Genomic DNA, 144179 nt, shown 5'->3' on the forward strand with positions numbered 1-144179 from the left:
TGGCAATACACTACCTGTTCCGCCGGCGCGTGTCCCCGCTGTCCCTTCTCCGCGCTGGGCTCCGGCTGGCTTCACTTACTTCCTGTCGGGGGAAGTTTAAACAGTAGAGCGCCCTCTACTGTTGAAACTTCCCCGACAGGAAGTAAAGTGTAGCTGAAGCCCAGAGCCCAGAAGAGACAGCGGAGACCAGGGGACTGGCACCGGCCTGATCAGGTAATGTATGCTGGGGGCGGTGGCAGGGGCAGCTCCACAGATTATGAATCGATTTCATAGTGAAATCGATTCAAAATTTGTTTGCAGTGTAGGCAGCCAATAGATCCCTCTTTGATCAGATTCGTTCACAGAGGGATCTATCTGCTGGTCGATCTGGTGGCTATGGAACAGTGTATGGCTGCCTTAAGAACCTTTTTTCATTCAGAGATATCTTAGTGAAACTACCAGTAGTGTGTAAAGGGTTAATTTGGAAGGATTGTGTTAATCATCACCATATTGGCTGGACAAAGCGAGAGTGATTCACCAGACTGGTTCAGTTCAAGAAAAACTCAAATATTTTGGCAGATGAAGCTGTTCACACGTATGTGCAGTGATTCAGCGTGTAGCTGTTTGTCCTACTTATCCTTGGCCATTACCGTAATCAATTTTTCTAAATCTTGAGCCAGAATGATTATGCAGATTAGATGATGCGACTCATGTCTGTCCCCATTGGCTGTATGCCAGTAGCATGTATGACTCAGACAACACTTAGACCTAAGGATCAGCATGACAGCCAGCAAGCTGGTATTTTTCAAAACAGAGAAAAGTTGCAGCCTCCGTGTTCGGAGCCTTGCTTTATCCGTAGCGGGCTTCGCTCTCTCCTGGACCTGGATATCTTCCTATCTTTCTGCAAGGTCTTTCACAGTCTCTTACTCAGATCAGATCTCATCTCCCCATCCTTTATATGTGGGGGTTCCTCAAGGCTCTGTCCTTGACCACCTCCCCTTTTCCATCTACATGCACAGTCTTGGCAACTTACTCAACTCATTTTAATTTCAATACCACTTACAGTATATGCGGATGATACACAACTGTACCTCTCGGCCCCAGACCTTAACTCCCTCCTCACACGTGTTCCTGACTGCTTATCTGCTATATCATAAATGTGTTGTAAAGAACAGGAACTTTATGCCTTGGATGTACACATATGGGTGTTATAATGTCTGACTGGGTAGAGTAACCTTTTCCTATATCACATAAGACATCAGGCATCAGGTGGAACATTAGCTAGCAGGTAGAAGTCTGAACCTGTTCATGCAGGATGATGCTGCTGCTGGGAGCCATGGAAATTTACTGTGTTAAAAAGTAACATTCTTTGTTATCTTCTGCAAAACCAACTACGAGAGAACCCAGCTACAATCAGTACACCTGCCAGTATGTAAAGCAGTTTTAAATGTCACAAATAATAGCAGATGAAATGATTGAACTTTGAGCGATCCCAAGCCAAAGCACAGACTTTTTATCAGCAAACGTGCAGATGTATTGCTCCATCACACATGTACAATGTTCATCCGGCCGAGTGGCCGACGATCATTTTGGCTCCTTTAAGGTGTCCCCTTTGTCAAGGCATAGGCGGAAAACTAGGCGTTTTGCACCAGCTGTTGCACTACAAGGTGTGCGGCCCTTTGTTTCCTACGGGTTCAAAATAAGACATTACCCTGAAGAGAAGGAAGCCTCAGGATCCTATTGAGGCTTCCCTCGGTGGTCCGATGTCCACCGTTGCTGAGCGTGGCCCCCCTCCACATCGGGGCACGTGCTCCTCCTCTGTTACGAGCGGGCCATGCAGGAGCTTTGAGAGCACGGCTGCACATGCGCAGTAGCTAAGAGCCCACGGCTCCGGCTTACTGCACATGTGTGGGCGGGCTCAGTCGGCTACTGCCGTGGCCATGCTGCAGGAAGAGGAGCTGTACGGCCCTGATATGAATAGTATCAATGCCTTGTCGCTAATCTTCTGGGGGGGCCATGCTCAGTGATGACAGACATTAGAGCACTGAGGGAAGTCTAAATAGGATCCTGAGGCTTCCTTCTCTTTAGGTAAGTATGTCATTATTTGGACCCGAGCCGTATCTCGGGTACACTTTAATAAGGTAAAAAAGCATTTTTTTGGCACCCCTCTATACTCCAGCTTAGGAACAGCTGCCTCATCGGACATGCAGATATGGCACAGTTTCTGGCGAAGCTGGTAATTTGGGTGCGATTGCAGCCTGAAGAAATGGATGCTGCCATAGGCACTTAGAATTCTAATTAACTGGCAGACAGTGGCGGGTAAGTTCCATTACATTGTAACGGAGGTTTGTAGCGACAGCGCTGAGTATTATAGCGGCTATTTTATCCACTACAGGGATACACTATTTTATCCAGTACAGGTGGGGAGAGCGACAGTGGGTCAGTGAAAAATGGCACCAGGCACGGGCGCTATACAAATGGAGCCTCATTGAAAACCATTATTAAACGATATTTATTGTTTTTCTAAAGTTAAAAAATGGCGCCAACCGTCAAAATGATATTTATTGTTTTAAAACCTTCTTTTTTTGTCCTGCCTGAACGATATTTATCGTTTAAAGCCCTGCTTTGCTGCCATTTATAAAATGTCTACCCGCCGAATTTAACGTTTAATAGTGCAGCCCCCTTAAAAGATGGAAACACCAAATTTGCAGGGAATGTTAAAAAGAACAGTGGGAACAAGAGAAATTTTTTTTTTCAAAAAGACCTTATACTTTTTGAGAAAATCGATTTTAAAATTCTTCTGACCGTGGGAAAATTAAACGCCCACCGACTTTAACGGTTAATTGCCAGAAACACCAAATTTACGGGGAATGTTAAGAAGAACAGTGGGAACAAGAGGAAAAAAATTTCAAAAAGACCTTATACTTTTTTAGAAAATCGATTTTAAAGGTCAAAGAAAAAAAAACTATACATTTAAATGCCGCTGGTCAGCGTGTGGGAAATATTTCCCAGCAGTTGATAGCAAAGGCCCCTTACATCCTAGCAGCACCAAATTTGCAGGATATGTTAAAAAGATAGTGGGAATCAATATTTTAAAAAATAATTAACATTTTTTATTTTTGGGGAATGTTCTGAGTGTGGGAAATCTGAAAAAAAATGACGTGGGGTCCCCCCTCCCGAGCCTCTGTAACCCCTTGTCCCCCATGCAGACTGGGATAGCCAGAATGCGGAGCCCTGGACGACTGGGGCTTCGCACCCTGAGCTATGGTACGGGGGGGGGGGGGGGGGCTCCCGGGGGGGAAGGGGAGGGGCGGCCAAGCCTCCCCCTCCCCCCCCCTCCCGGAGCCCTTGTCCAATCCATGGACAAGGGGCTCTTCCCTTCATGGCGGCATCTGGGAGTCCCCTTTAAGAAGGGGACCCCAGATGCCCACCCCCCTCCCAGGAGAAATGAGTATAAGGGTACAAAGTACCCCGTACCCATTTCCACAAAGGGTTAAATGAAATAAAAATGCAACCACAAGAAAAGTATTTTAATATTCTTAATTAACCAGAAATACTTACCTGTACCTTTAAAAAAATGTTCCCACGCCATTATCCTCGGTAAACAATCCAACGTATACAGTATCCTCCAATCTTGCAACCTTCAATTAAGTTGATTGAAGATCTCTGCCACCCCCCACATAGCAGAGAATGCGTCCTGTGGGACGCATAGCTGCTGGCTCCTGCTGTCCTCCCCGCCTCCTCACCTGTCACCTCACCTAGCCTGGCACCTAGCAGCACCCATGGGTGCTGCTAGGTGAGGGGTGACAGGTGCAGGCAGGTGGGGAGGAGAGCTGGGAGCCGGCAGCTAAGCGTCCACACAGGATGCATTCTAAGCCATATCAATTGATGAGCCGGTTCTTTTTGTATTGAACCGAATAAGGCAGTTCTTTTTGTATTGAATCGAATGAATCAGCTCATTTGATTCAATACAAAAAAGAATCGGCTCATTGATGAGCCGGTTAGTATCGCTTAGAATGCATCCTGTGTGGACGCGTAGCTGCCGGCTCCCCGCCCCACCTGCCTGCACCTGTCACCCCTCACCTAGCAGCACCCATGGGTGCTGCTAGGTGCCAGGCTAGGTGAGGTGACAGGTGAGGAGGCGAGGAGGACAGCGGGAACCGGCAGCTATGCGTCCCAAAGGACGCATTCTCTGCTATGTGGGGAACGGCGAAGTTCTTCAGATCTTCAATCAACTTAATTGAAGGTCGCAAGATAAGAGGATACTCTATACGTTGGATCATTTACCGAGGATAATGGCGTGGGAATTTTTTTTTAAAGGTACAGGTAAGTATTTCTGGTTAATTAAGAGTATTAAAATACTTTTCTCGTGGTTGCGTTTTTATTTCATTTGTGGAAATGTGTAAGGGGTACTTTGTACCCCTATACTCATTTCTCCTGGGAGGGGGTGGGCATCTGGGGTCCTCCTGGGGCACGGGAGGTGGGGAAGAGCTCCTTGTCCATGGATTGGACAAGGGCTCCGGGGGGGGGGGGGGGGCTTGGCCACCCCTCCCCCGGAGCCCCCCCATACCATGGACCATGCGGGCTGGTATAGCTCAGGGTGCAAAGCCCGTCGGCCGGGGCTCCGCATTCGGGCTATCTCAGCCTGCATGGGGACAAGGGGTTACAGAGGCTCGGGAGGGGGCACCCCATGCCATTGTTTTACAGATTTCCCACACTCAGAACATTCCCTCAAAATAAAAAATTTTAATTTTTTTTTTTAATATTGTTTCCCACTATCTTTTTAACATATTGTGCAAATTTGGTCTTGCTAGGATGTAAGGGGCCTTTGCTATCAACTGCTGGGAAATATTTCCCACACGCTGACCAGCGGCATTTAAAGAAAACCTGAACTGAACATTAAAAGTCAAAATAAGCATACACAAGTCATACTTACCTCCTGTGTAGTCTACTCCTCAATCTCTTTTTCCTCTCCTGCATCCTGTTTGTCCACTGTGATCAATGGATTTCTCCGTCCTCCATTTTAAAAAAGGCCATTACCCCATAACAGCTTCCTGGTCAGCACACTGTTAAACTGTAACATCGCCCACTTGAGCCATAGGGAAACATGGACACATCAGTTCTCCTCTCAGCTGTAACTGACAGCAACTGATATATAACCGACAGCAACTGATATATTTCAGTTCTGACAAAATGTTGTCAGAACTGGAAGGGATCACTGTCAGCAGAAAATGGTGAGTTTCTGAGAGGAACTGATGGCAAGGTAACTATGTAATGTTCATTTGAAGTTACCTCATGTGTTTATTTTAAATAATTTTACTCAGTACAGGTTCTCTTTAAATGTATGGTTTTTTTCTTTGAACTTTAAAATCGATTTTCTAAAAAAGTATAAGGTCTTTTTGAAAAGAAAAAAAAATCCGCTTGTTCCCACTGTTCTTCTTAACATTCCCTGCAAATTTGGTGTTTCTGGCAATTAAGGGGGCTTTGCTATTACCCGCTAAAGGCGGCAGGCGTTTAATTTTCCCACGGTCAGAAGGAGAATTTTAAATCGATTTTCTCAAAAAGTATAAGGTCTTTTTGAAAAATGTTCCTGTTGTTCCCACTGTTCTTCTTAACATTCCCTGCAAATTTGGTGTTTCTATCTTTTAAGGGGGCTGTGCTATTAAACGTTAACGTTGGCGGGCAGACATTTTCTAAATGGCAGCAAAGCAGGGCTTAAAATGATAAGTATCGTTCAGGCAGGACAAAAAAGCAGGTTTTAAAACGATAAATTACGTTCACAAGGTCTGCGCCATTAAAATGCTAAATATCGTTTGAAACAAATATCGGGCAGAAGGGGGTGCCATTATTTAACCGGCGCCATTTTTCACTGGACGCGAGCGACAGTGTTAAGCTAAGTACACACATGCGAGAATTGTTGCCAATCAGGCATCAGGAAACGATCTCTTGGGCGGAAATTTGGGGAATGATGCTATACAGATACATCCCTAGCCTTGAGGCTAGCGATGCATATTGTTGCTATGGAGAGGGGCGGAGGGATTGTGATCAGTCATGCTTCGGCATCGGGGGTCTTTAAAGGATACTAGAGCCGAAAACATAAATAGAAACGGGGGGAGCAGGCATGTCTGGGGAGCTGTCCTGATGGCCACTGCTCCCCCCATTCTCCTTTGCCCCCCTCCTTATATACCTAAGCCCCTCCGGCATCATATCATGAATCTGGCAACCTGGAAGAGGCTGCCGGAGGGACTTAAGAAAGGAGGAGGGCAGAGGAGAGCGGGGTGGCCATCAGGACAACTCCCCAGACATGCCTGCTTCCCCTGTTTCTCCTCAGCTCTGGTGTCCTTTAAGGATCCAACAGGAGTTGACCTCAAACCTCACTACTGCAAAACTCTAGTTACACACACTACAAAGTTTTTTTTTTCAAGCAAAAGACATACTACATATCAACTTTCTATAGTTTTCTTTCATATCAACATTTAAAAATTTAAAAAAAAATCTATTTAAATTGATAGAAATAAAGTACAGAATAGGGAACACAAATAGAAAACTTATAACATTTTTACATAGATGAGTTGCTATAGCTGTAATTCCCATTACGGCCTATGGCGGTGCCTGATGTGCATACATTTCCAGTTTTTGCTGGACTCGCCACTCGCTGCCACATCCAACTGCATGTTAGGTGCTGTCAGTAACCTCTTGCAATTAGTGTTCGCCCAGTATCCCAAGCTGCAGTTCAACCGGTGGAGTGACGCACTAATGTAAAACAAGCAGAACAAACACTGCAACTGTCAAGGGCACATTTTGGAGGCATCTGCAGTCATTAACAAGCACCCAGGCGTATAATCTCTGGGAGCCCCTCGGATTACTAGGGGCACTCTCTTTGTGAGCTGCAAGTGACATCCTCTCAATGAGAAACGAAAGCCCAGCGACTTGTGAGAATTAGTCTTCAGTAGTGCAGAAAAGAGTCAGAAGATCTGTAATGCTTTCTGTTGCCTTGACTCCATTACAGCTCTCCAAATGACAGAGACACAGAGAACAGGCAGGAGAAGTCGTTCCACTGACATCCATCAACATCAATAAAAACCTGACCCAAGTTCAGTCCTGCTCTCGCCAAATCTGAAATAAAAACTTCAGCCTGGATACTTAACTACTGTCACACGCTATTTCACTGGCAGTAACTACTGTATATCCTTGAATATAAGTCAACCCCGTGTATAAGTCAACTCCAATATTTGACCCTCTTAAGCTGGAATTTTTTTATTGACTCAAGTATAAGTCTACCCAGCAAAGTCAATGGCTTTACTTGGGGATCAGGAAGAATTAACAGCTGCACGTGGGGCCCAGGTGAGGGTTGTTGACAGCACTGTCTACAGTATTGCAGCCATTAACCCCTCCTGTCCCTTAAGTGCAGCCAATAACTCCTCCAGGCCCCCAAGTGCAGCAGTTATTCACCCCTTCTTCCTGCAGCCCAGTATGTTTCCCCTACCTCTTTCCTTGTTAATTGTTCAGACCTGTGTTTTCTTGGCACTTCCTTTATCAAGAATGTGTCACTTACCGCTGGGTAAATTACTGCAGTTGGGAAGGTCACTATTAGTACACACATTACTCAGTGTGCTCAGTGTTGCTTGTGACTTGTGTATAAATCGACCGCTATACTTTTATTTAGTGAGACTGACCTACATTTCAAGACGTATAGTCAAGTATATACAGAAAGTGCTATTCTCTGTCATTGTGTGACAGTTATACCTCCCAGTTTTCTCAGTTTGGAAAAACTGACATTTTTTATTGTGTAAATATTTCAGTGAAAGACACACCCCTGACTTGCCTCCAGGCACACTTATCATATAGAATTCATCAGCAAAAGACAATTTGTTTTTCCAATCACAATGATCCTTCACTTCAAATCAAGCAATGGAATATTTCGGAATTTTAGACTTAAAGTGACTCTGCACCAAAAAAAAAAAAAGATGATATAATGAATTTTATGTGTAGCACGGATAATTAATGGAACATTAGTAGCAAAGAAAAGAGTCACATTTTTATTTTCCGTTATATAGCTTTATTCTTTATAACATTGCACCATCGTCTAATATTTGCAGTTTACAAACTACACTCTGTATTTTAAATTATGAAACAGAGCAGAGCTAGTGACTCTTTGAACTTTCCTACAGTGAAAACTTAAACAAACAAGAAACAGTGAGAGACAGGTTGAGATAAGTGCTTCAGAAAACAGCACCATAGGAGAGCTCAGAGAAGCTCTTTTGCATAGATAACAACTGAAATTTCTTAACTCTTCCTGTCCTGGAAACAATATGAGACTCGTACCTGTGCTACTAATGATCTATTTCTTAGCTGTACAACACATACAAATCGTTATCTCATAAGCAGTATGGAGACTAGTAGGCAGTAGCTTGTCTTAGGCAGAACTTGGAGACACAAGTATTTTCGAAGCCTGCACAAAGACTGGCGGAGGTATTTGATCTGCGGGTTGGATAACTTCAACGAGGGACAGCGGTGGAACAAGGCGACTTTTTTTGGGCCCACTTCAGGTTCATTTTAACATTTTTTTTAATATATGAATATTTTATTAACATTGGTTTGCACAAAAGATTTAAAAGGGGGTACACGGAGGAAAGAAGGACAAGTTAATTGGGGTCCAAAAAAAAGGGGCAGTTGGAAGTTATGAAGTTTTGTACACATCTTCCCATCCTTTTCCCAGGGTCCAGTTCAAAATGGTGCTGTGTGAAAAATGGCACACCGTTCCGCCGATGTATCGGCGGAACGGTGCGCAAATTATGCAGGGGGCTAGTTTTAGGCAGCGGGGTCGGCGGGGGAGAGAGGCAACGGGACACTGGAGGGAGTAGGATTAGCTGGAGGGAGGATGTGCGCATATGCATACATTACCTTGTCCTGGTCAGTGGCGCACCGGCGATCGCTTCTTCACTCCGCTCCTTCACTTTCTAGTTAGTTTGCTGGAGCCCTGCATTCAGCCAATCACCATGCAGGGACTGAAGCCACATGATGATTGGCTGGATGCAGGACTACAGCAAACTAACTGAAGAAGTGAAGGAGCGATCGCCGGCCGGGACAAGGTAATGTATGCATATGCACACATTCTCCCTCCAGCTAATCCTACTACCTCCAGTATCCCGCTGCCTCTCTCCCCCGCTGCCTAAAACTAGCCACCTGCATTTTTAAAGATTTATAATGTTATTTAGTGTTATAAGTGTAAGGCACACTGCCTGCGCCATTTTTTTAACTTATAACGCTAAATAGCGTTATATAATTGAAGTCAATGAGGCGCTAATACTATTCTCCCTGCGCTGGGCGCCATTTTTATCTGATCCGTTTTCCCATGGCCTCTTCCTGTCTTCCATATCCATAGCAATCTGCTTGCTCTAATGCACATAGATAATGCAGCTGTAGATGTCAGAGATGTTGAGCCATTTAATCCAGCTAATGGGGGACATTACCCCATGCTCCAAATATCCTGTTAGCAATTAATCACAGGCACAGTGAACTGTAGTAGAAGCCGTGTTCAAGTGAGCCGCCCTAAAATAAAATCCATTCATGCCAGTGATTAATGCAAGCGCACAATCCGTACTTTATACACCTTCGGCCGGCCTTTAATTAGCTACCTGTGATCTTGGTTGGCTGCAGAGTCGCTGCCGAATTGCTTATAACACATTAGCACCTCTTGTTTGGTTTTGAAAGAACAGTTCTATTGATATTTAGACAAGTGTTGCTGCAGACCGATGTTTTCACATTTGGGACGGCGGTCTATGTAACACGAATGCTGCCGAGCGCTGTTTCCTGGAAAGAGACCAGATTCATATTAACTGTACATTATTCAGTCTGCCAGATAAGGTCATTCTTCTAACACGTAAGCGCGCAACGAAGATTGTGTTCTGTAGTTGTATGTTTGCAGGAAGTGAAAGCTGCAATTAGTTTTTAGCTGAATGAATATTTATATGTACAGTATGTATTCAAAATCTTACAATTTTTTATGATAGTTGTCCCCTTAACTTTATTTGTAAATCGCTAATATTACTCAGAATGGTACAATAGATAGGAGAGATAATACAACCTTAAACAACATAACACGAGCAACAAAAATACTTACGTAACATGCTGCCGCGTCATGGAGATCAGGCATGGATGTTCGGAGATGGGGAAGGAAGGACACAAGAGGCAGCATGCTGTCAGGCAAGTGAGTGCACTCTGCTGCAAGTACTCTGCATTAAAAATAGGGCCTAGGGACCACTATTAACTTGGGTGGAGACCTTGGAGGGGGCCATCAGCTGGCTCTGGGGACTGGGGTATTGCTCAGTTGCCCCTATGGAAGTGCCAGCCCTCCATGCGTATGTAATATGTAATAAACAGGAGCCTGGGACTCTGGGCGCCCAATATAGCCAAAAGTAGACTATCGATAAATCTACCAATAATGTACTATTAACATGTAAAGAAGGATCATAAATATTGATACAGATATTTTACTATAGCTAACCCTAACCCTACTCTCACACAGAACAGCCCCTCCCCCCCGGACAGGGTCAGTTTAAGGGGCCCTTGGGCAAACTGAATCAGGGGCCCCCTGCCCAAACACCCCCCCCCCCGCCCCACAAGGCAGTGACCTCTCTGCTCTGCTCCCTGGAGCCCTTGTGTGACAAGCCACAGCAGTGATTAACCTGTCCCAGCAGGCGGCTACACAGTTCAGACACTCTTTCTACGCTGTCCTCTGCCTTCTCTAAGACCCGGCACGTGTTATGCGTAAACACACGCTGGGTCTTAGAGAAGGAGGAGGACTGCATGGAAAGAGTGTCTGGACTGTGTAGCCCGCCAGAACGGGTTAATTACTGCTGTGGCTTTTCATGCAAGGACCCCAGGGAGCAGTGCGAGTGGGAGGAGCAGGCAGAATTTAGTAGGGTCAGCACTAGTGTTGGGCGAACACCTAGATGTTCGGGTTCGCGAACGTTCGCCGAACATCGCCGCGATGTTCGGGTGTTCGACCCCAACTCCGAACATAATGGAAGTCAATGGGGACCCGAACTTTTGTGCTTTGTAAAGCTTCCTTACATGCTACATACCCCAAATTTGCAGGGCATGTGCACCTTGGGAGTGGGTACAAGAGGAAAATTTTTTTAGCAAAAAGAGCTTATAGTTTTTGAGAAAATCGATTTTAAAGTTTCAAAGGGAAAACTGTCTTCTAAATGCGGGAAATGTCTGTTTTCTTTGCACAGGTAACATGCTTTTTGTCGGCATGCAGTCATAAATGTAATACATATAAGAGGTTCCAGGAAAAGGGACCGGTAACGCTAACCCAGCAGCAGCACACGTGATGGAACAGGAGGAGGGTGGCGCAGGAGGAGAAGGCCACGCTTTGAGACACAACAACCCAGGCCTTGCATGAGGACAAGAAGCGTGCGGATAGCAATTTGCATTTTGTCGCCATGCAGTCCTAAATGTAATACAGATGAGAGGTTCAATAAACAGGGACCGGAAACGCTAACCCATCATAGATGTTCATTGTTCATGTTAATTGGTTGGGGTCAGGGAGTGTTGCGTAGTCGTTTCCAATCCAGGATTGATTAATTTTAATTTGAGTCAGACGGTCTGCATTTTCTGTGGAGAGGCGGATTCGCCGATCTGTGACGATGCCTCCGGCAGCACTGAAACAGCGTTCCGACATAATGCTGGCTGCCGGGCAAGCCAGCACCTCTATTGCGTACATTGACAGTTCGTGCCAGGTGTCTAGCTTCGATACCCAATAGTTGAAGGGTGCAGATGGATTGTTCAACACAGCTATGCCATCTGACATGTAGTCCTCCTTGACCATCTTCTCCAGGCGATCGGTGTTGGAGGTGGATCTGCACGCTTGCTGTTCTGTGTGCTGCTGCATGGGTGTCAGAAAATTTTCCCACTCCAAGGACACTGCCGATACCATTCCCTTTTGGGCACTAGCTGCGGCTTGTGTTGTTTGCTGCCCTCCTGGTCGTCCTGGGTTTGCGGAAGTCAGTCTGTCGGCGTACAACTGGCTAGAGGAGGGGGAGGATGTCAATCTCCTCTCTAAAGTCTCCACAAGGGTCTGCTGGTATTCTTCCATTTTGACCTGTCTGACTCTTTCTTCAAGCAGTTTTGGAACGTTGTGTTTGTACCGTGGATCCAGAAGGGTATAAACCCAGTAATTGGTGTTGTCCAGAATGCGCACAATGCGTGGGTTGCGTTCAATGCAGTCCTAGGCCGAAGAGGTCATAGCCTAGGGTCACAAAAACCTGTTTATTTGGGCAATTTCAATGGTAGTGATGGTGAGGTACATAAATCTCAGCCATGGCCGTTAGCAACGTCTGAATTTCACGAAATGTCTCATGCAGGTAGAAGACATATTGTTAGACTTGGATTCCAAAGATGGGGTCCCTACATCTCTGCAAACCAGAGTTACAGGGGTCCAAAATTGGTAAAATCCCCCATAGGCTTTCATTGCCTCCCTATTTCACTTTCCAAAATCTCACATCTTTTCAAAGGGCAATTGCTCAGCAGTGGCAAATTTCCTAGCATTGTAGGGACCCTTAGGGGGAACATGACTGGTGAGTTTCGGGCCCCTAGGCCGAAGAGGTCATAGCCTAGGGTCACAAAAGCCTGTTTATTTGGGCTATTTCAATGGTAGTGATGCTGACGTACATAAATCTCAGCCATGGCCGTTAGCAACGTCTGAATCTCACGAAATGTCTCATGCAGGTAGAAGACATATTGTTAGACTTGGATTCCAAAGATGGGGTCTCTACATCTCTGCAAACCAGAGTTACAGGGCTCCAAAATTGGTAAAATCCCCCATAGGCTTTTATTGGGCCTACTATTTACCGTTCCAAAATCTCACACCATTTCAAAGGACAATGGCTCAGCAGTGGCAAAACTCACCAGTCATGATCCCCCTAAGAGTCCCTACAATGCTAGAAAATTTGGTACTGCTGAGCCATTGCCCTTTGAAAAGATGTGAGATTTTGGAAAGTGAAATAGGGAGGCAATGAAAGCCTATGGGGAATTTTACCAATTTTGCACCCCTGTAACTCTGGTTTGCAGAGATGTAGGGACCCCATCTTTGGAATTCAAGTCTAACAATATGTCTTCTACCTGCATGAGGCATTTCGTGAAATTCAGACGTTGCTAACTGCCATGGCTGAGATTTATGTACGTCAGCATCACTACCATTGAAATTGCCCAAATAAACAGGTTTTTGTGACCCTAGGCTATGACCTCTTTGGCCTAGGGGCCCGAAACTCACCAGTCATGTTCCCCCTAAGAGTCCCAACAATGCTAGAAAATTTGCCACTGCTGAGCAATTGACCTTTGAAAAGATGTGAGATTTTGGAAAGTGAAATAGGGAGGCAATGAAAGCCTATGGGGGATTTTACCAATTTTGGACCCCTGTAACTCTGGTTTGCAGAGATGTAGGGACCCCATCTTTGGAATCCAAGTCTAACAATATGTCTTCTAACTGCATGAGACATTTCGTGAAATTCAGACGTTGCTAACGGCCATGGCTGAGATTTATGTACGTCACCATCACTACCATTGAAATAGCCCAAATAAACAGGTTTTTGTGACCCTAGGCTATGACCTCTTCGGCCTAGGGGCCCGAAACTCACCAGTCATGTTCCCCCTAAGGGTCCCTACAATGCTAGAAAATTTGCCACTGCTGAGCAATAGAGTTGGGCCGAACCTCCGATTTTAGGTTCGCGAACTTCCACGGAAGGTTCGGTTCACGTTAAAGTTCGCGAACCGCAATAGACTTCAATGGGGATGCGAACTTTGAAAAAAAAAAAATTATGCTGGCCACAAAAGTGATGGAAAATATGTTTCAAGGGGTCTAACACCTGGAGGGGGGCATGGCGGAGTGGGATACACGCCAAAAGTCCCCGGGAAAAATCTGGATTTGACGCAAAGCAGCGTTTTAAGGGCAGAAATCACATTGAATGCTAAATGACAGGCCTAAAGTGCTTTAAAACATCTTGCATGTGTATACATCAATCAGGTAGTGTAATTAAGGTACTGCTTCACACTGACACACCAAACTCACCGTGTAACGCACCGCAAACAGCTGCTTGTGTAGTGACGGCCGTGCTGGACTGGTGCGCACCATGGCGAGAGTGCAGGTTTTGGTGGCTTTACAGCCCATATGGTCGCCTGGCTGATGTAGCTAAATGACAGAACAGTGACTGTCCAGCTGATCAAATTGATCTGTGGTCTGACCACAATGAAGCAACGACCTTATTATCTTTTGTGTGCCCCCCGAGACACTCATCTAGGCGCCGGTCATTGCTTCATTGTGATACGCAAGCCCCTTCACGGCCGGGTTCACTGAACAGTACATGTATACAGTGGCGGGTTCACTGAACACAACAGGTATGCAGTGGCGGGTTCACTGAACAGAACAGGTATACAGTAGCGGGTCCACTGAACAGAACAGGTATGCAGTGGCGGGTTCACTGAACAGTACAGGTATACAGTGGCGGGTTCACTGAACAGGCATGCAGTGGCAGGTTCACTGAACAGAACAGGTATGCAGTGGAGGGTTTACTGAACAGTACAGGTATACAGTGGCGGGTTCACTGAACACAACAGGTATGCAGTGGCGGGTTCACTGAACAGAACAGGTATACAGTAGCGGGTCCACTGAACAGAACAGGTATACAGTGGCGGGTTCACTGAACAGAACAGGTATACAGTAGTGGGTCCACTGAACAGAACAGGTATGCAGTGGCGGATTCACTGAACACAACAGGTATGCAGTGGCGGGTTCACTGAACAGGTATACAGTGGCGGGTTCACTGAACAGAACAGGTATACAGTGGCAGGTTCACTGAACACAACAGGTATGCAGTGGCGGGTTCACTGAACAGTACAGGTATACAGTGGCGGGTTCACTGAACACAACAGGTATGCAGTGGCGGGTTCACTGAACAGGTATACAGTGGCGGGTTCACTGAACAGAACAGGTATACAGTGGCAGGTTCACTGAACAGAACAGGTATGCAGTGGCGGGTTCACTGAACAGAACAGGTATGCAGTGGCGGGTCCACTGAACAGAACAGGTATGCAGTGGCGGGTTCACTGAACAGGTATACAGTAGCGGGTCCACTGAACAGAACAGGTATGCAGTGGTGGGTTCACTGAACAGGTATGCAGTGGTGGGTTCACAGAACACGTATGCAGTGGCGGGTTCACTGAACAGGTATGCAGTGGCAGGTTCACTGAACAGGTATGCAGTGGCAGGTTCACTGAACAGGTATGCAGTGGTGGGTTCACTGAACAGGTATGCAGTGGTGGGTTCACTGAACAGGTATGCGGTGGTGGGTTCACAGTACAGGTATGCAGTGGTGGGTTCACAGAACAGGTATGCAGTGGTGGGTTCACTGAACAGGTATGCAGTGGTGGGTTCACAGTACAGGTATGCAGTGGTGGGTTCACAGAACAGGTATGCAGCCAGGAACAAGCTAAGCCTAACTAAACTTTCCCTATGAGAGACAGTCTGCAGCAGCTCGCCCTACTGTCACTAATGCAGGCACACGAGTGACCGTAATGGCCGCCGCTGCCTGCCTTATATAAGGGGGGTGGGGCTCCAGGGGCTAATGTAGCCTAATTGGCTACACTGGGCCTGCTGACTGTGATGCAGAGGGTCAAAGTTGACCCTCCATGTGCATTATGGGGCGAACCGAACTTCCGCAAAGGTTCGCCTGCGGGACGCGAACGCGAACCACGGAAGTTCGCATGGAACCGTTTGCAGGCGAACCGTTCGGCCCAACTCTACTGAGCAATTGCCCTTTGAAAAGATGTGAGATTTTGGAAAGTGAAATAGGGAGGCAATGAAAGCCTATGGGGGATTTTACCAATTTTGGACCCCTGTAACTCTGGTTTGCAGAGATGTAGGGACCCCATCTTTGGAATCCAAGTCTAACAATATGTCTTCTACCTGCATGAGACATTTCGTGAAATTCAGACGTTGCTAACGGCCATGGCTGAGATTTATGTACGTCACCATCACTACCATTGAAATAGCCCAAATAAACAGGTTTTTGTGACCCTAGGCTATGACCTCTTCGGCCTAGGGGCCCGAAACTCACCAGTCATGTTCCCCCTAAGGGTCCCTACAATGCTAGAAAATTTGCCACTGCTGAGCAATTGCCCTTTGAAAAGATGTGAGATTTTGGAAAGTGAAATAGGGAGGCAATGAAAGCCTATGGGGGATTTTACCAATTTTGCACCCCTGTAACTCTGGTTTGCAGAGATGTAGGGACCCCATCTTTGGAATCCAAGTCTAACAATATGTCTTCTACCTGCATGAGGCATTTCGTGAAATTCAGATGTTGCTAACGGCCATGGCTGAGATTTATGTACGTCACCATCACTACCATTGAAATAGCCCAAATAAACAGGTTTTTGTGACCCTAGGCTATGACCTCTTCGGCCTAGGGGCCCGAAACTCACCAGTCATGTTCCCCCTAAGGGTCCCTACAATGCTAGAAAATTTGCCACTGCTGAGCAATTGCCCTTTGAAAAGATGTGAGATTTTGGAAAGTGAAATAGGGAGGCAATGAAAGCCTATGGGGGATTTTACCAATTTTGCACCCCTGTAACTCTGGTTTGCAGAGATGTAGGGACCCCATCTTTGGAATCCAAGTCTAACAATATGTCTTCTACCTGCATGAGACATTTCGTGAAATTCAGACGTTGCTAACGGCCATGGCTGAGATTTATGTACGTCAGCATCACTACCATTGAAATAGCCCAAATAAACAGGTTTTTGTGACCCTAGGCTATGACCTCTTCGGCCTAGGGGCCCGAAACTTGCCAGTTATGATCCCCCTAACAGTTCCTACAGTGCTAGAAAATTTGCCACTGCTGAGCAATTGCCCTTTGAAAAGATGTGAGATTTTGGAACTGTAAATAGGAGGCCCAATGAAAGCCTATGGGGGATTTTACCAAATTTGGAGCCCTGTAACTCTGGTTTGCAGAGATGTAGGGAACCCATCTTTGGAGCCCAAGTCTAACAATATGTCTTCTACCTGCATGAGACATTTCGTGAGATTCAGACGTTGCTAACGGCCATCGCTGCGATTTATGTACGTCAGACTCGCCACCATTGAAATTGCCCAAATAAACAGGTTTTTGTGACCCTAGGCTATGACCTCTTCGGCCTAGGGGCCCGAAACTCACCAGTCATGTTCCCCCTAAGGGTCCCTACAATGCTAGAAAATTTGCCACTGCTGAGCAATTGCCCTTTGAAAAGATGTGAGATTTTGGAAAGTGAAATAGGGAGGCAATGAAAGCCTATGGGGGATTTTACCAATTTTGGACCCCTGTAACTCTGGTTTGCAGAGATGTAGGGACCCCATCTTTGGAATCCAAGTCTAACAATATGTCTTCTACCTGCATGAGACATTTCGTGAAATTCAGACGTTGCTAACGGCCATGGCTGAGATTTATGTACGTCAGCATCACTACCATTGAAATTGCCCAAATAAACAGGTTTTTGTGACCCTAGGCTATGACCTCTTCGGCCTAGGACTGCATTGAACGTGACCCACGCATTGTGCGCATTCTGGACAACACCAATTACTGGGTTTATACCCTTCTGGATCCACGGTACAAACACAATGTTCCAAAACTGCTTGAAGAAAGAGTCAGACAGGTCAAAATGGAAGAATACCAGCAGGCCCTTGTGGAGACTTTAGAGAGGAGATTGACATCCTCCCCCTCCTCTAGCCAGTTGTACGCCGACAGACTGACTTCCGCAAACCCAGGACGACCAGGAGGGCAGCAAACAACACAAGCCGCAGCTAGTGCCCAAAAGGGAATGGTATCGGCAGTGTCCTTGGAGTGGGAAAATTTTCTGACACCCATGCAGCAGCACACAGAACAGCAAGCGTGCAGATCTACCTCCAACACCGATCGCCTGGAGAAGATGGTCAAGGACTACATGTCAGATGGCATAGCTGTGTTGAACAATCCATCTGCACCCTTCAACTATTGGGTATCGAAGCTAGACACCTGGCACAAACTGGCAATGTACGCAATAGAGGTGCTGGCTTGCCCGGCAGCCAGCGTTATGTCGGAACGCTGTTTCAGTGCTGCCGGAGGCATCGTCACAGATCGGCGTATCCGCCTCTCCACAGAAAATGCAGACCGTCTGACTCAAATTAAAATGAATCAATCCTGGATTGGAAACGACTACGCAACACTCCCGGACCCCAACCAAGTAACATGAACAATGAACATCTGTTCGTTTTCCAACAGGGATAGGAGGCGCCCGTATGGTGTATTGGGTGTTCTCTTTATACAAAGAGACTCCACTCGGTAAAAAGTTACGAAGGTTTATTTTAGCACAATAGACAACGCGTTTCGCGGTCCAAGCCGCTTCCTCAGGTCCAACAGGTGCTTCCGGCGTGGTTCAGAAAAACAGAGCGCCAAGCCGAGGGCTCTGCTGAGAGAGAGAAAATCTCTCTCAGCAGAGCCCTCGGCTTGGCGCTCTGTTTTTCTATTGTGCTAAAATAAACCCTCGTAACTTTTTACCGAGTGGAGTCTCTTTGTATAAAGAGAACACCCAATACACCATACGGGCGCCTCCTATCCCTGTTGGAAAACGATCTCGTATACCCCACTCGTGGGGTTCTTCGTGACCTACAAGAAGCGAAGCCTTTTTCTGAGGAGCAGCGACCAGCGAATATAAAGACCGAGTGGGGACGGGACTTCCCCACATGCCTATACAAGTGGTTGCCTGAAAGCAACCCACACTTGTGAGTATATTTATTCTTAAATTTTAACTTCCTTACCTGAGGATAATACACCACAAGGGCTCCTGGTACCCTGCGGGTTTTTTCTTTTCTCCTTTCTACACTGACCAGAATGAACATCTGTGATGGGTTAGCGTTTCCGGTCCCTGTTTATTGAACCTCTCATCTGTATTACATTTATGACTGCATGGCGACAAAATGCAAATTGCTATCCGCACGCTTCTTGTCCTCATGCAAGGCCTGGGTTGTTGTGTCTCAAAGCGTGGCCTTCTCCTCCTGCGCCACCCTCCTCCTGTTCCATCACGTGTGCTGCTGCTGCTGGGTTAGCGTTACCGGTCCCTTTTCCTGGAACCTCTTATATGTATTACATTTATGACTGCATGCCGACAAAAAGCATGTTACCTGTGCAAAGAAAACAGACATTTCCCGCATTTAAAAGACAGTTTTCCCTTTGAAACTTTAAAATCGATTTTCTCAAAAACTATAAGCTCTTTTTGCTAAATTTTTTTTCCTCTTGTACCCACTCCCAATGTGCACATACCCTGTAAATTTGGGGTATGTAGCATGTAAGGAGGCTTTACAAAGCACGAAAGTTCGGGTCCCCATTGACTTCCATTATGTTCGGAGTTCGGCTCGAACACCCGAACATCGCGGCCATGTTCGGCCCGAACCCGAACATCTAGATGTTCGCCCAACACTACACGTGACCCGTTCGGCCAATCACAGCGCTAGCTGAACGTCCGGGTAACGTTCGGCCATGCGCTCTTAGTTCGGCCATATGGCCGAACAGTTTGGCCGAACACCATCAGGTGTTCGGCCGAACTCGAACATCACCCGAACAGGGTGATGTTCTGCAGAACCCGAACAGTGGCGAACACTGTTCGCCCAACACTAGTCAGCACCGCGGGGGCCCTGGAGCAATTGACCCCTTTGCCTCTATGGTAGCGCCAGCCCTGACCCCGGCGCCTAAGCCTAACCACCACTCACCTGCACAGACACCTTCCGGACGCCTAATCTTAACTACCCCCACCCCCTGCACAGGCACCCTTCCTGGCGACAAACCCAAAATGTCCACCATCCCCGCACAAACACCGTACCTGATGCCTTAACCTAACCACCGCCATGCCTAACCCTAACGGCCCCCTCCCCCGCAAAGACACCCTTCCTGGCGCCTAATGATAACAGTTCCCCCTTCCCGCACAAACACCCTACTTGACGCCTAACCTTAACCACCTCCCCCCCCAGCCTTACCTTAAGCAGCACCTGCTGCAAATCGGTGCATAAGAAACATAATTTTTCAGGGCGCATATAGCAGCATTGAGGGAACTGTAGCACTGCCGTGGTAGTTATCGGCCCTCAATAACGCTATTTCAATGGCCGCCTGTGTCAACGCAGCTTCCACCCTGCATATCTGAATGTCGTAACATACTGTACTTGCCCCCCATGGTACATCTATACTGATGATGTTGATAATCAGTAACCCATATATCTGCAAGGTTTCAGCAAATGACAGGAGGAGTACTTCTTACAAGCTATTGGCTGTGCCCCCCTTGACATGAGCATGACCCTCTAGACTCAATGCCAGAGTTTTATTGCCTTTTTGTTCAATAGGGAAACAAGAAGCTACATACAGCTGTGAAATGTCCATTCACAGAGCAATCAGGTACAAGCCCGCCCCCTCCCTCGTGGGATTGTAAGCATCATTGAGGCCCTGTGAATGACCACAACAGTCCCCGCACTCACCATACAAATGAGCATTTAGTTTCCTTCACACCAGCGTGAATTTTGTCCGGAGTGGACATAGAGAGCTCTTTATATACCAATCTCTTATCTGCCATGTTAAAAGGTGTCGTAGCTAAATGCTTCCATACACTACAGCTTCAAGTTTGTATATTTTTATGGTCATTTCCATATAGGGAACTGTACATGGCTGTGAGGTGAAAAGGATTTATTATTGCAGTAATCAGTCAGGATTTAGGAATAGAGGCATTACGGCAGTATGACCATCGCTGGAGGATGAAAGAGGCCTGCATAGGAGTGTACAATGGGACCCCAGAGAACTAAAGCGAGCATTGTACAGAGCTGAACATAAGTGGCCTGTCTGCAGTCCAAGCCAAGTCTCCAGTCATTGAGGATGAAATGGCCACTGCTGGAAGGATTTGCACTTAAACGTCTTTTGTTTTGTTTTTTTCCTTTACTTTTTTTATTCATAAACCACTTTTTGGGATTTTGTTGAAAAACGATGAGACAACCTCAGTAATTTTTAGTGGTTAATAGAGTGCTCAGCACCCGCAAGCTTATCAGCATCAAAATAACGCTACACATTTGGGCGTCTTTCAGATGGAAGGCTGTACTGCTGCCCATCTTGCTGCTACCCCCTCCCAGTTGCTGCAATAAAAAAATGCAACCAAATGGCATGGTTTGCAACATTAAAGAGAACCAGAGACGAAGCACCCTCATATATTTTACCATATATATCAGTTGGAACATTAGAGAAAACACCTACCCTGCTGTCTGTTTCATTTTTAACTGTTCAGCTTGCTTCTAATCAGCCCTGAAAAAAACCCTGACTGAGCATTCAGTCTGACTTTGCTATAATGACTCAGCTGTAATGATTCCTGAGCAGAGCCACAAGGGGGCAAGCTTAGGCTTGAAAAGACACCAGAGAACACAGACTCAGCTATAAAAATTCCTGAGCAAAGCCAGACTGAATGCTCAGTCTGGGATTTTAACATGGCTGATATCAAGCCGGCTGAGCAGTGAAGAATGAAACAGAGAGCAGGATAGGTGTTTTCTCTAATGTCCCCATTGATATATATGGTAAAATACATGAGGGTGTTTCGTCTCTGGTTCTCTTTAAAGAGAACCCATAAGAAAAAAAAGAGCCCCTGTGGAGTACTTAACTTGGGAGGGGGAAGCCTCTGGATCCTAATGAGGTTTTCTCCTGTGCAGCACGCATAGCTCCCAACTGTCCTTCTTCCGTAGGGACATTCAATTTCTGGGAACCCTGTCCCTCTTTCTTCCTCATTTGTCCCTCTTTCAGGACTGATGTACAGATCTGTGTAAATATATGTATTTTTTCTACTGAAAAATGTTTTTAATAGACTCTAAAATGTATTGCCATACTTTTAAATTGATATATTTCTTATTTTCAAATGTTAAAATGAAGGAAAACGGCTTATGACAAAAGGGAAAAGCGTAGTATAAATTATAAAACTGGGTCTATTGCTGTTGACGTGTTTGTGTATACGTGACTAGGGGTGTGGTGTGGCCATGGTTACGGGTGGGACAGGGGTGTATCGTAAAGTGTCCCTCTTTCTTATCCCAAAAAGTTGGGAGGTATGCACAGATCCAGCACTGGCTCCCCTGGACAACAGCAGGCGGCAATATTTACCTTTGCGACCCAGCGCAGTACCATCTTCCCCCTTGGGCTCCGGCGGAAACAACCGAGCCCAATTGGGCCCGCTCTAATGCAGAGACGTCTTGTGTCTGTGCAATAGAGCGGACCTGATCAGGCTAGGCTATTTCTGCCGGAGACCGAGAGGGAAGATGGTACTGCGCTGGATGCCAAAGGTAAATATTGCCGCCTGCTGCAAGCGCTACTGCGTCTGCGAGCATCTGCCGACAGGATTGTTGGTGTAACCCGTATGATCCGTTAGCACCAGGCTCCAGCTGAGTGGAATCCACCAGACACTGACTCAGATGAGATTATCAAAGATTTATTTGTAACCAAAAGCCTCATCTACACGCGTAGATGAGGCCCCGATCCGGCGGCTCGATTAGCCGCCAGATCACCTCTTCCACGCCCCCGCCGCATCCCCGCTCGCCCGCGCATGCGCCGGATTCGATGCCCGCTTGTTCCCGCGCCACTTATCTTCCTCTCAATTCCCTGCCATTGTCCCCTCACGGGGAACGAGCAGGGAATCGGCGGTAGCAAGATCCGACCTGTCGGATCTTATCAATCGAGCCGCATCAGCGGCTCGATTGATAACACACATCAGAGCCTCATCTACGCGTGTAGATGAGGCTTAACAGTGGTCACGGTAGTTGCAATCAGCCCAAAACACTTCAATGTCACAACACATCTCCCTTGCAAATCAAAGGTCAATAATACACAATCTCTAGTCTTCACAGCCGGTGCACCGGTAAAACCTGCGGAAGGAAACGCTTAGTTACATACAAATTATAGTGAGCTACAATAGGTCTTCTTGTACAACAATAAACCACTTTACAGCATATACAGATCACAGGACCGTTGTTGGGCGTGGGCTGGGCAAAGAGCTGGTCTACTATGCTTGTTTCAGAGTTGTGATTCAGATACTATTGATGCATGAGCAATCAGCAGGATGCCAGGCAACTGGTATTGGTTCAAAGTAAATAAATATGGCAGCCTCCATATACCTCTCCATTCAGGCATCCTTTAAGAGTATACTCTGGTTATTTATGTAGTTTTTTGCATTTCAAATTACAACCAGCTATCAGCTATCATCACCCTTCAGAACAATTTATCCAACTTGTTACTACAGTTACTACACTTGTTACTACAGCAAAAGTTGAGGTTACAAGAAACACTGCAGGCTTTGATCAGAGATATCTATAAGCTATGGGCTCACTACACCCGCGGTTCTGGATATGTGCCTTGCTTTCAAGAACATAAAAACATGATAGGCATTTTCAGAAGTGGTGCATCATGGGAAACCACACTTGATTACTTAAAGCTGAATTATGGAAAATAACATCTGTTTTAAAGGAGCGAAAAAAGTAAGCAGCTAAAATCTAACAGAACTGACAGGTTTTGGACTAGTCCATCACCTCATGGGGTATTCTCATGGTTTTCTTTGTTTTCAAAAGCATTTCCCGAATGGCAGTTGCTAAGTCTAACTGACAAAATAGTGTGCAAATAATATGTAGGGAGGCTGCCTCATATCTTACTCTTTTAGCAGTTAAAGTGCTGATCAGGAAATGCTTTTGAAGACAAATAAAACCCTGAGGACCCCCTGTGAAGAGATTAACTAGTCCAAAACATGGCAGTTCTGTCAGATTCTAACTGCTTACCTTTTACTGGAGTAGTCCTTTAAGAAGGCAAAATATATTTAGCATGAGAGAAATCTGTGATCTCCGCAATCGTCTAAATATGTTATGTCGCCATCTCCTGGATGAAATAGGTATTGCTCCTACTAATAACCTTTTACTGTAGAAGTCTACAGTGCAAAAAAAATACTGGGCTTAAACTTAAAGCATTATTATTATCGCACCATTTTTCATGGTACTGTATATATCACAAGTCTTTAAGAAGAGTTTTTTTTCCAGTTCAAGTAGAATGACAAACTAACTGTATGACCACAGACAATAAAAAGATTTGATTTTCCTGGAAAAAAAGAATGTTTTCTTAAAAAAACAATCAGTCAAAAGTTTTTTGGGTTTTTTTTCAAGCGAGAAATGTCATTGAACTTTGTACTTCTTTCAATATATGTTGACCGGGAGTGGGGGAAAATTGTAATTCATTTTTCAGAAAATTGAATGGTGCAAGATAGATTGTCAATTTATTTATTTGTAAATTCAAGCAATTTTTATATTAGATTTTTTTTGCATACAGCAAAGTAATTATAAAATAATAGAATAGAATAACAGATTTTTATAGATTAGAATATAAAGAGTTCATCTATAGACATGCTGCATAATTTCTGCTTACCTGTTTTCCCGAACCAAGAAGTACACCATGTAAACACCAGTGTTCATTGTAATGAGTAATTTCAGTTTCGTGAAATTCAGTATAATTTTGTGTAATTATCTTATAAATGCAAAAGAATACAAATTTTTGCTTATGATAAAATGATGCCAGCATAAATGCACTGAAGTGTATGGGGCATGGAGAAAAAAAGTCTATGGGAATAGAAGTTATAATTTTGTGTCATTACATATCAGTATTACAGTTATATGCAAAATTAATTGTGTAATAGTCTGAAATTTCACATTATTATTTTACATTGTAATGCCAAATTACGCCCTGAAATTAGTCATGTGTAATATTTTATCTCATCTCTAGAAAAAACAACTAGTAAACACAACTACCCTAATAGACAAGGGCCCATATGCAATTAATGTTTTCTCCTTTGTTTGATATTTTTACACCTTCTCAATAAAATGTCTTTTATCCATTTGGGGACTGTCTGACTAACCCCCCCTTAAGGACCAGGCGAATTAGCCAGCAGCCTTTACTCACCTTCCAGGCTCCAGCGATGAGCCGCAGTGGACCCCTCTGCTCCGTTCGGCATCCCCGCTCGTACTGCCGCTTAGTTCTGGGTCGCGGCTTGATGACCTCATCAAGCCGGGACCCGGTACTGACGTCAGAGTGAGCGGGGATGCCGACCAGAGCGGAGGGAAGCGCCGATCGCCGGGGGAATGGCAGGAAGGTGAGTGGATCCTCTTCTTTCCCCCTACTGCCGCAGCTCTTACTAGTGATCACTACGATCCGCCAGCGATCACGTGATCAGTAGCCGTACGCGATGGCTTCAGATCACTGAGGGGAGATGTCAGCTGTCATATAACAGCTTAATCTCCCCTCTTGGGTGTGCACGACTGCGTTGGGAGCGGAAACGGCGGGTGGCATAAAGCCTACGCCGCATCAGCCTAGAGCAGCCTCAAGTGCGGCGCAGGATTTACTTACGGCGATCCGGAAAAAAGGTTAAGCCACCAGGAAGCAAGAAAATACCAGAAAGGTATTCTAAAATATTAGGAAGGCCTCTTTCTTACTTCCAGCTGGCTGGCTTCCGAGCCAGCCGATGGGACCCCAGGCCTTCCCCCAGGCCTCCCCCTAGGCCTCCCCCCAGTTGATAGTACACTTCGGGGCCCCTGCAGAGTACTTGCGGTAAAGAGGCATCAGGGAAATGAAGACAAAATAATACAGATGGAGGAGGGAGCACGCCGGCCGGACAGGTGAGTGCTCTCCAATGTAAATACTCTGAAGGAGCCCTCCCTAGAGGAGCACTATTAGTTGGACGACTTGGGGGAACCATCAGCCAGCACTGGGGCCCTGGGCAGTTGCTCTGTTTGCCCCTATAGAAGCACCGCCCCTGGTAATAGGCAAGTTCTCAAACACTTCTATTGACTCGTGTATGTTCTAAATGCTGTCATTTTAAATGTTAGTGCATTCCATGATGTGGATACTCATGCTTTGTTATTTGTTTAAAGGAGATCTATATTGCTGAACTTAATATTAGTTGCGTGGCTGTCATGTTGAGCCTCTGGCTTTAATACTTGGGTCAGAAAAAAGATCAGAGGAAACAAGTGCACTAGGTCATCATTACTCTGTATGGGAGCTACATAAACCTACAAAGGAGGAGTCTGTTGCCATGCAATAAACTGAGTATTTAAAAATCTTCAAACTTATTTTATAATCATTATTATAATTATTATTATTGATTTATATTGCACCGGCATATTCTGTGGAGATGTACAGATGAAACAAATCATGAGGTAAATAATACAAACAATGGTATATACAAAATATAGACACTTGTATATAATACAGAATTTGTAGGCATAGTATTTACAGTGACAAATTCCCTTGCTAGCTTCCATTCTAAAGGAACAGGCAGGAAACAAGAGGTAGGCAGGGTAATGTACAAAATGTATACCTTGAAGCAGTGTGGGTTTTTAGGTTATATTTAGTAAAGAGTTCTACTTGGCCAGAGGTTGGAAGTGAAGTAAGACCATATGGTCGTAGAAAAAAGTGAGTTTTGAGGCAGCACTTACAGGGACCCTGAGCAGTGCAAATTAAAAAAAAGTATATTTGGACTTACCTGGGCCTTCCTCCAGCCCCCCATAGCCCGCAAGGTCCTCCGGCAACCTTTTTTTGTCTCTTCCGTGGTCCTGCTGGCGATGCGTCATTACACCAGTTGTTGTAAAAGTCCTGGGGTAGGAGGGGTTAGGGCTTGCGATGGCCGTTTCGCGTCTCACCGGACGCTTGGTCACGCTGCGCTCCAATTTGAAGCGCATCGTGACCACCACCTCATGATTTAAATGATGGGCACATCGTTGTCAAGCAACCTGTGATATACCCACTGCAATAAAGAACCAGAATGGAAGGTGCCCGGTATACTTGGTCTTTCTTCTTCCGATATTGGCATTTACAGTCTTTCTTCATTCAAGCCGATGTGCACACGTTCCAGCAGGTGGTTCCAGGAAACGACGGTGAATTGGTGAGAGTAATTTGTCCTATCACTCACACTGTTTCCACTTTTGCAAAGGGGAGTGCCACTTGAACTTTACCTATTGATTATCGTAGGAGGGGTTAGGGACATGAGAATCTTGTACACGTGAATGCGAGGAGATGATTCTAGAGGAGGACAGAAGAAGGATGTGTGCAGATCTGAGACTGCGGCTGGGGTGGTCTCTAGGAACTAGTGAGGAGAGGTACAGACAGTGAGATTGTGAAGAGCTTTATAGGTTAGGGTTAAGACAAAGTTTGCAATGGATCCTCTGGTTAATTGGTATCCAATGAAGAGATTGACAGAGAGGAGCAGCAGAGGAAGAGCAGAAAGAGATGAATTAATCGAGCAGCCGAGTTCAGTACAGATTTGAGGGGTGCTGTCTTATATTAGATTATTTATATAGATACAGTTCTTTATGTTGTCAGTTTATTTTCTCCCTTTAACACAAAAAGAAATGGCCAATAGTAGCATTGAAAATGCCGCACCCAATCAGCTTTCACCCTTGCTCAGTGCAGTGTAGGCTAAACTTCTGACGGTTTGCTGAGTCACTGAAGTTTGCTGGTAATCCTAAAGGGACTGAAAAATAGCTTTATGTAAAGGAAACTGCAGTTATACACACAAAAATACACAAATCATTTTCTTCATGTTTTCGCTTTGCTTCCAGTTGTCGGTTTAGCATCACCATCATCCCTTCTGTGATCTCTGCTGCACGTCCCAGTTTATCCGCCATGGGTATTGTGCTTATTCAGCGCCAAGGGTCTGATGTTCGAGCTCTTAGTGCTTAGGAAATGACTGTCACTGTCACACTGCACTTCATTACCTTTTTCTGCTGTCTAAGCTACTTAATCACAGAGCAAGCAGCAATGGCAGGATAGAAGCTCATAGTGCAGTGGCTGAACTCTCATGCCTGCTGCATACTGACATCCACGCCTGTACAGGGCCGACTCACATCATAGTGACCTTCAAGAAAACCTGAGCAATATAAACTGATGACAGATGATAAAGTGTATAATCAGGGGTAACCTTCCATGAAAACAGCATGCCAAAGAAAGCATTTTGCTGCAGAGCTACTCCCAGCATTAATACACTGTAATCAGTGCTGTCATAACTCCCAACTTTTTGAGATCAGAAGGAAGGACGCTTAAGCCACACCTCTAACCACGCCTTCACCACACCTCTAGTCACGCATACTATAAAGATTTCATAAGAATAATATGTTATTTTATAATTCAAACCACACTGGTCCTTTCTATCATGGTTCATTTTCCTTTGTATTAACATTGGAAAATAAATATATCAATTTAAAAGGTAGGAATTAAGTTTAGAGTCAAGTAAACACAATTGTCAGTAGAAAAATACATATATTTACACACAGATCTGTACATCAGTCCTGAAGGAGGGATGAATGAAGAAGAAAGAGTACAGGGTTCCCAAAGAGGAACTGTGCCACCAAAAGAGGGACAATTGGGAGCTATGGCGGTTGTTGTTAATCGGTTCAGCACCGCAGTGCCGAAAATCTCATGCATTCGAGCAACGTTCACCTCCCATTCATTCGCCTATAACTTTATTGCTACTTATCACAAAGAATTGATCTATATCTTGTTTTTTCCGCCACCAATTAGGCTTTCTTTGGGGGATACATTTTGCCAAGAGCCACTTTACTGTAAATGCATTTTAACAGGAAGAATAAGAAAAAACGGAAAAAATTCATTATTTCTCAGTTGTTGGCCATTATAGTTTGAAATTAATATACGCTACCGTAATTAACCACCCTGGCGTTCTATTAAGATCGCCAGGGCGGCTGCGGGAGGGTTTTTTTTAAATAAAAAAAAAACTATTTCATGCAGCCAACTTAAAGTTGGCTGCATGAAACCCCACTAGAGGGCGCTCCGGAGGCGTTCTTCTGATCGCCTCCGGCGGCCAGAAGTAACACGGAAGGCCGCAATGAGCGGCCTTCCGTGTTTTGCTTACTTCGTCGCCATGGCGACGAGCGGAGTGACGTCATGGACGTCAGCCGACGTCCTGACGTCAGCCGCCTCCAATCCAGCCCTTAGCGCTGGCCGGAACTATTTGTTCCGGCTGCGCAGGGCTCAGGCGGCTGGGGGGACCCTCTTTTGCCGCTGCTAGCGGCGGATCGCCGCAGAGCGGCGGCGATCAGGCAGCACACGCGGCTGGCAAAGTGCCGGCTGCGTGTGCTGCTTTTTATTTCAACAAAATCGGCCCAGCAGGGCCTGAGCGGCAGCCATCGGCGGTGATGGACGAGCTGAGCTCGTCCATACCGCTAAGATGGTTAAAATGCATGTATTTTATTTGCCCATCTGTCCCGGTTATTACACTGTTTAAACGATGTCCCTATCACAATTTATGGTGCCGATATTTCATTTAGAAATAAAGGTGCATTTTTTCAATTTGTGTCCATCACTATTTATGAGCTTATAATTTTAAATAATATAATAACATATTCTCTTGACATGCATATTTAAAAAGTTCAGACCCTTGGCTAACTATTTATGTTGTTGTTTTTTTTTTTTATTGTATTTTTTTTTTTATATATATAAAAAAGTGGATGTGGGTAATTTTTGGTGTGGGAGGGAAACTGCTAATTTTAAATGTAAAATAATATTTTTTTTTTTATTAAAAATGTATGTGGGTGCAGTTTACTATTTGGCCACAAGATGGCCACAGTGAAAAAGTCCTGGATGCGAACGATCTCGCATCCAGGAACTAAAATGCTGGGGAGAAGTTTCCTGGGTGCAGAAATACCGCGCTCTCTGGATAGAAAGCGTCGGTATTTCTGCGGGGAAGTTAGATCGGTGAATGGGAATTATATTCCCATTCACTGATCGGGGGGCTAGCGGCGGGCAGCGGGAGCGCGTGCGGGGGCGCGCCCGATCGTGCGCATGAGCCGGCGAAAGCAGCAGTGCCTATCTGGACGAGAAAGCTCGTCCAGATAGGCCGAACCGGTTAAAGAGGAAATTCAGTGAAAATAACGTAATGAACAAAAGTGCTTCATTTTTACAATAATTATGTATAAATGATTTAGTCAGTGTTTTCACATTGTAAAATCTTTCCTCTCCCTGATTTACATTCTGACATTTATCACATGGTGACATTTGATGTCTGTGGAAGTAGCTGCTGCTTGCTTTTTTGGCGGTTGGAAACAGCTGTTATTTCTCTCAATGCAACAAGGCTCCCACAGTGTGATGTCAGCATCATGGTCCTGACATCACACTGTGGGAGGGGTTTCACCACAATATCAGCCATACAGAGCCCCCTGATGATCCGTTTGAGAAAAGGAATAGATTTCTCATGGGAAAGGGGGTATCAGCTACTGACTAGAATGAAGTTTAATCCTTGGTTAGGAAAGGATCTGAGGTTTGGTACATACACAAGTAGAGGGAAGGCTCTGGATACTATAGAGGCTTCCTGTTACTCAGTCCAGTCCATCATTCCTGCGCCATCCTCAGTTGAAGTTATTCAGTCTTCTAGGTGAAACAGCTCTTTGATACTTCTCGTGCAGCCTTCAGAACTACTCACATCCCCGAATAGATCAGAAGATAAGCACATGCATACTGTACACGTGCAAGTCTGTGCTCGCGTCGTGCATGCGCAGTATGGATGCGCTCATCTTCAGAGCTACTCGGGACTGCCAAAGAAGTACATTAGACCAGTGTTCCCCATTCCCCAACCCTGTCCTCAAGGCCCACCAACAGTGCGTGTTTTGTGGAAATCCACAGAGGTAGTTAATCAGCTTTGCTGCAACACTAATTACCTCACCTGTGATTGTGTGTGGGTTCCTGCAAAACATGTACTGTTGGTGAGCCTTGAGGACAGGGTTGAGGAACTCTGCCTTAGACCAAGCAGGACTAATAAGTTTAATCAGACACATCTAGGAATAACAGGATGGACTGAGGACCGAAAAGGCTCTATGGCATCAAGAGCTTTCCCTCTACTTAGGTATTTATGAAATCTGGAGTGAGTTTCTTCACTTCAGGTTTGCTTTAAGAGTGTTAAGAGGAAAAACCTTTAGAGTCAGGAGGAAGCCCTTACTTCTGAACTTAATGAACTTCTGCTTTTGTCTTTGCTTCATCTGCTCCAGTTATTATTATGTGGTACCAAGGTGATAAGCAGCACCCAGCAACAAGGTGCATCACGCTATGGTCGTTGTCCCTCAGCCTCAGGAACAATAGAACGAGTGTAGCAACCCAACACCATCTTCTAAGTTGCTTGTAATAGTTGCTTTGATTCATCAAAATAGCAGATGTCAATATCAATAGTAGACTACGGCGCCAGTCATATTTGTGACGTTTCAAGAGGTGCCTCCTCTCTTTTTCAAACTACTTTTAGTAGCAAACTGAACCAAAAGCAATATTTTTTAATTTTCATATATTCAGTACCAAAATAAGAAGCTTATAAAAATAAAACAAAGTGATAACATTTAAAACAGAATACATAAATCCTTACCTTAGGGACTCAGCTTTTTTAATATGTATGCCATGATGGTATACTACTGTTATGTTTGCAAATGAGGGCTTGTAATTATTGCAAGGGTACAATGTGAAAACGAGAAACCCAACACAGAAAAAATACACCTTCCAAATAATATGTTATCACCATACATTAGGACATCATTTAAATGTTGGGATTACCTGACAAATGAAATGTGTGTGTTTTATCTAGAATAGCATTGTTTATTTTAAAACTATAGGGGATTGAATTGTAGAAAAAGTGTGTTTTTTAATTTTTTCTCTTGATTTTCCCTTCAAAGAGAACCTGTAACAAAAAAAGTTCCCCTGAGGGGTACTCACCTCGGGAGGGGGAAGCCTCAGAGTCCCAATGAGGGTCCCCCTCCCCTGTAGCAGCAGGCAGTCCAGTGCTGGCTCCCCCGAAGTGTCCTGCAATCCTCCCTCGACAGGCCTGACAAGCGCCGATTTATTTACCTTTCCTGGCTCCAGCGGGAGAGCTGTTGCGGCTCTCCGCACGGAGATAGGCGAAAATAGCCGATCTCTGTCGGGTCCGCTCTACTGCGCAGGCACAGGAGACTTGCTGGCCGACAGCGATCGGCTATTTCCGCCTATCTCCGAGCAGAGAACCGATACTGCGCCTGCGCTGGAGCCGGGAAGGTAAATATTTACATCCCTCTGTTTGGGGAGCTTTAACACCACTGCTGTGGGATACAGGAGGACGGGGAAAGCCTCAATAGGATCCGGAGGCTTCCCCCACCTGAAGTGAGTGAGGGGAGTTTTTTTTTGTTACAGGTTTTCTTTAAAATGCATAGAAAATAAACCAATTACTGAGAACAAATAGCACCCCCAAAAAGCCTAATTGGTGGCATAAAAAAACAAGATATACATCATTTAGATGTGATGAGTAGTGATAAAGTTATTGATGAATGAATGGGAGAAGCGTTAAAATGTGAAAATTGCCCGGATGAATGAAAAAACACAGATGGCTGAAGTGGTTAAAGTTCCTCTTTAAGACCAATTTTAGACACACACTTTTCACTGCTGGTACTATTATTGTGTATTTGTACAGTGCTGCCTCCTTCTGCAGCGCTTTACAGAGTAAATAGGGAAGCAGGAAAGAAGGGCGCTAATGCAAATATCGTTAATATGGCGCTCAAAGCAGAAATTTAGGTGGAACAATAAATATTGTTTTAAACATTAGAACATTAAAGTTTTTGAAATATGTTATGGTTTTGAAACTTGCAACGTTATCATTTTTGTCATATTATTTTGTTTGTATGTACACATTTTACGTTATTACATATGTTATCGTTTCTATGTTTGAAAGGGCGTCAGGAAAGGTGTTCTTAGGGTTAGCCACCACCAGGGGGATCTTGGGGTTAGGCACCACCAAGGGGGGTCTTAGGGTAAAGCACCACCAGGGGGGGGTCTTAGGGTAAAGCACCACCAGGGGGGTCTGAGGGTAAAGCACCACCAGGGGGGGGTCTTAGGGTAAAGCACCACCAGGGGGATCTTGGGGTTAGGCACCACCAAGGGGGGTCTTAGGGTAAGGCACCACCAGGGGGGGGTCTTAGGGTAAAGCACCACCAGGGGGATCTTGGGGTTAGGCACCACCAAGGGGGGTCTTAGGGTAAGGCACCACCAGGGGGGGTCTTAGGGTAAAGCACCACCAGGGGGGTCTGAGGGTAAAGCACCACCAGGGGGGTACTTATGGTTAGGCACCACCAGGGAGGGTTCTGTGTTAGAGTTGTGTTGGGTTAAGCTGTATTATTGAATTATGAAATGGTGTTAAAAGTAAATATCTTTTTTGTTTTCATTTCCCATCTGTTTTCCAAGGATACTTATCGTTTACATGTTTTCAGCTTCACTTCACGCCCAGTTAAAAACATTCTTTATCAGTTATTACGATTTCATTATCCACCCAAGCCCTTTTTTTCCTTGCGCCTGTATTTCATGCACGCCTAAATAGTTATGTCTCCGACTGTCTCTCAGAGGAGCTCACAATCTAACCCCTTCCAAAGTCCTAGTCTAGTGTCCATACTGGAGTGCCAGCAGTGGCGTAGCTAAGGGCCCCGGTGCGAGTTTTACATGGGGCCCCCCAAAACTCTATACATAACAATTGACACGGCGCACCAAAACCTGCCAAGGACAACCACAGTGTCAGAGATGCAAGAAGGGGATGGGGGATGATTATTATCATTCAAAGCATTTATAGAAGCGATCATTACAAGCAAAGGACCGATAAAGAGCTTATGCTTTGGTTGAGGGAGGGCCCTACAGGGCCCCTCTGGCCCAAGGGCCCAAGTGCGGTCAAGACCTCTACAACCCGTATTGGTACGCCACTGAGTGCCAGGAGGAAACGCATGCAAACACCGAGAAATACACAAATTCCTCTGATGATCTATTTTATCTTCTTATGCTAAAAACGTATAGTTCAGTTATCTGGCTGCCTTTTATGCTGATACGGACAGTTGTTGTTTTGAAGCGAGTCACTGGATCAGCTGATTGGTTGGTGGAAACATCACAGGGGGAAGGTGTCACACGCCCCCTAGTGGCGGGACTGCTTATTGCCTCCCAATCTGTTTCAATGCACAGACAATCTAATATCGTGGGATCAGTCGACGCACTGAAACCACTGGAATTGGGCAAACAGACAGGCAAAGAGGGGAACGTGCGAACAACACAAACACTGCGATACACAATATTTCAGGTAGCTGCCACCACCTCTGTAGAAGGACAGAGGACCTGCTCTGACTATTCTAAGCCTGTGAATGAAATTGTTAAAACACTCTGGTCTGACTTTTATTACTATTATTTAGTACTTATATAGTGCCAACATCTTATGCAGCACTGTACAGAGTACAGACATATAACTGTCCCTCAATCTAATCCCTACCATAGTCTTATGTCTATATCGTGTAGTGTATGTTTTGTAGTTTAGGGCCAATTTTAGGGGGAAACCAATTAACGTATCTGTATGTTTTTGGGATGCGGGAGGAAACCGGAGTACCCGGAGGAAACTCACACAGACACGGGAAGAACATACAAACTACTTGCAGATGTTGAGCTGACTTGGATTGGAACCAGGGACCCAGCGTTGCAAGGCGAGAGTGCTAACCACTATGCCACCGTGCTGCCATAGTGTCTTTAAGCAATACATTACTTCAGGTAGCAAATCTTCAGAAAGGCTAGGATTCTTTCTGACGGTACTCAAAGCAGGTATGTAGCCGAAAAAAATTACCTTAAGTCTTTTATTGTAAATGCAATATAAATAATTAATATATACAGAAAATTATTAAAAGTAACAATTATGGTGTCCATAGCCACAGGTAAAAAAAAAAAAAGGTAAAAAACAAAGAAAACGAATAGTTTAAGTTTTGGTCCTTTGTGCGGAAATCCAGGAAAGTTCCTTTGTTCAGAATTCTCTGGATGGCTTCAGTCAGGTGGTCAAAAATGGAGGACTGTTATCAGATTTCAGTCCTTTGCTTATATAGGACCCAGCTCTTGAGGTCAGAACTCAGGGGCAGCCTCTGGGCTGGTGGTTATGTCAGCTTCATAAAAGAAATATGAGAATGCTTGACAGGACATTAGTAGTAAAATTATACACTGTTCATTTAGATCACTAGTACAGTATCTCTTTAAAGGACAAAATAAGCAAGTACATTTATTAAATATAGCAAGGACTTTCGCCTCCTGAAGTCCGTCTCCTGCTGTGCTGGAGCGCTGCTTCTGCAGTGTGCTACCAAATGGTTCTTTTTATCTGCAGTCAAGCTGTAGAGTAAAGCTTTGTACTCATACTAGATATTTTTCTGGACAGATACTCTAGAGCAGGGGTGCCCACATTTTTGTGACTCGTGAGCTACTTTGAAAATTAGCAAGCTTGAGAGCTCTACCAACATTTAAAATAGCCAGATATAGGTGCCCCCAATATAGGTAGCCAAACATAGCTGCCCCCATTTGGGCAGCTAGGCATAGGTGCCCCTAGTATAGGTTAGCAAGGTATAGGTGCCCGTGTAGGTAAGCTATGCATAACTGCCCCTGCATAGGAAGGGTATGTACACCGCTCTACCCCCGGTACTGGACAGTGCTGGATCCTGGAAGCTTGATTCCAAATGACAGAATGAAAGACAGAGATGGTCCACACTTGTTCACTTGAACTTGTGACTTTATTAAGGACGTATACAGCAACACAAAGCCGACATGTTTCGGACCAGAGGGTCCTTACTCATGGCCATGAGTAAGGACCCTCTGGTCCGAAACATGTCGGCTTTGTGTTGCTGGATGCGTCCTTAATAAAGTCACCAGTTGAAGTGGACAAGTGCGGACCATCTTTGTCTTTCAATCTGCCCCTGTATAGGTAGCTAGACATAGGTGCCCCCCCTATACTGTAGTTAGCTAGGCATAGCTGCCCCATATAGTTAGCTAGGCATAGGTGCCCCCCCTCCCTCCACCACATTGTCACCCCCATCGCTGGCACTGCATGCCCGAAGGAGCATGCAGCACTGAGACCTCAAATTAGAGATGACTCACAGTGGAGAAGAGAGCGGTGGGTAACAGCGCGTATACAAGAAAAGCACTTCCTGTATACACGCCATTACCCACCGCTCTCCTCTCCTCTGCGGGTCGCCACTAATCTGAAGTCTCTGTGCTCTGGGCATTCAGCGGCAGCGAGGGGGGATCGCGAATGTGGTGGAGGAGAGCGTTGGCTAGGGAGGAAAATGGGCGGGCCGGGGAGGAAAGAGGGTGGGCTGGACGCGGCTCTTATTTGCTGCGCCTCTCCTGATTGGCTGTATGCTGCTGTGCACAGGGTAGCAGAGCAGCACAATGAGATTGTATGCTGGCGCTGCCCTGTCAGTATCTGGCATACTATTCTACCCAGCAGTTCTTCGCGATCTACTCGTAGATCGCAATCGATGCAATGGGCACCCTCTAGCGTGTGTACAGTGGGGCCACATACCAATATACATAAACATATAGATATAGATATAGGAAGAGTTTCTGATGCTGAAATGAGGAAAAGTAAATTTTACGGCATTCTACTGTATGTCACCACAGTGCCTCTTTAAGTGATATTTGTAACACCGCCTTTTCCCATCAGAAACACTTCCCATATCTTCTGTATATTGGTATGTAGCCCCGCCCACCCAGTGATGATAAGCCTAGGCTGTTTCGTTATATGGAATTCTCTGTCCACCGCATTTTTGTAGACCAGGCATTATTATCATGGGCATTGGAATTCTCAGAAACAAACATTCTGCACAACTGCACCTGACAGAACTAAAGATGTCACCACCTGTGGTAAATTTCAAAATGGTGAGGAAAGATTTTACAATGGGCAAACACTGATTAAATAGCTTATAAATGAAATGTAAAAAAAAAAAAAAAGCTATTTTATTCATTACGTTGTTTTTTCACTACAGTTCCTCTTTAACCTTAGTCCTTTAAAGGGGCACTATGGTGAAAAATTGTAACATTTAAAATATGTGCAAACATAAACAAATAAGAAGTACATTTTCCAGAGTAAAATGAGCCATAAATTACTTTTCTCCTATGTTGCTGTCACTTACACTAGGTAGTAGAAATCTGACAGAAGTGACAGGTTTTGGACTAGTCCATCTCTTCATAGAGGATTCTCAGCAAGGCTTTTATTCTCTTTATACAGATATTCCCTAAAAAGGATTTAAACAATGATGCTGGCCAGCTTCCCTGCTCCCTACACAATTTTTTGGCAGTTGAACAGAGCAACTGCCATTCACTAAAGCTGGCCACTAACGGTCCAACTTCTAGTGAAAAATCGTTCAAGCGATCAGAAATTCTGATCAGATTGGTTGAAAATAATCTCAGTTGATGGGCACAATCGATAATGAACGATTATAAAAACAATCGTCCGATTGAATTTTCGTCGAAACCAAAATTTGGATTTTCTTGTTGGTCGTGCTAGATAGGAAGAAATGATTGGTTAGTTGATGGTGTAGTGAACGATTTTTCGTCCGATCAGAATTTCTGATCGCTCGAATGATTTTTCGCTAGAAATTGGACCGTTAGTGGCCACCTTTAGTGCTTTAGAAAATAATTAAATCCCTGAGAATCCCCTATGAAGAGATGGACTAGTCCAAAACCTGTCGCTTCTGTAAGTGTCAGCAACATAGGTGAAAAGTAATTTATGGCTCATTTTACTCTGGGAAAAAACGTACTTCTTATTTGTCTATGTTTACACATATTTTAAATTTTAAAATGTTTCGCCATAGTGCCCCTTTAAAAGCAAAAGGTATTAGGAGACGTGTAATCGTATAGAAGATCTGTGTATTGTCTCACACACCAGCACCTCTGCTCCGCCTCTCTAATAAAAAATCTTGAGGCATATTCTTCTTGGTGTTAAGATCTTGAGTCTCTGTTGAACATTCTGCAATCAGCACCCTCTCCTCAGGGCGTGTGACCCCCACCTTTTCTGGCAAGTAACAGTTTGTCTCATCCACTTGACATCACTCAGTGTGCAGCAGCCCGCGGCTTCCTCCTGACAGCCGCTCTGCTTCTCCTGGAAAGAGAGTTCCTGGAAATCTCACTACCCAGCAAGGCATACGCTATAGCAAAAACGCTCATTTATTCAGCCGTAAAATCGATTCTCTAGTCATCGCTGCATTACCTAGTACAGGAGATCACTGATAACAGTCCATGCTGGGCAGGAACATATCACACAGCGCCTAACACAACAAAAGCATTGATTTGGGCTCTTTACAGCTAAGAAAATACATTTCACCCCAACAACCCTCAGTAATGCCTTACTGGACCCCAATCACTATTTCATGCATTTGGGGTTAGAGTTATGGGGGCAGACACACATCCAATTTTGATTGACCAATGATTGGCCGATTTTACCACTTCCATGCAGAGTGAGAGCCAGCAGATTTTAAATACTATAAATTTGTGTAGCTAAGCTCTCATACTACATAGAAATGGCAATATTGGGCAAGTATTGGCCAAGCAACGTTGGATGTGTATATGCACCCTTAAGCCGTGTACACACTTTCAATAATGATTGGCCAATCAATGACCAATTTATCACCTCCATGTAGCATCAGGGTTTACCTACACAAGCTGCTCATAGTATTCCATATCTGGTGACACTCATGCTACATAAAGGTGGTAAAATTGGTAAGTGATTGGGCAATCGCAATTGAAAGTGTGTACCAGGCTTTATGCTTGGTACACACATCCAATTTCGATTGGCCAGTAATTGGCCAGTCTGACTTCTTCCATGTAGTTTGAGAGTTTGCCTACACAATCTGCTCATAGTATTCAAAATCTGATGGTTGGTCTTCTTTCCTTCACCCTGGGGAAAACCTTCAATTTTTTTTGACTGCCCTCTATCACTCCCATGTAGTCAGGGCTGGATTTACTATAAGGCACTGTAGGCCCGTGCCTACAGGCGCTTGATGATCAGAATGCGTGTCACTCCCTACTCTAGTACCTCCCTCTCTCTTTTCCTATGCATAGTCCTGATGAGAGTGTAAATTAGAGGTTATCATCCTGCTCTTGGCATCCCACTGTTGCGCTCTCCCTTCAGTCGAGGGCACCTCTACCTACTTAGAATTAGGTAGCTAGAACTTAGAAGTACGCTCAATAATAAGGAGGCATCTGTAGCTACCTATGACAGGCAGCGGGGTAAGAGAGAAGTGACAGCTGGGCCAGGCAGCACACTTGCGGTGCAGTTAGGCAGAAGTTTGTAGGTTCATGGAAGGGGAAGTCTAAGGAGTCATGACATCTGTGCCTATAGGCTCCTGCTTGGTAAATCTGGGCCTACATGTACAGTAGTTAGAAAGTCTACCTACACAATCTGTTCATAATATTCAAAATCTGTTAACTCTCAAGGCCGGTTCACACTGCAAGAGCTTTCTAAGCGCTAGTGATTAGAAAAGCTATTGCTAGCCTACTGCAATGCTATGGGGGATTATTATAAAATTCCATTGCTCAACTGAGGATATAAGAGATTAGCAAGGGCTTTTAAAATCACAAGTGCTTAGAGACCAGTCCTCATACTACATGGAGGTGGCAACATTGGCCAATCAAAATTGAAGGTGTGTACCAGGCCTTAAAGGGACACTTAAGGCTAAAAAACGTGTTTTACTCACCTAGGGCTTCTACCAGCCCCCTGCAGCTGTCCCGTGCCCATGTAGTCTCGCTCGGATCCTCCTGTCCCCGCCGGCAGCTACTTCCGGTTTCGGCGACAGGCCCGACAGGCCTGGGAATGCGAGTAAATCTTCGCATTCCTGGCCGCAATAGCAGTATAGAGGGCGCTATTGTGGCCAGGAATGCGAAGAGTCACACGCGTTCCCAGGCCTGTCGCTGAAACCGGAAGTAGCTGCCGGCGGGGACAGAAGGATCCGAGCGGGACAACGTGGGCACAGGACAGCTGCAGGGGGCTGGTAGAAGCCCCAGGTGAGTAAAACACATTTTTTTAGCCTTAAGTGTCCCTTTAATAATAACAATGCAAAAAAATGGTTTATATACAATGTACTAAAGCCTGGCACACACTTTCAATTATGATTGACCAATCACTGACCAATTGTACCACCTCTATGTAGTATGAGGGTTTACCTACACAATATGCTCATAGTATTCAATATCCGTTGACCCAAATGTTACATGAAGATGGCAACATTGGTAAGTAATTAGCCAATCCTGATTGGAAGTATGTACCAGGCTTTAGCTTTGAGCATTGCAAATTATGGTATGTTGTACACAATATGCATTTAAGAAATACAAGCCTGAGCAAGGACTCTTAAAGGCTTTGTTCAAATCTAAAATCGAAATCGCTGACACCAGCATTTTTCGTTCTTTTGCGCGATTTTATTTAGCGCCTCCCATCGCTTAACTGCGCTGCAATTTTTTTAAAGCGCGGAGCGGTACTGTTTTTTCACTTCCTCAGGTCAGTCAGGAAGCGAACTCTTTCACCCGGAAATGAATAAATACAATGGGCTTGATTCACTAAGACAAATAGCATGCCTTATCAAAGATAACACGCCTTATCAAAGTTAACACGCCTTATCAAAGTTAACACGCCTTATCAGAGTAGCATAGCAAACTTATGCCTGCTAATTGGCAATGAGTAGAGCTCAACTCGTCCTGCCCTGAGCCCCTGCTGGTTCGTAGTGCTCGCTATGCTACTCTGATAAGGCGTGTTAACTTTGATAAGGTATGCTATTTGTCTTAGTGAATCAAGCCCTATGTATTTATTCATAAAAACGCTGGGGAAATCGCTATACAAAGCTTTTTTTTTTAAGCGCCTTGTGATTTCCCTATACCTTCTATTGAGGCAAATTGCCCCAAAAATGGTACAGGCAGCACTTTGGTGAGTGGATTGGAAACAAACCGCTCAGATGTGAACTCTCTCATAGGGAATCATTGCACAAGTGCTTTCAGGGTAATTTTGCAAATCGCCAGCACTTAAAGGGACCCTGCACCGCGTCATCACACCAGCCGCTACGCGTCATTGCGGCCACCAGCGTGACAGTTCTGTGCATGCGCGGTTAGACGTACATGCACAGGACTGTCACGCCAGCCGCCTCGATGACGCGTAGCGGCCGGCGTGATGACGCAGAGCTTCTGGAACCAGGAAGAGCCAGCCTGAAACCCGGCCCGGGTGTCGTCGGTAACGGATCCGCCGGAGCAGGGGCGTAGCAATAGGGGTTGCAGAGGTTGCGACCGCATCGGGGCCTATGGGCTAGACGGGCCCCAAAGGCATACCTCCCAGAGGGACAGGGCTCACAAAGAGGGAGAGGGACAGTTGGGAGCTATGCCAAAGGGCCCTCCCTCAACTACAGTATTAGCTCTTTATTGGCCCTGTGCTGGTAATAATCACTTCTATAGATACTTGTAATAGTGGTAATCATTAACAAACTAATCCCCATCCCCTTCTTGCTCCTCTGACACTGTAGTTGCCATTGGCAGGTTTTGGTGCGCCATATCAAATGTTATGTATAGAGTGCTTGGGGGGCCCCATTGTAAAACTTGCATCGGGGCCCACAGCTCCTTAGCTACGTCACTGCGCCGGAGGGACACGGCCAGCAGCCAGGAGGATGTGACCTCGCAGCCTACGGTGGGCTGGAGGAAGCCCCAGTTAAGTGACATTTTTGATTATAAGGTACTGCTCAGGATCCCTTTAAAAAAAGGCGAAAACGCCCTAGGTGTGAACAAGCCCATAATGAATAGTAGAGGTATCTGGTATTTCTGTTTTGAATATTTGGGTTTGCCTCCTTGTTTTCCGAGCAATAAGCTTACTAATGAATGCTGTTGTGTAATTCTGCTTTCTGTTCAGGAAGCTGAATCATGGCAGCATTCACAAAATAAATAATGCCTGTAATATATTTGCTGAGCCCCTCTCAGGTTGTGTGGAAAGGATTAATTGTAGATTCTGCACACAGCGCCTTCACTTGACAAACAGTGCCTGAACCTGGCTGATAATTACACTTTGGAGAAGCCATTCTGCAGGAAAGCTCTGAAGCTATTCCCAGGGCCATCCTAAAGATTCTCTCCAGCATTCACCAGCACACCCCCCCCCCCCCCTCCTTGTCTAGCAAGCGTTATCAACAAGGCAAAGCTTTCTATTTAGTTATTGCTCTGCAAGCGGCTGGTTTTACTGCAACGCCAACACAGGCATTCTAGGAATTACGCCAAAGGAGCTGAAGAAGCCATTGATGTGCACCATTCATAAAAATTCATATCTTTTTAAAGGGCCGCTAACAGAATTTCAAAATGGCTGGCTGTTACAGCCACTGAGACATGTATGACGCCTCCTATGTGTGATGAATAGCGGAAAAGCCGCCGCATGTTCTGACAGTAAGGCGGCTGATTCCGTGTCAGACGCGGCGGTTTGTCCGCGTCAGCATGCGTCTGGGTTGTCTGGAACTGGTGGTGCACATGGGAGGAATGGCGTGGGGGCCGCCGCGTGTTCTGCCGGTAAGGCGGCGGTTTCCGCGTCCAGTGTGGCGGTTTCCCCGCAGCAACATGTGTCTGGGCTGTCTGGACCTAGTAGTGCACACAGATGGAGAGCTACGCGCGCGCGCTGCAAGACAAGCTCTTTATACCAATAGGAGGAAGATCAGCTGATCAGGGCGGTCAGCTGATCCCTGCTCAGTCAGTCATTGGTTGATGGGAGCTGGGCGGCGCTGTGGAGCGCTTTACTATATATATATCTCCTGCTGTTCAGTTGCTGGTTGTCTGGCGTTGCGAATACTTATGTGTTAGCACTCAGACCTTAGTCAGATCCTTCAGTGTGGTGGAACCAGGAGGACCTGGGAATCCACACTTAGCCAGTTACTGTATATCATCTGTGTTATTCTCTAGCATAGTTCTAGGGTGTTGAGATCACGGCCCTCACACCCCAGACTAGGAATACTGTATATCATCTGTGTTATTCTCTAGCATAGTTCCAGGGTGTTGAGATCACGGCCCTCACACCCCAGACTAGGAATACTGTATATCATCTGTGTTATTCTCTAGCATAGTTCCAGGGTGTTGAGATCACAGCCCTCACACCCCAGACTAGGAATACTGTATATCATCTGTGTTGTTCTCTAGCATAGCTCCAGGGTGTTGAGATCACGGACCTCACACCTCAGACTAGGCCTTGTTCTGATATCTGTTATGACCTATAGCTTTCCTGACTATTCTTCTGATCTCTGATTTGGTACCTTGCATATTTGATACTCTGTTGCCGACCCGGCCTGTCTGACCTTCTGGTTGTCACCCCCCTTCAGGGTGTCCAGCCTTCCCGCAGGGGTCCCCTACTCCACAGAGGGAACACTGCTCCTTATCAGTCAGGGACTCCCTCTCCAGGTGTCCTTGACTGCAGTAGAGTCTTCTCTACTTATTGGACCACCTGCTACCCCGGTGGTCCAAAGGTTACTGTTGCACCAAAACACTTACACACTCAGGTGTCTAGAGGTTAGACATATTTGATTATTGGCGATTCTGCAGATCCCCAATAATCAGGTATATCTGTATTCTTGGGGATACTGCAGATCACCGAGAATCAGATTCACTCTCTGGTTTCTGACACCTATCGTTACACTATGATATTTCAATTGCGTACATATTAGTACATCGGCGGTGAGTTGGGTGCAGGGCAAGCCGAAAGACAACTCTCCCTGCTGCCGCTAAACTCCCCAGCGGGGTTTAATCCCAATATCCTAAATGGAATGGTACTTAAGTTCTGCCCCCCTTCGACAATATATAGCTTTATGAAATGGCATAATTGTATTAATGGTTCTGATCCAGTCAGCTAGCAAAGGTACCTGAGGTTGTATCCAGTGTTGAGCAAGAACCTTACGAGCTATATGGAGTGAATTAAGTAAGAAGAGTTTAGTAGGGATGCACAAATCCGAATTCGGGTGAATCTGGATAGCTGCTATCCAGATTTCACCCAGATACCTGTGCGGGGTGGGCGGGGTATTCAAGCTTACCTGTCTGACGTCTTCTTCGGTCCGTCCCTCGGCGCCTCCCACGATGCGTTCCATGCGGCGGTGACGTGAGTACAAACATTTCTTCCTTCCGGGTTGAAGGAGGAAGTGTTTGTAGTCACGTGATGCGCGTGGACCGCATCGTGGGAGGCGGCGAGGGACGGACCGAAGAAGACGTCAAACAGGTAAGCTTGAACCCGCCCACCCCGCACAGGTTTACTGGGTGAAATCCGGATAGCAACAATCCGGGTTTCACCCGAATTCGGATTTGAGCATCCCTGGAGTTTAGTATATTTATTGCGAATGTCATGAGGTATCATGTTAAGTAAACAAATCTTAGGGTCAAGGGCCACAGAGCAACCCATCTTGTCGTTTAAAAATGTAATAATTTGTTGCCAGTAGATATTTACTTCAGGGCAGGACCATATCATGTGACAAAAAGTACCTTGTGATAGGACGCATTTAGGACATAGAGATGAGTAACCTGGACAGAATTTAGATAGCATAACCAGGGTAAGGTAGGCTCTATGCAACACGTAGAGACCAAGTAATCTGTCTGGTAGGTAGGGGGAAACCCTAGCAGAATCTTCAAGACAGGGTCGTAACTAGAAATCACTGGGCCTCTCCCCCCCCCCCCCCCCCCCCCCCCAGCCAGAACAGAGCACTCGGTTAGGGGTAGAGAGGTTGGGGGCTAGATGTTGTACAGAAGAGCTTGCTGAGCACTGAATAGGGACTGTCTATAAATCTTTGCAAAACTTTGTATGATTCCTTATCAGTGGCTGAGCAGATGCAGTCATTAGAACAATTGCGCAGAGCAGAAAGTTTTTTCTCTCCTTGCCCTTAGTTGTCAGTCTCCCAGGACGGGGCCCCCTGTTGCTTCTGGGCCCCCCTGCTGATGCATCCCTTGCAGGGTCTATTGTTATGCCCCTGCTTCAAGAGCCTCCTCCCAATCTTCATCAGAGATCTCCCCAAGATCCTGCACCAACTGGGATTTCTTAACAAAGGCTCAACGAGTGGCACCAGTTATTATAATGGCAGCATATAGGGCTGAGATTAGTTGACTAGAGGAGGAACCACCTGTTACAATGTTTAGGATACCAGAATCAGAAAGGGAAGGTGGTATTATAGGGAACTTGGTTCTTAGAGCATGGGAGAGTTGTGTGTGATAAAATCTCATAGAAATTGGTAAATGAAATTTAACTGCTAGCTGTTCGAAGGGAGTAATAGTACCAGAGTCAAAGACTTGATGTAAGTCTCTAATACTTTTAGTCACAAACCCTGAACAAGCATGCAGATCAGGTGCTCTGACTGAAGTCAGACTGGATTAGCGGCATGCTTCTTTCAGGTGTGTGATTCAGACACTACTGCAGCCACAAAGATCAGCAGGACTGCCAAGTAACTGGTGTTGTTTAAAGGGAATCAGAGAGGAAAAAAAAAAGCTGTTATACATACCTGGGGCTTCCTCCAGCCCCATACGCGCTGATCGATCCCACGCCGCCGTCCTCCTCTGCCCGCAGCTACGAGAACCGGCTCTGCGCTGATTCGTCAGTCGGAGCCAGTCTGAGCGTAAGGGAAGTGCGCTCTTTGCGTATCTCTGCAGCAGCCGCTGGAGAGATACGTAGACGGCGCACTTCTCCTGCGTAGCCCAGCTCCGATGACGTCAGCGATGAGAGCCCGTTTTCATAGTTGCGAGCAGCGGTGGACGGCGGCGTGGGATCGATCAGCGCGTATGGGGCTGGAGGAAGCCCCAGGTATGTATAACTGCTTTTTCATTTTTTTAGATAAGGTTCCTCTCTGGTTCCCTTTAAAAGGAAACATCCATATCCCTCTCAGTTAAGGTTCCCTTTAAAGAGAAACTGTAACCAAGAATTGAACTTCATCTCAATCAGTAGCTGATACCCCCTTTCCCATGAGAAATGTTTTCCTTTTCTGAAACGGATCATCAGGGGGGTCTGTTTGGCTAATATTGTGGGGAAACCCCTCCCACAGTGTGATGTCAGAACCATGGTCCAGACAGTTTCCTGTCTGTGAACCTAATTGCGTTGTGGGAAATAGCTGTTTACAGCTGTTTCCAACTGCGAAAAAAGCAAGAAGCATCTCCTTTTACTGAAATCACCTGCCAGCAGTAAAAATGTCACCATGTGATAAGTGTTGGAATGTAAATCAAGGAGAGGAAAGATTTTACGACGGGTAAACACTGGCTAAATCATTCATAAATAGTTATTGTAAAAATGAAGCACTTTTTTTATCACATTATTTTCACTGGAGTTCCTCTTTAAAGACACTTCCAGATTCTATATGAATGTTGCCTGAAACTGTCTTTCATGATTACTACCGATGACAGTTTGCTCTCTCTCAGTTCACAGATATGTTGCTATAATGCTGCTATTGATTCTCAGCTAAGGCTACCCAGTTCTGGGAGCACTTCTGATTATTACTGCCTAATACTGGGGGCATATCTGGCTATTTCTACTGGGGAGGGGTTGCCTAATACAGGGGATACATCTGGCTAGTCATAATGAAAGCGTCCCCTTTTACTTACATGGGGCTTCTTCCAGCCCCAGTAGTTTTGTAAATCCCTACCAGTACTGCACTACTGCGCATGTGCTGGCCTAGCGCTGTGCCTCCTTGATCGCGCTCCCATAGCTATAAGCATTCTGTGCTTGCGTGGTTACGAGTCCTCATGAATTGCACATTCACAGAATGCTACTGGTCACAGGAGCTCTATCAAGGAGGCGCACCGCCGGGTCAGCGCTCACACAGTAGTGCGCAACTTAGCTAAATCACAGACTTTACCAGGCCCCACAGCAGTTCAAGGAAGGGAACTGGGAGGACAGCGGGGGACCAACAAGATTACAAGGGTTTTAGCAACCCCCAGGTAAGTACAACTCGGATATCCTTTTACCCATCAGCAGCTTCAATAGAGTTATCTTGTTTTAGATAAGTGCACCGTTTATGACCTCAGTCGGCAGAACTCTTGTGCTGTAAATTCTTGGAATGTTTTGATCCCTCTCTCTCTCTAGCAGAGAGTAAAGCAAAAGGCAAAGGTCCTCTGTTATTGTCTCACACTGCCCCCTAGTGACAAGTGGCCATAAATACACAATACAGCAGTACTAATAAGAAGCTAGAAAATGTAACAAATATAGAAATAAAATAGTGCTTGAATAAATTGGACTGGAGCCCTTGCAAGCCTCTAATTACATTGGCTGCTAAAGGGTTGAAGGAGCAGAGCCTTTTTTAATTTTTTTCCTCTGTGATCAGGATCACTGATTGCAGCGCGTCGTCCCTCCTCCATGCTTCATAGCAACAAACCGCATTGATTTATTTCTAAATAAAATATCCGCGCCATAAATTGTGATAGGGACGTAATTTAAACGGTGTAATAAGCGGGACAAATGGGCACATAAAATGCATGGGTTTTAATTACTGTAGCATGTATTTATAATGGTCAAAAACTGAGAAATAATGAATTTTTTCCATTTCTATCTTAATCTTCCTGTTAAAATGCATTTACAGTAAAGTGGCTCTTAGCAAAATTTACTACCCAAAGAAAGCCTAATTAGTGGCGGAAAAAACAAGATATAGATTAATTAATTGTGATAAGTAGCGATAAAGTTATTGGCGAATGAATGGGAGGTGAACATTGCTCGGATGCATACGATTTTCAAAGCTGTAGGCTGAAGTGGTTAAAAGTTCAGACCCTTAGGTAACTATTTATGTCTTTTTTTTATTGTAATTTTTTTATTTTTTCTATTAAAAATTTTATTTGGGTAATATTTTGGTGTGGGAAATAAACAGTTAATTTTTAATGTTATTATATGTGTAAATTGTAATGTAAAAAATATGTAGATGTAATTTTACTATTTGGCCACAAGATGGCCACCTTGAGGTTTTTTTCCCCTCCTTGTGCTTCTCGCTAAGCAGAAGCACAAAGGGGATGCAGAAATTTTTACGTGCATAAAGACTGAAGCCTCTTGTAAGAGCGCTTCGGTTTTTCTGCTGGGGACACGGATCGGTGATTGGGAACCATGTTCCCATTCACTGATCCCAGGGCTACCGGGGGACACCACGGGGAAACTAATGGTCGCTCTACCTGTCCCGGCCTGAGCCCCAGTGGCTTTAATGGACATGATCCCGGCGCTTTGGTTGGCCCAATAGGCTGCCTGTCACTTGACGCTCAGGGCGGGACTGGTGGAACAGCCGTTAGCTACATTTTCATATGTTGACATGAAAGAAAATGAACCAGAATTGAAAGGACCAGTCAGGTTTGAATTATAAAACAACATATTTTTCTTATGAACTCTTTATGATATGGGTGACTAATGGTGTTCCAGGGGTGTGGCAGGGGCGTGGCTTAAGTGTCCCTCTTTCTTATCTCAAAAAGTTGTGAGGTATGGTCTCAGTTCTGTGGCAAAAGTGAATAACAACAGACACAAAGCTTACTGAGATTTAGGTCTATTCATAGTTGATATGTATACAAAATATAGATTAATATAGATATTACAAAATATAGATAGTATGTAGTGAACAGTGATTTTCTTTATATAACAATAGTAGTCAGGCTCCGGGGGTGCTATATGCTGTGGAGCTAACAGAACAGAGAAAGACCACTCAGCTCCGATCACAAGTGTATAGTCTAGGCCAGTGATCTGCAAACATTGCTCTCCAGCTGTTAAGGAACTACAAGTCCCACAATGCATTTGCCTTTATGAATCATGACTGTGGCTGTCAGACTCCTGGAATGCATTGGTGGACTTGTAGTTACTTAACAGCTGGAGAGCCAAGTTTGCAGATCCCTGGTCTAGGCAGACAGTACCACCGAACAGACTAGACAACAAAGAGGTTAGGGTCCCCTCATCAGCTGCAATTTAGGGCCGGCTCTCTCATGAAGCAAGGTGAAACATTCGTGTCAGGCGCAGAGAATACAGGGGCAGCATTTTTGTACTGTTTTTAAACTAGCAGCATACAGTCAGAGAGTAGACGCAAAGAGAGGTGAAGAGGTCATCATTGGGGAAAAGCAGCTTGTTGTGCTGTGTGAGGAGTCTGACAGTGAGTAAAGAAGAGGGGGAGACAGGAGAGCAGCAGTGTTTCATTTGACTTGCACAGCAAAAGGGAGAAGGTGGCACTGCTGTCCTGACTGAGGAGGAATGGAGTGGCTGAGGGTGAGCAGTTTGTTTGTCACAGACTCTCAGCCAGTCAGTGTGCTATTGTGTTGAGCTGCAGCATGTCATGTGAGAACACTAAATGAAGCAGAGTAAATTGTCGGGTGCTGTGCAATCATTCCAAATCGGGGGGCGGGGGCACATCCTCATAAGTTTGCCTCAGGCAGCAAAAAGTCTAGAACCGTCCCTCATCCAGTAAAAACATTATTTTCACTACCGTAACTTTGCCACGATCCAATTAAAAACCATCAGGTGTACGCGATTTTCAGCGGGAGAAATAAAAAACTTGATGAGAGAATTGCCGAAGCCAAATCAGGGGGAAAGTCGCATAGTGGCGAGACTGTTATGGAATGTTCATGTGTTATATTATACTATGTATAGGAGCGCAAACAGAGGAAAAATGCAACAGGCCTGCGATTGCAGTACGGTAAAAAACAAATCTCACTAGTGGAAAAACATGCTAATCGCGCTGATATTGTAATCCACAAATTGTGAGTGATCTGATTTTCGGATCAGACACTGCAAGGGGAAAAGGGCCCATAAGCATTACAGGCACACAATAAGGCCTGACAGCAGATGGGCTTTAATTGTTGCTGATTTCTAATTCTTCAGAACACTTTTCACTTGAGGCGTCAGGTGTGCATGGGAAATCTACGCTGTGATTCCATTATAAATGAATAGTGCTGAGGTGAAATAACATAATGAGGGAGATTTGCTGTGAAGCTTTAGTTTGTTGTGAAATTTCAAATCAGGCACACATAAGCTGCAGGTTTTTGTCCCTGTGCACCTGACTGGATGCTTGAAGTGAATACAGTAGAGTGTAGTCATTGTTATTGCAGTCATACATTTCTAGTTTTGTACATAAATCCAGCTGTCGTCGTCTGCTTTATGATGTCACTCAATGCATTTACAGCGGCCCCGATCCTCTGTCCTCAGGACCAGCTTCTCTGCCTGGAAAAGAACGCATTGGGGTGACTGCATGAACCTGTGAGCTAACAGCCAACAAATAATTCTAGCCCTTCAGAAATAAGAAAATAAAAGGTCACTGTTCCATCACCATTGTTATGCCACATTAAATGATACCTCTAACTACCCTGGGAAAAAACGTTACATACTCACCTAAGAAAAGAGAAGGCTCTGGATCTCTGGTTATCACAACATTGAAATTATGTTCCTAGTACATTGTAACAATATCTTATCTTATTATGTTCCTAGTACATTATGACAATATCTTATCTCTGTTTTTGTTTTTCTCATTGTACTCTATAAATAATTACAAGCCCTTATTTGCAAAAAAGAAATCCCAATAATATTCCCTCATGGCATATGTATATAAAAAAGTTAAATTCATTCAATTTACGTGTTATCTTTTAAATTTGGTCACGTTGGCTCTTTTTTTTTTCACAAGTGTTTTATTTTGGTAACTATGGGGGCGGGGGAGGGGGAAGCAGGGGTTAATGAGCTTGTTATAGGTATAGGAGATGTATTTTTAATGCAATATTACATCCACTAGGTGCTTCCTGTCTACTTAGAACACTGAATCACAGTATTCTTACAGCAGAGTTAACAGGAAAAATAAAGTTTGTATCTTTTCACTAACTTTCAATGAATGGTCGCTGCTATTGGCTGTAGCAGTGGTCATTCAAGTATCAGGCACTTCGATTGGCTTCAGGAACACATGTTCCCATTCACCAATCAGTGCTCTGCTGGGCAGAAATGGGGGCATGCTCAACGCGCGTAGAAAGTAAATATCTTTGCCCATAAGACTTTAGATGAAGTTTCAGGGGGCATATATAGTGTCACTGGTGCGGTATGTGGTTAAATATATAATTTATGAGCTGATGGTTGTATTGACAAAAAAATACATGGAGCCGGGCTCAAACACTGTGGAAAATTCCATTTAATTCTTATGCTATCTAGTATAGTAAAACAGTATAGGACAAGCCGCAATGTTTTAGGCCTGTCCCTCTTTCTTAGATGCCCCAGAATCGCGTACCTTGTAATCGTGTACAGTTCTGTAACTGTTGTACTGCATCTGCTAATATAGCAATAATAGGACAGATGCTGCCCAAGAGGGTTAATGGACATAATAGATGAGTTGGGGCAAATGGAAAAGGGAGGCTGCAAATGGGGAGCATTACATGGAAGAGGGAAACTGCTTTACAAGGATGTTACACATGGAAGAAGAGACTGCCTGTTGAATGGGAGCCATAATCAACTTACGCTTAGTGACTAGTTGAAGCAACTAGTCACAGCACCTATCCAGGGGTGTTTTTAGGGAAAGACAAAGCAGGTAAATGCAAAGCGTGACAGCTGTTTGAGAGGGCGCCAAACAGCGATTCTTAGCAGACTGCACTTTATGGAATTCTCGGAATTCTCATATACAACTGCTAGTTTCATCAAGACAGGGATAAATCGTACGTTTAACAACTAAATTGCCACTACTGATACCTATCCTAGCGATGCTCATTCGGATTCTGCGGAAATGCAATTTCCGAAATTCCGATCGGAAATTGCATTTCCGCATCGGAATGCGGAAATCGGTAATGCAAGTGCAGTAGGCGGAAATTCCACCCGACTTTAACATCGATTTTCTCAAAAATTATAAGGTCTTTTTGAAAACTTTTTTTGCATCTTGTTCACAAGATTCAGTTTAATAAACCCTGAAAATTTGGTGTTTCTAGGATTCACGGGGGCTTTGCTATTAACCGCTAAATTTGGCAGATTTTTACTGTAATGTAAAATGCAGAAAATCTGCATCTGCCTATTTTCTGCATTTTACATTACAGTAAAAATCCGCCAACTTTAGCGGTTAATAGCAAAGCCTCCGTAAGTCCTAGAAACACCAAATTTTCAGGTTTTATTAAACGGAATCTTCTGAACAAAATGCAAAAACAAGTTTTCAAAAAGACCTTATAGTTTTTGAAAAAATGGATGTTAAAGTCGGGCGGAATTTCCGCAATCTCCGGCGGAAATTACGCTTTGGAATGCGGAAATTGGTACTGGAAAGCGGAATCGGTAATTGGCAATGGTGGAATGCAGACTTACCGCGGAATCGGAAATTGACATTTCCGACCATCTCTTCACCTTCATAGAAAGATATGTTGTGTGGGTTGAGTCAGTGAAGTGTATCTGGCCTGGTAATAATATGTATAACCTTTATAGACTTCTTTTGAGAAACAATATTTTTGTGTCTAGCCTATCAATTCGTCATTGCTGTCTGCAAAGCCAGTTAACTATTGGAAGCTACAGACTTCCTAGTCTTAGGTTTAGGGGGTGGTAGGCAGGCAATAGCTTACCTTGGGCACCAAATTGACCAGAAAAGGCTTTGCATCTATCAACTAGCTAAATAACGTATTCACTGACACTGTGGCTTAGTCGCTGATGTGGCACGGCCGTGGCCCATAGGCTAATACAAAGATGTCTGCTCAATATATGTCCATCCAAAATGATCATCAGCAACAACGATAAATAAACATTCAAAACTTTAGGTAGATGGACTCTCTCAATGTCATGCTTTTTAAAGAGAACCCAATGTGAGAGGGATATGGAGGCTGCCATATTTATTTCCTTGTAAACAATGCCAGTTGCCAGGCAGCCCTGTTGATCTTCTGGCATTAGTAGTGTCTGAGTCAAAACCCTGGAACAAGCATATGGCTAATCCAGTAAAACCTTATCTACTGCATGTTCAGGGTCTATGGCTAAAAGTATTAGAGACACGGGATCAGGAGGACTGCCAGGTAACTGGTATTGTTTAAATGGAAATACATATAACAGCCTCTATACCCCTCACACCTTGGGTTACCTTTAACCCCTCCCTTCCACCAACATGACTGCGGCTGATCCAAGAATCCTCCTCCTCTTACAAGGCTAGAGGATTTTTTTCCACAGCTTCTGAGAATAAAGGCACTTGCCATTCTTCCTTATCTGCCTACAAACCAGCTGCAGGAATATTGTTCATCTTCTAGTCCGAGATACTCATCAGTTTGCGAATGAATATTGCACATGAAGCCTCCCAGCAGTAGTAACACAACCAGAAGCTCTGGTGACTGTGTGTGAGTTGGCTGGTTAAAATAAACTGGCTAATTTATCAATGTCGCTAAAATTACTCGGTTTAATGAATGGAGGATGCGTAATGACTGCTGTTTTGTGGTTCCCACAGCTCTTTACGGCCTCGTTCTTTTCTAGAACTCTAAATATATCTTTGATTTGCTAATTAATTAGAGTGGAGCCAGTGGGAAGCTGATGAAGGGAGGGGAAGTGAAGTGAAAGGGGGGGGGGGGGGTGTTATTTAGGTGAAGGAAAAATCTGCCAGCCTCTGCATAGACAGATAACTGCTGTATCTAATATCACTGTAATAATAGACATCTCACAGTGGTGAGGTGTGCAGCATAATCTGATCGCTTTAAAGCAGACCTGAACTCAGAACTTCCTGTCTGCTCTAAATGATAAGCAACAGCATAATAACTTTTAAAGAAAAAAATATTTGTTAAAGCTGATACAAATCCTACAAACAATCTGCAGTGTGTCTACTTTCTGCTTTCATGGAAGCAGAGATAGTATTAGCATCCTGTGTTTACAAATTAACTGCTTTGCACGGGCAGAGGAAATTCCAGAGCTGACACAGCTGAGAGATCAAATTACAGTTGTGATTAGCCACATATGAGGTGGAATTAGGCTAAACTCTCTAAATACATAAAGGGTGCACTTCTCTGTTTTTCTTCTGTCCTGAGCAAGAGTTCAGGTCTTTAACCACTTAAGGACTGCAGTCATAAAACCCCTTAAAGAGACTCCGTAACAAAAATTGCATCCTGTTTTTTATCATCCTACAAGTTCCAAAAGCTATTCTAATGTGTTCTGGCTTACTGCAGCACGTTCTACTATCACCATCTCTGTAATAAATCAACTTATCCATCTCTTGTCAGACTTGTCAGGCCTGTGTCTGGAAGGCTGCCAAGTTCTTCAGTGTTGTGGTTCTGCTATGAACTCCCCCATCCAGGCCCCTCTCTGCACACTGCCTGTGTGATATTTAGATTAGTGAAGCTTCTCTCTGTTCTATTATCTTTTACAAGCTGGATAAATCCTCCTCTGAGCTGGCTGGGCTTTCACATACTGAGGAATTACATACAGGCAGAGCTGTCTGCACTCTGCAGGAAGAAATAGCCTGACACTTCAGTGGAAGATAGCTGCAGGGGGAAAGAAACACACAAATGATCTCTTGAGATTCAAAAGGATGGCTGTATACAGCCTGCTTGTGTATGGATGTATTTTCTATGTGTGGACATACTGTACATCAATCTACTTCCTGTTTTGGTGGCCATTTTGTTTGTTTATAAACAAACTTTTTAAAACTGTTTTTAACCACTTTTAATGCGGCGAGGAGCGGCGAAATTGTGACAGAGGGTAATAGGAGATGTCCCCTAACGCACTGGTATGTTTACTTTTGTGCGATTTTAACAATACAGATTCTCTTTAACTCTTTATATTATACAAATTATTTGCGCATACAGTACTTGATTTTGTGACCAGACCAGAGCCTTTTTTTCCATTCGGACCACTGCAGCTTTCACGGTTTATTGCTCAGTCATACAACCTACCACCTAAATGAATTTTACCTCCTTTTCTTGTCACTAATACAGCTTTCTTTCGGTGCTATTTGATTGCTGCTGCGAGTTTTACTTTTTATTATATTCATCAAAAAAGACATGAATTTTGTCAAAAAAATGACTTTTTTAACTTTCTGTGCTGACATTTTTCAAATAAAGTAAAATTTCCTATACATTTGAGCGCGAAAGTTATTCTGCTACATGTCTTTGATAAAAAAAAAAACCATTCAGTGTATATTTATTGGATTGGGTAAAAGTTATAGCGTTTACAAACTATGGTGCCAAAAGTGAATTTTCCTATTTTCAAGCATCTCTGACTTTTCTGCGCACCTGTCAGGTTTCATGAGGGGCTAAAATTCCAGGATAGTACAAATACCCCCCAAATGACCCCATTTTGGAAAGAAGACATCCCAAAGTATTCAGTGAGAGGCATGGTGAGTTCATAGAAGATTTTATTTTTTGTCACAAGTTAGCGGAAAATGACACTTTGTAACAAAAAAAAAAAAAGTTTCCATTTCTTCTAACTTGCGACAAAAAAAAAATGAAATCTGCCACGGACTCACTATGCTCCTCTCTGAATACCTTGAAGTGTCTACTTTCCAAAATGGGGTCATTTGTGGGGTGTGTTCACTGTCCTGGCATTTTGGGGGGTGCCTAATTGTAAGCACCCCTGTAAAGCCTAAAGATGCTCATTGGACTTTGGGCCCCTTAGCGCAGTTAGGCTGCAAAAAAGTGCCACACATGTGGTATTGCCGTACTCAGGAGAAGTAGTATAATGTGTTTTGGGGTGTATTTTTACACATACCCATGCTGGGTGGGAGAAATATCTCCGTAAATGACAATTTTTTTATTTTTTTTACACACAATTGTCAATTTATAGAGATATTTCTCCCACTTAGCATGGGTATGTGGAAAAATACACCCCAAAAAACATTATACTACTTCACCTTAGTACGGCGATACCACATGTGTGGCACTATTTTGCACCCTAACTGCGCTAAGGGGCCCAAAGTCCAATGAGTACCTTTAGGATTTCACAGGTCATTTTGAGAAATTTCGTTTCAAGACTGCTCCTCACGGTTTAGGGCCCCTAAAATGCCAGGACAGTATAGGAATCCCTCAAATTACCCCATTTTAGAAAGAAGACACCCCAAGGTATTCCATTAGAAGTATGGTGAGTTCATAGAAGATTTTTTTTTTTTGTCACAAGTTAGCGGAAATTGATTTTAATTGTTTTTTTTCACAAAGTGTCATTTTCCGCTAACTTGTGACAAAAATAAAATCTTCTATGAACTCACCATACTCCTAACAGAATACCTTGGGGTGTCTTCTTTCTAAAATGGGGTCATTTGTGGGGTTCCTATACTGCCCTGGCATTTTAGGGGCCCTAAACCGTGAGGAGTAGTCTTGAAACCAAATGTCGCAAAATGACCTGTGAAATCCTAAAGGTACTCATTGGACTTTGGGCCCCTTAGCGCACTTAGGGTGCAAAAAAGTGCCACACATGTGGTACCGCCGTACTCAGGAGAAGTAGTATAATGTGTTTTGGGGTGTATTTTTACACATACAGATGCTAGGTGGGAGAAATATCTCTGTAAATGACAATTAATTATTTGATTTTTTTTACACACAATTGTCCATTTACAGAGAGATTTCTCCCACCCAGCATGGGTATGTATAAAAATGCACCCCAAAACACATTATACTACTTCTTCTGAGTACGGCGATACCACATGTGTGACACTTTTTTGCAACCTAGGTGCGCTAAGGGGCCTAACGTCCTATTCACAGGTCATTTTGAGGCATTTGGATTCTAGACTACTCCTCACGGTTTAGGGCCCCTAAAATGCCAGGGCAGTATAGGAACCCCACAAGTGACCCCATTTTAGAAAGAAGACACCCCAAGGTATTCCGTTAGGGGTATGGTGAGTTCATAGAAGATTTTTTTTTTGTCACAAGTTAGCGGAAAATGACACTTTGTGAAAAAAAAAACAATACATATCAATTTCCGCTAACTTGTGACAAAAAATAAAATCTTCTATGAACTCACCATACTCCTAACGGAATACCTTGGGGTGTCTTCTTTCTAGAATGGGGTCATTTGTGGGGTTCCAATACTGCCCTGGCATTTTAGGGGCCCTAAACCGTGAGGAGTAGTCTTGAACCCAAATGTCTCAAAATGACCTGTGAAATCCTAAAGGTACTCATTGGACTTTGGGCCCCTTAGCACAGTTAGGCTGCAAAAAAGTGTCACACATGTGGTATCGCCGTACTCAGAAGAAGTAGTATAATGTGTTTTGTGGTGTATTTTTACATATAACCACGCTGGGTGGGAGAAATATCTCTGTAAATGACACATTTTTTATTTTTTTTTACACACAATTGTCCATTTACAGATACATTTCTCCCACCCAGCATGGGTATGTGTAAAAATACACCACAAAACACATTATACTACTTCTCCTGAGTATGGCGATACTACATGTGTGACACTTTTTTGCAGCCTAGGTGCGCTAAGGGGCCCAAAGTCCTATTCACAGGTCATTTTGAGGCATTTGTTTTCTAGACTACTCCCCACGGTTTAGGGCCCCTAAAATGCCAGGGCAGTATAGGAACCCCACAAGTGACCCCATTTTAGAAAGACGACACCCCAAGGTATTCTGTTAGGGGTATGGTGAGTTCATAGAAGATTTTATTTTTTGTCACAAGTTAGTGAAAAATGACACTTTGTTAAAAAAACAATAAAAATCCAATTTCCGCTAACTTTTGACAAAAAATAAAATCTTCTATGAACTCATCATACACCTAACAGAATACCTTGGGGTGTCTTCTTTCTAAAATGGGGTCACTTGTGGGGTTCCTATACTGCCCTGGCATTTTACGGGCCCAAAACTGTGAGTAGTCTGGAAACCAAATTTCTCAAAATGACTGTTCAGGGGTATAAGCATCTGCAAATTTTGATGACAGGTGGTCTATGAGGGGGCAAATTTTGTGGAAACGGTCATAAGCAGGGTGGCCTCTTAGATGACAGGATGTATTGGGCCTGATCTGATGGATAGGAGTGCTAGGGGGGTGACAGGAGGTGATTGATGGGTGTCTCAGGGGGCGGTTAGAGGGGAAAATAGATGCAATCAATGCACTGGGGAGGTGATCGGAAGGGGGTCTGAGGGGGATCTGAGGGTTTGGCCGAGTGATCAGGAGCCCACACGGGGCAAATTAGGGCCTGATCTGATGGGTAGGTGTGCTAGGGGGTGACAGGAGGTGATTTATGGGTGTCTCAAGGTGTGATTAGAGGGGGGAAATAGATGCAAGCAATGCACTAGCGAGGTGATCAGGGCTGGGGTCTGAGGGCGTTCTGAGGTGTGGGCGGGTGATTGGGTGCCCGCAAGGGGCAGATTAGGGTCTAATCTGATGGGTAACAGTGACAGGTGGTGATAGGGGGTGATTGATGGGTAATTAGTGGGTGTTTAGAGGAGAGAAGAGATGTAAACACTGCACTTGGGAGGTGATCTGATGTCGGATCTGCGGGCGATCTATTGGTGTGGGTGGGTGATCAGATTGCCCGCAAGGGGCAGGTTAGGGGCTGATTGATGGGTGGCAGTGACAGGGGGTGATTGATGGGTGGCAGTGACAGGGGGTGATTGATGGGTGGCAGTGACAGGGGGTGATTGATGGGTGATTGACAGGTGATCAGTGGGTTATTACAGGGAATAACAGATGTAAATATTGCACTGGCGAATTGATAAGGGGGGGTCTGAGGGCAATCTGAGCATGTGGGCGGGTGATTGGGTGCCCGCAAGGGGCAGATTAGGGTCTAATCTGATGGGTAACAGTGACAGGTGGTGATAGGGGGTGATTGATGGGTAATTAGTGGGTGTTTAGAGGAGAGAATAGATGTAAACACTGCGCTTGGGAGGTGATCTGATGTCGGATCTGCGGGCGATCTATTGGTGTGGGTGGGTGATTAGATTGCCCGCAAGGGGCAGGTTAGGGGCTGATTGATGGGTGGCAGTGACAGGGGGTGATTGACAGGTGATCAGTGGGTTATTACAGGGAAGAACGGATGTAAATAATGCACTGGCGAATCGATAAGGGGGGGTTTGAGGGAAATCTGAGCGTGTGGGCGGGTGATTGGGTGCCCGCAAGGGTCTAATCTGATGGGTAACAGTGACAGGTGGTGATAGGGGGTGATTGATGGGTGATTGATGGGTAATTAGTGGGTGTTTAGAGGAGAGAATAGATGTAAACAATGGATTTGGGAGGTGATCTGATGTCGGATCTGCGGGCGATCTATTGGTGTGGGTGGGTGATCAGATTGCCCGCAAGGGGCAGGTTAGGGGCTGATTGATGGGTGGCAGTGACAGGGGGTGATTGATGGGTGGCAGTGACAGGGGGTGATTGACAGGTGATCAGTGGGTTATTACAGGGAAGAACGGATGTAAATAATGCACTGGCGAATCGATAAGGGGGGGTTTGAGGGCAATCTGAGCGTGTGGGCGGGTGATTGGGTGCCCGCAAGGGTCTAATCTGATGGGTAACAGTGACAGGTGGTGATAGGGGGTGATTGATGGGTAATTAGTGGGTGTTTAGAGGAGAGAATAGATGTAAACGATGGATTTGGGAGGTGATCTGATGTCGAATCTGCGGGCGATCTATTGGTGTGGGTGGGTGATCAGATTGCCCGCAAGGGGCAGGTTAGGGGCTGATTGATGGGTGGCAGTGACAGGGGGTGATTGACGGGTGATTGACAGGTGATTGACAGGTGATTGACAGGTGATCAGGGGGGATAGATGCATATAGTACACAGGGGGGGGGAGGGTCTGGGGGGGTCTGGGGAGAATCTGAGGGGTGGGGGGTGATCAGGAGGGAGCAGGGGGCAGTTTAGGGACTAAAAAAAAAATAGCGTTGACAGATAGTGACAGGGAGTGATTGATTGGTGATTAGGGGGGTGATTGTGTGCAAATGGTGGTCTGGGGGGTGGGCAGGGGGGGGGGTCTGAGGGGTACTGTGGGCGATCAGGGGGCAGGGGGGGGGGCAGATCAGTGTGTTTGGGTGCAGACTAGGGTGGCTGCAGCCTGCCCTGGTGGTCCCTCGGACACTGGGACCACCAGGGCAGGAGGCAGCCTGTATAATACACTTTGTAAACATTACAAAGCGTATTATACACTTCCTATCCGGGGATCGTCGGGTTAACAACAATCGGAAGCGCCGGCGGGTTGACGTCGCGGGTGGGCGGAACCTATTGCCGGCGGATGCGCGCGCATCCCAGCGCGCGATCCCCGGCCAAAGAGTGCCCCAGGACCTGACGCCATTCTGCGTTACGTGGTCCTGGGGCTGCCACTTTGCCGCCGCCAATATGAAGTAGGCGGTCGGCAAGTGGTTAAAGAGAATCTGTATTGTTAAAATCGCACAAAAGTAAACATACCAGTGCGTTAGGGGACATCTCCTATTACCCTCTGTCACAATTTCGCAGCTCCTCGCCGCATTAAAAGTGGTTAAAAACAGTTTTAAAAAGTTTGTTTATAAACAAACAAAATGGCCACCAAAACAGGAAGTAAGTTGATGTACAGTATGTCCACACATAGAAAATACATTCATACACAAGCAGGCTGTATACACCCTTCCTTTTGAATCTCAAGAGATCATTTGTGTGTTTCTTTCTACCTGCAGCTATCTTCCACTGAAGTGTCAGGCTGTTTCTTCCTGCAGAGTGCAGACAGCTCTGCCTGTATGTAATTCCTCAGTATGTGAAAGCCCAGCCAGCTCAGAGGAGGATTTATCCAGCTTGTAAAAGATAATAGAGCAGAGAGAAGCTGCACTAATCTAAATAACACACAGCAGTGTGCAGAGAGGGGCCTGGAGGGGGGAGATGCATCACAGAACCACAACACTGAAGAACTTGGCAGCCTTCCAGACACAGGCTGACAAGTCTGACAAGAGAGAGATAAGTTGATTTATTACAGAGATGGTGATAGTAGAACGTGCTGCAGTAAGCCAGAACACATTAGAATAGCTTTTGGAACTTGTAGGATGATAAAAAACAGGATGCAATTTTTGTTACGGAGTCTCTTTAAAGGGAACCTAAACTGAGAAGGATAAGGATTTTTCCTTTTAAAGTAATACCAGTTGCCTGACTCTCCTGCTGATCCTGTGTCTCTAATAGTTTCAGCCACAGCCCCTGATTAAGCATGCAGATCAGGTGCGCTGACTGGAGTCGGACTGGATTAACTGCATGCTTGTTTCAGGTGTGTAATTCAGCCACTACTGCAGCTAAAGAGATCAGCAGGGCTTCCAGGCAACTGGTATTGTTTAAAAGGAAACATCCCTATCCCTTTCAGTCTAGGTTCCCTTTAAGAGGAATAATACCTGTAACCTCTTCTACAACCTTCTCAGGAAGCAGCCCACAGACAACTGCCATGACCAGCTTATCCTGGTAGAAGCAGCAATGATCAAGTAAGGATTTCTGACCTGCCCAGTGATTTGCGCTTCCCTGGTAAGATCTGCAGGAAACATACAGTCTGTAGCTATCTAATTACATGATGTAAAGATATACTGTAATTTTATAGCAAGCTACTGGAAAGCTGTTAGTGGAGTAGCAGTATATTAAAAGTCTACTAGATTTTGTTGTAAATCCCAGCTTTTGTCAGGCATCTTTTCAATGGCGTGGCAGGGGTGCAGCGTTAGCAACTGACCTCTAATTTTAATGTGTGTTTTGCGCAGCTTGTAACAGTGTCTGTGCAATAAAGTTTTCTTTATTTTTGATGGTATGGAAATGGGTGCTTTAGAACAGACACTCCAGAGATTTGATGTTACTGTCTAGCCAATATTTACAAGCCAGTATTATGAAGATGCTGAAACAGGAAGAAATACTGTACTCTACCTGTATTCAGCCCCGGGCCGCCCATGAGGCGGGGTGAGGCAGGTTCCTCAGGCAGCGGAAGTGGGGGGAGCGGTGCCCACCTGGTCATGGGTGGGGGGGCCACTGAGCTGGAGGGGGTAGCATCATCCAGGAAGGGGGAGCAGCGGGCACAGCGTTGGGGAGGATTGGTCGGACCCCCCCCCCCCGCCCATCCGCTCTCCCCCTCCAGCTATGAGCACAGCTTGTGTCAGGCAATGGGCGGGAAAGTGATTACTCACCTCTTCCTTCCGTGCCCCAGCGCTGCGTACCACTGCTCATCACTTCCTGCAATGCCACCCATGTGCAGAGGAACTGCCCCTGACTGTGAAGCATAAGGTCATGAGTGGCAAAGGAAGGGCTGTGAACCTTAAGAGGCCCCATCAAAGTTTTGATGATTTGCAGTTACGCCCTTGTCTCCGAACCCCCACACTGGGCTCTTAACAGAACCCAGGTAGGTTGTATCATACAGCTTACAGGGTTACTTGTTGTGAGATGAGGCACTTTATTATAATTGTTTCCCCCGACACAGAGATGTGTCTGGGAGGGTTTGTCTTTGAGTTGTCCAGCACATTGTTTTGAATTATTTTATTATTTTATTTATTGACCTAGGTGTTTAATAAAGATATTGTTTCTGATATATTTGGTGGCGCAGCCCATTATTTCCAGGATTTCTGTTTATTTAATTGCCTAAATCAGGGGTGTGAAACTCAAATACAAAGTGGGCCGAAATTTTACACTGGGACCAAGTCGCAGGCCAACCTCAATGTCTACTGGCAACCTTCCTCCTGTAACGCTTGGTGGTGTATTCTCCACAGTCAGCATGCAACGCATGAGCTTGCGTGGAGGAGGTACACACACTAGCACCAGGAAACAGGCTATCCCTAGTATAGTGGAGGGGAGGACTGACTCCAATAGGAGATTGTGGCGCACAGAGCCGGTGCAGATCTGACAGCCACAAACAATGCTTTCGTTATAACGTCTCAGCGCAAAGTAGCGCTGAGCACATAAACCAGAACTGAGGAGATCAGGACAGGTAGACAGAATGAACGCTTGCTAGCTAGCGGCTACTTAGCGACAGCAAGCGTCCAAAACCAGACAGACTGGAATGAGGCAGCCAATGCGATGCGGCGATGGCGTGCCTCACAAAGACAGGACAGGATAGTCAGAAAATAGCAGGATTAAGATAGATGAACGTAACACAGATAAATATACAATAAGTATGTTTTCCTAGCGTATTACAATTACAGCTATCAATGAAACTATTTGTAACTTCTGACTAACATATGTATATATCGGCAATGAACCGATATATGACATAAGCAGGAACGCTGACTAGGAATGGAGTAACACAGGGAACAGGACTCAGAAGGATTCGCTATCTCTTCGCAGAGATGAACGCAATCCACAAACGGTAACAGAACAGGATTCAGAAGGATTCGTTATCTCTTCGCAGAGATGAACGCAATCCACAAACAGTAACAGAACAGGAATCAGAAGGATTCGTTATCTCTTCGCAGAGATGAACGCAATCCACAAACAGAACCAGGAGCAGGGTAACTACCTCAGCACGGGTGGTCACGGTACGCGCAACCTACCAAAACGTGCTGGAAAGCTGACTAACTGCACACAGGATATAAACAGTTCGTGTACGTATACATCAGCGACACTGATGTATTAACGTAACACAAATACAAGGAAAATAATAAACGTGCTGGTATGCATATATATTGGCAATGAACCAATATATGATGCAAAGACCAGCAAAGTATCTTTATAACAAGAAACACGATCGGGGGCTAAAGCGACAGCAAGGCAGGCTTAAGCTGAAGCTATGAAAACCCAAGGAAACCCTGCAGGAAGCAGATCTTTATACTGAGGTCATCCAATGGGAGCAGACATGCAGATTCCCACACAGGTGAATGATAATCAGTCACAAGCTGACAGCAGGGAAAGACAGACAAAGCTATGCAGTTTGCATGGAAATAGATCAGAACTGCCTGAGCTGCAGCACTACTTCCAGCAATAGCTGCTGCAGCAGCGATCATTACAGTACCCCCGCCTTTAAAAGCGGATTCCAGACGCTTTTCAAAACTGAAATTTCCAACAAAACAGTCTGACTGATAATTCATGATGACCGGGACAGCCCGGCAAGACCGAATTCCAGAATCAGTCCCCACAAGACTGGACCCATCAGAACCAGAACCTACAGAACCATGCCCATCAGTACTACAAGCCCCAGTGTGACACCCATCAGAACCATGATTTCCAGAAGAAAGCCCTCCGAAATTCCCTGAGCGATACCCACCGCCTTCCAGGAACCGTTCAGAAACGCCAAAGCCTTTGCAATGCCCACCGGTACTGTCTTTACCAAGACAAAACCCACTGTTGAACCAGTCCAAGGCACCAGGACAAGTTTTCTCAGAGACCTCCCAGAACACCTTGAAGCTCCAAAGAGATCCCCATAGGTCAGAATGCCCCTTAGGCTCACATGGAGAACTATCAAGAACCCCTATGGAACCTAGGGCAATTCCCGAGTCAGGGCCACAAGGACAAACATCAATATCAGGGCTTTCAGGGACCAGAACCATCTCTGGGCATGCAGGCAGACTGGCAACATCAGAACGTGTTCCCACTAAGGAAGCATCAGAGCACGCTAACACCTTAGACACACTTGGGCATTCTGGCACACAAAGAACATCTGGGCACACCGGCACAAGAGAAACCTCTGGGCATGTCAAGGAACTGTGAGCCTCAGGGTCAGCCAAGACAGGACCAAAACCAGGACTGGCCAAAAAAAAATCATCATGACTAAACTTCGCAACTACTGGACTTTTACACGAGAATGCTGGATCAGACTTAGATGTCGCTGATTCCAGCAAAGTCAGTAACAAATCAGATTCAGGGGCACTAACAAGACAGGACAAATCTTCTGATGTATGCACTGAACCAGATAGGGACTCCACAACTACCTCTGGACTGGACAGAGACTCATTTAATACACTGGATTGGAGCTCATGAGGCGCTGCAGAACAAGTCAGTATTGCAGCAGCCCCCACTGGACTAGGCAAAACTGAGGAATTCCCTGGACAGGAAGGGGACTCTGGAACCTCTGCCACAGCGGCCAGAGAACCAGAATCTTTCAGGATACAGGGCTGGGTTTCAGGAACACTCATCAGACCGGACTGAAATTCTGAGATTTCTATTATTTTGACCAGAGAATCAGAATTATCCATGTTACAGGGCAAGACTTCTGAAACATTCAGAGGACAGGGCTGGAGTTCCTCGGCTGTTACAACACTGGAGAGGGACTCAACATTGGTTAAATCAGACTGTGTACAGGGCAAGGTATCTAACACACTTGCTGACGAGGACAATATTTCAATGGCTTCTGCTTTGCTGGACAGAAATTCATCAAGTTTTATTAGAGCAGACTGTAATTCCAAAACAGCTGCTAGACAAGTGAATATTACTGCAACACCAACTGAGGTAAGCAGTGCCTCAGACCCTTCTGCTAGAGGGTTTGAAATATCCAAAGTACTGGGTGAAGCATAAGACTCTGCGACCACAGCTTCACTGGACAGGATCACTGAACAGTCCATATTGCAGGGCAAAACCATGGAAGCACCTGCTGGACAGCATAATGATTCTGTGACCTGAGTTTCATTGGAGAGATCTACTGCACAATTCATGGTACAGGGCAAATTTATTGGAACATTTTCTGAACAAGGTAATAATTCTGCGATTTCAGGTTCACAGAGCAGATGCTCTGAGCTATTCACGAAACTAGAGCGAGGTGTAGAAACAGGAAGATCAAGACACAATGTTTGCGCATCTGAATCACCATTCATTTGTAAAATTGGAAAATTCAGATGCTGGGGTTCTGAGTTTACTAGACAGGATTGCTGGGACTCGGAAACTGATGTAGTGCATCTATTGGCATCTGCTGGATCAGACAGGAGTTGAACTTTAACACAGGTAATTTCTGCAGAAGTGTTTGCAGAGACAGGCAAGATTTTTCTGGTGTCTGTTTCACTAAACAAAGAGTCATGAGTACTGGCTAGGCTGGACTCGGAAGTCAGCAGGACCTCTGGATTCTCTGCTGAGAAATTTGCGCAGGGCAAGGTTAAGAATGTATCAGTGGCTTCTGTTTTACTGGGAAGTAACACTGAGTTATCCATGGTACAGGGTGGAATTGCAGGAACTTCAATTTCACACAAAAAGAGCTCCGAATCACCTGCTGAATCAGCCAAAGGTGCTGAAGCAGGCGGGTCAGAACGCCAAATTTGCGAATTCGGAGTCACAAAAAAATCATCCAAAATCAGTTCCCACACATCAATCAAGGGAGCCACACAGTCATACCTACACACACCAGCCTCTATTAGGTTATAGGCTGACTTAATGCATGCGTTCAATACCATTTCACTTTTTGCACTGTAAAATTGACAAAATGAACTTGAATCATTCTTCCATTCACAGACCAGGGCTTCCATCTCTCCCCTCTCGAATGGAGGATCCCATGCATACTTAACAGGCAGATCATGGTTTGCAGATATGATTGTGGCAGGCACATGTATAGGGTTAATTAGCAGGTGATTGGCAGATTCCTTATTCTTAAGAATCTCCAATACCTGTAGCAAGTGTTGAACTGTAGTGTATGCAAACTTCCCTTGGTTCACAAATAAGTTGATTTGTTCAATACTCTGTAATATCTCATCATAATCATACTCAGATAATTCTTTTAAACAAAAATCTTTATTTTCCCTAGCCAGGGAGGAAAGTTCATTAGTAGTTTCATAAGTCCATTTAACTCCCCTGAAAGACAATTGCATTTCATTATCTGTTAATGGCAGAATCTCATTATAGGTCTCAGTCGCTAAGGATAACGATTCTGCAGATTGGACACGTTTCTTAGAACGTTTGCGTTTTGCCTTTGACCTTGCGGTTTTTGGTGATTTATTCAAAGCTGCAGGAAAATTATCAGTAACACTTTCTGCTTGCTGCTCATTCTTGCAAGCAATTGAAGGAGCAGCTGATTGGCCTGCTGCCAGGAGTTCATTAAGAGGAAAAGGCAATGGATCTATGCGCAACCAGTTATGGATCACAAACGCTAGAAATTCCAGCGGTCTATCTTTCAAATCGGAATGATTGAGAACATCAAATGCCCACTGGAATAATTCCCCTTTAAACAAAATATAACTTAGTTGGAGTGCCCAGGTTGAAACAGGAGTCGCTTGGAGATCAGGATTGGTCAGGAACCTGGCACATTCAGAGAGAAACTCATTTTCTGTTTCAGAGCTAAGTTCTTCAAATTTCTTAAAGGAACAGGAACCATAATTAACAGTGTCATACTTTCTGGGAATCCCCCCCACAATGGGGATTGGTAATGGGGTTTTCATAATGTAACGCTTGGTGGTGTATTCTCCACAGTCAGCATGCAACGCATGAGCTGGCGTGGAGGAGGTACACACACTAGCACCAGGAAACAGGCTATCCCTAGTATAGTGGAGGGGAGGACTGACTCCAATAGGAGATTGTGGCGCACAGAGCCGGTGCAGATCTGACAGCCACAAACAATGCTTTCGTTATAACGTCTCAGCGCAAAGTAGCGCTGAGCACATAAACCAGAACTGAGGAGATCAGGACAGGTAGACCGAATGAACGCTTGCTAGCTAGCGGCTACTTAGCGACAGCAAGCGTCCAAAACCAGACAGACTGGAATGAGGCAGCCAATGCGATGCGGCGATGGCGTGCCTCACAAAGACAGGACAGGATAGTCAGAAAATAGCAGGATTAAGATAGATGAACGTAACACAGATAAATATACAATAAGTATGTTTTCCTAGCGTATTACAATTACAGCTATCAATGAAACTATTTGTAACTTCTGACTAACATATGTATATATCGGCAATGAACCGATATATGACATAAGCAGGAACGCTGACTAGGAATGGAGTAACACAGGGAACAGGACTCAGAAGGATTCGCTATCTCTTCGCAGAGATGAACGCAATCCACAAACGGTAACAGAACAGGATTCAGAAGGATTCGTTATCTCTTCGCAGAGATGAACGCAATCCACAAACAGTAACAGAACAGGAATCAGAAGGATTCGTTATCTCTTCGCAGAGATGAACGCAATCCACAAACAGAACCAGGAGCAGGGTAACTACCTCAGCACGGGTGGTCACGGTACGCGCAACCTACCAAAACGTGCTGGAAAGCTGACTAACTGCACACAGGATATAAACAGTTCGTGTACGTATACATCAGCGACACTGATGTATTAACGTAACACAAATACAAGGAAAATAATAAACGTGCTGGTATGCATATATATTGGCAATGAACCAATATATGATGCAAAGACCAGCAAAGTATCTTTATAACAAGAAACACGATCGGGGGCTAAAGCGACAGCAAGGCAGGCTTAAGCTGAAGCTATGAAAACCCAAGGAAACCCTGCAGGAAGCAGATCTTTATACTGAGGTCATCCAATGGGAGCAGACATGCAGATTCCCACACAGGTGAATGATAATCAGTCACAAGCTGACAGCAGGGAAAGACAGACAAAGCTATGCAGTTTGCATGGAAATAGATCAGAACTGCCTGAGCTGCAGCACTACTTCCAGCAATAGCTGCTGCAGCAGCGATCATTACACCTCCCTTAAAAAAATTATCTAGTGTCTAGTGGTCCTCCCACCCCTATACAGTTCCCTGGTGTCTAGAGAACCCCACTCTCTCTTCCCTTTACAGTTCCCTAGTGTCTAGTGCTTTCCCCTTACCTCCCCATATGGCTTCCCTGGTGTTCTAGGGCTTCAACTCCAATATAGCTTCCCTGGTGGTCTATAGTGGGCCAAACATAATGCAAAGTGGGGAAACCACTTGAGGGCCAAATTTAATGGTTCTGAGGGTCAAATTTGGCCTGCGGGCCAGAGTTTGACATGTATGGCCTAAAGTGTCATTTTGATCCCGTGGCTTGCACACCGTATATAATTGGAGTGCTGATTGTGCATATATCTTTTCCGCAAACATACATACTGGTAGGAATGAGCAGCAGCATGTGTTTCTGTAAATCCATTGTTTTGCTGTCCATTTTCCTCCATTTCTATGATTGCTATATTTCTATATTTTTATCAGCATCGTGTAAATAAGTATTTATGGTCATGATATAATAAATACCTGAGTGTCCAAGTTGTATGTAGCCTGGTTAATGTCCTGCAAGGCTCGTTCCAAGAACTCAAATGCATGGCAGTCCACACATGGGCGATCTAAGGAAAAAAGTGCATATGATAATGCAGTCAGGGCTGTTTCAAGCACCTTTTGTCTCTCTTTTTTTTGAGGGGTGTGTATCGACTTATACAGTAAAACATTATAATGTTCACGTACATCCTGGGTCTTTACAGATTAAAACATTTTCCTGGAAATTCAATAAGAGTTGCAACAATTGACACAGCAGTGCCCATTTAGGAATTAAAATTACCATCCAACCATTTCTAAGTTTAGTTAGCAGTTGGCTAACAGTACAGTGTGCAAACTGCAAAGATTAGATCTGTGGAGCCCCCTGCTACAGTTGTTACTCCAGGCATCTGCCTGGTTTTGCCTATGCATACAAATGACCCTGAATGCAGTGATGAATATATCTACTGTACCTTATGTATAGTCATGTGTGTATATATATATATATATATATATATATATATATATATATATATATAGTGATGAATATATCTACTATACCTTATGTATACTCGGGGCCTTTACAAGACCCTTGTGGGTCAAGGCCTAGGACGGTGATATAAAAGGCCCCACCCCTTTACTGTCTACTGATTGCTATTCTTTTTACACAGTACTAGAAAAAAAAACTCAAAAGCAGAGAAAATAGTTTTGGCAAGAGATAAAATATTCATGGCAGATAACACACTCATACAAATCTACATGCAAGTCATTTCTCTGACTTGCTCTAGTCAGAATTTTTGTAAAGAAGTCAGAATGTACAAGGCACCAGCGGTGAAGCAATTTGTTTATAATATCAGGGTATATACAAATATTTTCAAATAAGCCAGTGGATTTCAGCCTAGCCACACAGAACGCAATACTGTTCTATGACTGTTATTCTACTTACGCATCCTTCTGCACATCGCTTATGTGACTCCACTTACTTTCAGCTGGGATGACATTCCCTTGTCTGGGCAAGGCTCCGCCCATTCCCTTCGGCAGTGTGGTGGCCACAGATGTGCCTGAGATCAGCCCCAGGAAAACAATGATGACTGCAGCAGAGAACATAATGAGTCTGCAAAATATAAAACAATGGAATCATTTTATTTTTTTTTTTGCAAAAAAATGTAGTTATATTCCATATTGTCCCTATAAATGGGATGGGAGTCTTGATTATTCTTTTTATTATTGTGTTCATCTGGTAAAGTGTAAAAGAAATGGGAAAGAATACTCATTCCTAGGTAAGGGCTGAAACCCACTAGGGCACTTTTTTGAGCGTTTAGGGACAGCTTTAAGTCACTTTTCCTAAAAGCTCTGCCAATGTAAATGGATGTGACAAACTCCACAGTAGGGATTGCGATTAGCAAAATCGCACTTGCAGGACATGCAGCATTTTGGGATTGTTTGCGCTTCAATGTAAAGTATTGATGCGCTGGCAAATCGCTTATGAATCGCTACACATAGCGATTTGTATGTGATTTCAAATAAATGCAAACTGTAAAAAAAATTGTAATAATTTAAAACGACCCGAATTGAAATCGCAATCTCAATCACTGGCAAAAAGCTCACAATTTTTAAAAATCCCTACCAAAATCGCCAAAACACGCTCATGAAATTGCTTACAAATTGCTAATTCAAAACGCCAGCGATTGCCATTTGTAGGGGGTTACAGGCCTCAATCTTGATCCCGCATTCTGTGCAATCTCCGCAACTCAGTTGATTCACCTTAATTTGATTGCCATTTTTAAGAGAACCGTATTTATAAAGTAAGGATCAGCACGATATATATGGTTCAATACACAAAACAAAGATTCTGTCAATATCCGGCGAATTATATCATATAATATTACATTTACAATGTAACTGAATTTTATATTATTTTCTGCAATATACAGGCCCAGAGCAATGTAGGGGTTTTTCTACTTCATTTAGATTCTGCAGCAAGGTTACACACTTAAAGGTCAACTAAAGCGAGAGGGATAAGGAGGCTGCCATATTTATTTCCATTTAAAGTGAACCAGAGACGAAGCACCCTCATGTATTGTACCATATATATCAGTGTGAACATTAGAGAAAACACCTACCCTGCTCTCTGTTTCATTTTTAACTGTTCAGCTTGCTTCTAATCAGCCCTGATAAAATCCCTGACTGAGCATTCAGTCTGGCTTTGCTATGACTCAGCTATAATGATTCCTGAGCAGAGCCACAAGGGGGTAGGCTTGGGCTTGAATAGACACCAGAGAACACAGACTCAGCTATAAAAATTCCTGAGCAAAGCCAGACTGAATGCTCAGTCGGGGATTTTATCAAGGCTGCTAAGAAGCAAGCTGTGCAGTTAAAAATGAAACAGAGAGCAAGGTAGGTGTTTTCTCTAATGTCCCCATTGACATACTGTATATACTGTATGGTAAAATACATGAGGGTGCTTTGTCTCTGATTCACTTTAAAGAATACCAGTTGCCTGGCTATCCTGCTGATCCTTTGCCTATAATACTTTTAGCCATAGGGCTTGATTCACAAAAGGGTGCTAACTTAGTTAGCACGCCTAAAAGCCCCTTAGCACGCCTAAAGCACTTTACGATGCGCAAAGTTTCATGTGCTAAGTTAGCGCACGCAAAGTTTAGTGCTGCATGGTGCGCGCAAAACGTCGCAGCGGGTGTGATCAAACCGTCGCACCGGGTGCGCCTAAACCATCGCACCGGGTGCAGGGCTCAACTTTGCGCGCAATCAATAAAAGCTTTGGCTGTGCTAACTGCTTAGCACCGTAGTTAGCACACCCAAAGGTTTTAGGCATGCTAACTGAATTAGCACCGTTTTGTAAATCAAGTCCATAGACTCTGAGGGCTGGTGCACACCAAAACCCGCTAGCAGATCCGCAAAATGCTAGCAGATTTTTAAACGCTTTTTTTTATTTTTATGAGGCGTTTTGCTAGCGTTTTGCGGATTGCTGCTGCGGTTTTCAGTATAGTAGATTTCATATATTGTTACAGTAAAGCTGTTACTGAACAGCTTCTGTAACAAAAACCAAGCAGCACCCTGAGGGCTGGTGCACACCGAGCGGCTTTTTGGGCGTTTTCAGATCCGCTTGCGGCTGCGGATCTGCTTGGTCAATGTATCTCAATGGGGTGGTGCACACCAGAGCGGCAGGCGTTTTGCAGAAACGAAAAATGCCTGGGTGAGGCATTTTTTGGATTTCGGATGCGTTTCTGCCTCAATGTTAAGTATAGGAAAAACGCAAACCGCTCTGAAAAACGCCTGTTCAGAGCGGTTTTGCAGGCGTTTTTGTTACAGAAGCTGTTCAGTAACAGCTTTACTGTAACAATATATGAAATCTACTATACTGAAAACCGCAGCAGCAATCCGCAAAACGCTAGCAAAACGCCTCATAAAAATAAAAAAAAGCGTTTAAAAATCTGCTAGCATTTTGCGGATCTGCTAGCGGGTTTTGGTGTGCACCAGCCCTGAACAAGCATGCAGCAGATCAGGTGTTTCTGACATTATTGTCAGATCTGAGAAGATTAGCTGCATGCTTGTTCCTGGTGTTATTCAGACACTACTGCAGCCAAATAGATCAGCATGGCTGCCAGGCAACTGATATTGTTTAAAAGAAAGGAAATAAATATGACATATTCTTCTCACTTCAGTTGTCCTTTAACTGGAAACAAAACAAAAAAATGCCAATTTACCACTGCCCAAGTGCCCATTACTCAGTAAGTAAAATTTATTTCAATATTAACATTTGGCTTAAAACTTATCAGCAAGAAGTTTTGCATTAGGACCATAACATTTATTGGCTAACTTACAAGTAAATAAAAAGTAAGCTTTCGGCTAATCAGCCTTCTTCAGACTTTGTTCCTGTATATTAACATACCAGAGACAGAGGCTGGGTGCACACATAACAAAACATGAAATGCTACGTTTTATGTCATGTTTTTATTTTATATTGTGTGTGTTTTTGATGCGTTTTTACTGCGTTTTTGGTGCGTTTTAATGCGTTTGCGGTTCGCATATATACAAAAAGCATATGCGTTTTGTATGCGTTTTTCATGTGTTTTTATATTTACATTTATGCAAATCACTAGGAAGACAACAGGAAGTGGAAATACATCACAAAACAATTTGTGGGGGAAAAAAACGCATATAAAAATGCATGGAAAATGAATGAAAAACGCACACCATTGCGTACCCATTGCCTTTCATTACGTGCGTTTTTGAAGATAATGCAACAAAACGCAAATGCGTTTTTGTATGCGTTTTTTCCTGTGGATCATAGACTTCCATTAGCACCAAAAACGCAGCATTTTCCGCACCGCTAGCGTTTCTGCTATGCGTGCACCTAGCCAGAGGGTGATGGCGGGACATCGTAAATTCAGAGTTCAAACATAACTAGGCAGAGTACAATTTACTATTTGTTATACGCTAACAAGAATCGTGGTGTTTAAAACCCATCATCCCAGCATATTAAATAAAATGAGCAGTGGCATTAACCACTTGCCGACCGCACACTCATAACGTGCGTCGGCAAAGTGGCAGCTGCAGGACCAGCGACGCAGTACTGCGTCGCCAGCTGCAGCCTAATTAATCAGGAAGCAGCCGCTCGTACGAGCGGCTGCTTCCTGTCAATTCACGGCGGGGGGCTCCGTGAATAGCCTGCGGGCCGCCGATGGCGGCTCGCAGGCTAGATGTAAACACAAGCGGAAATAATCCGCTTTGTTTACATTTGTACGGCGCTGCTGCGCAGCAGCGCCGTAAGGCAGATCGGCGATCCCCGGCCAATCAGCGGCCGGGGATCGCCTCCATGTGACAGGGGACGTCCTGTCACTGGCTGCACAGGACGGATAGCGTCCTGTGCAGCCCAGATCTCCCGGGGGAGCAGGTAGGAGAGGGAGGGGGAGGATTTCGCCGCGGAGGGGGGCTTTGAGGTGCCCCCCCCCCGCAAAATGCCAGCCAGGAGGAGTGATCAGACCCCCCCTGCACATCATCCCCCTAGTGGGGAAAAAAGGGGGGGCGATCTGATCGCTCTGAGTGCCCTTTGATCTGTGCTGGGGGCTGCACAGCCCACCCAGCACAGATCACCTAAACCAGCGCTGGTCCTTAAGGGGGGGTAAAGGGTGGGTCCTCAAGTGGTTAAAGAGTAACTGTCAGGCTGCAGAAGCTAATTTAAACCTCTATTCTCCTGTGTTAAACAGTTTAGAAGGAAGCCAAAAAGGCATTAGTGAAGATAAAAATCTCTCTTACCTTTGATGTGTGCTTATCAGCAAAGCTGTTATTCTTAAGAAGACGCAAGCCGCATACCATACTGCAAAGCATTCTGGGGCTCTCCCCTCGGCTGCTAATGAGACGTTACAGCAGCTTGTAATCAGTCCAGCGCACCGCACTGATAAATCTCCGGGCAGAGTACACTGCAGGAGTCAGCTATTGTTCCTAGCCACATGGCTCATTAATATTCACTGCACACTGTGTTATTCAGTACGAGCTTTTCTGTGATCAGGAAGCAGGCAGGACATGACGACACAATTGGCTTCATAGAAAACCGAAAAACATGGAACCTGCCATGAGCTGTCAGGAGCATCATTCTCTGCAAATACTATATACAAATTCTGTGAAGTACAAACGTGGACAGTGAAATGCATATGTAATGTAAGTACAGCCAATCTTTAGCTACTGATATATGTGTTTATTTTCTCTGAGACCTTATACCTAACAGCTCCTCTTTAAAAAAACATCTTACCAGCATAAGATATATAAAAAAAAAAAAAAACTCTGGATTTACAATGTCTCCCTATCACCCCAGAGTGTGGTAAGTGATGTTTTAGCAAACAAGTGGTCTTATCTATTTGTCATAAATTAGCTAGCATCCCTGCAAGACCCTCCTGAAGTCTAAATGAAGGCATCTAATGACATTTATTTATGTTTGCAAAGTAAAGTTTCTCTTCTGAATGTCCAGTGCATAAATAAGCTGTGTGTTTTAACATCTTGTTAATATACAGGAGCAAAGGCTGAAAAGGGCTTATTAGCCGAGAGCTTACTTTTTTTTTTTTACTTGTAAGTAAGCCAATAAATGGTATCATCCTGATTCAAAAACTTTACTTACGTTTACTGATGGCTAACACGGGACAACTCTACTGCTTAAAACCAATGTAATCTCCCAACTTTATGTGTGACGTCTTAGTGTTATAAAGCAGTATCCATAATAGCCTCATTATTGTTTCTGTGTATGGATCACTATACTATTTTCTGACCTGGCGAATGGTAGTACAAGATGTCTTATGCTCTGTCTCTCTCTGTACCTGCAGTGCATTGTGGGAAAGAGGCTGGCAACAGTGACTAGAGGACATCCTCCTACCTTTGGGACAGACCTGTGTTGCCGCAGTAGACGATAGCAGTCTGGAAGGCTGAGCGGATGTGACTTAGCGGCCAGACTCTGCTTATATTCCTTCCTTGCTTGCTTACTGGGTCATTGCTATGGAGAATTCCCATAGTAACGTCCAAGGCTGTCAGAATAACAGCTGACTTACAACAAGCCGCCTCTTTTGCCTTCCTGTTGTTTATGTCCAGCTCTGTATTCATAGTCCGAGCTGTTGTGAGACAGCTGCATCATCTCAGGAGGACTAAGCTAAACATTGTACAGGAGACTGGCTGGACTGGAGTTTGATCTGTGTTTGGGCCAGTGCACACCAAAAACCTCTAGCAGATCCGCAAAACGCTAGAGGTTTTTGAAGCAGATTTCAGAGCGATTCTAGGCATGTTTAGAGACATTTTCTAAACATGCCTAGTGTTTTTGGGAGCGTTTTTATGTAGCAGATTACAAATATTGTTACAGTATGGCCTGGTGCACACCAAAAACCGCTAGCAGATCCGCAAAATGCTAGCAGATTTTGAAACGCTTTTTTTTCTTTTTCTGTAGCGTTTCACCTAGCATTTTGCGGTTTTGTGAAGCGTTTTTGGTGTAGTAGATTTCATGTATTGTTACAGTAAAGCTGTTACTGAACAGCTACTGTAACAAAAAACGCCTGGCAGACCGCTCTGAAGTGCCGTTTTTCAGAGCGGTTTGCGTTTTTCCTATACTTAACATTGAGGCAGAAACGCATCCGCAATCCAAAATCTGCAGCAGCCCGGGAGTATGCGTTTCTGCAAAACGCCTCCCGCTCTGGTGTGCACCAGCCCATTGAAATACTGTACATTACCCTAGCGGATCCGCACCCGCAAGCGGATCGCAAACCGCAGCAGAACCGCTCTGGTGTGCACTAGGCCTAAAAGCATACCTCCCAACTTTTTGAGATGAGAAAAAGGGACACTTAAGCCATGCCCCTGCCACGCCCCTAATTACGCCCCCGTCACACCCCTAGTCACGCATATCATAAAGATTTCATAAGAAAAATGTGTTTTATAATTCAAACCACACTGGTCCTTTCTAGCCTGGTTCATTTTCCTTCATATTAACACTTTAAAATTAGTAATATATTAATTTAAAGGATTGGAATAAAGTTTAGAGCCAATCAAACACATTTTTAGTAGAGAAATATATATATTTACATAGAAAGAGGGACAAGGTCCTGAAAGAGGGACAAATGAGGAGGAAAGAGGGACAAATAAGAATGAAAGAGGGACAAGGCTCCCAAAGAAGGACTGTCCCTCCGAAAGAGGGACAGTTGGGAACTATGGTAAAAGCTGTTACTGAACAGCTTCTGTAACAAAAACGTCTGGAAAACCGCTCTGATCTAGCGTTTTGCATTTTATATTGAGGCAGAAACGCTTCTGCAAACCGCAAACGTGCTGCAGGACCCACGTTTGCGGTTTGCTAAAAAACGCAAACCGCTGGTGTGCACCATCGCATTGAAATACATTAGCCAAGCGTTTTCAGAGGCGGAAGCGGTTTGTGGATCGCTGCAGAAACAGCTCGGTGTGCACCAGGCCTTCCACTTTCCTATACTTTAAAATTGAGGCAGAAATCTAAAAAATGCTGCAGCCCCCAAGTTTGCGTTTGTGGAAAAAACGAACCACTCTGGTGTGCACCAGCCCTTTTTCATATTTATGTAATGGCTGTCTAGGGGCTTTACTATGCGTCTTCCTAATGCTGGGTACACACATCAGATAAAAATATTTGCAAACCGAGGAATCCATCTGCGGCATAGGCTCATCAGGAAGGTTTGAATGATGGATCGCACAATGATGAGACCCGAGAAATGCTTTTGTAGTCTATTTACTTCCTTCTTTTTTACGCATGTGCTGTGCACATAAGGGTGCATTCACTCATCCAATTGTGATTGGCCAAAGATTGACCAATTTTACCACCTCTGTATGAAGGTCAACAGAGTTTGAATACTATGAACAGGTTATATAGGTAAGGTAAGCTCTCATACTACATGGAAGTGGTGAAATTGGTCAGTGTTTGGCCAATCAAAATTGAATGTGTGTATGGACCCTAAGAGTTAAAGGACAACTGAACTGAGAGGGATATGGAGGATGCCATATTTATTTATTTCTAAACAATATCAGTTGCCTGGCTGTCCTGCTGATCTATTTGGCTGCAGTAGCGTCTGAATTACAACAGAAACAAGCACGCAGCTAATCTAGTCAGATCTGACAATAATGTCAGAAACACCGGATCTGCTGCATGCTTGTTCAGGGTCTATGGCTAAGGCAGAGGATCAGCAGGGCAGCCAGGCAACTGGTATTGCTTAAAAGGAAATAAATATGGCAGCCTCCATATCCCTCTCACTTCAGTTGCCCTTTAAGAAATACCTTGTGATGTCCTACACACAGGGCTGGGCCGAGGCAGAGGCGAGAGAGGCTCCAGCCTCAGGGCGCAGGGTAGGAGCGGGTGCATAACTCACTCAGCTATCATTCCCCTATTGTGTTTGAAGCAGAGAGAAATAAGAAAAGGGGATACAATGCAGTGACTGCAAGCCAGATAACTAGAGATTAAGTTGTTGGGGGGTCCCTTGGGTGCCTCTTAGGCCCCGTTCACATTACAAACGCGGATGGCCACGCAGGTCTGGAACGCATGCAGTGTGAACATCAGACATTGCACTCTATGCAATGTCTGATGTCGTGCGTGTCGGCCACCTGCACGCGTTTCCAAAACGCGGCTGGAAACGCGTGCAGTGTGAACGGGGCCTTAGTCTAATAGCAATCAGTGGGCTTGATTCACTAAACCGTGAAAACTCATATCACGTCCGTTTTCGTGCATTTTCGTGTTTGCGTGCGATTGCACGCAATCACAAATTTTTGCGCGCAAACACGAATTTTCACACGAAAGCAGCCACGGTTTCAAGCACAAATTTGCGATTGCGCGTGCAAATTCACAAATGCGAAAACGGCCATGATATGAGTTATCACGATTTAGTAAATCAATCCTGGTGTGTGACGGCTGGAGTGGGAGCAGAGCCGGGACAAGGTCCTCCAGCACCCAAGGCTGAGACACCAAAGTGCGCCCCCCCCCCCCCCTCCCACCCCAGCCGTCACACACTGATTGCTATTAGACAAAGAGGGCCACAGGGCCCACAACCTCCCCAACACCTTAATATATAGTTATCTGGCTTGCAGTCACTGCTATGTATCCCCTTTTCTTATTTCTTTCTGCTTCATACACAATTAGGAATGACAGCTGAATGAATTGTGCTCCCCCTCCTACACTTCACCCTGAGGCTGGAGCCTCTCCAGCCTATGCCTCGGCCCGGCCCTGAGTGGGAGGGGTGGAGGGGCACACTTTGGTGTCTCAGCCTTGGGTGCTGGAGGACCTTGTCCCGGCTCTGGTTACACCTTCTTTACCAAATGAGTGTCGGCAGACCAGGGCCTCAATTCACTAAGCTTTATCAAACACTTAATCAAACGTTTGATAATTTACCTCATGGGTAAAATCTAAGGGCTGGTTCAGACGGACGTTTGTGCAGCGTTTATCGCCAGCGTTCGGGGCTTGGCGCTAAACGCTCCCATTCAAGTGAATGGGAGCGTTTGTACCAAGCTTTTATGTGCGTTTACACGAACGCGGCGTTCGGGTCCCGATTTTCACTGGCGTTCAAGGAAGCTACATGTTGCTTCCAGGGGCGGTTAACCGCGACGGGTAATGTTCCCCTAGGGGAAGAAAAAACGCGACCGCATCCGAACGCAATGCGAACGCTGCTGAAAGCTCGAACGCATTGCCGCCGCGACGCCAACGAACGCGACGCCTCCAAACGTCCGTCTGAACCAGCCCTTATTTTGAATTCACTAAGGTGTTATATATTTATTGAGGCTAAGTTCACAGTGGGACGTTAAAGTCGCGCGTTAAAACAGCATTTAACGCAGAATAACTCACTGCAATGAAAAATCAATGCCCTGTTCACAGTGCACACGTTGCGTTGGTGTCTAACGCTGCACGTTAAGTAAAAGTACTGCATGCAGTGCGTTATACACGTTATTAGCTGCGTTGGACTGTTTGCACATGCTCAGTAATGACTTGGAAGCATACTTTTCATTGCCTGTATTTTTTACTGTATCTGCTGTATGCGACGGTAACGCTGCGTTGCCACTTTTTGGGCGCGTTGCGTTGTAAGCTTGCGGTGCGACTTTAACGTGGCATCAAAACGCAACGTCCCACTGTGAATCTAGCCTGAATGTTTTATCACGAAAACGTTCAAAAAACTATAACACCTTAGTGAATTCAAAATTAGATTTTACCCATGAGGTAAATTATCAAACGTTTGATAAAGTGTTTGATAAAGCTTAGTGAATTGAGGCCCTGGTCTGCTGGGATGGAATCGAAAGACTGAGAGACAAATATTTTTGGTCCCTATCTTTGGAGGTCTTTTGCAAACAATTTCTGAGTAGTATCGGCAGATCAACACTTCATCTTTCGTTTTCCAAAATTGTTTTATCTGACTTGTGTATTATGAGGGATAATGCAATGCAAATGAAAAATCACAATCGCATAACAAAATTAATGAAAAATCGCAATCGCTGGCATGTGTGATTGCGATTCCTAGTGGAAAAGGGCCCTAACGCTAGGTGTACATCACAATGCGGTTGTGCCATGGAGTCAGTTGAGTCAGAGTACCTGATCTCCTGCATGATTTGTTCAGGGTCTATGGCTAAATGTATTAGAGACACAGGATCAGTAGGACTGCCAGGCAATCTGCATTGATAAAAAGTACATGAATACTCCATTTCCTGGTGCCTCCATGGCATCATAACAGCTGGGGTTAGCTCCGCCCCCTAACCCCCATAGGACAAAGATTTCTATAAGTTACCTCCCTATGTGCGGCCCTATATTCTTTTTTCTGTCCTCCCTCAGGACATAGGTTTCTATGCGGTGTCCCTTTTAAAATTTTAAATATTCCCAGCAGGTTTACCCTTTCCTGCTGGCAGACTTTGTGTTGGGTGCTAAAGGCCTCTTATCAAAGTATCCGGGTGCCTGTACCGGAATACGTGACCGCAGCTCACAAGGTGGTTTGGTCACGCGCGTGTAAGCTGTGGATCCTCTTGATGATCCTCCATTTAAATTCCTCTATGGTCTCTTTTCTATCCTTTTATGCGGAAAGTTATTGGTGGTCAGTGGTTTCGCTTACCTGAACTGTACAGATAGCGTGAGCTGGACAGCGGGTAGCGGCTCGGCGTCTTCCGCATTCTTTCTACTCCTTCTCTCCCCGGCTACCTAGTGCGCGCGCGCGCGAGGAGGAGGATTCTTATGCTGTGCAGGGCAACCGGTCTGCGCGGCGAGTCCTTATGACGTGGTGCCCTCATGTGTATGCCGTCGGCCATCTTGCTTGTGGGCGGATGGCTGCGCGGAGCATGCTCAAGGCTGGGGGGAGGTCCCGGGCAGTATTTAAACAGCCACTACAGCGCTTCACTTCAAGTAAGAAGCTGGAGACGCTGGTGGACTGTACCTACTCGGGATACCTCTGCTCTTTAGGTAGATTTTAATACTATATATACCTGCTGCATAAAAATTTCTTATATGGCTGTAGGTGTATATGGGACAAGAGGAGTATATATACGTATATAGGTATATATATATATAGAGAGATATGTATATATAAATATGTAAAAAAAAAAAAAAAAGAAAAAAAAAAAAAAAGTATATATATGTATAGATATATAGATGGGTAGGTAAAATAATGATGTGATAGTATAGTTCATTCCTAGATTCAACCTTTTAGTAAAATTTTCCGTTCTCGTTTTCTTTTTTCTCTCTCTCTCTCTCTCTTTCTATCCACAGCCTACTCTACTAGAGATATAGTATGGAACGCGATAAAAATGATCAGGCGGATTACCGCAGGTGGGACAAATATCTTTTTTTCTTATTAGCGGCCTAAAAAAAAAAAAAAAAAAAAAGGAGGGTAATAAATTAAATTACCTATTATGGTCTGCTCTTTTTTTTTTTGCAGTTCCAAAAGTTCGAAGAAGACTTCAGCGTCCACGTCTGCGAAGAAATCTTCTCATAAAGATCAGAGACCTTCATCGAAAGATCGTCACTCAGACGATGAATATCGTTCGATGAGAGAGTCAAGATCACGATCGAAGAGACGTTCCCAGGAGAAACAGACTTATAGGGAAAGCACGCCCAAGGAAAGATCGAGATCGCCTAGGGAGCGCATTAAGCGTTGTTGGGCATGTGACGAACCAGCACTACAAGATAAAAAGCTCTGTGCCAATTGCTTTAGGGATGCATCGGGACAAAAAGAACGAGATTCCGCTGAAGCCTTAGAACTGATAAGGAAAGCAGTAAGGGAAGAACTGGAAAAGGAAAAACAATATAATGCGACAGCCACACAGGAACAAGTTATGCTACAAGGGCAAGAAGAGGAAGAACTTACGGGAAGTTTCGACTTCGCATTAATCCCAAAATTGATACAGGCGGTAAAAGAAGCAATCGATTGGGAAGAGACGGAGGAGATTCCGGAACCGGAGAAATCAGCTAAATATTACCCCCATCTCCAGAAGACTGGACCCACTTTTCCTTTTATGCCGAAAATTAAAAACCTTATACAAGAAGAATGGGATACACCTGACAAGAAGCCATCCCTTCAAAATAAATGGGGAAAGTTATATCCTTTAAATCAACAAGAAGCATTTTCCTTAATGAATACTCCAGCAGTAGATGCATCAGTCTCGGAGCTAGGAAGGCATACCACGCTCCCCATGGATAATTCAGCTGCATTTAAGGATGTTTTAGAAAGGAGAATTGAGAGTGACTTGAGAAAAATCTATATGTCAGCGGGCGGTGCATGTAGACCAGCAATCGTATTGACCGCTTTAGCAAAAGCAATGAAGAACTGGACTTGCAACATAGAAGACGCGATAAATAATGGAGGAAGTAAAGAAGAAATCATTTCTATCTTACAAGATCTAAAAGTGTCAGCTGACTTTATGGGAGAGGCAGCTATAGACTGTGTCAGAGCTTCCGCCAGATCTATGCTTTCAGCTACTACAGCAAGAAGAGCACTATGGCTTAAGCCGTGGTCGGCCGACCTAGCCTCAAAACAGAACTGGGTCAAAATACTTTACGACGGGAAACTTTTGTTCGGTAAAAAGATGGATGAGGCCATTACAAAAAAGACAGGTGGAAGATCTGGAATGCTGCCACAAGATAAAAAAGTTAGAGCACAGAGATGTCAACAAAAGTTCCAACCACAAAATAAGTACAAGGAGACCAAAACCTACAGGCCGGGTAAACAATATCGGCGTAATTGGAGAAGTGGACAATCCGGTTCTAACAGAAGCAATAAGCCAGCTACAACCAGTCAACAAACCCATGGGAAGTCTTTTTGAGGGTACGTCCACCCACATCGATCAAGTAGGAGCAAGACTTGCCTTATTCACTCAGGTGTGGGTGGAAAAGACGACGGATTCTTGGACCCTAAATACTGTCAAACACGGTCACAAGTGGATGTTCAAAAAGAAACCACCAGACATATTCGTGCAAACAAAAATGCCTCAAAACCACGAGAAAAGACACTGCCTATTTCAGTATGTGGAGTCATTGGTGAAACAGAATGCAATAGAAGAAGTACCGACTCATCACAGATTCGAAGGGGTTTATTCCAGAGTGTTCCTGGTACAGAAAAAAACTGGAGACTGGAGGCCAGTGATAGACCTCAGAATATTAAACGAACACATACTACTTCAGAAATTCAAAATGGAATCCTTACAATCCATAACATCATTAGTTCAGGAAGGAGACTTCATGCTTTCAATAGACCTCAAGGACGCTTATCTTCATATTCCAATACACCGGCAGTTCAGAAAATTTTTGAGATTCCATTTTGCAAACATCCACTTACAGTTCAAGGCACTTCCGTTTGGCCTATCAACATCCCCAAGGACGTTCACAAAAATACTGCAAATAACAATCGCACTGATCAGAGAAAAGAAGATACGTATATTCCATTACCTGGACGATATACTAATCTTGGCACAATCAGAAACAGAACTACTGATACACAGAGATACAGCCCTTACTCTACTCCAAGAGATGGGGTGGCGCATAAACTGGGAGAAGAGCCAGTTAATTCCCACAAGAAAGATGGTCTTCTTAGGAGCATTGTTCGACACAACCCGGAACATAATATCTTTACCGGAAGAAAAGGCGTGCCACCTGGTGAACACGATAAAGAAGATATTCCAATCAACCTGGATCACAGCCAGACAATGTCTCAAGATACTGGGACTGATGGCCTCCACGATCCCCACAGTGAGGTAGAGTCATTGGCAAATGAGATCGCTACAATGTCACTTTCTGGATACATGGAACAAGAAGAATTTGTCACAAAAGATTTATATTCCACAAAAGACGAAGGAAGAACTAAGATGGTGGCTAGACGTTCAAAATCTCACTCAGGGGAAGACGTTCCTGCTTCCGAACTGGATCGTCGTGACGACCGATGCCAGTGCATGGGGATGGGGAGCCCACTGTCAGGGTCAACTGATACAAGCCCCGTGGTCATCCAGACAGGACCATACCCAGTCCAATATATTAGAACTGAGAGCAGTACGAATGGCGCTGGCGAGACTAACCCCACTATTAAGCAAGCAGTCAATATTAGTGAAGTCGGACAACAGAACAACTGTCTCTTATATAAAAAGACAGGGTGGAACGCACAGCCGGACTCTGTTGGAGGAAGTGAAACCTTTGATGTCTTGGGCTCAAAAGAATGTTTTGGAGATTTCTGCAACATATATTCCTGGCAAAGAGAATACAACAGCCGATCAATTATCCAGGGGATGGAAAAACAACAACGACTGGTCTCTGTGTACAACAGAGTACAACAGGATAGTGAAAATATGGGGTCTACCCGAAATAGATCTGTTTGCTTCAGAGAACAATTACAAGGTGAACAAATTTTTCTCCAGAACGAACTCCGAGCTGTCGGACGGAGTAGATGCTCTAATTCAGCCATGGAGAGCGAAGTTAGTATATGCTTTTCCACCAGTACCTCTGATTCTACGTTTCTTGAAAAGGTTGGAGAAGGAGAAGTTAATAGCAATTGCCGTAATACCGAATTGGCCAAGAAGGATATGGTATCCACTTCTACTTCAACTCAACACTACACAACCGATCACATTGAAAGTGACCAGACGACTATTGACTCAGGGGAGCACTTGCCATCCGAATCCAGATCGATTACTGCTGACGGCCTGGAGGCTGAAAGGTCGAGGTTAGAGCAACTGGGATGTACAGATACGGTAATTCAAACACTCTTAAAATCAAGAAAGGCATCAACTAATGCTACCTATTCCAGAGTATGGGGAAAGTTTCAAGAATTCTTGAAAGTGCAAAGCCTGGAGACTTCGGACATAACGACTAATCACATTCTTGCCTTTTTACAAGCAGGACTGGAATTGGAACTCGGATATAATACTCTAAAATCACAAATCTCGGCCTTGGCAGCTATAACAGGGAAGCCTTGGGCAAAAGATCCTCTGATACAACAATTCTTAAAAGCAGTGTTGAAAATGAGACCTCCAAGGAGGGATTTCCATCCAAAATGGGATCTAACAGTTATCTTGGATTGCCTATCAAAACCCCCATTCTTCCCTCATGATAAGTGTAATATACTCAACTTGACTCAAAAAGTGACTTTCCTGACTGCAATTACTTCAGCGGCAAGAGTATCTGAATTACATGCTATTGGATGTAAAGAACCTTCACTCACCCTTTATGAGGATAGAGTAGTCCTACGCCCAATGGAGCGTTTTCTGCCAAAGGTAGTGTCACCTTTCCATCTTAACGCAGAATGGACACTCTCTAAGATGTATCAGGACTTACAACTGCAGTCCACACATCCGTTATGTGTGCCATCAACAATAAAGGCATATTTAGATTTGACAGAATCCTTCAGGGTTTCAGAACAACTATTTGTAATACCAACGGGGAAGAGAAGGGGGCAAGGAGCTTCTAAAAGAACTATCGCTGCCTGGTTAACAAGACTGATCAAAAGAGCTTATGTTATGGCAAACCTGGAACCTCCGCAAAAAGTCACAGCCCATTCAACCAGAGGCGTCTCCTCTTCCTGGGCATGTTTAGCGGGAGTGTCTTCAGTGGCAATCTGTAGATCTGCTAACTGGTCTTCTAAGAACACTTTTGTAGATCACTATAAAATTGACTTGTCGAATCTTGCCTCTGCACAATTTGGTAAATCAGTACTGAATGTAGCAAGCAATGTAAATAAAGTGTGAAAATTGCTATTGTGGTCCCGCCCATTTGTCTGGGTAGATAGTTAAGACCCAGCTGTTATGATGCCATGGAGGCACCAGGAATACAGGAAAATTGTATACTTACCTACGGTAATTTTCCTTTCCTGGTGCATACTCCATGGCAGCATAACAGACCCTCCCAATGTCCTTCGGGAGGAGATAGCAATTAGAATATAGGGCCGCACATAGGGAGGTAACTTATAGAAATCTTTGTCCTATGGGGGTTAGGGGGCGGAGCTAACCCCAGCTGTTATGCTGCCATGGAGTATGCACCAGGAAAGGAAAATTACCGTAGGTAAGTATACAATTTTCCTGTAATCCTTCTTACCTCGGGTTCCCTGAGCTCAAATATTCAATTTTTGTTTTGTTTTTTTGCTAGGTAGCAGAATTCCTGTGGGCAGAACCAGATCGTTGCACGGGGCTAACAAGATTCAGAGATTACGGTAATAATTCATTAACTGACAGCTGATCAATCAATCAAGCTGACAGCTCTCAATCAGTAACTTTCTGAATGTGATTAGTCCTTTGCAAACATCTGGTGTGGCCCGGGGGAGTTTAGCTCATTGTAAAGCTAGAAATAAAATAATACAGGGATAATTGCTTCTTCACATCCACAGATGAATGCACACATAACTGCAGCTTTGCCCTTTCCTCTAACAAATTACAGTCTCCGATAGATCACTGGAGAAGTCAATAGGTACAATTTCTGATAATTAAACTGAGAATCAGTAAGCAGTCACAGAGGACTTCTGGCTCCACAGCATGCACAGCTGCTAATTCCCCTTGTAGTTTTGCTGTAAAGCGATAGATGTCACTGTCATTCAGCCATAGTGATTCCGTATTGGTCTATGAGAGTTCACATAACTGCTACAATGACTTATGTATATATTTATGCTTGAATCATTTACACAGTGACAGAGCCGAGACAAGGTCCTCCAGCACCCAAGGCTGAGACACCACAATGCGTCCTTCCATCCCTGCCACCCCAGCCATCACACACTGATTGCTATTAGACTAAGAGGCGCCACAGGGTCCCCAACCTCCCCAACACCTTAATATCTAGTTATCTGGCTAGCAGTCACTGCCATGTATCCCCTTTTCTTATTTCTCTTTGCTTCAAGCACAATAGGGGAATGATAGCTGAGTGAGTTGTGCGCCCCCTCCTATATTGCGCCTTGAGGCTGGAGCCTCTCTCGCCTCTGCCTCGGCCCTGCATTTACATCACAACATTAATGCCCCCCCCCCGGGCCAATTTATGCTGCATGTGAGTCCCGGGGCAAAGGTAACTTGCCCCCCAAGTGGTTTGCCTCTGCTCCCAGGGGCATCTACACAATGTGTAACTCACCTGTCCAGGCATCTGTTCCGTCTATGCTCTGTCTTCAGCCACGTTGTTTGCCTCTTCTCCATGTGGTGCATGTTATGTACTAAGTTTTCTCCTAGGGGGTAATTTTTCATCTGCTGTTTAAAATAACTTTTTAGCCACCAGCAAATGAAAAAGTACTAAAAGGTAGGTGAAAAAGTATTTTTTTCTTGCTCCCTGGTGGCTTAAAAGGCATTTTATTGAGAAGTTATAAAAATATCTCCAAGGAGAAAACTTAGGAGAAAAAGTGAATTGCATATGGCCTGTTATGCGCAAATAACCTGCGCCTCATGGAGAAGAGGCAGACAGTGGATATGGAGCCGGAACACAGAGCCGCTGGGACAGGTGAGTTACTACAATGCAGCTACACATTGTGCAGGGAGCCAGGGAGCAGTTGCTAGGAGACCTTCTGGGGGGGGGGGGGGGTAAGAGACAATTGCCCCCTTTGCCTCAATGGCAGCGTCGGCCCTGATGCCCCCTAAGGGCCCGTTTCCACTTGTGCGGTGGCAATAGCTGCTGAAAAAATTTGCATGCGGATGCGAATTTCGCATGCGGTTGTATGCGAATTTTCATGCGAATTCGCATACGATTTTGCATGGATGGCTATGTATGCAAATTTAACCATGGCAGTGCCCGTGTGCTTTTCCATTGTTTCTATGCGAAATCATATGCGAATTTGCATACCAAAACCGCATGCGAATTTCCTATTAAATACATTGCATGCGATTCGCATAGCGGTGTGCAGTATGCGAATTCTGATGGCTCTGCCGAGCAGATTTTTTCTGCACAGAAAAACGCCCAGAAATCCTGACAAGTGGAAACAGTCCCGTTCACTTGTATTGTCTATGCGAACCTGCATGCAGGAAACGCATACAGATTCGCTCTAGTGGAAACACGCCCTTAGGTTTCATCTTGCAGTCAGCTGACAAGAAATAACAATAGTATTTCTGATTTTTAGCATCAACTCCAAACATTTTTAGAAATACTTTTTTTATTTCAGAACTGGTTAGCAATACATGATGGGTGAAGGATAATCTGGCCTTGTATTAGCTGAGCTCAGTCTTCAGCTGCAACTAGGGAAGTCAATCGAAACATTGATCAAGTGGACAATGTTGAGGCACCGATTTTCCTCCGATTGGATAAAATGATCAAGTAAATCGGAAGGTTGATTGGCCTGCAAAATTGCCTGATGTATGGCCACCTTTACAGTACTGTCCGAGTTAAGAGATTGTTGAAGATATCCTCACAAAGCGTGAGCCAACAAGGAGACACTTGGAACTGTTATACTTGAGGTATAATTGACAGACCTTGTTAAGGACAGGCTCTGTGTGAATAAGGACAGATGGGGAGGGGCTGCAGGGTGAAATACATACCTATCCAGACGTCTTCAGGGCAGAGGTGTTGCTCCATCCACCTACTCGGCAATGTGGCGGCGGCCATGTTTCCAAAGACCTTTAGCAGTCTTCACACAGGCAACTGACAAGCGGTGAAGTCACCACCTGTCAGCTGCTATCCTGCACTGGCTGGGTGCTTGTTACTTAGCACTTGGAACCAGCGCTGTTCAGGCCCCCCCCCCCCCCCCACAGAGTGAGATCTGAGCATGGTCATTGCCATGCTCAGACTCGACATGTCGTGGTTCTCTGCTGTCCAGTAACACCATGCATCAGCACCTGACGTGTGGTGTTACAACCGCTGCAAATCGGCTGCATTTAAATTGAACCCGGATTGCAGTGGCGAGATGGGAGACTGAACTGCTCAGCAAGCGTGCAGTTCAGCCATCCGTCTGAAAGGGGCCTAACATCAGTTGATCTCCCAGACTGCTCTGGGGCGGAAGGCTACAGGCAGAGGCGTAGCTAGGGTTTTCAGCGCCCGGGGACAAAGACTATTAATGCGCCCCCCAAAGTTAAGATTGCGGCGCGCCGCGCCAAAAAGGGGCGTGGTCACATAATAAATGTGGGAGTGGTTATGGGTGGAGCCAAATGTACATGGAGGTTAGCAGGCTAACGCTCACCCACCCTCCCTCAGTATGTACCTTCCAGCATGTTCCAAGACAAATTCAGCAATCATGAGACCCCCCCATCAAGACAAATTTAGCAATCATGAGGCCCCAAACAAGACAAATTCAGCAATCATGAGGCCCCCAACAAGACAAATTCAGCGATCTTGAGGCCCCCAACAAGACAAATTCAGTAATCATGAAGCACCCAAAAAGACAATTTCAGCAGTCACGAGGCACATAAATAGACAGCATGTCATATAAATAGGCAGAATGCCCCCTTAATATGGTAGACACCTCTCACCTGGCAGCAGTTCCCCAAAATACACTCAATCTGACAGCAGTGGTTCCCCAAAAATAGGTAGCCCCAGGTCTATAGGTGTCCTCAGAATAGGTGGCCAGCAGTATAGATGTCCCCAGAATAGGTGGCCAGCGGTATAGATGTCCCCAGAACAGGTAGCCAGGGGTAGAGATGTCCACAGAACAGGTAGCCAGGGGTATATATGCCCAGTATATGTAGGCAGGGGTATGTGTCCCCAGTATATGTAGCCAGAGGTATATGTGCCCAGTATATGTAGCCAGGGGTATATGTGCCCAGTATATGTAGGCAGGGGTAAATGTGCCCAGTATATGTAGGCAGGGGTATATATGCCCAGTATATGTAGGCAGGGGTATATATGCCCAGTATATGTAGGCAGGTGTATATGTTCTCAGTATATATAGCCAGGAGTATATGTCCCCCCCCCAGTATATATAGTCAGGGGTATATGTGCCCAGTATATGTAGCCAAGTGTATATGTGCCCAGTATATGTAGTGGGGGGTATATGTCTCCAGTATATGTAGTCAGGGGTATATGTGCCCAGTATATGTAGCCAGGGGTATATGTGCCCAGTATATGTAGCCAGAGGTATAATATGTGCCCAGTATATATAGTCAGGGGTATATGTGCCCAGCATATGTAGCCAGGGGTATATGTGCCCAGTATATGTAGTCAGGGTTATATGTGCCCAGTATATGTAGCCAGGGGTATATATGCCCAGTATATGTAGCCAGGGGTATAATATGTGCCCAGTATATGTAGTCAGGGGTATATATGCCCAGTATATGTAGCCAGGGGTATATATGCCCAGTATATGTAGTTAGGGGGTTATATGTGCCCAGTATATGTAGGCAGGGGTATAAATGCCCAGTATATGTAGGCAGGTGTATATGTTCTCCGTATATATAGCCAGGGGTATATGTCCCCAGTATATGTAGTCAGGGGTATATGTCCCCAGTATATGAAGTCAGGGGTATATGTCCCCAGTATATATAGTCAGGGGTATATGTGCCCAGTATATGTAGCCAGGTGTATATGTGCCCAGTATATGTAGTGGGGGGTATATGTGCCCAGTATATGTAGCCAGGGGTATATGTGCCTAGTATATGTAGCCAGGCGTATATATGCCCAGTATATGTAGCCAGGGGTATATGTGCCCAGTATATGTAGCCAGGGGTATAATATGTGCCCAGTATATATAGTCAGGGGTATAATATGTGCCCAGTATATATAGTCAGGGGTATATGTGCCCAGTATATATAGTCAGGGGTATATGTGCCCAGTATATGTAGCCAGGGAAATATGTGCCCAGTATATGTAGTCAGGGTTATATGTGCCCAGTATATGTAGCCAGGGGTATATGTGCCCAGTATATGTAGTCAGGGTTATATGTGCCCAGTATATGTAGCCAGGGGTATATATGCCCAGTATATGTAGCCAGGGGTATAATATGTGCCCAGTATATGTAGCCAGGGTTATATGTGCCCAGTATATGTAGCCAGGGGTATATGGGCCCAGTATATGTAGCCAGGGGTATAATATGTGCCCAGTATATATAGTCAGGGGTATATGTGCCCAGTATATATAGTCAGGGGTATATGTGCCCAGTATATATAGTCAGGGGTATATGTGCCCAGTATATGTAGTCAGGGTTATATGTGCCCAGTATATGTAGCCAGGGGTATATATGCCCAGTATATGTAGCCAGGGGTATATATGCCCAGTATATGTAGCCAGGGGTATAATATGTGCCCAGTATATGTAGCCAGGGTTATATGTGCCCAGTATATGTAGCCAGGGGTATATGTGCCCAGTATATGTAGCCAGGGGTATATGTGCCCAGTATATGTAACCAGGGGTATATGTGCCCAGTATATGTAGCCAGGGGTATATATGCCCAGTATATGTAGCCAGGGATATATGTGCCCAGAGTAGGTAGCCAGGTGTCCCCCTCCCTGGCTCCCCAGCAGGAGGGGAGCAGCGCAGAGAAGGAGAGCTGCTCTCCCTCCTTAGCTGTCCCCTCCATTAATGTCCGGGTGGCTGGCGCAGCGGGTGGAACTAATCTCCGTCTCGACGCAGCGCCGGATGGATTTGCCGCTACTCTGGTCTGGTCCAGACCAGAGCAGCGGCTGCGACACCCGAACTTCCGGCACTGGAGCGAGACGGAGGTGAGTTCCGCCCGCTGCGCCAGACACCCGGACATTAATGGAGGGGACAGTGAGGGAGGGAGAGCACCCTAAGGTGAGGGAAGGAGGGGGGAGATGGCCCCCCTTCCCTACCGCTGCTCTCCCTCTTCTCTGCGCTGCTCCCCTCCTAAGAAAAAAAGCAAACAAAAAACAGGTCAGCTGGGCGCCCTTAGGGACCCGGCGCCCGGGGGCACTTGACCTACCCCGACCCCCCCTAGCTACGCGCCTGGCTACAGGACATCACAAAAGTCACTGGGAGGCTGATGGTTACATACCAATGTATACAGGGGCAAACCCAGGATTTTCAAGGGGGGGATTCCTGAATGGTCACCCTCAGCTACGCACAACAATTCAGTATAATAATATGGTTAGACATCATGCTGGGTACACATAATGCAATTTCCCCGACCGACAAGGGGATCGATCAGGAGCAGGGTGGATACAGATAATAATGAGGACAGTTGACATTGGTAATGAAGGGGAAAGTGAAGCATCACACAGCAGAGCACAGGGCTGTACTCATACCTGGCTCTGCGCTCTGTTAAGTTCCCCAGAGCTGCTCCATGCTCTGTACAAATGCTGCTCCATGCTCTGTACAAATGCTGCTCCATGCTCTGTACAAATGCTGCTCCATGCTTTGTACACACGCTGCTACTCCATGCTCTGTACACACGCTGCTGCTCCATGCGCTGTGCACACGCTGCTGCTCCATGCTCTGTACACACGCTGCTACTCCATGCTCTGTACACACACTGTTGCTCCATCCAAAGTCAACTGTAGCAGGGAAAGAAAGGGGCAGTGCTGTGAGCTGCAGGATACCTGCAGATATTCTGGTGTCTCAGCTTGTGCTTGTCCCCAGACACTGCACTGGCCCTGGTCTGAGAGGGGATTCTGGGCAGCTGTAATCCCCCCCTGCGTTGGCCTATGATGTATAGCAGTATATGGATAAGAAGAAGCATTTTTGGTGTTGTAAACAGTGTTGTAAACAGAATAATTAAAGTGCACCTAAACTGAGAGGGATATGGATGTTTCCTTTTAAACAATACCAGTTGCATGGCAGACCTGCTGATCTCTTTGGCTGCAGTAGTGGCTAAATCACACACCCAAAACAAGCAATACAGTCCGACTTCAGTCAGAGCACCTTATTTGCATGCTTGCTGAGGGGCTGTGGCTAAAAGTGTAACGAATGGTGTCAGCAACACAGATGATTTCTGATTATTGGTGATCTGCAGTATCACCAACAATACAGATGCTATACCTGATTATGTGGTGATCTGCAGAATCACCAATAATACTAGTATAGCTAGACACAGGACACCCAATGTGATATTGTGTTTGGGGCAACAGTAATCAGAGAAGTTATCTCCCGAGAAGCGGGAGATACAGACACTACTGCAGCCGAGGATTCCCTGAGGAGCAGGGAATTCAGATCGTACTGCAGCCAGTGGACACCTGAGGAGCAGGAACCACTGGCTGAGCTGCAAGAGTGAGAACTGGTGGAATGAGTGATTATGATAGAACTGCAGCCGAGGATTCCCTTGAGGAGCAGGGAATCAGATGGTACTGCAGCCAGTGGACACCTGAGGAGCAGGAACCACTGACTGGACTGCAAGAGTGATAACTGGTGTAATGAGAGATATATGATCGGACTGCAGCCAGTGACTCCCTAAGGAGCAGGGAATCAGACTGTACTGCAGCCAAGGATTCCCTGAGGAGCAGGGAATCAGATTGTACTGCAGCCAGTGGACTCCTAAGAGGTAGAGACCACTGGCTGAGCTGCAAGATGATCTCCTGAGGAGCAGGTGACCATAAGCTGGTGCTTGCAGCTGATGACACCTGAAGAACAAGTGTCACGGATAGAACAGTAAAGCTGAGCTTGGGTTGGGTGACAGCCAGAAAGGTCAGACAAGCATAGTCGGCAACACACGGACAGACAAGGTACAGAGACGGAAGACTGATTCGGTATCCGGGTACAGGCAATGTCGGCAACAGGTAATCAGATAGACGGAGGTACCGAATCAGTAAGCAGGAGAGTAGTCAGGAAAGCCAGAGATCATAACAGGTAACAGAATATATATCAACCCTAGTCTTAGGTGTGAGGTCCTTGGTCTCAACACCTGGGAACTAGTCTAACAGATAAAAGTAGTACTTCAAAGGCTATCACCGGAATCTGACTAAGTGTGAATTCCCAGCTCCGGCTGGTTCTAACACACTGTAAGATCTGACTGGGGTCTGAGTGCTCACATGTAAGCTTTCGCAACAGCAGACAACTTGCAACTGCCAAGCAAGTCCTATATATACCCAGAGCGCTCCACAGCGCTGCCCCAGTCACTCAACCAATCGGGAGCATAGCTGGAGTCAGCTGATCAGCATGATCAGCTGACTCCCTTCTGCCAGCATAAAGGTCCTGTCACCTGGCGCGCGCGCGCGTAGCTCTCAATCTGTGTGCACTAGAAGGACCAGGCGAACCAACAGCATGTTGCTGCGCGGCAGAAGCCGCCGTCCGGAACGCGGAGATAGCCGCCATGCCGTTTGCCCATGCGGCGGCATCTCCACTATTCATTACAGTACCCATCAATTTTTCAATTGATTTTCTGTTCATTTCTATGCAAAAATCATTCAGAAAATCTATCGGATAGCAGATCGGACATGTTGGAAATAGTCGATCTGACAGTAAATCTCTCAGAAAATTGCATCATGTGTACCTAGCATAAGCTCAGGTGTACTTTTCACCGTGACAATTTAGCACTTGGGGCAAGTTAAGACAGATCTTCAGTCAGCAGGAAGTTTTTACGTTTTGTAATAAAATTATATTTATTTGCTAACCAAAAGAAAACAGTGAGCCTTTGGCTAATAAGCCATCTTCAGACTTTGTTCCAGTATACAAGATGTTAGGGAACACAGCTATATATACAGTCAGCAGGAGATGTATATATTGTTTTGTAAATATAAATAAATGTAATACAGTTGTCATTCTGTTTCAAAACCTGCTTTCACTGATGGCTAACACAGTACAATGCTTTGCTGCTTCTAAAACATGTCAGGAAAGAGTTAAGCTGTAACACAAAGAATGTTGCTGTCATTCCCTAGGAAATAAAAACAAACCATAAATCTCAAGCTGGCCACTAATGGACCAATTTCTAGCGAAAAATCGTTCGATCGATCCGAAATTCTAGGTCGGCAGCTATCGAATTGCCAGTAAATAATCTCCGTTAATGGTTATGATCGATTATGAACGATTGAAAAAAAAGTTGTCCGACTGAATTTTCGTCGAATGAAATTTTGAATATTCAAGACGATCGTGATCGATAGCGAAGATAGGTTCGTTGATGGTGTAGTGAACGATTTCATTTCCGATCAGAATTTCTGATCGCTCAAACGATTTTTCGCTAGAAATTGGACAGTTAGTGGCCACCTTAACAGGTCTCAGGTCTTTAACAGCTCTGACCAAGTAATAAACATCAGTCAGGGGAGAGGAGAGCTGATAATTCCTGTCCCTGAATGCGTGCTGCATAAAGAAACTAATCTGAACTCAAAAGTTATACTACTTGAGCCTATATATTTTTCTTCTCACAGCAGCTTGTATGTCCCCACTCATTATACTGGACAAGATCCTCAGATGGCAACAGATGCTGACTGTCATCACACACACTCTGCGGAGAGAGATGCAGGGATCTCTGGAATTCAGGCAAAATAGAGCAAAGCAGAAGTGATTTACTTTGACATGTGACCTCTTATCTCTCCAAGTCCTGCGCCCTGCTGAATTTTATCGCCCTAGGCCTTGACCTTTGTGGCCTTCCTAGAAATCCGGCCCTGCATATAATGGCTTTTTTTCCCAACTATTCCTATGGAGAATATATATTGTGTGTTACCCATGCAATATACTTAGTAGATAATGGGCTCAGTTGCAAAAGATTTCTTGATTACCCCCATCACCCGAGCAATGAGGCACCAGTACTGGGGGGAGGTTAAGGGAGGGGCACATATGAAACCGATGAGCCATGACTGCATACCTCCCAACTTTTTGAGATGAGAAAGAGAGACACTTTAGCCACGCCCCCTCAACACCCAGATCACACCCCCGTCACACCCCTAGTCACGCATACCATAAAGATTTCATGAGAAAAATGTTGTTTTATTATTCAAACCACACTGGTCTTTTCTATCTTGGTTCATTTTCCTTCATATTAACATTTGAAAATTAGGAAATATAACAATTTTCAGGATGGGAATAACATTTAGAGTCAATTAAACACATTTTCCAGTAGAAAAATACATATATTTACATAGAAAGAGGGACAAAGTCCTGAAAGAGGGACAAATGAGGAGGAAAGAGGGACAGAGGGACAGGGCTCCCAAAGAGGGACTGTCCCTCCGAAAAAGGGACAGTTGGGAGCTATAATGACTGCGTCACACCTCCCATAACCTCAGATCAAAAGGATCCAATAACTTGGCCACCCCCAGAGTCTAACAAAAAACCTTTGAAACAAGAGCTTTCTGTCATGCTACAACTACCCTTTGGAATCCCTTGTCAAACTTAATCAAGACAGTTCCAACCCTGGACACGTCTAAATGAAAACCGAAAAGCCCCATTTAGTCTGGCATTTCTGATCACGTAACTCTTTCCCCTGTAATGATCTGAGACATGCTTGTGCATTTAGGTCCTCAGGGAGAAATGTTTTGTTGTTGTTGTTGATTGGGAACAGTTGCACAGCAGGCACACCCAGTCCTGCACATGCTGCCAGTATGTTGATTAGAATGAGTGGCTGAAGCTGGCAGTGTTTGTGCTGAAATCAGGGGCGTAACTATAGGGGAGCAGCCCCTGCAATTGCAAGGGGGCCCAGAGCTGTGGAGCGTGTCCCAAATACTAACCTTCCCCAGGTCAGGTTTTTTTGGCTACACTTTCTACCAGTGTGAAGATCACAGTGGCTACACTTGTTTTATTTCCCTTGAGAGATGGGTCCCCATGTTGTGAAGGGCACTGAGGGAAGTAGTGTGAACATTGGGGGAGGAGGGGGGGGGGGGGCTCACCAAAGTTTTGCGGGAGGGGGGGGGATTTCTATGAGTTGTAGTTACACCACTGACTGAAATACAAGAGAAATTGTCATTTGGGCTGGTGAGAGTGTGAACATGAAATCCTGTTTATGAGGGCCTGAGCCCACTAACGCATTTGTGTCCGCTTCTGTCCACTTTTCAGCAAAACATAAATGTTATAGATGCTGGAAGGAGGACAGAAGCGGACACAACTGCGTTAGGGCTTGTTTCCATATGCACACTTTTAGCTGCGCATATGGGAACGTGATTGCAGGGACATCAGAGAGTGCATAGACTGCACACTCTCTCATGTTGCCATACATGCACTGCTATTCACCACTGAATCACAGTGCATGGTTGCCTGCATTTCGTGACAATTGTGCCCGCGATCCTATTCATTGTAATGAATGGGATCGTAAGTGACGCCCCCGGGCATAGCCGGCCTTTGACCTGTGCGACCAGAGCAGTCGCTCAGGGCGCCGGCTTCCAAGGGGGCGCCTATAGCTGGCTACCTTTACTGAGGGCACCAACACATGGCTACCCATACTGGAGGCACCAATACCTGGCTACCTATGGGGGCGATGGAGACCTTCAACTAACTTCCTATACTGGGGTTACGTATGCTTGGCAACCTATATTCAGGGCACCTACACATGAGATCCTATACTGGGGGCACCTATACTGAGTCTGAGGGCGTTTTTTTTTGGGGGGGGGCACGCACTGCGGCTATAATGCGTGGTGCAAGTTGTCTTTGCTGTGCTACCATTCTAAATGGGGGGGGGGGGGTGGTAACTGTCCCACTGATTGTTTTTATTGATATTCCTGAAAGGTTCTAGCCTTTATATTTAAGTATATTCAGGATAATGCACTCTTTCCATCCATTCGTGGCTATTAACCACTTCCATACCATGAAATTGTGTGCTGATCTGTGCTGCGTGGGCTCTCCAGCCCACAGCACAGATCAGATAGCAGCCAGGCCGATCAGACTTCCCCCCCTTTTTTCCCCACTAGGGGGATGTCCTGCTGGGGGGGTCTGATCGCCGCCGGCTGCTTGCGCTTGCGGGGGGGGGGGGCTCTTCAAAGCCCCCCTCCGCAGCGCTTCCTGGCCTCCTTCCCCTTCCCTCCCTCTCCCTCCCCCTGTGAGCGGCGCAGGACGGATTTCCGTCCTGCGCCTGATGGGATAGGCTTTAGCCTATCAGATGCCGGCAATCCCCGGCCAATCAGAGGCCGGGGATCGCCGATCTCCTCTACGGCGCTGCTGCGCAGCAGCGCCGTATACATGTAAACACCGGGGAAGGTCTTCCCCGCGTGTTTACATTTACCCTGCGAGCCGCCGATCGGCTCGCAGGGTGTTCACGGAGACACCCTCCGTGAACTGACATGGAACGGCTCCATGGTATACACTTCAGGATTCAGGGGCGTGTATATACGCACCGAGAATCCGGAAGTGGTTAATAGTATTTTTCTATTATACATATGTGATGTGTCACGGAGATCTGAGCATTTGGTGTGATGTGTCACGACGTCAAAAAGGTTGGGAACCACTGTCCTAGGAGATATCTGAGGAGAAAAGGTGAATTGCACATGGGCCTGCGTGTGTGTGTGCATGCGTGTGTGTGTGTGCGTGCGTGCACACGGGAAGAAGATGAAGGGGGGCACAAAAATCAGGTTTCGCTCAGGGAGCTGTGAAACCTAAGGCCGGCCCTGCCCCCGGGGGAATCACGAGATGTAACGTAGAACTGCGCTGATGCACGGCTCCTGCACTGCACTAAAGAAAACTAGCCCTAGTGGCAGGGTCGGGCCGAGGCAGAGGCGAGAGAGGCTCCAGCCTCAGGGTGCAGTGTAGGAGGGAGCGCAGAATTCATTCAGCTATCATTCCCCTATTGTGTTTGAAGCAGAGAGAAGTAAGAAAAGGGGATACATGGCAGTGACTGCAAGCCAGATATCTAGAGATTAAGGTGTTGGTTGGGGGGGGGGGGGGGGGGCTGGGACACATCTTAGTCTAATAGCAATCAGTGTGTGACAGCTGGGGTAGGAGGAATGGAGGGACGCACTTTGATGTCTCAGCCTTGGGTGCTGGAGGACCTTGTCCCAGCTCTGCCTAGTGGGCTCTGGACCTGAGTGCCTGGGATGGATGCATTGAATGGGGAGCACCTGTCTCAATCATCTTAGAAAGCAAGCAAGCTGTGAGCATGGTATGATTTAATTAAAACCACTTGCTATTTTGGAGACTGTATATGTACGTCTCCTGAGACTTCATATATGCTTCAGGGATGTAAATAATCATCTCCCGCTGCTAATGGGTACAGAGCGCAGGCTTGCACACAGCTGTGCACATTACTAGTGAGGATCTACCTCTACCTTATGTAGAGTTCTGCAGCCAGAAGCGATCAGCTGGTAGGTATTTCTCAGCTCTCTCTCAGCGATTACAGCTCTCTTGCGCCTCATACTGCAGCCAGCCTCCTCCAGCTGCGTATACCGGGTCCTGGCTTGATGACATTATCAAACCAGGACCCAGTTTATGCAGAGTTTTCCCTGCTGTCAATGGAATTACAGTCTTGCGTAACTGCCCATATAAGTGCCCTACCTGCCCTGGCCTATAGTTATGGCAGCTGTGTAACAAAACACACACAATTTAGTACAGTAAAGGTGGCCATACACGTATAGATTTGCAGCAGATTTGACCATCAGATAGATTTCTGTCAGATGCTAAGTTGAATCTGACAGGAATCTATCTGATGTGTGCCACACACTAGGAACAGATTGCCAATAGATTTCAGAATGAAAATGATTGGAAATCAATCTAAATGCATTATTGGACCATTAGATCCAATGCAACGCTATGGGACATCAATCTGCTGCCAGCAGCAGATCAACCTAGATTTTCCATCCCGTCAGATCAAATAGATCGAAATTGGCTGCAAATCGATCGATTGAAAGATTCGATAGCATCAATTCCTGATCGATCAAACGATTCCATAGAATCAATCGAGGGCTGAAATCGACCAGAGTATGGACCCCTTTAGTGCTGGCAGCATCCTTTTGCATTTTCATGTCATCTCCCAGATTCTGTCACTATCAGTGCAGATCTCACAGTCATTTAGGCTAATTACAATTATTTGTTTGTTTCCTTATCAAATAGAAGCAAAACAGCTGCTGCATTTGTTTGGGCCATTTCCAAGCTGCATACATGTATATAAAATTAGCATAACATTTGTATGAATTTGGAATTGTTATCATTTCACAGACACCGCTAGTAAAGGAAGCATTCCCAGAAGTCTACCCTGTTTGTGAATGTGCGTACTATGGGCTTGATGCACTAAATCGTGATAACTCAAATATCACACCTTATCAAAGATCACACCTTATGAAAAGATATCACACCTTATCAAGATATCACACTTTATCAAAGTTAACACGCCTTATCAGAGTAGCATAGCGAGTGCTACGAACGTATGCCTGCTAATTGGCAATGGCACTCATCCTGCCCTGAGCCCCTGCGGGTTCGTAGCGCTCGCTATGCTACTCTGATAAGGCGTGTTAACTTTGATAAGGTGTGATATCTTTGATAAGGTGCAATATTTTTGATAAGGGGCTTGATTCACAAAGCCGTGAAAACTCTTATCACGGTCGCGCTAGCATTTTGCGCGCTATATAGCACGTAAGGGTTTCTGTGCTTAATCGCAAATTTTTGCGCGCAAATGTGAATTTTCATGCGAAAAATTTGCGTTTTCACGTGAAAATTCGTGATTGTGCGTGGAAGCCATTATGCGCGTTATAGCATGTGCAAAACGCTAGCATGACTGTGATAACAGTTATCACGGCTTTGTGAATCAAGCCCCAGGTGTGATATCTTTTCATAAGGTGTGATATCTTTTCATAAGGTGTGATATCTTTTCATAAGGTGTGATATCTTTTCATAAGGTGTGATATCTTTTCATAAGGTGTGATATCTGAGTTATCACGGATTAGTGAATCAAGCCCAGAGTGTGTCTGCTACCCCTGCCATTATCTAGGGTCAGTTCTCAACGGGAGTCCAATTAACCTAGCAGTAGGTTTTGAGGATGTGGTAGGAAACTGAGGAAACCTGCGCAAACACATCTGGGCAGTGTGACAGCAATGGCTGCACATCTACAACCTACAGGCCAGTTTTACACCAGGCCATAGTGTTGCGGTGCGATGCTCCACCCCATTGCATTGCACCGCAACGCCAAAGCTTACATTCATATGACCCTGTGGTAGAGTGTGCGGTAGAGGTGCACACTCCCCCCCCCCCCCCCCCCCCCCCGCAGGCCCTTCGCCACCCACCGCTGCCTCTCACCCATTGACATACTCCCTACTGGACAGGAAGTACATCACTTGAATTCCCGGGATCCCTGTCATATTTGTGTCACTCCGCACACGCACGCCGTACCACCCACACCAACAAATGTATGGAAGTCCAACCGTAACACACTGTTGGGGGTGGGGGCTAGGTGATAGCTACACCTTTGATAACATGGATCATGTGCCATATCTGCCATATCCTAGGTATGCTTCTGAATGTACAGATGACTTAGCCAACTCATAATGCAAGAGTCCAGCTAAATAGAGCAGACCAGGATGGAGATACTGGTAGAGACACAGCTAGTTCCAGGCACTAGATCTTGAGTACCCAGCTAAAGGACCACTACCGAGAAAAAAATAGGCTGTTAAAATCTGACAGAACCCTACAGGTTTTGGGCCAGTCCATCTCCTCATGGGTGAGTCTCAGAGTTTTCTTTGTTTTCAACAGCATTTCCTGAACAGGGGTTTAACTGCCAAAATAGTAAGGTACCAGCCAGCCTCCCTACTCAGTTGAGCACTATTTTGTCAGTTAGACTTTGCAACTACTGTTCAGGAAATGTTGTTGAAAACAAAGAAAACCATGAGAAGCCCCCCATGAAGAGATGGACTAGTCCAAAACCTGTCGCTTCTGTCAGATTTCTACTACCTACTGTAAGTGACAGCAACATAGGAGAAAAGTAATTTATGGCTCATTTTACTCTGGAAAAAAACGTACTTCTTATTTGCATATGTTTGCACATATTTTACATTTTACATTTTTGCTCCATAGTGCCCCTTTAATAGAAGCAGAATATGACTGTTACATACAGTACCAAATAAGAATGCATTGTTCTAAATAACCAAAAAGATCGGAAACTGGATTAAAATAAAAACTGCACAAACACAAAAAGGGTCATAGCACAACATGACTGGTGCTTCACTAAAGGCTGAGGTGTGAAAAGTGGCTTTCTACTTCGAAGTGTTGTAACCTTAGAAACTGAAAGTAGAGCAAACCTTTTGTCCAGTTCTTCAGAGCAGATTAAGGCCTCTTTCACATCAGGACGTTGCGTTTTAGGGGACGTTAAGATCGCATAACGTGCCCCTAACGCAACGCCTGGTGGTGTTGAAGGAGAACGTTAGCTTGAGCCACGTTATGCGGCTCTTGATGCGTCCGTGATGCGGAAAAAGACTGTGGAGACCACGTGATCGGAACACTCCGCATCACGTGGTCCCGCTAGTAACGTCAGCACAGTGCAGTGAATAATAATTAGCCATGTGGCTACTCAAAATAGACATTACTGTGCATGTGCAAACAGTCTAACGCAGCCAAATACGAGTAGAACGCACAGCACGCTGCACTTTCATTTAACGTGCTGCGTTATACTCCAGCGCAACGTGGGCACTGTGAACAGCCCATTGATTTACTATTGCTGTGAGTTGGGCTGCGTTACAGGCTGCTGTAACGTCAGCCTGTAACGTCCAACTGTGAAAGCCGCCTTAATAAATAAGACAATAAATGGTTTTCCCGTCATCCGTAAAATTAACTTGTTTCATGGCAGCATGAGTGTTCTCCTACCTGCAAAAACAAATAGAATGACTCCAGGGAAACAATGCTGGTGAATTTATCATAAGCACTGGTAGATTAAGCACTTGAGGACCCACCCTTTACCCCCCCTTAAGGACCAGCGCTGTGTTGAGTGATCTGTGCTGGGTGGGCTCTGCAGCCCCCAGCACAGATCATGTAGCAGGCAGAGAGATCAGATCACCCCCCTTTTTTCCCCACTAGGGGGATGATGTGCTGGGGGGGTCCGATCTCTCCTGCCTGCATGTGGCTGGCGGGGGGGGCACCTCAAAGCCCCCCTCCGCGGCGAAATTCCCCCCTCCCTCTCCTACCTGCTCCCCCCCCCCCCCCCCCGGAGATCAGGGCTGCACAGGTCGCTATCCGTCCTGTGCAGCCAGTGACAGGACGTCCCCTGTCACATGGCGGCGATCCCCGGCCGCTGATTGGCCGGGGATCGCCGATCTGCCTTACGGCGCTGCTGCGCAGCAGCGCCGTACAATGTAAACAAAGCGGATTATTTCCGCTTGTGTTTACATTTAGCCTGCGAGCCGCCATCGGCGACCCGCAGGAGTGCGCGGTCGGCAAGTGGTTAATTAAGCTATTTTTTTTACAACAGACTGTCATGGAGAAACTGCAGGCTGAGCCGCTGAGGGGACACAGTGACCTCATTGGTGAAACAGCAAGATTTACTTCTGAATAAATATTGGAATTTTTCCCACTACTGAACACCAGTTATTCCATCTGGAGGAAGGTGGAGGGCTACATGGCCACACTGAGGCATACAGTGAAAAATGGCACCGGTTCAATAATGATGCACGCTTCCGCCCGATATTTGTATAAAACGATATTTATTGTTTTAAAGGTGAAAATGGCGCAGACCCTGTGAACGTTATTTATCGTTTTAAATCCTGTTTTTTGTCCTGCCTGAACGTTATTTATCGTTTTAAGCCCTGCTTTGCTGCTGGTTTGAAAACATATCTGCCCATCGACTTTAACGTTTAATAGCAAAGCCCCCTTAAAAGCTAGAAACACCAAATGTGCAGGTTATTTCCCTTTGTGGAAAAGGATATACTCATTTCTACTGGGAGGGGGGAAGGCATCTGGGGGTCCTCTTCTTAAAGGGGACTCCCAGATGCCACCATGAACTCCCTCCCAGGGAGTCGTCTCCCCCACCTTCGGTGCCCCATGATTGGACAAGGGCTCGGGGTTGGGGTGGGAGGGGGTGGGAAGACTTGGCACCCCTCTCCCCCGGAGCCCCCCCATACCTTGGACCATGTGTGCTGGTATAGCTTATGGTGCGAAGCCCCAGTCGGCCGTGGCTCCGCATTCTGGCTATCCCAGCCTGCATGGGGGACAAGGGGCTAAGAGGCTCTGTAGGGGACCCCACGTCATTTAAAAAAAAAAATCCCACACTCTGAACATAAAAAAAAAAAAAATAAGAAAAGAATATTTTTTTTAACATATCCTGCAAATTTTGTGTTTCTACCTTGTAAGGGGGCTTTTCTATTAACTGCTAAAGCCGGCGGGTTTTGCATCATTAACTGTCATTTATTACATTTAAATGTAACTTTTTTCCTTTGAAACTTTAAAATCGATTTTCTCAAAAAGTATAAGGTCTTTTTGAAAAGACTTGCAGATATGTGCGCCTATTCCTTAGATAGGTTTTGATGCGCTGAATGCGTGCATGTTTGTGCTATGCATGTTAAAGGGCCAGAGTTAGGACACATACGACACTGGGCTACCTCTACGCGGTGTATGTGACCATTCACGAGACTTTATTCTTGTAACGAAGATCCCAGCTTTTAACTGGGACAGCTTTTAACTAGGGACAACATTGATTGCTGCATGATTTTTGTGAATGGATTTGCATGAGGATTTGCATGAGTATGCGGAAGTTAATTTTTATGCTTTGCTGTTTTGCTTGCCACACCCCTTCCAGCACCTCCCATTAAATCTGCAAGTGTTTAAATGTCCTAGCTCAAGGTGAAGAGCCTGGATTTTGTGTTTTTTAAATTCCATCTGAAGGAAGGCATGGTGGACAGGGCCGGATTTCTGGAAAGGTCAGCAAGGCCACGGCCTAGGGCGATAAAATTAGATAAGATAAGAAGGGTGGCATGACTTGGAGAGAGAAGAGGTCATATGTCAAAGTAAATCATCTCATCTGGTCCCGCAGCGCAGCAATCCAGCGCCCTGCTCTGCACTAATAGCTGAATTCCAGAGTTCCCCAATCCCTGCAGCTCTCTCTCACTTCCTGATGTGTTAAAACATTCAGGATCAATCATAATGGTCACCTGATAATTCATTCCTTTGTATGATAGACTTACATATCGATGCGAGAAATACCAGAGATTTACATTACAAAGCAGATAGAACTAAGTTCCGCTGAGTTTTAATGCAGGCATTCCCAAACATCTGTGAGCTCTGCATTTTCTTCACCTCTTTTACAGCTTTGACACTGACCCAGCAGTTGTTAATTTATCTAATCCTAATTTATGACTGTTTTTGGGCTCGTTTCCACTATTGGCGTGCAGATTCGCCTGGTTTCCACCGCTGATGAAATCGCATGCGGATGCGATTCCACATGCGTTTTTTGCCGCGAATTCGCATGCGAATTCGCATAGGTGAGGGTATATGCGATTTTAACTATGTCACTGCCTGTGTGAATTTACATCGTACCTATGCGAATTCGCGGCAAAAAACGCATGGGGAAAATGCATGCGATTTCCCTATTAAATACATTGCATGCGATTCACCTGCATTCCACTCTCAGGCGAAATCATTGGCTCTTTTGTGCGTTTTTTCACCGCTGAAAAAAACGCACATCACCAACGCAACAGTGGAAACGGGCCCATCCACTTGCATACCATGTGCGAATCCGCATGCATTGGAAGCATGCGGATTCGCAATAGTGGAAATGAGCCCTAGTAGCAGTGGTCGTGTCTCTTCCTTAGTTAACTCTTTCCTGACTCATTTTCTGTCCTCCAGCTCCTACCATCTATGAGACTGCAGGATAAAAAATTTTCTTCCCTTTCATTGCTAAACTGAGCAGTGGTGCTCATCCAATATTTGGGTATCCGAACTACCCAGATAATCTTAACTTTTTCCACTATCCGAACTTTGAATAGCAATTCGGATATTTTTTAAAATCTGAATAGCACTATCCGAGCAAACTTTCCCATCTGAGAGAGAGAGAGAGAGAGAGGGATTTTAAGTCCCCACATCATTAAAAAAACATGATGTTACATGCCTCATTTACCCTAAAAAACATTTTAACCACTTGCTGACCACACGCTTATACCGTGCGTCGGCAAAGTGGCAGCTGCAGGACCAGCGACGCAGTACTGCGTCGCCAGCTGCAGGCTGATTAATCAGGAAGCAGCCACTCGCGCGAGCGGCTGCTTCCTGTCAATTCACAGCGGGGGGGCTCCGTGAATAGCCTGCGGGCCGCCAATGGCGGCTCGCAGGCTAAATGTAAACACAAGCGGAAATAATCTGCTTTGTTTACATTGTACGGCGCTGCTGCGCAGCAGCGCCGTAAGGCAGATCGGCGATCCCCGGCCAATCAGCGGCCGGGGATCGCCGCCATGTGACAGGGGACGTCCTGTCACTGGCTGCACAGGACGGATAGCGTCCTGTGCAGCCCGGATCACTGGGGGGACAGGTAGGAGAGGGAGGGGGAGGGAATGTCGCCGCGAAGCCCCCCCCCGCAACATGCCACCAGCAGGAGCGATCAGACCCCCCCTGCACATCATCCCCATAGGGGGGAAAAAAGGGGGGCGATCTGATCGCTCTGCGTGCCCTCTGATCTGTGCTGGGGGCTGCAGAGCCCACCCAGCACAGATCCCATCAAACAGCACTGGTCCTTAAGGGGGGGTAAAGGGTGGGTCCTCAAGTGGTTAAAGGCAATTTAAATAAGCCTTCTTCAGACTTTGTTCCCGTATACTGTCAATATGTTAGAGCACACCACCATATGTACATTCAGCATTCAAAAGAGATACATAGATTTTTCAGCAAATATAAATACCGTAAATGTCATTCAGATGCTTTAAAGTGGATCTGAACTCTCGCACAGGACAGAAGGAAAACAGATATTTACCATGTATGTATTTTGAGAGCCTGTCTAATTCTCCCTCCTCTGTGTCACAAGTTGTAATCTGATCTCTACACTGTGAGTGTCACCTGACTGCCACAACAGCTAAGCTCATTTGAAAGCACAGGATGTTAAAAATATGTCTGCTTCCATAAAAGCAGGAAGTAGACACACTGCAGATTTATTGCAGGATTTGTATCAGCTGTAACAAAAATGTTTTTATTGAAAGGTTATGTTGTTGCGTATCTTCTAGAGCAGAGAGGAAGTTCTGAGTTCAGGTCCACTATAATAACAACAGAACATCCAAAGTGGGTCTTGATAGGATGTTTGCTACTTACCTGTTCTCTGTTTTGGATGGACTTCTCTCCATTGCACTGCCCTGCCACCTGTTTGTGGCTCCGACTGCAGCCAGTCGCACAGAGGACAAAGAAGCAGCACATGCTCTGGCCACTCGCGCTCCCTGTCATTTCTCGCTCCTGCCCATGGCAGGTACAGCGTTATGCATTCTTGACAAGTACCGGTCATACATCAGCGTCATTTCTCAAGTATGCATGCCCAGAACACTATCGGCTGCTGTGCACATTCGGGCAGGAGAGCAAATTACAGGAATTATTTGTTGGGGGGCAGAGGAACTGAGATGAGCCCATTCAAACCAATTATCGCTAGTCAAAGTGTTGGACAAATTTTTTTTTTGGGGGGGGGGGGGGGCGCTTGGTGACAGCAGGCCTAGGGCACTGGAAAGTACAAATCCGGCCCTGATGGTGGAGGAAGGCAGAGGTCTACATGGCCACACTGAGTACCAGACATTCCATCTGGAGGAAGGTGGTGGGCTACATGGCCACACTGAGAACCAGTGATTTCATCTGGAGGAAGGTGGGGGGGGGGGATACATGGGCACACTTAAATCCCTGTGATCCCCAAACTCCTCCCCACCCTTTATAACACCCCCCATGCACACACTTTGCCCAGAGCTGGTGAGTGGCAGCAGAGTGTGCAGCTGTGATCATAAAACAGTCCCACAGTGGTTATTGCAGGGGCCATTACCTGCACCACTTTGCATGCGGGTGAGGAGAGGGAGGAGGAGCAGGCCCCAAAGTTTCTGCTCCCCTAGACCCCCCTCCACCGCGCAATAGCAGGTCTGAATATACCGTAAATGCCAGTCTTCTACAAGTGCCACGCGAGGAAATAACCAGTAACATAGGATAAAAGAACAGATTGAAACAACCACAGGATACTTCTGGAAAATAAAGGCATGCTTTGTTACCTCCAGCACTGCTGTTAGTGTGGCTCTTCTGTTTATTTCACTACCACTCAGTCTCTCTATATTACTAGCTGGTGAGGTCAGCCTTCTGACATGGGCTGTGGTGCTTCTTATACGCATAGCTCCCAACTGTCCCTCTTTTGGAGGGACAGTCCCTCTTTGGGAGCCCTGTCCCTTTGTCCCTCTTTCCCCCTCATTTGTCCCTCTTTCAGAACTTTGTCCCTCTTTCTATGTAAATATATATATTTCTCTACTTTACCCCCCACAGATGCGGATATCTCCGCCCCTTTTTCCACTCTGTCAACACCAGGGACGGAGATATCCGCACCTCCTGCCAATACCGCCGCTGTCTGCACTCCCGCTCGCTCGTGCGTGCGCTCCAGCGCTCGTGCACGCCACCGGCCACTCGCCCGGAGATCAATGAATGGGAAAAAAACTTTCCCGTTCGTTGATCTAAGCCCCCGCAATGATCAGCTGCTTCTATGAGAAGCAGTGCGATCATTGTGGGAAAAAAAAAAGTTTCCCAGCCTCATTGCTCTTCCTGTAAGCGTCCTTCCGACGCTCATAGGTCGCATGAGCAAAATGTTACTGTGGCCATCTTGTGGCCAAATAGTAAAACTACACCCTAAAGCATTTTTCATATACAAATACATTAGTTTTACACTATAAATTAACTCATTACCTCCAACACTCCCCAATTTTTTATTTTTTTTGTAATAAAAAAAAATTACAATAAAAAAAAATTCATAAATAGTTACCTTAGGGACTGAACTTTTTAAATATTTATGTCAAGAGGGTATAACGCTGTTACTTTATAAACTATGGGCTTGTAATTAGGGATGGACGCAAAACTGAAAAAAAATGCACCTTTAATTCCAAATAAAATATTGGCGCCAAACATTGTGATAGGGACATAATTTAAACGGTTTTATAACCGGGACAATTGGGAAATACATTTCATGGGTTTTAATTACAGTAGCATGCTTTATTTAAAAACTATAATGCCAAAAACTGAAAAATAATGAATTTTTTCCCAAATGTTTTCCTATTTTCCCATTAAAACACATTTAGAATAAAATCATTCTTGGCATAATGTCCCACCTAAAGAAAGCCTAATTGGTGGCGAAAAAAAACAAGATATAGTTCATTTCATTGTGATAAGTAATGATAAAGTTATAGAAGAATGAATGGAAGGAGCACTGAAAGGTGAAAATTGCTCTGGTGCTCAAGGGGTAAAACCCCTCAGTTGTGAAGTGGTTAAAATGTTAATATGAAGGAAAATAAAGCAGGATAGAAAGGACCAGTCTGGTTTAAAACAACATATTTTTTTAAATGAAATCTTTATGTATGGTGTATAGGTATGTGTGACTAGGAGTGTGGCAGGGGCGTGACTAGGGGTGTGGCAGGGGCGTGACTAGGGGTGTAGCAGGGGCGTGGCTTCAGTGTCCTTTTTTCTCATCTCAAAATGTTGGGAGGTATGTATACGTGTTTATCTCAGTGGTGTTATTACTGCTGAATGAGGACTGAAGGAAACTGCCACAATAACCTACCTTCCTGCTCATCACGCTGTAAGGTTTACTGAAATGATATTGCTCTACACTCGGAATGTTTACTCTCCTCTTCATAGTCGCATTTTCCTCCCCCCCCCCCCCCCCCCTCTCTCCTCTCTTGTACACAAAATTTAAAATACTGTACATATTACTCTCAACCATCTCCCCCTTCCTGATTAACAACACTCACATCTCTTCCTCGTTTATCATCTCCCCTCCTGTCCAGCCATGAACTAATCTTCTTTCTCAGTTAAGGGATGCCCTTTCCCATGACAAGCAATCATACATCTCTTCACTCATTTCCTCACGGCATTAAAAACGTTTTAACTTTTCCAACTCGACCTCCATCCCCCCCCCCCCCCCCCCCCGTCTCCTAACCCCATGTTTATCAGCTGATCACCTGGCATCATCCCTCACCACTCAACAACAACTTTTATGCAGTACGTAACAGCTTCAATATGCAGCTCAGTTCACCAATCCAACCGCTGCCTCAAAACTCCTCCTGTCTGCCTCTTCAACTTCTTAATCCATTCTAATCCTTTTCCTCTCTACATGTTAAAGCGGAATATAACCCAGCATTTCAACTTTGCTCTAAAACATTTTTTACAGCATATTATATGCAACCAGCATTTTTTTTTTACTAGACCAGCATTGGAAGGGTTACACACAGCTTTAAAGTTCCTGGAGAGAACTGCTCCCCGCAGCCGAAGTTTAGATAGATACATTTAAGCAAAACAAAATGTAGCAACTGTGGAATGTGACTCACTCTCTCTGACTGTGCAGGAGTTGGAGGACAGCCAAAGAGTGTGTAACATTCCTCACTTGTTACATTTTGTTTTGCTTAAATGTATCTATCTAAGCTTCGGATGCGTCTGCAGTTCTCTCCAGGAACTTTAAAGGTCTGTGTGTAACCCTTCTAATGCTATTCTAGTAAAAAAAAAATGCTGGTTGGCATATAATATGCTGTAAATAATGTTTTAGAGCAAAGTTGAAATGCAGGGTTATATTCCGCTTTAAGCCACTCTTACCTCTGTTTCTCTAACAGACTTTTCTCTAACTGCCTATAAGGCTCTGAACACACTAGTGCGCTTCTGTCCATCTTTTTATCAGGATATCAATGTTATAGACTGATATGCATTTCTGAAAAGCAGACAGAAGCGCACTAGTGTGTTCAGGTCCTTATCTGAACAACCTTTTTCTTCACTAATTTCCAAAGCCACCTCAATGCTTATCTCACCTCCAGATCTCCTCATTCCTGAGTCAATTCTTTTAAACCTCTGTCTGTCTCCACTTGTGTTTTCCCTTTCTCATTATACATATTGCCACTAATCAAAAACATTTCTTTAGGCCATACAACCCCATCTAGCTACTACCACCCTATCTTCCCCTGTGCTTCTAAAGTATTGGAACAGCACATCCATTAAGAGCTCTTTAACCTTCTCTCTTCTTTCTTCTAAATGCTTGTTTGACCGCCTTCAGTTTCGACCCCAACCATTCTCTGAAATCTCTAACAGCTTCCTGGAAGCAAAATCTAAAGGCAAATTCTCCATACTCGTTATTCTCAACTTTCCCATTGTTAGCTATCAAGGTCCTCTTACCTGTCCAGATGCTTGTTCATTGTATTCTACTTGAAGACTTACTCTTTTCTGTGCCCGCTGACTGTTGGTGTGCCACAAGGTTCCGTTCTTGGACCTCTTTTTTTTCCATCTACACTCACAGTCTCAGGCAGTTAGTCATTTGGTTTTTTGTGCAGACATCAAACCAACAAACGATGATTCTGGCAATACCTTGAATGACTAACTGTACATGGTTTATTGCAAACTTTCAGAACATTAAAGAGAATCTGTATTGTTAAAATCGCACAAAAGTAAACATACCAGTGCGTTAGGGGACATCTCCTATTACCCTCTGTCACAATTTCGCCGCTCCTCGCCGCATTAAAAGTAGTAAAAAACTGTTTTAAAAAGTTTGTTTATAAACAAACAAAATGGCCACTAAAACAGGAAGTAGGTTAATGTACAGTATGTCCACACATAGAAAATACATCCATACTCAAGCAGGCTGTATACATCCTTCCTTTTGAATCTCAAGAGATCATTTGTGTGTTTCTTTCCCCCTGCAGCTCCCACCCACTGAAGAGTTACAGGCTGATTGTTTCTTCCTGCAGACAGCTCTGCCCGTGTCTGTAATTCCTCAGCATGTGACTCCTTTCACAACAGAGGATTTATCCAGCTTGTATAAGATAAGAAAGCAGAGAAAAGCTGGCTAATGTAAATAACACACTCACGGGAGTGTGCATAGAGGGGCCTGGAGGCAGGGTCGGACTGGGACACCAAGGGCCCACCAAGGAAGTTTCAGCCTGGGGCCCACCCCCCTCTCCTCCTCCTCCCTCCCCCCCCCCCCCCCATTTTGGGCTCACATACACATGTACTTTAGAAATTTTGCATGACTTTATGGTAGGGAATAGATTGTGAGCAATTCTGAGGACAGTCTCCAATAGGGATATGTCTAAATGCGAAACTAAATGGGTGTCACCACGCACTGGAACATCGGCGTGGTCATGATGAGTCATGGGCAGACTTAAAAAAAAAAAATACAAAACACAAAATAAGTAGCGGCGTTATTCACAGAGATTAGGTCCGACCAGATACATTGTATATTCAAGTAGTTACATGCCTCATGATAATTCATCAAGTAGTCAAATTGCAGCAGATACCCCCACAAAATGCAATCAGGTTGACGGCAGATACCCCCACACAATGCAATCAGGTTGGTGGCAGATACCCCCACAAAATGCAATCAGGTTGACGGCAGATACCCCCACACAATGCAATCAGGTTGGTGGCAGATACCCCCACAAAATGCAATCAGGTTGACGGCAGATACCCCCACACAATGCAATCAGGTTAACGGCAGATACCCCCACAAAATGCAATCAGGATGACGGCAGATACCCCCACAAAATGCAATCAGTTTGGCTGCAGATACCCCCACAAAATTCAATCAGTTTGGCTGCAGATACCCCCACACAATGCAATCAGGTTGGCTGCAGATACCCCCACACAATGCAATCAGGTTGGTGGCAGAGATACCCCCACACAATGCAAGTCCCCCCCAGCTTGGAAGGGGGGGCAGAGGGCACAGATCAGCGGGGAAGCCTCCCCCCCTCCCTCACCTAGGGCCCCCCCTTCCGCGCAGCCCCCTCCTCGAGAAGTGCAGCCAGCAGCGAGCGGAGTATAGCTTACCAGCTTCAGATGATGCTATCTCCGCTCCGCATGCCGCTGCTGCCCTGCTGGTCTCTGTCTCCTGTAGTGACGCTGTCCAATCACACTCTAGCAGGAAGTACTGCGAGAACGTGATTGGACAGCGTCACACACTACAGTCAGAGACCAGCAGGGCAGCGGCATGCGGACTCGGAGCGGAGATAGCATCATCTCTGTAGCTATTCTCCGCTCGCTGCTGGCTGCACTTCTGGAGGAGGGGGGTGCGCGGAAGGGGGGGGCCCTAGGTGAGGGAGGGGGGGACGCTTCCCCCCCTCCCCGCCGCTCTGTGCCCAATTCCCCCCTTCCAAGCTGTGCCCCCCTCCAGTGGCGTAGCTAGGGTGTTTGACACCCGGTGCGGATAATTTACCAACACCCCCCCCCCCCCCCAAAAAAAGCAAAGCGCGCAGCGACAAAAAAAATGGGTGTGGACATGACATCACATGGGTGGGGGGTAATTGTAATGTAACTGTAACAGTAAGGCAGTGGGCTAATATAGGTAGCCAGAATAGTTTCCCTCAGCATAGGTTAGATATGACAAATATGACAACATGACAAATTCAGCAATCTTGAGGCCCCCAACAAGACAAATTCAGCAATCATGAGGCCCCCAACAAGACATTCAGTAACCATGAGGCCCCCAACAAGACAAATTCAGTAACCATGAGGCCCCCAACAAGACAAATTCAGCAGTCATGAGGCACATAAATAAACAGCATTTCACATAAATAGGCAGAATGCCCACTTAATATGGTAGACACCTCTCACCTGGCTTCTGAATTCTCCTCTACTGGCTGCTGTGCCAGGCAATACTGTTTTTGGCTGGATTGGGGATGATGTGTGGGCTGAAAGGCCTGGCGGTGATGCTGTGGCCGGCCTGGCGGTGATGCTGGGCTGTACTTGGCTGGTTGAAGTAAATGTTGGCCTGACTGTTGGTGGTGATGCTGTGGCCTTTTTGACAGTGATTCTGGGCTGGTTGGCTGGTGGTGATGCTGGGCTGGCCTGGATAGTTTAGGTAGTGACAGGTGCACCCTAGTTTAGGTAGCACCAGGAGCCTCCCAGCTTAGGTAGTGACAGGACCCCCAAGTTTAGGTAGCGACAGGAGCCCCCCAGTTTAGTTAGTGACAGATACCCCCCAGTTTAGGTAGTGACAGGAGCCCCCAGTGTTTGTAGTGACAGGTGCCCCCCAGTTAAGGTAGTAACAGGTGCCCCCCAGGGTATGTAGTGACAGGAGCCCCCAGTGTTTGTAGTGACAGGTGCCCCCCAGGGTATGTAGTGACAGGAGCCCCCAGTTTAGGTAGTGACAGTGCCCCCCAGTTCAGGTAGTGACAGGTGCCCCCAGTTCAGGTATTGACAGGTGCCCCCCCAGTTCAGTTAGTGACAGGTACCCCCAGTTTAGGTATGACAGGAGCCCCCCAGTGTATGCAGTGACAGGGACCCCTCCCCCCAGTGTATGTAGTGACAGGAGCCCCTAGTTTAGGTAGTGACAGGGCCCCCCAGTATAGATAGACAGGTCTATAGGTGTCCCCAGTTTAAATAGCCAGATCTATAGGTGTCCTCAGTGGCAGCGGAGAGAGAAGAGAAGCGGTGGGGAAGGGAGGACGTTTCCCCCTCCCCCTTCCCTCACCTTGGGGCTCCCCCTCTCTCGCTCCCCCCTTTAGAATTAAGTGATGCGGCAGGCAGCGCCGCTGTGCCTGCCGCTTCTTTTCTCTCTCCGCTGCCACCCCAGGGCGGGCGGGCCAGCCACGTCCGGGTAGCTAGGGGGGGGCAGCAGCTAGCCAGGGGAGTGAGCATGCCCCATTTTGCCCTATGTAGGGACGCCCATGGCATGGTAGGCAGATAGGTAGCCGGGTAGGCAGTTATGTAGCCGGGTGGGAGGGTAGGCAGATAGGTAGCTGGGTGGGCAGTTAGGTAGCCGGGTGGGAGGGTAGGCAGTTAGGTAGCCAGGTGGGCAGATAGGTAGCTGGGTGGGCAGTTAGGTAGCCGGGTGGGCAGTTAGGTAGCCAGGTGGGAGGGTAGGCAGATAGGTAGCTGGGTGGGTAGATAGGTAGCCGGGTGGGCAGATAGGTAGCCGGGTGGGAGGGTAGGCAGATAGGTAGCTGGGTGGGTAGATAGGTAGCCGGGTGGGTAGATAGGTAGCCGGGTGGGCAGTTAGGTAGCCGGGTGGGCAGTTAGGTAGCCGGGTGGGAGGGTAGGCAGAAGGGTAGCCGGGTGGGAGGGTAGGCAGTTAGGTAGCCGGGTGGGAGGGTAGGCAGTTAGGTAGCCGGGTGGGAGGGTAGGCAGATAGGTAGCTAGGTGGGTAGATAGGTAGCCGGGTGGGCAGCCAGTTAGGTAGCCGGGTGGGTAGATAGGTAGCCGGGTGGGAGGGTAGGCAGTTAGGTAGCCGGGTGGGAGGGTAGGCAGATAGGTAGCTGGGTGGGTAGATAGGTAGCCGGGTGGGCAGATAGGTAGCCGGGTGGGAGGGTAGGCAGATAGGTAGCTGGGTGGGTAGATAGGTAGCCGGGTGGGTAGATAGGTAGCCGGGTGGGCAGATAGGTAGCCGGGTGGGAGGGTAGGCAGATAGGTAGCTGGGTGGGTAGATAGGTAGCCGGGTGGGCAGTTAGGTAGCCAGGTGGGAGGGTAGGCAGTTAGGTAGCCGGGTGGGCAGATAGGTAGCTGGGTGGGTAGATAGGTATCCAGGTGGGCAGATAGGTAGCCGGGTGGGCAGATAGGTAGCCGGGTGGGAGGGTAGGCAGTTAGGTAGCCGGGTGGGCAGTTAGGTAGCCGGGTGGGAGGGTAGGCAGAAGGGTAGCCGGGTGGGAGGGTAGGCAGTTAGGTAGCCGGGTGGGCAGTTAGGTAGCCGGGTGGGAGGGTAGGCAGATAGGTAGCTGGGTGGGTAGATAGGTAGCCGGGTGGGCAGCCAGTTAGGTAGCCGGGTGGGTAGATAGGTAGCCGGGTCGGAGGGTAGGCAGTTAGGTAGCCGGGTGGGCAGTTAGGTAGCCGGGTGGGAGGGTAGGCAGAAGGGTGGGAGGATGGGCAGTTAGGTAGCCGGGTGGGTAGCCAGTGGGGGCCCCGACTCCTATGCTCCCCCTCACCTGGGTGTCCCCCCTCCTTACAAGCCGCGGGGAGGGCAGCCCGACTGTTTTTTTTTTTTGTTTTTTTTCCCTTAAAAAAAACTATTTTCCCCGGGGGCCCCCTCCTATCCTCCCCCTCCCTCACCTCGGACTCTCGGAGGGCCCCCTCCTGTTACGAGCGGCGGCCGGCGGGTACAGCAAACTTCCGGGGAGGTATAGCAGAAGATAGAGGTCCAGCTGCCTCCCAGTCGCTGTCTCCTCTATGCCGCTCGCACTAAACCAGGAAGCAGTGCGAGCGGCATAGAGGAGACAGCGACTGGGAGGCAGCTGGACCTCTATCTTCTGCTATACCTCGCAGGAACTTTGCTGTAACCGCCGCCGCTCGTAATAGGAGGGGGGCCCTCCGAGGTGAGGGAGGGGGAGGATAGGAGGGGGCCCCCCCGGGGAAAATAGTTTTTTTTAAGGGACATAAAAAAAAAAAAAAAACAGTCGGGCTGCCCTCCCCGGCTCTCCCATGCAGCGCACGCCTTCTAGGGGCCCCCAGGTCAGGAGGAGGGGCAGTCGGGTCGGGGCCCACCGATGGGACCGTCGGTGGTTCGGCGGCTCTGTCCGAGCCTGCCTGGAGGGGGGCGTGCATAGCAGATCAACACTGAAGAGTTGGCAGCCTTCCAGACACAGGGTGACAAGTCAGACAGGGGAAAGATGCATTGATTTATTACAGAGACGGTGATAGCAGAAAGTGCTGCAGTAAGCCAGAGCACATTAGAATAGGTTTAGGAACTTGTAGGATGGTAGAAAACTGGATGACATTTTTGTTACAGAGTCTCTTTAAGTTTCTTCTTCAGGCATTATACTGAACTAGATCAGAACCCTACACAAGTAAATGTAACATACAGGACTTATACATGATGTCACACAGTTGTACCCCCTTTGAAATGTAAAGCGACTTCCTCAGTGTTCCGATCTATTCAATCGAGCTGGCCTCTAGACATTGAGGTGGGACCAAGTCATGGGCGAAAAGTGGAGAGGACTGAGGAGCGCACAGCGACGAACGTGGCAAAAAATGAGCGTGGCCATGACATTGTATGGGCGGAGCTAACGTAATGATGTAACAGCGAGGCATAAGAAAGCAGTGTTTATGCCATGATGTGGACAAACGAGACTTTGCATCATGGGTGTGCAGAAACTGTGATGCTAATAGTATTGCGTAACCACAAAGCAGCAAACATAGCCATCTATGACCATTAAATAATAAATGCAGTAACAGTTACCCCGGACACCAGAAAATAAACTCAATGGGCAACATGTCAGCACAAAATAAAGGCAATGCGGGCAACATGTCAGTATAAAATAAATGCAATGCGGGCAACATGTCAGTACAAAATAAACGCAATGCGGGCAAACATGTCAGTACAAAATAAACGCAATGCGGGCAAACCTGTCAGTACAAAATAAAGACAATGCGGGCAACATGTCAGTACAAAATAAATGCAATGCGGGCAAACATGTCAGTACAAAATAAACGCAATGCGGGCAACATGTCTGTACAAAATAAACGCAATGCGGGCAAACATTTCACCAGAAAATTAACGCAATGCGGGCAAACATTTCACCAAAAAATAAACGCAATGCGGGCAAACATTTTACCAGAAAATAAACGCAATGCGGGCAAACATTTCCCCAGAAAAGAAATGCAATGCGGGCAAACATTTCCCCAGAAAAGAAACGCAATGCGGGCAAACATTTCACCAGAAAAGAAACGCAATGCGGGCAAACATTTCACCAGAAAAGAAACGCAATGCGGGCAAACATTTCACCTGGAAAAAGCATTTACTCACCTGGCAGAAGTCTCCGGCCTCTGGCGCGCTGCTTCCGGGACCACCTTCCTCCTGCTCGTCTCCCGCGCTGACAGGGCTACGGCAAGATGGCGCCCGAAGCCCTGTACTGGAGACACAAATAGTCTCCAGTACAGGGCTTCGGCAGCCATCTTGCCGTAGCCCTGCTCGCCTGCCGGTGTCAAAACACCGGAAGACTAAGGAGGCTGGAGCGGGGCTGCAGGCAATGAACTGGCACGGCGTCTATAGACGCCGCTGCCAGTTCATGAGGATAGAGTGGCCAGAGTCCCGAGGCCGGGACGTCCCGCTGCTGAAAAGCGGGACGTTTCCCGGGACCTCATGCAGCCTGGGACAGCGGACCCCGGGACGTCTGGTCACTCTACCCTTGCACCCCTAAAAAGTTCCCTGTTCTCTAGTGAAACCCCTCCCTCCCCTATACAGTTTCCTGGTATCAAGTGCTTTAATATGGCTTACCTGGTGATCTGGGGCTTAACCTCCAATATAGCTTCCCTGATGGTCTAGAGTGGGCCAAACATAATGCAAAGTTTGGAAACCATTCGGGGGTCAAATTTGATGGTTCTACAGGCCAGATTTGGCTTCCAGGCCAGAATTGACATACGGTATACGCTCTAGAGTCTAGATCAGTGATGGCGAACCTTGGCACTCCAGCTGTGACAAAACTACAAATCCCATCATGCCTCTGCCTCCCTGAGTTATGCTTAGAGCTCTCAGAGTATTGCAATGCCTCATGGGACTCGTAGTTCCACCACAGCTGGAGTGCCAAGGTTAGCCATCACTGGTCTAGATTGTTAGCTTGCAGGTGCAGGGACCTCCAACTAGTGATTCTTGTTACTGTGGTACACATTTTATCCAATAAAATATATCTATAAAATTGCGCTCAGGATAATCATAGACTTTTGCAAACGTGGATCGCGTTCCCAAATTGTAGTGTAGACAATGTTTGAAATTCTATAAAGGGAGAACGCGCTCAGAGGCCAAGGCGTAATGACACCATACATATAGTTTACCACAGCAGTCCGATAAAGTTCAATCCTTTTCCTGCAAATGGCACGCTCTGTAGCATAAGCAACGTTGTTGTCAGTTACTCATCAAGGCCCACACGTCATATGCAAAGAAAGAAATAAACACATATAGTGTATTACTGCGATATAGATTGTAACTCCAACACCACGTGTGACACTCGCCGTCACCTCAAACCAACCAATCGCACCAGTGCCAGGGACACCCCCCTATGTGCCCGCACTCACCCTAGAGGCCTCCCAAATATCCGGAGGTAGGAATGATGGCTTAGGGGGTCAGAGAGCGCAGTCTGCCGCCAGTTCCACTTAATCCAAAGGACTCTAAAACTTTAAAAACGCCACAATAGTGTAAAACCAACGTTTTAATGTGCAAAAAAGGGGGATGTTACACTCACAAGCGTAGAAGAATCACAGGCATATCAATACAGGTCAAGTCCCCGAGTGACTGCTCCGCGAGACAGCATCTTGCGGAGCAGTCACCCGGGGACTTGACCTGTATTGATATGCCTGTGATTCTTCTATGGGAGGCCTCTAGGGTGAGTGCGGGCACATAGGGGGGTGTCCCTGGCACTGGTGCGATTGGTTGGTTTGAGGTGACTGCGAGTGTCACACGTGGTGTTGGAGTTACAATCTATATCGCAGTAATACACTATATGTGTTTCTTTCTTTCTTTGCATATGACGTGTGGGCCTTGATGAGTAACTGACAACAACGTTGCTTATGCTACAGAGCGTGCCATTTGCAGGAAAAGGATTGAACTTTATCGGACTGCTGTGGTAAACTATATGTATGGTGTCATTACGCCTTGGCCTCTGAGCGCGTTCTCCCTTTATATAATATAACATTTTATCCAATGACTGTACCTGTATTGCTGAACACTTTCATACCACGCAATTTTATCTATCTGCTCAATGCCAGTATTTTTTTTAGCAATATCCCTTTATAACCGGAGATATTTTTGACTTTCAGAAATCAAATGGGTAAATGTGCAATCGGAGATTCTCCTTAAATCTATTAGAAGTACATTAAGGTCATGACTGTAAAACTGAGCTGTATACACGGCCCACAGGTCTTCAGAGAGTTAAAAATGCCTTAGCTGTAAATCAATGTTATCGAATAGCGTTTGTTACCTTTTGTATTTGTGATCAGACTGCTGCTGCATTATGGTTAATTGATGACTCTATTTTTATCAGCAGAATGTTTTACGCTCCTAATATTTACCTCCGCTGATGTGACCCCAGATATCCCCATACAGACTGCTTATTGCTGAACTCTTCACTGCAGTGACGAGAGACTGTCATCTCCAGATCGGCATCACTCACACAAGCCATAGTGATAGAAAAATGATATAAATGATCCTCAGATAGAAATAATGGACTGCAGGGTTCTTTCTTCTTTGGCGAAAGAGGAAAAAAGAGTGCAGGAGCTTCGGTGCCAACATAGGAGCCCATTATAAAAGCCGCGATTAGCGACAAAGAAGGAAAGTATGGGCGCTGGGAGTCACCACAATTTGCAACTATGAAGGGAAGTTTGGATAAAATTGCGGCTTCCGTAGCTTCTTGCTATGTAATGCCGCAATTTTCATAGGGGAAAGCCTTGGCAGCCGCGATTTTATCAGGCACCTCCGGGCGCCCAAACGTCACTTCATTCCCGCAAAACGCGTCTCTGGGGTGGGGGTGGAGGGTTAAGGTTTAGGCACCACAAGGGGCGGTTAGGGTTAGGCATAAGTAGAGGAACGGTTCTGTGTGAGAGTAGGGTTAGGTTTACTCATAGCAAAATATCTGTAAAGATTACCGATAAATTCAGTAGTAGAATATCGCTAATTTTAACGCCTTTTTTTTTTTCCAGGTGCCTTTTTTCATGTACATCTTCCTTGGTCCCATCTAGTTCATGAGCTCCAGGTTCATGACACACCACCCCTATAGTCTCTCCAGTGCATTGTGGGAAAGGGGATGTGATCCAGAATTTCCTCTAGTTGTGGGGCTGAATGAAATAGGAAATTAGTGCTCACCTGACTGATATGCCAATGTGACAACACAGGAATTTATACTGAACGTCTAAAATTGCTATGACAACTTACTTGCTGTTTGGGGGTGGGGTTAGAAACAGGGTAGTAGCAGAACTTGAAAACTTTAATCGCAATCGCTAATTGCAATCACTGGCACTAAAAGCAAAAAGTTACGGGAATCGCTGCTGAAATGGCTTTACAACACACTATCAAAAAAGCTGAGCGATTGCCATCAGTGATCTGTAGTGGGTCCGAGGCCTGAAAGCCCTGTGCTTGCTCCTTTAAAGGGAACCTAAAGCAAGAGGGGTATGGAGGTTGCCATATTTATTTCCTTTTAAGCAATACCAGATGCCTGGCAGTCCAGCTGATCCTCTGCCTTTAATGTGCCTGTGTGGCCCTGGCCACGTGCATCCTTGTTCGCTCTCCTGTCGCTGGGAGCGTCCTGCGCAGGCGCACTACGAGAAAAACTTGTACTGTGCCTGTGCAGGACGTTCCCGGTGAGGGAAACGCGAATGAGGACGGCCATGGCTAGGACCATGCAGGCGCAGTGGGTGGCAACTTGCTGTAATGAAACTGAGCTGCGGCGGGGGACTGAAGGATCGTTTTGTCCCGGCGCGGGCACAGGGAGGCTGCAGAGGCCTGGCAGAAGCCCCGGATAAGTGAAACTTTTTTTGGGCACATTACAGTTTTCCTTTAAAGTATACGTGAGGTGACATGTGACATGATGAGATAGACATGTGTATGTACAGTGCCTAGCACACAAATAAATGTGCTGGGTTCCTTTTTTTTCCTCTCTGCCTGGAAAGAGTTAAATATCAGGTATGCAAGTGGCTGACTCAGTCCTGACTACAGTGTGACCCTCACTGATAAGAAATTCCAACTATAAAACACTTTCCTAGCTGAAAATGGCTTCTGAGAGCAGGAAAGAGATAAAAAGGGGCAAGAGTTCATAGATTTTAGCTCTGGCATACTTCAATGAATGTGTCATTCTGCAAAAACAATAAACCAGTTAAAACTTAAAAAGTAGATTTAAACATATAATAAAACTGTGAAATATCGTTTAAAAATCATTTTTAGGAGAAGGAAGATACATACAATAGTTTATTTCATTAGTTTATTTTCGCCTCGGATGTCCTTTAAAGTGTACCAGAGCCGAACATAATAAAAAGACTTATATATACCTGGGGCTTCCTCCAGCCTCATCCGCTCGGATCACTCCTACGCCGCCATCCTCCGCTGTCCGCAGCTTCGGGAACCGGGTCCCTGTACTTCCGTCAGTCGGCTCCAGTCTACGCAGAAGAAGTGCGCCCTCTTCGTATCTCTCCAGTAGCTGCTGGAGAGATACGCAAAGAGCTCACTTCTCTTACATCAGACTGGAGCCGACTGACGGAAGTGCGGTGACCCAGTTCCCGTAGTTGCGGACAGCGGTGTGGGAGCGATCCGATGGGCTGGAGAAAGCCCCAGGTATGTATACTTTTTTTTTTATTACATTCAGCTCTGAGTCCCTTTAACTATAAAATTCCCCACCTTCATATCTTCTTATCTTGATCTACAAAAATGCATTACAAAAAGGATAGGTTTTTAATTTTTCTTTCCCTTGAAAGTAACATCTGGCCAGTGAGCAGAAGCATATGACTCCTGTAATTAAGCTCTATACAATACGGGGCTGCAGGATTTAACCATGCGAGCAGAGAGATGTGCTGATGTTTCTGCTGATCGGTGATATTGATATGAAAGCGTCCATCCCCCAATGCGGCTGAGCAGGATTGCATCAGATTTTCAGAGGCCATTAACAATTCATTTGCTGCTACTAAAGTCTGCAAGCTTGGATGAACACTTCTGCTTGATGCTTGTTAGCGTAACAACCATGTGATAATGGCCGATTCATTGATCCTAATATAGGCTGTGCTCACAGACCAACCCTTCAGGGGCTCAGGAATGAGTGGTATTTTAAAGGGCAACTCTACCTACATGGCCAAATACACAAATGATGAAACATATACATTCAAGACCTGCAACTGCCAAAGGATTTGTAAAGCAATGTTTATTCATTTGTATGATACTTTATATGTATGTGTTTGTGTGTGTAATATACTTTTTGGCCACAAGATGGGGTTAGTGAACACTCCCGTTATCACTTTTTTTTTAACCCTTTATTTAACTGTAACAATTTTCTGTTTTGTGAATGGAGGTGGTCGCTGTTCGCGGTCACGTCCATTCACTCCAGGCATTGCGATTGGGTAGAGGACCGCTCGGTCCTCTTCCCCAATCACTTAACACGGGATCCCGACGGAAACGGCGGCGGTAGAGGCGCGCACACGTGCGGAGCGGCGGCGGGATCGCGCGACGTATTAAAACGTCATGTTGCCGTTAATAGGCTAAAGCATGACGTTTTAATACGTATGCTTGTCGGTAAATGGTTAAAGTGAACCTAAACTGAGAAGGATATGGATTTTCCCTTTTAAAATAATACCAGTTGCCTGACTCTCCTGCAGATCCTGTGTCTATAATACTTTTTATAATGAATAGCGGAGATGTCGCCGCGTGGGCAAACGGCATGGCGGCTATCTCTGCGTTCCGGCCGGCGGCTTCTGCCGCCCAGCAACATGCTGTTGGTTCGCCTGGTCCTTCTAGTGCACACAGATTGAGAGCTACGCGCGCGCGCGCCAGGCGACAGGACCTTTATGCTGGCAGAAGGGGAGTCAGCTGATCATGCCGATCAGCTGACTCCAGCTATGCTCCGGATTGGCTGAGTGACTGGGGCGGCGCTGTGGAGCGCTCTGGGTATGTATAGGACTTGCTTGGCAGTTGCAAGTTGTGTGCTGTTGCGAAAGCTTACGTGTGAGCACTCAGACCCCAGTCAGATCTTACAGTGTGTTAGAACCAGCCAGAGCTGGGAATTCACACTTAGTCAGATTCCGGTGATAGCCTTTAAAGTACTACTGTTATCTGTTAGACTAGTTCCCTGGTGTTGAGACCAAGGACCTCACACCTAAGACTAGGAGATTGTTACATTGCTACTGTTATCTTTTAGACTAGTTCCCAGGTGTTGAGACCAAGGACCTCACACCTAAGACTAGTAGATTGTTACATTGCTACTGTTATCTGTTAGACTAGTTCCCAGGTGTTGAGACCAAGGACCTCACACCTAAGTGTAATAGAACGCGGAAAAGCCGCCGCATGTACTGACAGCAAGGCAGCTGATTCCGCGTCCAGCGCGGCGGTTTGCACTCAGCAGCGTGCGTCTGGTGTGGCTGGGTCTGTTAGTTCACACAGGTTGAGAAATACGCGTGCGCTGAGAGGCAGAACCTTTATGACAGACGAGGAGGGATCAGCTGACCAGGTTGGTCAGCAGACCTCAGAGCAAGTGACTATTGATCAATCACTGATGGGTGGCGCCGGAGAGCTCTGCTCTATATATAGTCACTGCTGGTCTCAGGTTGTCTGGCGTTGCGAACACTTACGTGGAAGCACTCAGACCTTAGTCAGATCCTACAGTGTATTAGAATCAGGAGGACCTGGGAATTCACACTGAGCCAGATTACTTCTGTTTATCATTGTGTTATACTTCAGACTAGTTCCAGGGTGTCGAGACCATGGACCTCACACCCAAGATTAGGGACTTTGTGTTATCATTCTGTGATACTCCAGACTAGTTCCAGGGTGTCGAGACCACGGACCTCACACCCAAGACTAGGCATTGTTTGATATCTGTTATGACCTACTTCTCTTCTGACTATCCCTCTGCTTTCTGATTCGGTACCTACGCATATCTGATTATCTGTTGCCAACCCTGCCTGCCTTTGGATACCGAATCAGCCTTCTGTCTCTGTACCTTGCCTGTCCGTGTGTTGCCGACCTGGCTTGCCGACCTTGAGAGCTATCTCTCTCCTTTAAGAGATAGTCTCCAGACCTGCGAGTGACATCCACCTTTCAGGTGTCACTCACTCACAGGTCCTTCCTACCTTCAGCCTGGGACTCCACCCCTTTGGAGATCTCCGGCTGCTGGAGGGTCTTTGCACATCTCAGAAGGCAGTATCGCCCATACTGCCAAAGACCACCTGCTCCTCGGGTGGTCTTACTCAAAGTAATTACTGTTACACCAAACACTCACACTATATAGGTGTCCAGAGGTTAGTTATACGGATTATCTGTGATTCTGCAGATCATCAATAATCAGGTATATATCTGTATTCTTGGTGATACTGCAGATCACCAGTAATCAGATTCTCTCTGTGTGCTGACACCGATCGTTACACTAAGACTAGGAGATTGCTACATTGCTACTGTTATCTGTTAGACTAGTTCCCAGGTGTTGAGACCAAGGACCTCACACCTAAGACTAGGGTTGATATATATTCTGTTACCTGTTATGATCTCTGGCTTTCCTGACTACTCTCCTGCTTACTGATTCGGTACCTCCGTCTATCTGATTACCTGTTGCCGACATTGCCTGTACCCGGATACCGAATCAGTCTTCCGTCTCTGTGCCTTGTCTGTCCGTGTGTTGCCGACTATGCTTGTCTGACCTTTCTGGCTGTCACCCAACCCTACTGTACTATCCGTGACACTTGCTCTTTAGGTGTCATCAGCTGCAAGCACCAGCTTATGGTCACCTGCTCCTCAGGAGATCATCTTGCAGCTCAGCCAGTGGTCTCTACCTCTTAGGAGTCCACTGGCTGCAGTACAATCTGATTCCCTGCTCCTCAGGTAATCACTGGCTGCAGTCCGATCGTATCTCTCATTACACCAGTTATCACTCTTGCAGTCCAGTCAGTGGTCCCTGCTCCTCAGGTGTCCACTGGCTGCAGTACCATCTGATTCCCTGCTCCTCAAGGGAATCCTCGGCTGCAGTTCTATCATAATCACTCATTCCACCAGTTCTCACTCTTGCAGCTCAGCCAGTGGTTCCTGCTCCTAAGGTGTCCACTGGTTGCAGTACAAACTGAATTCCCTGCTCCTCAGGGAATCCTCAGCTGCAGTAGTGTCTGTATCTCCCGCTTCTCGGGAGATAACTTCTCTGATTACTGTTGCCCCAAACACAATATCACATTGGGTGTCCTGTGTGTAGCTATACTAGTATTATTGGTGATTCTGCAGATCACCACATAATCAGGTATAGCATCTGTATTGTTGGTGATACTGCAGATCACCAATAATCAGAAATTATCTGTGTTGCCGACACCATTCGTTACAGAACAGCAGACCAAACATTATGGACGCACTGCGTAGTCATGTTGAAGTCCTGACCACCGCGGTCAACGGTCTTTCCGAGGTGATTATTAACCAACAAACCCAGATTACACAACTGTCTGGGGCTGTTCAGGAACTTCAATTGACTATAAATACAGTGCGATCCCCTCCAGTCACGGACCTTTGCATGTCCGTACCTGAAAAATTTTCTGACCATAGATCTGACTTTCGGAATTTCAGGAATCGGTTGTTGTCTTATTTGGAGTTGAGGCCTACCTTGTCAGGAACTGAGTCTCAGAGGGTAACATTTATAAAGACCCTTTTGTCAGGTGATTCTCAAACATGGGCATATAGCCTTCATGCAGAACATGAGGCGTTGTCCTCAGTTCAGGAATTTTTTAAGGCCATGGCCATTATATATGATGATCTGGATATTGCTTCCACTGCTGAAAGGAAACTCAAGATGCTCAGGCAGGGTCGTAAATCGGTTGAGGTTTACGCCGCTGAGTTCAGGAAGTGGGCTGTGTCAGCTAGATGGGGAGCATATGCATTATTAGACTGTTTTCTGGCAGGATTGTATGATGCAGTTTATGATCTGATGTTAGGACATCCTGAGCCCAAATCTTTAGACGAAGCGATTTCGTTGGCAGTGCGGATAGATCGCCGTTTGTGCTACCAGAAACAGATTCGTGGTAGGAATGCTATAAGATCTATCTCATACGACTCCTCTCCACCCTCGTCGCCTCCAGACGAGCCGATGCAAATTGGGTACTCTAGATTGATGCAAGTGAAAAAGAATCGCAGAAGGTCAGAAATACTTGGTCTAGATTGTGTTGAGGAGGGTCCCGTTGTCCACAATTGTCCTAAAAAGTCGGGAGAATGCTGTCGCCTAGGGGTAGTCAGAGGTCATACCATAGGCGAACAGTCCTTATCTCTAAACAATAATCATCTGTTCCTTCCTTGTTCCATTACATGGGAGGGTCAGAACAGATTCACAGAAGCCTTTGTGGATTCTGGCTCTGCAGCCAATGTTATAGATTATGATTTCGTAAAAAAATTGGGGATTCCCTTGCTCCCTCTAGACCGTCAGATTCTGGTCACGGCAGTGGATGATTCGCCATTACAGTATAGACAGCCTCTTTTCCAGACCCCCTTGTTGTTGTGTAATATAGGGGTGTTACATAAAGAGAGATTACAGTTCCTTGTTCTGCCAATGGCAAACTCTACCATTATTCTTGGTATGCCCTGGTTGCAACTCCACTCTCCTCAGATTGACTGGGCTTCAGGTCAGCTACATAGTTGGTCAACCCATTGTCATCATCATTGTTTGGAGAGAGTTGCTGTTTGCGCTACCAAGATACAGCTCAAAGGGGTGTCAAGGCAGTGTACAGAATTCGCTGACGAGTTCTGTCCAGATTCTGCAGATAAATTCTTGCCTCTCCGGAGTTCTGATTATTCCATGAAGTTGGGACCCGGTTGTATGCCTCCTAGTGGCCATCTTCATAGTCTGTCAGGATCTGAGGAACTGGTAATGCAGGAATACATTAAAGAAAACTTGGGCAAAGGCTTCATCTGTCCTTCCCGGTTACCTGTAACGTATACACAAGGTAGTAAGAACGTTAAAGCGGACGCTCTATCTGGGTGTCTTGAGCCAGGGACAGTTCAGCCTTCAACCCCTGAGACCATCCAGGGCTGGATTTCTGGGAAGGCCACAAAGGTCAAGGCCTAGGGCGATAAAATTCAGCAGGGCGCAGGACTTGGAGAGATAAGAGGTCACATGTCAAAGTAAATCACTTCTGCTTTGCTCTATTTTGCCTGAATTCCAGTGATCCCTGCATCTCTCTCCGCAGAGTGTGTGTGATTACAGTCAGCATCTGTTGCCATCTGAGGATATTGTCCAGTATAATGAGTGGGGACATACAAGCTGCTGTGAGAAGAAAAATATATGTGCTCAAGTAGTAGAACTTTTGAGTTCAGATTTGTTTCTTTATGCAGCACGCATCCAGGGACAGGAATTATCAGCTCTCCTCTCCCCCTGACTAATGTTTATTACTTGGTCAGAGCTGTTAAAGACCTAAGACCTGTTAGATTTATGGTTTGTTTTTATTTCCTAGGGAATGACAGCAACATTCTTTGTGTTACAGTTTAACTCTTTCCTGACATGTTTTAGAAGCAGCAAAGCATTGTTCTGTGTTAGCCATCAGTGAAAGCAGAATGTTTTGAAACAGAATGACAACTGTATTACATTTATTTATATTTACAAAACAATATATACATCTCCTGCTGACTGTATATATAGCTGTGTTCCCTAACATCTTGTATACTGGAACAAAGTCTGAAGATGGCTCATTAGCCAAAGGCTCACTGTTTTCTTTTGGTTAGCAAATAAATATAATTTTATTACAAAATGTAAAAACTTCCTGCTGACTGAAGATCTGGCTTAACTTGCCCCAAGTGCTAAATTGTCACTGTGTAAAGTACACCTGAGCTTATGCTAAGTACACATGATGCAATTTTCTGAGAGATTTACTGTCAGATCGACTATTTCCAACATGTCCGATCTGCTATCCGATAGATTTTCTGAATGATTTTTGCATAGAAATGAACAGAAAATCAATTGAAAAATTGATCGGAAATCAGATCAGACATGTTGGAAATAATCAATGACAGTAAATCTGTCAGAATTGCATCGTGTGCACCTAGCATTACACAGTAATTTTGAGTGTGGAGTCGCACTTGCTTGGCTTCCATCAATTTCAGATGGTCAGGTGTGCAGATCTAATAGTCCCGGACACCATGGGACTCAAACTGTGGCAAATGAAGAGAAAGATCCGCACCACCTTCAGAAAAGCTTAGTCTGTTTTATTGGAAAAAAACATACAAATTTAAAAAGAACTTTAAGGCAGGACAGTCCACTGTTTCGGGCTCCTGCCCATCTTCATGCTGCCTAGTTCTGAAGTAACATACAAAAACACCAACATATATACAGAGAAACAACCAATCACTGAGTATATACTAATTAGAGGACCTGATGGGAAACAGCCTATTTACATATCTAGTCACACCTCCAACTCCCCCATTGGTGGATCTGAGCAAGATCCAAACATTCAAAAAATAACTGTCAATAATGGCTGAATAAAAAAATATCAAAATCAGGCATGCCTCTAAGATGTATTGGCAAGATATCAGCCAAAACGCCATGGTGGAATATGCTGAATAGCAGAAAAAAGAAAAAATCCAAAAAGTAACATTTTATTAAAGAAAACAAAACATCAAAATCCGCATGGAAATGACACATAAACGCATCAATACGACGCGACGCCATACCCGCATACGCGTATAGATGACGTAATAATGCATATCCTCTATCTAGACTACTGACGATCAAAAATACGCATCTATACCGGACGTATATACACATGAGACAAGCGCTCAAAAAAATGACGCATAAACGTATAAAAAATTACGTATCAATAAAACAATCGCCTAGAAAGTGCCACATGAACGCGTCCTAACTATACGCAATCTTTGCGACTAAAAATACGCGTAAAATTAACCAAACACCAAAAAATGCCGAAAAAATGCCGAAAAATGCCAAAAAAATGCCGAAAAAATGTAAAAAAAGCCGAAAAAATGTCAAATAAATGCCAAAAAAATGCCAAGAAAATGCTGAAAAAATGCCAAAAAATGCCAAAAACATAAAAATGCCATATATGAAAAAATCATGCCATATATGAAAAAAATCAATTCAGCACTTTCCACCAATGGTATATCAGATGATTGGTAGTATAATAAAAAATATCCAATAAAAGAAAGCTAATAAGGCCTATAAATATCTATGAGTCTATCAGTATCACCAATCTAGTCTCAAATCATACTCTTTATTTAACCCACTATTCACAGTGTCAAGTTCTCTGATCCATTTAGATTCTAACTTCAATAATCTAGACAATCTATCACCCCCTTTATTATCCTGTTTAACCCCATCGATGACACAAACCCTAAGCTGACTAACATTGTGTCCAAAGGTAGTAAAATGCTCTGAAACGGCCTGATCCATATTCTTTTTGCGAATGGTAGATTTGTGCGAGGCCAAACGATCTTTCAATCTCTGTGTCGTTTGGCCAACATAGCACTTACCACATGGGCATTTAAGCATATAAACCACCCAACGAGAATCACAAGTGTACCTATCTCGTATGGCATATCGTTTACCACTCATAGGGTGAAAAAAGGTATCACCCTTAATGAGGCTATTACAAATATGACATTGTAAACAGGGAAAAATGCCACATTGCTTTGGTTGTTTATTAATACTGATATCAGAATGAACCAATTTACTCCTAAGGGAGGGTGCTCTTTTGTAACAGAACATAGGGGGGCGATTAAATTCCTTAATATAAGGAATTTTTTTGGCATTTTTTTGGCATTTTTCGGCATTTTTTCGGCATTTTTTGGTGTTTGGTTAATTTTACGCGTATTTTTAGTCGCAAAGATTGCGTATAGTTAGGACGCGTTCATGTGGCACTTTCTAGGCGATTGTTTTATTGATACGTAATTTTTTATACGTTTATGCGTCATTTTTTTGAGCGCTTGTCTCATGTGTATATACGTCCGGTATAGATGCGTATTTTTGATCGTCAGTAGTCTAGATAGAGGATATGCATTATTACGTCATCTATACGCGTATGCGGGTATGGCGTCGCGTCGTATTGATGCGTTTATGTGTCATTTCCATGCGGATTTTGATGTTTTGTTTTCTTTAATAAAATGTTACTTTTTGGATTTTTTCTTTTTTCTGCTATTCAGCATATTCCACCATGGCGTTTTGGCTGATATCTTGCCAATACATCTTAGAGGCATGCCTGATTTTGATATTTTTTTATTCAGCCATTATTGACAGTTATTTTTTGAATGTTTGGATCTTGCTCAGATCCACCAATGGGGGAGTTGGAGGTGTGACTAGATATGTAAATAGGCTGTTTCCCATCAGGTCCTCTAATTAGTATATACTCAGTGATTGGTTGTTTCTCTGTATATATGTTGGTGTTTTTGTATGTTACTTCAGAACTAGGCAGCATGAAGATGGGCAGGAGCCCGAAACAGTGGACTGTCCTGCCTTAAAGTTCTTTTTAAATTTGTATGTTTTTTTCCAATAAAACAGACTAAGCTTTTCTGAAGGTGGTGCGGATCTTTCTCTTCATTCACCTAGCATTACACTACATCTATGCCAGTGTGTGTAGTGCTGGATCCTTCTACTTACCTGGTGGTCTCTGGTTTGGATGGGTTTCTCTCCTATGCGCTGCAGGGCTTCTTGTTATTACGCACTCCTGTATGCAGGTGCACAGCAGCCGAGGCTGGGAGTGTTATGGGTATGTGTACTTGACAAGTGCTGCTCATATATGAGCATCATTTCTGAATTATGCAAGCCCTGAACACAATCGGCTGCTATGCATCCAGGCAGGAGTGCAAAATTACATGGAGGGGGCAAAGCAGTAAAACAGAGGGGAGCCCACTTAACCGAGTGATCACTAGTTAGAGTTGGACAGAATGGGGGTGGGGGGGGGGCGGTTGGTGGCAGCCGGCCTAGGGCGCTGGAAAGTACAAATCCGGCCCTGATTATATGATCTGTGGAGGAAGGATCCTCTGTGCTGCATAATAAATGATATTATGTAATCCTAATGGAGAACACTATACATTTTATACATTAACAGCAGAAGCATGCTACCTCCTGAGGCTTCACAAATGAGGCATGGAGGCCTCTGCAGCTGGACATGAGCCAGCCAGATCAATAAATATGTATAATAGATAAGCTGCTAGTAGCGGCATTTCATCCGAACAATAAATGCACATTCCTCGGCTTTCCCCGATTCATCAGCACCGAATATGTGCCGGGATTAATTCATTACTAATTACTTTCTCTGACTATTTTTTCCCTCTGCTTTTAATGAATCAGCATGTGCCAGATATAGATTTCCTCCTAAACAAATAAACCTGCTATGACTGTGTTATGTAAATAATGTATGAATGTTTCACAACCTAACAGTGGCGATGGTTGAATTTGCCTCAGTTTGATTCAACAGTAGTTCATGCAGATAGATTTTAAGTACTTCTGGCCATGGGCTCAGAGCAGGATCATCCACCAGGAAACCTAGGCAGGTGCCTGGGGCCTAGTGGGTGTCAAGGGGCCCACCCAGAGCTGGGACAAGGTCCTCCAGCACCCAAGGCTGAGACCCCAAAGTGCGCCCCTCCATCCCTTCCACCCCAGCCATCACACACTGATTGCTATTAGACTAAGAGGCGCCACAGGGCCCACAACCTCCCCAACACCTTAATATCTAGTTATCTGGCTTGCAGTCACTGCCATGTATCCCCTTTTCTTATTTATTTCTGCTTCAAACACAATTTGAAATGACAGCTGAATGAATTCTGCGCCCCCTCCTACACTGCGCCCTGAGGCTGGAGCCTCTCCAGCCTATGCCTCGGCCCGGCCCTGGGCCCACCTGCCACATTCCCAGACCTCACTCCACTTCAGCTTTCCAAAAGGGCCACATGGGGGCGCCAAATCTACTACCCTGCTTAGGGCCCCAATACATCGCTATCCTGCAGTTTAGGTAATCTGTTGATATTGCCAACAAAAGGTGTACTTACCTAAGTAAATGGAAGCCTCTGAATAATCCATCCACTTCCCTGTTCCGGTGCTAAGACACCCAGAAGCTCATTGAGAAGAGTTTGTCAACAGAGTTCAGCCGAACTGTGCAGGTGGCTCATGTCTTCGCTGCAGCACAGCTGAATGGGCTTGTTTTTTGTTTTGTTTGTTTTGGCCAGCCGAGGGGTTGCTCATTGCGCAGTGCAGGACCGAGCCATTCTGTGCAGTGCAGCTGCAAAATTCTGAGGGTCCCAGCCAGCGCTAGATTGGTATGGGGCGATGTGGGAAGCCTCAGGAAGTAATGTGAAGCCCTTGGAGATTGGAGACCTCCGTGGTGAATGGAGGTATTTATAGCTGCCGCCGCCTCTGCTGCCACTGCTGCCACTTAGATAGATGCAGGAGGGGGAGCGCAGAGGGGAGAGCCCGAGGTGAGGGAGGGGGGGGTGCTGTCCCCCCTCCCCACTGATGTGCAAAGCTCTCCCATCATGCTGCAACCACTCCTGCCCCCCCAAAATGGCCATGAGCCCCCCCCTTGCAGGGGGCCTGGGGACTGCCCCTGTTTAGCAGGACAACAAACCTAAGCACACAGCCAAGATAACAAAAGAGCACCTTCAGGCAGAGCCGGGACAAGGTCCTTCAGCACCCAAGGCTGAGACACCAAAGTGCGCCCCTCCATCCCTCCCACCCCAGCAGTCACACACTGATTGCTGTTAGACTAATAGATGCCCTAGGGCCCCCAACCTCCCCAACACCTTAATATCTAGTTATCTGGCTTGCAGTCACTGTCATGTATCCCCTTTTCTTATTTCTTTCTGCTTCACACACAGAAGGGGAATGACAGCTGAATGAGTTGTGCGCCCCCTCCTACCCTGCGCCCTGAGGCTGGAGCCTCTCTCGCCTCTGCCTCTGCCCTGCACCCCCTCCTACACTGCGCCCTGAGGCTGGAGCCTCTCTCGCCTCTGCCTTTGCCCTGCGCCCCCTCCTACACTGCGCCCTGAGGCTGGAGCCTCTCTCGCCTCTGCCCTGCGCCCCCTCCTACACTGCGCCCTGAGGCTGGAGCCTCTCTCGCTTCTGCCTCTGCCCTGCGCCCCCTCCTACACTGCGCCCTAAGGCTGGAGCCTCTCTCGCCTCTGCCTCTGCCCTGCGCCCCCTCCTACACTGCGCCCTGAGGCTGGAGCCTCTCTCGCCTCTGCCTCTGCCCTGCGCCCCCTCCTACACTGCGCCCTGAGGCTGGAGCCTCTCTTGCCTCTGCCTCTGCCCTGCGCCCCCTCCTACACTGCGCCCTGAGGCTGGAGCCTCTCTCGCCTCTGCCTCTGCCCTGCGCCCCCTCCTACACTGCACCCTGAGGCTGGAGCCTCTCCAGCCTCTGCCTCGGCCCGGCCCTGCCTTCAGGACCACTCTATGAATGTCCTTGAGTGGCCCAGCCACAGCCCAGATCTGAATCCGATTGAATATCTCTGGAGAGATCTTAAAATGGCTGTACGCTGACATTTCCTATTTAACCTGATCAAGCTTGAGGGGTGCTGCAAAGAGGAATGGGCGAAACTGGCCAAGGATAGGTGTGCCAAACTTGTGGCATCATATCATAAACAGACCTGAGGTGGTAATTGCTTATGTACATGTAATTTCTCATTTTTTTAATACATTTGCCAAAACATCAAGTAAACTTTTTTCACATTGTCATTATGGGGTGTTGTATGTATAATCCTAAGGGGGGGGGGGGGGGGAATGAATTTGATCCATTTTGGAATAAGGCTGTAACATAACAAAATATGGAAAAAGTGATGTGCTGTGAATACTTTCCGGATTCACACTAGAGCGCTGTTCAGGCGATTTCAGCATTGCTGGAAATCGCTAGCATTTTGAAAAGCACTTGTGCAATGTTAGTCTATGTGGCTTTTCTTATTTAAACGATTTGCAGCAAAGCAATTAGCTGAAACGCAAATGTGTAGCCTGCAGCATTTTTCTGGCGATTCTGGAGCGATTGCATTAGCATATATAAAACCGATAATCGGGATCACTCCAAAAACGCAAATTTGACGAAAAATCATCCGTGAAAAACGCTAACGCAAATCGCTAGCATTTAGTGATTTTAGGTGTGAATGGGGACCTAAGGGCTCTTTCACACTAGAGGCTGCGGTAGAAAAGGCTAAAACGCTGTCTTTTGCTGTCAGCATTTTGGTGCTTTTTGAAGGCGTTTTTAATGCTTTTCAACGCCAATACATAGCTTTTCCATAGCGTTTTCAAAGCGTTTTACAGCTCTGAAAATGTCTTTTTTTATTATTTTTTTATTATTATTGAATTCTGGGGATTTTTTTTCAGGGGTGAAACGTTTTAAAAACGTTTTAAAAAAGCTGTAGTTTGCGTTTTCCATTGACTATCATTGAAACGTGAAATGCAGTGGTCGGCCCAGAAAAAGCACCGGGGAGCTTCAAAATGCAACACTCAAAAACTTTCATGGACTTTCATTTTACAATGGAAAACGCAAACTATGGTCGTGGCGGTAAAACGCCGAAAAGGCCTCTAGTGTGAAAGAGCCCTAAGAGAAAAAGTGAATTGCATAAGGGCCATTGTATATTGTTAGTGAGTGGATTTACGTTCGGGTCAGATCCCACTAGCTCCTCTGTTGTATCATTTTCTAAGCAAAAAAACGGACATGCAGAATGGACCCCTGTTTCCTGTAGGCCCATCACAAAGTCTGTTCGTAATGTACCCAGGTTTTTCAATTGCAATATTGCAATGGACATTGCCCTCTTATAAGATTTTTACAGCTAGCAGATGCATTCCCATATGCCCAATATATGGTGGGTTTCTGATCCGCAGACAGTCAAAGCATCTCATTGGACCACCAGAGTGAGTATATGCTACCCACTCTGGCTTAGTACAGTGTTGTACAAACGAAACCTTATTGTTACCCTAATTATCGGTGGTCTGACATGACCTAGGAAATGTTTTTAAGATTTTACCAACAAAAAGCAGGCAATGTTTAAAAAAATCCAATCAGGTTTAAGAGATTACTTGAGGCAGATCGACTAAAAGACAGATCTTTCTCTCTGATAGAATCTGATCAGAAAGATCTGTTGCCTGTCCATACACCACAGGCTGATTACCGATCAATTTTATGCTGAAATCGATCCAGAATGGGCTCTTTGACACTGCATTTGCCACATCGCCGGCCCGACGCTAGGGCCTGGTGATGGGATCCGTTCATACATGGTATGTCACACACACGTACGCCGGCAACCACGTGAGGCAGGTATATGAAAAAGGGACGGAGCCCAGAGTCAGCGGAGCTTTCATCACTCGGCCCAATATCGTCGCACACGCAACCAACAACGATGGCCCAACATCTTGCAGCATGTCAGATCAACATGCTCAGCCAAAAATTGACCGCTTCCTTGATTCCGTAGTCACAGATTTTCATCCAATGCAATTATCAAATTGAATGGTCGATCGGCCGTATGGTTATTGGATGTATGTATGGGTAGCTTTAAGGTCTTCTTTGTTATCTAGTGTTTGCCAGCACTGATGATCCTTAGAAAACCAGGGCTATGTGACAAAGCTACTGACTTACTCATTACTGTATACAGACTGCTAAATTTGGCTTGAATGCATTATATACAGTAAATCCTAGATTAATGTAGCTTGGCTGCCAACATACTTGGATAACTTGAGCAGTTCTCTGATGGCTCTAATAATGTTTAGCGTCTGGAGAAGTGATTGTTGTTGCTCTATTAGAAGTCACAGTATTTATGCCAGTTATGTAGTCGCTGTATGCTTTTTCCAAGTTATTGTGTTGCTGAGAGATACAATTAAGCATTTCAGTGGAGATTGCAGACATGTAAACACAGCTGTTGTTTATCGCTTCCTAGTTCCTATGCGTTTCTTTACAAATATGGGGGGTCTTTTGATCTGAAATGAAATTTGATTCCATTCTTCGCTGTTATTTAATTCATGACAGTTGGATATTCCGCTGTATGCAATTCATTTATGACAGTTGGATATTTCATTTTATGCTATTAATTTAGGGCATTTTGACATTCTGTTAAAAACCCCATTGTGTGTTTTCTTCTTGTCAGTACAAAATGTGGCTGAATAAGAAACGCTAGTCATGGCTGACTACATTGTGCAAAATAAAAATGTGTTTGGATAACAATGCAGTGGGCCTGGTGTCGCAATTCTGTGTTGGGTTTGGAAACAAGTGCGGCTGCCAGGACCTATCATGGTACTGCCCCCTTAGCCCATAACTAGTAGCGAGTCACTATGGCTGGCCTCCCTCCTATAACAACTGTGGCCACCTTAAAGGATACCCGAAGTGACTGACATGATGAGATAGACATGTGTTTGTACAGTGCCTAGCACACAAATAACTATGCTGTGTTCCTTTTTTTCTTTCTCTGCCTGAAAGAGTTAAACATCAGGTATGTAAGTTGCTGACTCAGTCCTGACTCAGACTGGCAGTGACTACAGTGTGACCCTCACTGATAAGAAATTCCCCTTTTTTACCTATTTCTTGCTCTGAGACATACACAAGCACATGTCTATCTCACTGTACAAACACGTCTATCTCATTTTCTGCTAGGAAAGTGTTTTATAGTTGGAATTTCTTATCAGTGAGGGTCACACTGTAGTCACTTCCTGTCTCAGTCAGGACTGAGTCAGCTACTTGCATACCTGAGATTTAACTCTTTCAGGCAGAGAAAGAAAAAAAACACACAGCATAGTTATTTGTGTGCTAGGCACTGTACAAACACATGTCTATCTCATCATGTCACATGTCACTTCGGGTATCCTTTAACCCTTCTCTTCTATAACAAGTATGTCCACCTTAAAGGACAACCGAGGTGACACGTAAAATGATGTGATAGACATATGTATGTACAGTGCTAAGCACACAAATAACTAGGCTGTGTTCCTTTTTTTGTTTCTCTGCTTAAAGAGACTCCGTAACAAAAATTGCATCCTGTTTTTTATCATCCTACAAGTTCCAAAAGCTATTCTAATGTGTTCTGGCTTACTGCAACACTTTCTGCTATCACAGTCTCTGTAATAAATCAATGTATCTTTCCCCTGTCAGACTTGTCGGCCTGTGTCTGGAAGGCTGCCAAGTTCTTCAGTGTTGTGGTTCTGCTATGAACTCCCCCTTTCAGGCCCCTCTCTGCACACTGCCTGTGTGATATTTAGATTAGTGCAGCTTCTCTCTGCTCTCTTATCTTTTACAAGCTGGATAAATCGTCCTCTGAGCTGGCTGGGCTTTCACATACTGAGGAAATTCAGACAAGGGCAAAGCTGTTTGCAGGAAGAAAAGAGCAGCCTGAAACTTCAGTGCATGAGAGATGCAGGGGGAAAGAAACACACAAATGATCTCTTGAGATTTAAAAGGAAGGGTGTATACAGCCTGCTTGTGTATGGATGTATTTTGTATGTGTGGACATACTGTACATCAACCTACTTCCTGTTTTGGTGGCCATTTTGTTTGTTTATAAACAAACTTTTTAAAACTGTTTTTAACCACTTTTAATGCGGCGGGGAGAGGCGAAATTGTGACAGAGGGTAATAGGAGATGTCCCCTAACGCACTGGTATGTTTACTTTTGTGCGATTTTAACAATACAGATTCTCTTTAAAAGAGTTAAACATCAGGTATGCAAGCGACAGTTTTTGTCCGGGTCGGGACTGGGTCGGACTGGGTTAGCATTTACCCTCACTGATAATTACTTACAGCCATAAAACACTTTCCTGTAAGTAAATGGCTCACAAGAGCGGGAAATAGATTAAAAAAAAAAGGGTTCATAGTTCATAGCTTTGACATAGCATACTTCAATGAAGGTGTCATTGAGCAGAGACAAACAGTAAAAACTAGATTTAAATATAAAATAAAACTGTGGTATACTAAAAAAGTCATTTTTAGGAGACGGAGGACAGGTGCAATTATTTTTCTCATTGGTTTATTTTCACCTTGGATGTCTTTTAACCCCTTCCTTTCTATATAAGTGTGGCCACCTTAACCTCTCCTTTAACAAGTGTGGCCACCTTAACCCCTTTCTTCTTATAACAAGGGTGGCTAGTTTAAAAGACACCTGAACTAAGAGGGATATTGAGACTGACATATTTATTTCCGTCTAACAAATAACAATGTGCTCGCGGGCCGGTTGGCCATCAGACGTCAATAAAGATCCGTCACAAGGAGACCTTTACTCTCCCCAAATGACAAGTGCTGCCAGCATGTCAGAATGTATCTAATAAGAGTAACTAAACTCTCTACCAGAGCAGGATCATCCACCAGGCAACCTAAGCAGATGCTTAGGGCCCAGTGTGTGTCGGGGCCCACCTGCCACCTTCTTTGACCTCTCTCCACTTCAGCTTACCAAAGGGATCACAAGGGGGTCTAAAATCGATTACCGTACCGTGCCTTAGGGCCCCATTACACCATAATCCATCTCATCTGATATTGGTAAGAAGAACTACCTCAGAAACTCAGAGTAAACTGCAGTGAAAAGTGACAAGTGGTCATTGAAGATGTGATCAGCAGCAGCTTTCCTTTGTTGGAAAACCTTTGTAACCAGGGCCCATAATGTAGTCGGTACATTGGTTTCTCTTGCTGATAGCTGAGAGTGTATTGATGCCGGTGAGGAGCTGTCAGCTCAGAGACATACAATTTGATTTTCTAATGGTTTTGTCATGTTAATGAAACCTGACTTTATTCTGCTGCTGCACAGAAAAGTGATTATCGGCAGCCTCCGTAGAAGCGCATTCGCGCGAAACGGCCGTAAGGCTCTCATCCCCCAGCACCCACCGCACAGCTTTACCAGCAAACCGGTATGTTACGTCTCAACATGCATACAATTGAATCCACGATGTTGCACCATGTGTTATAAATAAACAAGCAGTTTACAGCAGTGCCGGCATTTCTCATCCTTTTCTCTGCCTGCATATGATGTCTATCTGAGCCTGAGCACGCTGGTCTATCTGCATCGCACCGGATACCTGGTCTGCACCCCTGCAAACCCCCCTGAACCTCTAGCTGCAGTGCCAGCACCTTTCTATTCTACCTTCCTTTGTCATGTTAATGAAACCTGACTTTATTCTGCTGCTGCACAGAAAAGTGATTATCAATTTTGAGGGTCAAAAGTGAGATCAGTCAGGTTGGTAAGCTTCAATTGAAGGGAACCTGAAGTGAGAAACGTATGGAGGCAACTGCCATATTTGTTTAATTTTAAACTCTCTGCCTCTAATACGTTCAGCCTGCAGTACCGCTTCAGGACATCAGGTGTCATCACGCGGTGGAAACGTGATGATGAATTGACGTCGAATCCAGGCAGCCAAGGAGAAGTCAAGGAAGGTGATTGAGCTGGTAATCTTCTTTTTTCTTCCATTCGGTTGCACCGCACATCACCGGCTTCCCAACTGCCTAGCGGTTATGTCCTTCTGCCTGCATCCCTCTTCTTTAACTTGCCGGGCTGTGCCCAGGTCGCCCTGCCCGCACTGCCCAAGAAACGGCCCTGCCGTCTTCTACACTTCCTGTTGTAATGAGTGGTGTCAGCAACACAGGTTTTTCTGATTATTGGTGATCTGCAGTATCACCAATAATACAGATGCTATACCTGATTATGTGGTGATCTGCAGAATCACCAATAATACTAGTATAGCTAGACACAGGACACCTAATGTGATATTGTGTTTGGTGCAACAGTAATTGGAGAAGTTATCTCCCGAGGAGCGGGAGATACAGACAATACTGCAGCCAAGGATCCCCTGAGGGGCAGGGGATTCAGACTGCACTGCAGCCAGCGGACACCTGAGAAGCAGGGACCACTGACGGTGTTTGAGAGTATGATCACCTGAAGAGCAGGTGATCCAGACTAAGCTATAGCCTAGGATCCCCTGAGGAGCAGGGAATTCAGATTGTACTGCAGCCAGTGGACACCTGAGGAGCAGGGACCACTGACTGTGCTGCAAGGGTGGTCACAGGTGGAATGAGTGATTATGACTGTACTACAGCCAAGGATTCCCTGAGGAGCAGGGAATCGGACTGTACTGCAGCCAGTGGACTCTTGAGGAGCAGGGACCACTGACTGTGCTGCAAGATGATCTCCTGAGGAGCAGGTGATCAACAGACAGTACAGCAAGGCTGATCACCTAAGGGTTAGGTGACAGCCCTTAAGAATTCCCTCACTAGTGGCAAGACCCACTAGTGAGGGCAGAAAGGTCAGACAAGCAAGGTCAGCAACGAACAGACAGATATAGTACAGAGGTGGAAGACTGATTCGGTATCAAGGTACAGGCAATGGCGTAGCTTAGGAGCTGTGGGCCCTGATGCAAGTTTTACATGGGGCCCCCCAAGCACTCTATACATAACAATTGATACAGCGTGCCAAAACCTGCCAATGGCAACTACAATGTAAGAGGTGCAAGAAGGGGATGGGGAACAGTTTGTTAATGATTACAACTATTCAAAGTATCTATAGAAGTGATTATTATGAGCACAGGACCAATAAAGAGCTAATACTGAAGTTCAAGGTGGGCGCTACGGGGCTCCTCTGGCCCAAGGGCCCCGATGCGGTCGCTACCTCTGCAACCCCTATTGCTACGCCCCTGGTTACAGGCAGTGTCGGCAACAGTTATCAGATAGGCAGAAGTACCGAATCAGTAAGCAAGAGAGTAGTCAGGAAGGTGAGAGATCATAACAGATAAACAGTAGTAATATAGCAGTATCCTAGTCTAGGTGTGAAGTCCTTGGTTTCAATACCTAGGAACTAGACTAAAGAATGGTACACAAGTCTTACAATACAATAGTACTTAAAGCTATCAACGGAATCTGACTAAGTGTGAATTCCCAGCTCCGGCTGGTTCTAACACACTGTAAGATCTGACTAGGGTCTGAGTGCTCACACGTAAGCATTCGCAACAGCAGACAACTCGCAACTGACAGGCAAGTCCTATAAATACCCAGAGCGCTCCACAGCGCCGCCCCAGTCACTCAGCCAATCCGGAGCATAGCTGGAGTCAGCTGACCGACTTGATCAGCTGACTCCCCTTTTGCTTGCATAAAGGTCCTGCCGCGTGTAGGTCTTAATCTGTGTGCCCTAGAAGGACCAGGCGAACCAGCAGCATGTAGCTGCGCGGCAGAAGCCGCCGGCTGGAACGCGGAGATGGCCGCCATGCTGCTTGCCCATGAGGCGGCATCTCCGCTATTCTTTACACCTGTCACGCCTAGCGGCTTTACGGCGCCCTCCTTGTACGGCTTCCGGTGTGACTCCTCAGGTCACGTGACACGCCGGGAGCAGTGCACAGGCATTGCAAAGCCGCTAGGATCTAGAGGAAGGTTAGAAGACGGTTCTAGAGGCTCAGTTAGCCCTGCCCCCCCCCCCCCCCCCACCCTTAAAGCCCATAAAGCACTATACCTGTTATCTCCCTCAGGCATGCCAGTTAGTTGAGACTTCCAGTTGCCTGAGTTCCGCATAATGAAGACTTTTACTGTAAGACGATTTACTGTAATAGGATGCACTGCACTGGAGGGTTTGGCAGATATTGTGCCTTATTGTGTGAGCAGTGCCCCACCACAGGACTTTGTAATGGCAAGACAAGGTAAACACTCTCTCAGCAGGTAAACTCACGCCTGCTTAGGATTTATCATTAATATTAATAACAATATTATGGATATTTCTTTGGCTGCTACTACAGCTGATCACAGCATGGAAGATCTGAGAGTCACTGATGAGGATTGAGGAATTTTAAGATAGAAAGTCAACACAAGGAATGGAGGTGCAGCCTCATCCAACACTTCATCCTACTACAGACTGGCCTTCATATAAGTAAATGCTTCAGAATCAGGAGTGATACTGATTATTCAGATTTGTTGGGGGGGGGGGGGGGGGGATTTCATGGCTAATCCTCTTACAGATAATAAGTAGAGATGTCCCGAACGGTTCACCGGCGAACGGTTCCAGGCGAACTTCGGGTGGTTCGCGTTCGCCTGCGAAGGCAAACTTTCCCGGAAGTTCGATTTGCCCCATAATGCTCTACATCACAGTCAGCAGGCACATTGTTGCCAATCAGACTGCACTCACTCCTAGAGCTGCCCCCCCTTATAAAAGGCAAGGTCCTTGTGCCGTTTTACTCACTAGTCTGCCTACACTAATTAGTTAAGGGACAGCTGCTGACAGACTCTGCTAGGGAGAGTTTAGTTAGGCTCTTATAGGCTTGTTCCTAGCTAATTGTTGTTCCTTATATTACTCCCCCCCCCCCTCACTCCCTCTCTCCTCCCGGAGGGAGGAGGGTCTCATCTTCCAGGGAATTGTAGAATTTCAAAAGCTAGCTTATATACCTTGGCCGGGAATTGAACCCAGGTCTGAGTGCTTGGTAGATAGCTCTCTTAACCGCTATACCAACACTACATGCTGAAGGCAGCCTAGCATGTATCATTATGATATATCCTAGAGAAAAATGAGCTTGCTTAAAGATTTGTGGAATTTCAAAAGCCAGCTTACATACCTTGGCCGGGAATTCAACCCAGGTCTAAGTGCATGGTAGATAGCTCTCTTAACCGCTATACCACCACCAACACTACATTCTGAAACCAGCCTAGCATGTACCATTATGATATATCCAAGAGAAAAATGAGCTTGCTTAAGGATGTGTAGTATGCCAAAAGCCAACTCACATTGGCCAGGAATAGAACCCGCTCTGTAGGCTGCTATCCTAACCATTATACCACCAACACTACATGCTGAAACTTCTTGGAGCAGACTTACTTCCTTCCTCCAAAAGACACACATACATCCCCATAAAATCATTCAGCAGCAACTACGTGCACAGTCTTTGCGGTACACAGTCTCTGTGCCACAATTGGTCAGCGTGTTTGGCTGTTAACTAAAAGGTTGGTGGTTCAACCCTACCCAGGCATGGCCTTGCCTTTTGTGTTCAACAGTTGTCCGAAGAGAACCCCAGATAGCCATGTAGATTCATCTCTCTCTCTCTCTCTCTCTCTCTCTCTCTCTCTCTCTCTCTCTCTCTAGTAGGGATGGTCACCGCTTTCCGCGGAATTGTATTTTCCACAATTTTGGGCGGAAATTGGTCATTCTATTCCATTTGGTCAGAACGGAATTGCTTTTTCAATCCGGCAGAATTCCGAAATTGCCTGTGAAATTCTGCTGGTACCCGTTGATGCCATTGAAGTGAATTTTCAGCTTAAAACCATCAAGTCCTAGAGAGAGAGAGAGAGAGAGAGCAAGCTCATTTTTCTCTTGGGTCTATCACAATGGTATATGCTAGGCTGGCTTCAGCATGTAGTGTTGGTGGTGGTATAGCGGTTAAGAGAGCTATCTACCTTGCACTCAGACCTGGGTTCAATTCCCGGCCAAGGTATGTGTAAGCTGGCTTTTGAAAGCCTACAAATCTTTAAGCAAGCTCATTTTTCTCTAGGATATATCATAATGGTACATGCTAGGCTAGTTTCAGAATGTAGTGTTGGTGGTGGTATACGGTTAAGATAGCTATCTACCATGCACTCAGACCTGGGTTCAATTCCCGGCCAAGACCTGGGTTCAATTCCCGGCCAAGGTATATAAGGTGGCTTTTGAAATTCTACAATTCCCAGAAAGATGAGACCCTCCTCCCTCCGGGAGGAGGGAGAGAGAGAGGGATACACTGCCTGATGTTGTAAAGCAGTGTAGGCCTGTAATTGAACATTGAATGAGATTTGTGACCTTAAAATAGGGGTTTATGTGAAATCTAGATTTTTGCCTGGGACTTTTGATGTGTATTTCACTCAATCATGTCTTCCTCCAGGTATTAGATCCTTTGAAACATGTTTTCTATCATTTTTACAGCCGGTACAAATTTTTTTTAAATTTTAAGTTCGTCTCCCCATTGAAGTCTATTGCGGTAACCGAACCTTCTGCGAAGGTTCGCGACATCTCTAATAATAAGTATTATTATATTTTAATTATAACTCTCAAGCACACTTCGCAGCATTGTGCAATGAATTAGCACGGGTGTCAGTGGCGTAGCTA

General features: G+C 45.5%; 1 protein-coding gene across 3 annotated transcripts; it reads right to left on the reverse strand.

The window, feature by feature from the left end:
* Positions 1–48347: 48347 nt before the first annotated feature.
* Positions 48348–109404, reverse strand: LOC137545621 (NELL2-interacting cell ontogeny regulator 1-like). 3 transcript variants are annotated; one of them, XM_068267052.1, is made up of 4 exons: positions 109319–109404; positions 69733–69863; positions 68753–68841; positions 48348–50017 (listed from the first exon to the last, which is right to left on the reverse strand). In XM_068267052.1, exons 1-4 carry the CDS (start codon positions 109336–109338, stop codon positions 49961–49963), a joined length of 297 nt encoding a protein of 98 aa, XP_068123153.1. In that variant the 5' UTR covers positions 109339–109404; the 3' UTR covers positions 48348–49960. The 3 variants fall into 3 exon arrangements, with proteins under 3 accessions (XP_068123153.1, XP_068123160.1, XP_068123148.1); XM_068267059.1 differs by lacking the exon at positions 109319–109404 and adding an exon at positions 79827–79855; XM_068267047.1 differs by lacking the exon at positions 109319–109404 and adding an exon at positions 75135–75338.
* Positions 109405–144179: the final 34775 nt, after the last annotated feature.

This window comes from Hyperolius riggenbachi, chromosome 1 (genome assembly GCF_040937935.1).
Source record: "Hyperolius riggenbachi isolate aHypRig1 chromosome 1, aHypRig1.pri, whole genome shotgun sequence".
NCBI lineage: Eukaryota > Metazoa > Chordata > Amphibia > Anura > Hyperoliidae > Hyperolius > Hyperolius riggenbachi.

Excerpts from the sequence above, each read along its gene's own strand:
- LOC137545621 (XM_068267047.1), bottom strand. The coding sequence starts at position 75,268 with ATGGGAATTCTCCATAGCAATGACCCAGTAAGCAAGCAAGGAAGGAAT. Across the intron at positions 68,842-69,732 it reads GAATGTCATCCCAGCTGAAA|ATCGCCCATGTGTGGACTGC; the intron begins GTAAGTGGAGTC and ends TTTTTTCCTTAG. Across the intron at positions 50,018-68,752 it reads CATACAACTTGGACACTCAG|GCAGAGAAGCTGGTCCTGAG; the intron begins GTATTTATTATA and ends GTTCTTTTCCAG.